General features: G+C 34.0%; 2 protein-coding genes and 4 long non-coding RNA genes across 23 annotated transcripts; all 6 read right to left on the reverse strand.

The window, feature by feature from the left end:
- Nucleotides 1–16,221: 16,221 nt before the first annotated feature.
- LOC111880071 (uncharacterized) lies at nt 16,222–20,113 on the reverse strand. Its single transcript, XR_002846328.3, has 2 exons — nt 19,424–20,113; nt 16,222–16,972 (listed from the first exon to the last, which is right to left on the reverse strand). It is a non-coding gene; the product is annotated as an uncharacterized LOC111880071 (long non-coding RNA).
- A 1,797-nt stretch (nt 20,114–21,910) lies between these two features.
- Nucleotides 21,911–25,885, reverse strand: LOC128129306 (uncharacterized). Of its 3 annotated transcripts, XR_008227146.1 has the most exons (6): nt 24,564–25,885; nt 23,408–23,586; nt 23,230–23,291; nt 22,943–22,973; nt 22,565–22,655; nt 21,911–22,316 (listed from the first exon to the last, which is right to left on the reverse strand). It is a non-coding gene; the product is annotated as an uncharacterized LOC128129306 (long non-coding RNA). The 3 variants fall into 3 exon arrangements; XR_008227147.1 differs by lacking the exon at nt 22,943–22,973; XR_008227145.1 differs by having other exon boundaries at nt 22,565–22,973.
- A 15,181-nt stretch (nt 25,886–41,066) lies between these two features.
- LOC122195985 (uncharacterized) lies at nt 41,067–50,975 on the reverse strand. 2 transcript variants are annotated; one of them, XR_008226306.1, is made up of 4 exons: nt 50,723–50,975; nt 49,380–49,616; nt 41,501–42,625; nt 41,067–41,414 (listed from the first exon to the last, which is right to left on the reverse strand). It is a non-coding gene; the product is annotated as an uncharacterized LOC122195985 (long non-coding RNA). The 2 variants fall into 2 exon arrangements; XR_008226305.1 differs by lacking the exons at nt 41,067–41,414; nt 41,501–42,625 and adding an exon at nt 49,034–49,290.
- A 1,625-nt stretch (nt 50,976–52,600) lies between these two features.
- On the reverse strand, nt 52,601–56,566 carry LOC111880074 (uncharacterized). Of its 15 annotated transcripts, XR_006186704.2 has the most exons (11): nt 56,378–56,566; nt 56,086–56,304; nt 55,870–56,000; nt 55,591–55,659; nt 55,426–55,489; nt 55,298–55,340; nt 55,033–55,126; nt 54,274–54,506; nt 53,985–54,182; nt 53,739–53,899; nt 52,601–53,196 (listed from the first exon to the last, which is right to left on the reverse strand). It is a non-coding gene; the product is annotated as an uncharacterized LOC111880074 (long non-coding RNA). The 15 variants fall into 15 exon arrangements; XR_008226304.1 differs by lacking the exon at nt 55,298–55,340 and having other exon boundaries at nt 54,274–54,389; nt 55,870–56,304; XR_006186718.2 differs by lacking the exon at nt 55,298–55,340 and having other exon boundaries at nt 55,870–56,304.
- A 14,239-nt stretch (nt 56,567–70,805) lies between these two features.
- LOC128128873 (protein FAR1-RELATED SEQUENCE 5-like) lies at nt 70,806–72,150 on the reverse strand. The gene is made up of 4 exons (XM_052767636.1): nt 71,603–72,150; nt 71,339–71,534; nt 70,880–71,140; nt 70,806–70,817 (listed from the first exon to the last, which is right to left on the reverse strand). Exons 1-4 carry the CDS (start codon nt 72,148–72,150, stop codon nt 70,806–70,808), a joined length of 1,017 nt encoding a protein of 338 aa, XP_052623596.1.
- Nucleotides 72,151–122,100: 49,950 nt separating this feature from the next.
- Nucleotides 122,101–124,419, reverse strand: LOC111880068 (transcription factor MYB119). Its single transcript, XM_023876478.1, has 3 exons — nt 123,998–124,419; nt 123,777–123,903; nt 122,101–123,075 (listed from the first exon to the last, which is right to left on the reverse strand). The coding sequence occupies exons 1-3, from the start codon at nt 124,417–124,419 to the stop codon at nt 122,101–122,103; spliced, it is 1,524 nt and encodes a 507-aa protein (XP_023732246.1).
- Nucleotides 124,420–126,240: the final 1,821 nt, after the last annotated feature.

Here is a 126,240-nt window from a genome sequence, read left to right on the forward strand (position 1 = left end):
TATGGAATCACAAGATCTCTTATGGAATACAATCTTACATTCATCATGGGTCTTCGCAAGGAATGGTGTAGTGTAAGTATGATGATAAAGAACCAACAAAGTTTTGATACTTCCACGTTGAATGATATCTACAACCAATTGAAAACTCATGAACGCGAAGTTACAGAAATGTTTGAAGAATCGTAACAGAGTCTAGGAGGTCCTTTGGCGTTAGTTTCAAAGATTTCAGAAATTGATACTGGTGAAACAGAAGAATCAGACAATGAAGGTTTCTTAATGAACTTTGATGATGAAGCAATTGAATTCTATTCAAACAACAGAGTTAAGAAATTTTTCAAAAGCCTTTCAATCCAAAAGGAAAGTCAAATGATGCGAAGAGTGGATTCATAAAAGCTGGAGGTGAGGAAAAGAAGAAATTGGAAAAGGTTGAAGAAAAGCAGAAAGATGCGAAGGAAGAGAAGAAACTAAAAGGTGATTCTGGAATTTACTGTCATTACTGCAATGGTGCAAATCACTTCGCAACTGATTGTATGCTGAAGAAGAAAGAGGAGAAGAAAAGCAAAATCAAAGATGAAGCCTATTACTCAGAAAAGCTAGAGGAGGTGCGTGCGAAGGCAAAAGGATTGTCATTGGTTGCGAAAGGAGAGTCTGATGATGAGGAAAGTGGAACTTATCAGATTTGGTCTTGTGGATCTGATGATGAAGAAATGAGGCATCCAACTCATGGTGCAATGTTCGCAAGCTATGAAGAAAATTGCGAAGAGAATGTTTTTGGTCGATGCTTTGTGTCCAAGTCCACTGATAAATCTCCAATGACCACCAAGGTACGTGCTATTCTTGAATCTTTTAATATACCTTTATCTGCTTTTGATGCTGAAATTACTTCATTTGATGATACTGTGGCTTATTTTGATTCTGTTATTGTGCCTACTAGTACTGAAGCTCAAAATCTAAATTTGCAACTAGTTGAGACGAGGAGACAATTCGAAATAAAACGTAGCAGAGTAGATAAACTTGAATTACAGATGAAAAATGTAAATTGTGATAGGGACAATCTTGAAAAAGAAGTTAGGTTGTTACTAGCACAACGAAACATTTATTGTAACTCTGCTAAACGTTTGTATGCGAAGTTAACAGCTTTACATCATTCCTCTGAAATAAGCAAAGAACAACATAGGAAACTTTTACCTTTTCTTGAATATGAACGCGAAAAAGTTGATGTTGTTTCTTATGACTGCGAAAACACAATTGCTCAATTTGATAAAATACCTGATGATAGATTCGTATATGGTATTGTCAAAATTGATGAATTCTTGAATGCTGATGAATTGGTTAGTATTGTCAATTAAAGTTTGACAATGAATGAGCAAGTGAAAATCTTAAAAAAAACTGAAACTTCAACTCTTGATTCTCAACTCAATTATGTTGATGTCGATGACAATTCAAATATTGTGAGTGAAATCAGTGAGATAAAAGAGGAAGAAGAGGTCGATTGTTCTAAACTGTCAATCATTAATATCGCATCTAAGGTCAAAGATTAAGAAATTATATTTGATTCGATAGTAAAGGATGAAAATGATAAACCATCTACTTCGCAACATTGTGATTTTGATAATGTAGAAGTTGAAAGTTGGAAGACTGATGAAACTGATGAAGACAAAGAAGATGTGAAGGATTCACATGAAACATCTCAACGAGTTGTTGTTAATCAAGTGTATGGTGATACAAAAGAATTCGAAAAAATTCTTAATGACAAAGGTGCACATTATTTGGACACTAACACTGTGGTTTATCCAAATTTTACATGTATAGATAACACAATTTTTCCAAATCAGGTTTTTGTCACAACTGGAAATGTTGAGAAAATTAAACATGAGTTCAACAAATTGGTTGAAAAAGATAATCAAAGGTCAACTACTGAAGGTTTCTTTTCAAATCAAAATACAGTAGAAAACAATTTGACTCAACATTCTTATGTTTTTCAAGGTCAAAAATCATCACAAAAATGGGTGGTTAAAGGTGAAAAAGAAAACAAAGTTTTTGAAAAAGTTGAAAAACCAAAGATTGAAGTGAAATTAAATTCTCATGAATTTAAATTGATGGTTGGAAATTATTCAACAGAAAATAATGTTTCAAAAATAAAAGCAAGAAAAGCAATCTTTTGGCAAGTTGTGTCTAATGATAAACCAAAAGTGAAAAAACCACAAATTTCAACGTCAAAATCATCAAAATTTCAGAGAATAAATCAACAAAAGAATACAAGTTTTCACAAACAAATATATTCTGTTGACCAAATTCCAATGAAAAATAACGATAAATTTGTTCGGAAATATGACAACATCAGAAAATTTGAGACTTCGCAAAAATTTGTGGATGATCATAAGTTTTACAATGTTGGCAAATTAACGAATAATTCATCAACTTTGGATATCAAAACTCAAACAAAACCAAAATTTTCACTGAAACAACCAAATTTTCCAAATCATTCGATCTCAAAACTGACCAAAATTTCGTATACAAAAGGAAAATCTGATGTATGTACGATCAACCATTGGCTTGAAGGGCAAGGAAAACAATATCAAAACGGGAATTTTCCAGAGCAACAAATAAAGACTGCATTTGACAAGTATGTGAATGAGCCTTCTACTGGTAGTTCATCATCTCATGATTCACAAGTTCCAATTCAAAAATGGAAACCAGTTATGAAAGTTGCGAATGTTGTGAAGGATGAGATGAAAATCAATGGAAATCCAAAACTATTGAACAACTATATTTCAATATCTAGATCTGATGATGTTGATATAATGGACAGTGTCTCAAACAAAGTGAAAACATGGTTTTTAAATTCAAAGCATTTGTTCAAAACTACTAATGAAGGACCCAAAAAGTCTTGGGTTCCTAAATTTTTTCAATAAATGCAGGTGATGTGTGACGAGCAATATGATGCGAAATGGTATATTGATAGTGTTTGCTCTCGTCACATGACTGGAAGAAAGGAAAACTTGAGAGATTATCGAAGCTTGGAAAATGTAGGAGTAGTCAAATTCGGAAATAATCACAAGTGTCAACTGAAAGGCTATGGAAAAGTCACAAATGGACAATTCACCGTCAACAGGGTTGCTTATGTTGAAGGTCTTCAACATAACTTGATTAGTGTTTCACAACTTGTTGTGGGTACTGGAAATCAGGTTGTGTTTAACGAAGAAGGAAGTATCATTTCAAATGCAAAGACAAATGAAGTACTTCTCAAATCCAAAAGATATGGTGACATGTTTACTCTAGACATCAAACCAATCGTGGGCAAACCTGCTGTGTGTTTACTATCAAAGGCCTCTAATGATGTTAGCTGGCTTTGGCATAGAAGATTGTTGCATTTGAACTTTCGCAATATTAACAAACTTGTCACTGAAGATTTAGTTCGAGGTTTACCTACACTAAAATTTGACAATGATACTTTGTGTGCAACTTGCGAACAAGGAAAACAACATAGACAAGGTCATCCAATTGTAATAGATTCAAAGATCGTGGAACCATTGGAACTTCTTCACATTGACTTATGTGGACCGTTGACTGTTGCTACTATCAATAAAAAGCGGTACATTTTAGTTATTGTTGATGATTTTTCTATATTCACATGGGTATTTTTCTCAGGTTAAAATCTGAAGTAGCTCAGACAATGATTGATTTTGTCAAAAAGATTGAGATTAGTCTTAAAAAGAGTGTTCACGGAATTAAAAGTGACAATGGTTTTGAGTTTAAAAATCAAACACTTGACTCCTTTCTCACAGGCAAAGGCATTTCGCATAATTTCTCATCACCATATACTCCACAACAAAATGGTGTTGTTGAAAGAAGAAATAGGTCTCTATGCGAAGCAGCCAGAACCATGTTAACATATGCGAACTTACCTCAATATCTTTGGGCTGAAGTAGTCTCGACTGCATGCTTTACTCAGAATCGGTCATTCATTCATCGAAGATTCAATGTCACTCCATATGAAATACTCAACAATTGAAAACCTAATGTCAAATTTTTCCATGTTTTTGGTTGCAGGTGTTTTATAATGAATCTAAAAGATAATTTGACCAAGTTCCAAGCTAAAGCTGATAAAGGCATCTTCTTAGGATATTTTTAAAATTCAGTTGCATACAGGGTGTTAAACAAGCGAACAAGAAAAGTTGAAGAAACTTTCAACTTAACCTTCGATGATTACTATCTTAAACAAACGGATAGTAAATTTGAAAATAAACCAATTCTTGTTAATTCAGATACTCAAATTGATAATTCAGAAATAAATGATTTTGATTATGACTTGATTTTCGGAATTCCTGACAGGGCAATTTATGCGGAAGTTAATGCTCCTGATAATCAAACATCAGAATCCTCAAAAGATACTGATGATTCAACAATAACTACAAGGTCAATATCTTGCGAAAGTGTGCCTGAAGTTCGTATGGAGGGGGAGCATACGATCACCAATGAACAAAGACAACAAACTTTCAAAGGGGAGAATGAAAATATGAATCATCAAGTTGAGGGGGAGCATTCGCACTCTCAACAGGATCATCAAGTTGAGGGGAAGCATTCGCAATTTCAACAGGAACATCATTTTGAGGGGGAGCATTAAGATGAACATCATGTTGAGGAGGAACATGATGCAACAGAGAAAATTAATCTTGACGAAATTGATGAATTTCATGAAATAAATGATAATTTTTCTGTTGCAGGATCTGAAAATGAAGATATGTACGAAGATGCACCATTGGAATTTGATCCTGATTTTCCACCACTTGAGAAATGGACAAGGAATCATCCCAAAGAACAAGTGATTGGGAATCCACAAGATGGTGTGTTGACAAGAGCTCAAATTCGTGCGAAAAATGAGGTACTGAATGCGAATCAAGAATTGTGTATGTTTAATGTTTTTATTTCGAAAATAGAGCCAAAGACAGTAAAGAATGCTATGGAACACTCAGATTGGGTTGTTGCTATGCAATGTGAACTGGTTGAATTTGAACAAAATAAGGTTTGGATATTAATTCCCAAACCTTCTGATGTTTCAATTGTCGGATTAAAATGGATTTTTAAAAATAAAACCGAAAAAGATGGCAATATTATTCGCAATAAAGCTAGACTAGTTGTTAAAGACTATTCGCAACAAGAAGGAATAGACTATGAAGAAACATTTGCTCCTGTTGCAAGACTCGAAGCAGTTCGTATATTTTTAGCTTATGCAGCTCACAAAGACTTTGACGTTTTTCAAATGGATGCTAAGTATGTATTCTTAAATGGAGAACTGGAAGAAACTGTTTATGTTGAACAACCACCAGGATTTATAAATGAGGAACATCTGATCATGTCTACATACTAGACAAATCAGTTTATGGGTTAAAACAAGCACCAAGAGCCTGGTATGCAACTCTTACAAATTTTTTGAAACAATCTAAATTTAAACAAGGATCAGTTGACCCCACATTGTTTCGCAAGAAAGTTGGGGATCATCTCATGCTTGTTCAAATTTATGTTGATGATATTATTTTTGGCTCAACTAACCCAGCATTATCAATTGAATTTGAAAATCTAATGAAGAGTCAATTTGAAATGAGTATTATGGGAAGAATTAATAATTTGCTGGGTTTAAATATAAGACAGAACAAGGATGGAATTTTCATCAATCAAGAAAAATACACAAAGAACTTGCTTGAAAAGTTTGGAATGACAAACAACACGAAGTTGAGAGTACCTATGGCAGTGGGAACAAGACTAACTCCTTCTTTAGATACTCTTGCTGTTGATTTAACTCTTTATCGAAACATGATAGGGTCTTTATTGTACTTAACTGCAAGCAGACCTGATATTATGTTTTCGGTATGTAATTGTGCAAGGTATCAAGCTAATCCCAGAGAACCTCATTTAACTGCAGTGAAAAATATTTTTCGTTATCTTAAGGGGACAATTTCGTTAGGACTTTGGTTTCCTTCAAAATCGGGATTCTACATTCAAGCTTTTTCAGATTCTGATCTAGGAGGATGTACTTTGGATAGAAAAAGCACAAGTGGTGGATGTCAACTATTGGATGGGAAATTAGTGAGTTGGCAGTCGAAGAAGCAAACTTGTGTTGCTATATCCACTGCTGAAGCTGAATATATTTCAGCTGCTGCTTGCACTTCGCAAATCATTTGGATTCAGAGTCAACTTCGTGATTATGCTATCAACATGAAAAAGATTCCCTTGTATTGTGATTCTCAAAGTGCAATTCGCATTTGTCATAATCCAGTACAACACTCAAAGACAAAACACATAGCTCTTCGATATCATTTTATCAAAGATCATGTGGAAGATGGGAATATCGAAATTCATTTTGTTAAAACCACTGAACAACTTGCTGATATTTTTACTAAACCTCTTGATGAAAAATCATTTGTAAGAATTTTAGCAGGTTTGGGGATGATCGATGTGAATTCAGTTTCAAAGTCAATAATTCAAGAATGAAAGGTCCATTCAGCAGCTCTGAGTCAGAATCATTTAGAAGTTACTGTGCGTTAAGAGGCTTCGCATTGCTTCGCATTCGCACAACTGGTAACTAAGGTTCAATTTTTTTTTTTAGAAAAACTTGAAAAATCAAAAATATTTTCTTTTGTTTTGTTTTCATTTTAGAAAATCCAAAAATCCAAAAATCCAAAAAGATTTTATTTTGTTATGTTGTTATTTTCGAAAAATTCAAAAATCACAAAAATATTTTTTAACTTTGTTCTTTAAGTTTTGTGCGTCTTTAGTTTTAATCCAGCGCTCTATGCGAAGTGGTCATGCTTACATGTTTCTATGGGAAGTTATCATTTCTTTCAACTTTGTACTAGTTAGAATGTCCCTAGAAGCATGTTGCAGCATGTTGACCCAAGCCTTATATGACTCTATGTGTGAGAAGCAAAAGCCTTAATGAAATTATCTCATGAATATTTTTTCCCATTAAGGCTTATATTCACATTAGTCAACAGAGCTACCTTACTCTTCTCATATGAGTAAAGAGTTTTCTGTATGGTCCACAAATAACAGAGGTACATTCAATCTTATAACCAATCTTTTTCATCACAAATTTTTTCACACAAATCACACACAAAGACGTATGTCCGAGAGGTCTCTGATCAAACCCATCGAGACTTAGATATACAAAAATTATGTGTTTATGATCTGACATCATGAGTCCGTGATGAAGGTGAAACCCAAACATCTTTTAAACTTAAGGAATTGACGAGGAACATTGTTCCAGATACTGATGAAACTTTTGTTTCAGTACCAAAATTCGAAACTCCAAATCATATTCAATCCGCATGCGTGGTCTTGATCAAATATTCGAAACCCACGATGTTTGTTACCCAACAAGATCCAGTACATCAAATTTTTTTTGAATATGATTTCCGTGTGAGTTTCATTCAAATGTTCTAGTCATGATAAATATTTTCAAAAGCTGACTTGTCACTGACTACACTGGTCATACAAGTAATTTATGTTACAATTTATCACCTTATGTTTAGGATGATATGTAACAAAATTTTCAACCAACCCAAAGAATCACTTTTAAAAGAAGCCCTTTGATACTTATCAAAAAGTATTCGATTGTAATTCACGGGAACATATACAAGCAATTGATCATCTCTCTTGATGATTAATGAAGCAACCTTTGCCTAGGGTTTAACTGCATTCGTGTCAATTTATATTTTTGACATCACAGAATTCCAAAAAAAAAAAAATTAACTTGCTTCTTATCTTATTTCTTTGACACACTGCACTCATGAAATCCTTAAGGTTCTGAGTAATACCAACTCAGGCTGATGATTTCAAACATCTGGCATATGACTTCGCTTTTCATCCCGAAAGTGAAAAAGCCTTGCCTCAATGCGAAGGGTTCTAATGGTTGTAATTCTATAACGGGAATATTGACAGGCTGTGTAACCGTGACGTCTGGTATTCTACCCGATTTTCTAGGTGAAGTGACTGTTGCTTTTTGACGCATGGCTACCTTTTTGCAGTAATGGTCCGATTTTCAAGGTGCCACGTCGGATCTCATTAAATGCATCCCGCTTCAAATTCAAACCAATCAGGGTTACTTATAAAAAGGGGTTCAAGAATGTGTTATACGGTTATACGATAAAATTCGAAAATTCCTAAATTCTCTGAATCTTCATCTTCTTCAAACCCTAACAATGGCTGCTACTCAATCCAACACCGATGAAGTTCTCTCACATTCTCTTATGAAGATTTAAAGCACAAACTACCAAGTTGATCCTCATGTCTCAGCCTACCCAGAAGAATTGAAGATGTTGATTGTTGCATTGAAAAGGTCACCATTATCAACTGCTATGTTCAGTTCTTTTCCTGTTCCTATGACTTGGTTGTCAATGGTGGCATCAACTGCGTCATAAAACTATGCAACTGATGTCATAACGTTCAATCTGGTGAACAACAAGCGGATTCGTCTTACCAAGAAAATGTTCATCGACTTCCTGAACATTCCTCATAACCCTCCGTTCTTTAAACCCATCAATTCACAGATTATCTTTATGTTCAATGAGATGGGCCATCAACCAACTCTTGAAAAGATAAGTGATTTCAGGAAATCAGGTTTACCTTGCATATGGAACTTTCTGTTTGGTATCTTTCTACGGTGTTTAACAGGAAGGACTGTTGGTTCCAGGTCGGGGATATGGTTCTCCTGAAGGTGTCGTCGTGGAAAGGCGTCATCCGATTCAGGAAGCGGGGCAAGTTGGGACCACGATTCATCGGACCGTTCAGGGTCGTAGCCCAGGTGGGCAAGGTAGCATATAGGCTGGATCTGCCAGCCGAGCTTAGCCAGATCCACAGCACTTTCCATGTTTCGCAGTTGCGGAAGTGCCTAGTGGACGATTCTGCAGTAGTACCTTTGGAGGATATTCAGGTTGATGACAGCCTGAACTACATTGAGCGCCCAGTCGCAATCCTCGACAGGAAGTCGAAGGATTTAAGGAACAAGAGGGTGGAGCTAGTGAAGGTGCAATGGCAGCACCGCAAGGGTTCGGAGTGGACTTGGGAGCCGGTAGACGAGATGATGGAGCACTACCCCGAGCTATTTCAGGATCGAGCGGCAGACTTCAAGGACGAAGTCTAAAATAAGTGGGGGAGATTTGTAGCACCCGGTTCCTGGTACGTAAATGTTATTTGAGTATTTCCTTTCTTTTAGCCTTGGACTCGGCGAGTCATAGGTCCGACTCGCCGAGTGGATGCGGGACCCGGGACACGTTTAAGTTGGTGACTCGGCGAGTCCATATCCTGGACTCGACGAGTCACAGCTGTTGGATGAAACCCTAAGTTTCAGGGGTTTGCACCCTATTTAAAGGACTTATCAGCCCCAAGCCGACCCCCATTGACCCTTAAAGCCCTGTATCTCTCATTCTAAGCTATTCTTTGAGAGTTTGAGGTTAGTGGGTGTGTTTTTGAAGGCTTTGAAAGAGGAAGGAAGTAGATCCAGAAGAAGGGAAGCCATCCAAGCATTATTTGTGTCCTTCCAGCAGTTCCTTTGAGGTATAACCCGTTTTCCCCTTGATTCTATGCTTAAAACTTCATTTGGGTCCTTCTTGGTCAATTCCCCAAGTTTGTATGTGCATTATATGTCGTAATAAGGCGTTTGGCCTTTGGATCTATGCAAGATTGAGCTCCAGGAGCTCAGATCTGTTAGCTTTTTGGCCCCATGTGGCTTGTTAGCCCTAGATCTACCCTTTTGAGGCATTTTGAGCCCTAAAATCCATATTGGTGAATATCCACACGTAAAGTTGGAAACTTTACGTGTGATTCGTGTCCTAGGAGTCCAGATCTATGAATGGCATGGACTGGAATCGAGCAAATCGGTATATTTTAGGAGTGCATGGCAGCGACTCGGCGAGTCGTTCATGTGACTCGGCGAGTCTGCTCGCGAGTCTTCGAGTTTGTCCCCTTTTTGTAGTGTCGAGTGAGCAGTGAGTCACAGGGTGTGACTCAGTGAGTCGGAAGCTTAACCCATCTATGGAGGTACTCGGCGAGTCAATGCCCTGACTCGGCGAGTTCAAGGCAATCTCCTTAGATCAAGAACAGACTCGACGAGTTGTTCATACAACTCGGCGAGTCTTAGCATGGGTGTTCTTCGGATGAAGATGGACTCGACGAGTTGTTCATACAACTCGGCGAGTAGGATGAAGGACTTGAGTATTGGTCTTGAAGGCGAACCCGTCGAGTCGTCGCCTAACTCGACGGGTAGGATCGGGATTCAGGGCAGTCGTTTGCGTAGGGACTCGGCGAGTCGGAAAGCCAACTCGGCGAGTCGAGGTCAACTGAAAGTTGACTCTGACTTTGACTTGGGGCAAGGTCAGGGGTAAAATGGTCATTTTACCCAAAGGTCAGTGAGCAGTGTTTGATTGAGTATATTGTGGGAATTGCAGCCGGAGGGTTTCCGGAGCAGCAGCAGCAGTAGTAGGTGATCAGTTCCCACGCAGACCAGCAGCTATTTCGAGGTGAGTTTCCTTCCCAGTAGGAACGGGTCTAGGGCACCAAGGCCGACCCGTGTAGACGAGATGCTAGTACTAGAGTGTGGGCCGAGCCCGTATCTCTGTTGTAGTTAAGTACGGTATATGTGTTAATATGATAGAATTGCTTATACTTGTTGTCTGCGTGATACTTGTATGTTATGGGTTAGTGGTTGAGTGTGGGCAGGGCCCGTATCTCGCCAAGGTCGGAGTGTGGGCTAGGCCCGTATCTCCCAGATAGCGAAGTGTGGGCAGGACCCGTATCTTCACGAGTGTGGGCGAGGCCCGTATCTCCCGGCTAGCGAAGTGTGGGCAGGGCCCGTATCTTCCCGAGTGTGGGCAAGGCCCGTAACTCCTAGCTGAATAATGGTTGTTACTTGTTGCATGGTATGTGGTATTATGGGGGAACTCACTAAGCTTTGTGCTTACAGTTTTCAGTTTGGTTTCAGGTACCTCCTCAGCTAGGGGAAAGGAGCCGGCGCGGTAGCGGCATGTCATGCACACACTCTCCGATTTCCGCATTTACGAGCTTCACTGGGATTTGTACTATGATATTTTAATTAAATGTATGACTTGATTTTTAGACACGGTTCATTGGTGTGATATTTTGATCAGACAATGTTCTAGCCCTTTTATATTCTCTAAAAGTGATGTTTTTAAAACGAAATTTTTGGTCATGAAAATTGGGTTGTTACATTAATTCTGGAAAAAGTATATGAAAAAGAAGGCATTCAAGTTCCTGCAAACGAAGCAGTTGCAAAATTTTCTTTTTATCAGTTTCCAAAAGTTGTTGAAGATGATGAAAATATCTTCACAAGTGTTGCCAGAATTCCTGATGCGATGCTTCGCAAAGTGCACTCTACTCACAAAGTTTTAGTTCGATACATGAAAACTTTTAATCCCGATGTGCAAATTGGAGCGTTACTTGAAGTTAGTGGAGAATCCTCAAAGAAGAAGAAGCAAACTCAAAAGGCAGAAAAACTTCAGTCTTCTAAAGGGTCAAAGGCTGAAGAAGTTGAGAAAGAAGGGCCTTCTACCAAAACTAAGAAGGAGATTATACCTTCAAAGTCAGGGGTATTAAATAAGCTTCGCAAATCTTCACAGATAGTGACTACTTTTCCTACTATTCGCAAAACAGAGGTGAGTAGTAAGGGGGCAATGTTTAGAGATGTTCCGACTCCTTCTTCTCCTGGCTCAAGGTGAAAAAGAGCTCAAGAGGTTATGAAGCATATAAAACAAAAGATTTACAAGAAACGGAAGATGATTGTTCGCAATGAAGCATCAGATGAAGAAGTTGTTCCGGAGACTCCACCTGTTTCCATCTCCGCAGTGGTAACTGTTTCTCTTCCTATCACTTCGCAAATTTCCACCACCACATCTATTCCACTTGAAGTAGTCACTACCAAATTAGTTTCTGAGGAGGTACCTACTTCGGATATGGTTGTCAACGTATCTGATACGGGGGCGCCTATCACAAGTGTCGAAACTACCATGCATATTATCTTATCTGCTTCATTACTCATCTCTTCTGCGAATGTATCTACTTCATTACCACCATTTCTTCTTCCAAACACTAATATCACTACTTCCTCAAATTTTTATCATCCTTTACAACATCCATTTACCACCTTATTTCCATCACAATCACCCGAAACTCCACAACCTTCGCAACCTATGTCTGATGATGAAACCGAAGGAGGCGGTTTTGGAGGGACATTTGAGGCTTTACATTTCGACTCAGAGGAGGAGGAGATACCTGATCATATGCTTATGTCAGGAAAGCAATTCAAAATCCTGAATCGAAAGTTGAATGCTATTATTCAGTCACAAGCTGATTCTGGCACAAAGTCATCTATCTCAGGATTGGAGGTTGAATCTATGATCAAAGCTGCTGAGAAGAGAATAATCGAGAAAGTTGATCATTCTGACAAGAACAATGAGCTTCGCATTCAAGCTCAAAGAAAATCGTTTGATGGGGTTGTTTCTGAATTGAAAACTGTTACAAAAGAACGTCATGTTCTTTTTGTACAGGATGTCAAGAAGGTCAGAGAAGATGTTAATCTTAAGGTTGAAGAATTAAAGAAGGAGATTGCGAAAGAGCTTAAAGATCTTAATTCTCAAAATTTGGAGGTGCAAAAGAGGGTTGATGTGGTTGCTACAGATCTTAACAAAATTATCACTGATTATCAAGCCCCTGCTCCAATTATCGAAGCCAAACAAAAGGAAAATATAGAGCAGCTTGATAAACTAATTCAGTTGGTGACTGAATTAAAAACCTTGGTTTCGCAAACTTCTTATCAATCAGTTCTCACTCCTGAATTCTTAACTCTCAAAGTCAACACTCTGGAACAAGCAATTCAGAAGGCATTGACTCCAATCACCAGCTTTACTTCTATATTACCAAAGAATGCCCCACCTGCTTTCACAGGGGTGCAAGGGGGAGAGAGAAAAGGAAGTAAAGACGACGATGTGAAAACAGTCGGAAAGCTGATCTCTACTCAAATCAAAAAGTCTTTACCAGTGCTCACAAAGCCGATTTCCTCAACAGTAATTACAACAAGACCAATTACCAAAGGAATTTCAATTGGTTCAAAAGAAGGGGGAAGCTCAAGTGCGAAACCTCAAACTGAGGATATTGGTAAAGGGAAAGGGATAGCATATGAAAAATCAAAAGAAGAAAAGAAAGCAGAAGCAGAAGTTGAAATGGAAAGATTGAGACAAGTACAGAGTATCATGAGGCAAAGAGCAAGTGATCCACCAACAATGAACAAGAGTGATCCTACGAAGCTATATTCTTATGAGACCATTGAATCTAAGGTGGTGGGAAGTGAAATGTTTGAATTTGAGAAGAAGCCGAGAAGGAGCTATGATGTTGCAAATTCGGACAAATGCCAACTGGATTTTCCGATAAACGAAATGATGTTTATTACGGTGCAGTACAAGATTAGTGAACAATTTGAAAATGCTGATGATTACACTCACATGAAAATCAGATTTCATGCTGTACTGGCGAAAAATCAAGATGAAGTTTGGTCCTTAATGAAGATTAAAAAGGTGTTAACAATCAAGAAGGATGTGATGTTCGAGAACATGCTTCAAAATTTTCGATATTTTGTTATTCGAGCTGATGACAAGCATTATGATTTCACCATAGCCGATTTTCCCTTGATGAATTGTAATGATCTCATTCAAGTGGCCCTGATTCTGAAACACATGCAAGATAACAAGCTGAAAGGATATGAGACTGATTTATTCAGACTTGGTTTCGCACATATCAAGATATTCATAGACAACTACTATGATTGCTTGGCGTTAACTGATGAAGAACTTGCATCAGGTCTAGGAAGGAAAGTGACTGTTCCTTGGGAGTCTACTTTGACCCAATCGGCATTAACGAAGTATGCTGATGGAGAAATTTGCCTTAAACCCTTCGGCATGGTGTTTGCAGGGAAAGATACAAAGGGGAAGCCAAAGAAGTTTTTGTTTAAAGTCTCAGAGATAGAAAGATATACTTCTTCGCAATATACGAATTTCATTGTTCGTATGAACAATTGCAAGAAGAACAACGAAGGAGACAAGAAGGAGCTTAAAAAGATTATTACTTGGTATGCTGAAATTCGAAAGACAATACACTTAGCTGTTTAGAGTCTCATAAACTGAATAGTTTCGACTGTTTACAAAGGGGGAGAATGTAGAGACTAGATGTTGTAAAAGTCGAAGTTTTTGTTTCTTTAGTTTCGCATGTTAGTGATTTTACTAAGTCTTCATTTGTGCGAAGCGTAGAGTTCAGGACTTAGTATATTTTTTGTACACTCAGGTTGCCTATAAATAGGGACTGAGGTTAGAAGTAGAGAAAAACTCGTGTATTCATTCTGCTTAAACTCCGTAACCAGTTCTTCATTAATATAAGATCTGATTAATATTTACTCTATGTGTTCTTACTTTTCATTCAAATAATCATGATTGCTTTCTGAATCTCGATAACAATTCTCTTCAGTGTGCGGCCACACACTCCATATGTTGGAGTGTTTGGCTCAATTGCAAGGTGTAGAACTCATATACACTCATCCCAAGACCCATATCTTGATTTCATTAGGCTTAGAACACCCGAATAGACTCTAAACAAGGCTAAAAGATAGCGAAAACGAGTCTAACTTTGATTGAAAAGAATGTCGACACACGATATAAATTCTGGGTTGTCACAAAGGTGATATATATAATAAGGAAGTGAATTTCCAATTGCTGCTCTTGCCCTTACATCCAAATTTACTAGCCTCTTGTCATCATTGTCGTAGCTAGATTCTGGTTTTTGCTTCATTGGACCGATAGGAGCATTGTTGACAATTGGTTGGAAGATGGGAATATGAGGTCCGGTCTTGATAATCTTGACCATCTCATAATCCATGGTTTCCAGAACAACCATGGTCTTGGTCTTCCACATGGCGAAGTTATGTTCGTCGAATGGATGGATCTTATTGATGCCAAAAGACTTCACATTGTTGGCATATGACATGATTGCTTGAGTGAATCGACAAACCTGCTCTGATACCAATTGAAGGTTTATATTTGGTCGATCGGATTCACTTCAAGTAGAAAACAGAAAATACAAAGTTAGAATATAAGGAATACATAAGATAGAGTAATTGTTCAAAAATCCATGAACAAAATAGATGTTACCTCATATTAAGAAAACGATTCATGAACACAGTTAGTCCATTAACAATTATACATAATATATACCGCTAACATTTAATTAGTCCATTAAATTTACTAGGCGTCAATTAGGTTTAAAAAAAAAGATGTTACCTTAGATTAAGAACAAGATTCATGATTCCATCCGGTTGCCGACAAAGTTCCAGTAGCCCATTCAAATTAGTTCTCAACGACACACATATATGAAATCAAACTAATAAAAAACCCAGGGTGAGATGCATATGAAGGGGCTGATGTATACAAGAAGGAGGTGATATTGTGGATTAAAGGAAATGCATCCGAAGGCACTGCTATATGGAAGGAGTGGTGGTGAAGGGTGGCTGTTTGTGGAGGTGACAGCAAGACGCCCCGACGACCTCTTTTGATTTGTGTGGTGGAGGTGTGCAGCGATAATGATAACCTGGTGAAGTTTTTTTTTCCTTATTATAGGGCTTTGATTTTGATTTGCCTTGTTTAAAGGGATAATTAATGAAAATTTCAAAAATGGTCACTGTGGTTTGTAAAAAATAGCAAGTTAAGGATATCTTTTATTAGGATAACACGGATGATCCCTTTTGTCGTTAAAACTAACTTTTAAGTGGTTAGTTTTTCTAAAATGACTGATTTACCCTTTGGACCAAATTTGAAATATAAAAATACTACAAGGACCAATACTACAATTGTATCTTATTTTGATTTTGTTTTATTGTTTCCGATTGTTTTAGATAAGTATTGTTATTAATATATAATTTATGTTTTTGTTTATTATTTTTAATTCAATATTTAATAGTTTGGGTTTCATCTTCAATCTAAATCATCTTCATCATCCACGTTTAGTTTTGACGATTTTCTGGAATGGGGAGGATTTATATCGATTTTCTACTTTTTTCCATACGAAAATTTAAATCTACTTTTTTTTCCATATCAAAATTTTATTGAAATTAAAAACAACATGAAGTTGGCAATACAAGATAAAGAACAAAAGTAAAACAAGAAGATAGAAGTATAATAAGAAAACAAAACAATAATATAGTGTATTTAATCCTTGAGCGCACCATTCATGGAGTGTATTTTATCCTTCACATCACTCGAACCAAAATATAGAGGATCCACCATAAAGGCAATGGATTATGGCAGGACAGTAGAGTGTTACATTGAAAATCAAACACCTAAAAATATCTTCATTATCCTCGACCAAAAGGTAGGCAATGAACTTGAAATTAGAATGAAATATACTGCTGTATATTCAATGAAAAAAGAAGCTAAAATAAAAAACCAAAGTTATTCCTTAAAACAACAAAATTCTATCTTGGATCTTCACATATGTAGCGAGAAATAACACCGAACCTCTTCTGATAAAAAAAAGTCTCCAATAATTAGCATAAAATTCAACTTCAAACCAATTCCTCTCCACAACCTCTTCAATTTGGATGCAATTAAATATGAATTCTATATCTGTCAAGAAATTAAGCTCTCAACCACTTGTGATTCCATTTATTGTTTCCAAGTATGAACTCGGAAATTCTAAAAGGCATGCCAATGCTGCAACACACTTGAAATGTTTTCACAAAAATAAAAGGCATAGGAGGCAACATAGAGATACAATGTTTAGAGTAGAAGATGCCATTAGATGCCCTGACCTGCAGCCGATATCCCTACCTTTTAAGCTATTGTAACATTCTTGTTTCTTGACAGTGATCAACATCTATTGGATCCACAAAAAATCCAAAATTTGGTGCTTGGTAGTCTATCTATCAGGGGCAGAACACAAGCATTATAAGTTTATAACTAAGGGGGCCGAAATTAAAATTTCAAAACAAAACTATATAGGCAAAAAAAATTGTTCAGAATGATCACATATCAAAATTTGAAAGAAGAAAAATAGTAACAAATATTGTTATATTGCACTTGAAAGTGGAACTTGTCAATCTTTTGCATTTTTAAAGTCTTGTTGCAGCAGGAATACTAAACGTTGGGTTCTCCGCAACAGAAATGCTAGACGTTGGGGTATTTTCATCCAAAACAATCTCTAATGGTTTTATAGATTCTTGAATAAAATGAATATGTTTTCTTTTAAATAACCGGACAATAATCGATTGGTTTTTTATGTTGATATGTATTATATAAATTAATTAACTAGCAATTAATAAATAACAAAGTATAATACTAATACTAAAATAAAATAACAACTAGAATTTAATAAATAGATGTTATTGAATTTTCTTTTATAACTATATGAAAGCCTAAACTAGATAATATGGTTGTGATTTTTATTAATTCCATTATATACCAATATATAAAATATATAAGTATATTCGTTTTAGACTTTTAGTGTTTACATATGGATTTTGCATACTATAATTCTCTCTCTCTCTCTCTCTCTCTCTCTCTCTCTCTCTCTGTATATATATATATATATATATATATATATATATATATATATATATATATATATACTAGGTTACAACCCGTGGGAACCACGGGTAAAATATATTTATAATTTTATTAAATTAATAAGATTAAAGTTTTTTAAAGCTTTTGTATTAATTGTTTAAAATTAATATTTGATATACGTTATATATGTGAAGACATTTAATATAAATATGATTTATAAAAAGAATATAAATTTAAATAGAGTATAAATATGTATTGTGAATAATATATAAAAGATAATATAAATAACAAAAATATATTATTTAGTTAAACTTTAAATCTATGACGAAAACTAAACCCTTTAGTTGTTTGGACCCTTTTTGTTGAATAAGATTAAACATAGCTAATTTAGGTAAATTTTGTTATCATGATTTTATAGTTACAAATATATATGTAGTAAATTTCTCAAAAAAGTAAATTGTGGTAAAAACAATTCATCGTAAATGAATGATGAGATGTGATCACAAGTGGTTACGTATCATTATAAAAAATATAAAGATAATCTGATAGTTAAATTATTGAATAAACGTTAGTTTCAGCTATTGTCGATTATTGAACAGACGATCCTTATTGTAGGATAACAAACTAAAAACTTATTTTCCAATCGAATATAAGTAAAACTTTTTAAAACGATTGAATGTAAGAAAATGAATCATGAAAAGGGTGCCGTTTTTAATGGTTGGTAGTGTTTAATTATAACAATAATAATAAAATAATTATTAATTTTCATATGATTATGTATGTTAATTTTGTCTTATTATTATCGACTCTTGAGACACGATTTTGATCTAAAAAATTATTATTTACCAATCCATATTGTTATCAAATTCAACAATTTGTGGGTGTTTCTATAAACATTTTTTAACCAGTTTTTAATTGTTATCTGTAAAAATAATTTCAAACCACATATATATTTAAAAGTAATTAAATTTGAGTCAAACGCAAGAAACACATTTAGCTAGTCGACCAACTTGCAGAAAAATGTCATTCATTTGGTTTTCATAAAAACACAAAGGGGTTAGAAAGGAAACAAAATTAGTTTGATCCCTTGAAAATTTGTGGTATCAGCTGCAAAGTATTATATCAAAATTTGAAATTGTTAACAAACTTATGCACACTGATTCTTCAAAATGTAACCTATCATTAGTAGCACAAAATATGGATAGTGATATTTGTACCTTACAATAAAAAAAGAGACACATCTTTTAAAAAATTAAGGTCATAAACCTAGAAGGTCTATTCAATAATAAAAGTAACACATAGTGTAGCCTTAGTAAATGATTTTAACCACTTTTAACCCCAAAATCAGTAAGTATGATCATAATTATAGATTTTAATGGTTGGGATATGCCTATACTTCTTTACAGAAAATTATCACAATCTTCTAACATTGTTAGCACACCCATGAGTCATCCCATTAGTAAATAAATAACTTCAAGGAATAAAGAATTAAATAAAAGAACTGACTGCATGGAAATTAAAGATATAATTATATGAACCTAAATGGGGAACAATGTAGACAGAGAATGGAACTTGGAAGAAAATTAAAGATATGAATATAAAACCTTATTGGATGTTTTCCTCTTACTCAATCCAACAAACACATAACAATGTTGTCATTTATTTCAATTTAAAAACAGACATGAATGTTGTGAACCAATCACTTTCTACTTAATAAGAATATTTTAAATTGATTTTTATTACGAATGCATAATAGGTATATAAGTTAACATAAACTTCACATGGTGCTTCAATCACAATAAGATTACCTTTTGTCAAGTGTGGCATCAGATTTAGTGACAAAAATCCATGACTTCCCTGCTACACATGAAATTGGATCCAACAAAATATGGGAAATAGATTTTTTTTGGTTAGGTAAAATATCTAGTCATGGTTCTTGTACATGCATATGTGATTTGATTCATACACATGTAAATAGCACGTAATCTTAAATAGATTATCTCATTTAAGCATTTTCACAAACACTTGGCATACATGTAAGTATGTAACCTAAATAGCGATAAAAAATAAAACAAAATCACTCTGAATGCTGAAACACATAAACCATGGAATAGAGATTACAATACTTAGTAACAAATTGGTTACCACAGATCTTAATCGGGGACTTAAGTTCGAGAAAAGTAGGATGGTTAAGGAAAACCTCTTTGGAAGCAAAACAAGGCTTTCGGATCTCCGATTCCGAGAACGGAAACTGCTTTGGAATGGATCCAACCTTAACATTTTAAAAGCTTCTTGATGAACTTGTTAGCACCACATCCTCCATTTCCGCTAAAATTTTAAATCCCCGGGTTTCTAATTTTTTTCTGATCTTGATAGAGATGATGAAGTAAAATAGGGCATAGAAATACAATATGGTTTAAAGAGAGAGTAAGGTTATAGTAGAAGAAATGGAGGGGTTCAAATCAGACGGGAAGAGGTGACTTGGGGGTAACTTGGTAATTTAACTTTAAGGTTAGAAACATTTTGAAGAAGCATTTATTATATATATATATATATATATATATATATATATATATATATATATATATATATGGAAAAGTGAATATACCTTTAAGGGTATATAAGCTTAGGTACCCAAACTCACCATACTATGTCGTTTTGTATCATTTATATACATTGTAATTGTCTAATGTTCTTATAATTCAACTTTTAACTTGATTTATTTCAAAGATTTTTATAGATTTCGCATTTATCTTCCTTTTATATAATTTTCATTTTCAACTACAATATATATAACTTAGTAGGTGTTCGTAAAAAATGTGATGTAAGAGGAAAATAATATTGAAAATTTGAAAATTTTGAAAATAAATCAAGTTAAGGATTGAATTTTAAGAACATTATAATGAATATATCAAACAAAACGACGTATTATAGTGAGTTTGGGTACCTAAGCTTATATACCCTTAAGGGTATATTCACTTTTCCCATATATATATATATATATATATATATATATATATATATATATATATATATATATATATATATATATATATATATAATAGTAGCTCTTTTGTCATATGTCACCATATTAGACATTTTAATTAATATGTTGCCACTTATCAATCTATTAGTTTTCCATTTTAAATTTATTAGACCTCCTCATTAATATGATTCTATTTTAAATTTTAAATTTTAAATTATTGTTTTCATTAATTCACAAATAAAAAATATCTAATATATATTAGAAATTAATTTTATATATTTATTTGAATCAATGATTATAATTTCACATAACTAATAAGAAATTTCTCTTAAATTAATAATTTATTTAAAATAACTTATTAATAATTTTTAGTTTTTACTACAAAAATTTGATTAATTTTATAACCGTAGTTCCCACGGGTTATAAACTAGTCCCTATTCTAATAAAAGAATAAGTTTAATCTTATATTGACAAGTGTCATGCAATTAAAACCCCTCATTAATGTTATATATCATTTATCATGCCACTTGTCAACCTATTAATTATTCATTTCAAATTTCAAATTTTAAATTTTCCACTCTAATTTTATTAAATTAATTAATAATTGATTCTTCATTTTAAATTTCAAAATTTAAAATTTCTTTCTTTAATTATATTAAATTAATAACATTAGATTAAAAAATATAATAAAATTAATATAAACTAGAAAGGTATCCCCGCGTTGCGGGGATCGAATGGCCAACAGTATTTGCGGGCGCCCTCTCAAAGTTCGTTGCCATTTCTAAACAACACAACAAAACCTGATTTTATTAAATGTGAATATAGAGTCAAATGGAAATCTATTTAGTATAACATCCTACTTTATTTTGAAAAATATACCCAATTATATGAATGTTATACATAGGAAGAAAAAAGTCATTACTATAATTCGTTAGAGATCTTCTAAGTAAAGGTATGCAATTTGTTCAGTTAGCAGAGGCATGTCACAAAACCTGTAAACATTAGTGGAATTTTGGTGCCATTTTTCTTCCAAAACTTAATTAATTCTTCCAAATCCGCCCCTGAAGCAATGTCGCATATACCTCTTTCCATGGATCTTGTGACCCATTTGTAAAACATATTATTGATCCTACATTTTACATATTTCAAGAAAATTCAACAAAAACAAATTAATCCGAAAATTTACATGTAAATACTATTATTGGAAGTACCATTATATCTTTTTGACCAATTGTAAAGACTGGTTTCTGTGTTAAACCTTGAGCTTCTTATTATATAAATCACAATGCGCAACAAAACAATTCATATGAAAATTTATACCCCATATCCTAGGAATTAGGATTACCAACAATTCAAAAGCACATTATAGCTTAAAAATCCATACATCATGCGAATTATAAGGAACAAAAGAGAAATCCTTTCGATTTTGACTTCAAAGGAGTTAAGAAATTGCGGTGGTTAGACTGCACTATAAGGAAGAACCCCTCCTACCAGCAAACACTTGATTAATTTTAAATTTTAATAAACACCAATTAAAAAAAGTTTATAAAGCTAGCAACAATATAAACAATTCAATGAGAAATATTACATAAATGAGCACCTGAGCGAAGTTACCCTTTAATGTCTTTTTGCTTCCGTACAGCAAGAAAAGCCTACAATTCATTTTCAAAGGCATCATTTGGGAACATCAGCAGCAAAGCAATTACATCTTGACCCTACAATCAAATTACAAATAGGTAATTTTGTCATTTTAATGATTATCCCTTTTAACTTAAATTTTTTTTTCTTAAATAAAACAATTTAGGAGGTTGTAAGATTTAAATAGACGTTGGGCAACTTTCAAGTCTCAAATTGTTTCATTTTTTGCCGACTTTTAATTTTTCATTGTTTTTATTTTTAACAAATTAACATAACCCAAAATCAACTCACTTTTTGGTAAAGAGGTCAAAATTACACATTTTACCTCATCATCTTCATGTCCGGATTCCCTAACCCATAGATTCCCATCGGGGTCCACAAATGGAAAATATTAGAAGCTCAAAATGTGAAGATACCTGAGAAAAAAAAAGAAAAAAAAAACTGATTTTATTGATAAATTTAGTACCCTTGGGATTTAAGAACTGGATAACTGTTTCATCCTTAAAAATGTTAACTTCCTCAATTGTTGGTATTGCGTTTACACCTATTCTCTTCAAAGTGCGGGTTGGACTTTAAAATCATACATATCTACATATTATATCAAATGGTATTATTTATTTATAATAACACAATGGCATTGTCGGGTGTAAAGGCTTACAGGATTATCTATATTATTTATCTGTAAAGGTGAAAAGAGGAGAACCTTGGTGCACTTCAAAAACATGATAGGGAATCTGAGTGGAAAAAAACCAATATAAGTTAATTATATGTGTATCTTCATCATACCAGAACAACACAAAAAGTATAGATTAGAAAATAAAAACTACCAAAATTTCAAAAATAATAGCAATCGGTGTGAATAGAACTGAAATTTGATTTATAAACTAAGAAACAAATCCCAAAAATGATTTGGAAAAAAGTTGTACACGTTTTAACTCTTGGGTGAAAGTACACATCATTTTAAAATGTAGTTTTGCTCGATTATGGTACCCAGGTTTGTAGAATCCTCCATCCCCTATACCTAGCTCCCTGCAAGTTTTTACTATTTTCACCTGAGGGGTAAAAAGGGAAAGTAATCAGCATCATGTGATGACCAACAATCACAGGTATGTTCTCATTCAATCAATCATCAAAAGAAATATAGCCTTTCAAGAGTACCGTTCCAGACCTCAATATATTGATTTTGGCCCTTCTGCTTCGCGTTTATATTGATTTCTTTTTTCTCTGTTTGTTGAAAGTAGTCAAGGTTTTAGCTTTACAACCCCAATTTTAACCTTCTTTGGACATATGTGTAGTGGGAGTAAAGGTAGAAAACAAACGTTGGAAGGAGGTTTATATCTTGAGCCGCTACATATAAAAAAAAAACAACGAATAATAAGCCAAGAAATCACTAACAAAAAAGTATAATATATTGGAAGTGTATAAAGCCAAACAAAAACAAAATTTGCTTTGTAATTGGATCATATTGCTATAATATAATAGATTTTGCAAAGTAATATCCACAAATGTTGAATTTCACCAAAGTTACACCAAGGGCAAAATAGTCATAAGTTGAGTTGGATAGAAGAAAGCTGTCTACTGAATAAAAATTTACTATTTATGTGAAGGAGCGACCATTTCGCTCTTTCGTTTAGAGTAAATGACTGTTTTACCCTTATGTTTAAAAGTGATGCTAAATAAGAAACGACTAATTATGTGTGAAATTTACAATTTAACTCTTCTAAGAGAACCTTTATGCCCTAATATGCAACCCAATTCTTCATTACATATGGATGAACCAAGATGATATCCACCAAAGGGAGTTCAAGCTATCACTTATCACATAAAAACAGTCAACATATTATATTTAATTTAGATTAATATGTTTAATAAAGCAAAATAATATTTATCAATATTAGCCAAATCATTGTCCTTATCATATATGAAACTGTGGCTAATAAACCTACACTTGGTTATATACTCATCGGTATTTACCATATACAATTCTATGTTCACCTAACAACGAACATATCACCCATTAGTTGTAAACGTTAAACCATTCTTAGGAAAAGAACCTAATCCCCAATGATAATTTGGTATTTTTTTAACTGAAACCATTGATTTGAGACATGAAAGCTTATGAACAAACCAGAAACACATCGTATGAATCACCCATGAAGAATGTACCATACTCTGATTTGGGAAAAAGTAGTTGAAAGTTTTCAATTCTTCATATTTCGACTTCTGTATTAGCTGTTAAGTGAAAAAATAACAACAGATGCAAAAGAGTACGCTAAAATAAATTGATGTTGGGTATTAACTACAGATACATGTAATAAGTTTACCTTTGCACAATGTAAGTACAACCTCAACGCCAATTCAGGTGCCGAAACATATTAAAGTGCCTCAATTGTCTAAAACTGAACCCAAGGGTAAATCCATAAATGTACAATACTGCTAGCTTTCCATAAACCCATAAGAGGTATATGCTGGTCCACCTAATGAAGCTAACAATAAGCAGGTATATACGTATATGATGGTCTACCTAATGAATTTACATGTTTTACTAACTCTACTATGTGTATCTTTCCTAACGTCAATATATTTTGACTCTCTATTATAGGGTTCCTGGTTAGATATATTAACTGGTGTTAAAGGGTAAAAATGGAAATATAGAAAGATAGAGCCAGTAAAGCAATAAGATAAAAGATTCAAATGAAATTATAGATAGAGTAGGTGGAACTATATGGTACATTACCAACATAACAGGACTGTCAACTGAACCTCTTGTATTCCACCCATACACACATACACTGGAAAAAAAAGACCATTCAAACAGCAAGAGTAAGGTTTCTGAGACAAAAGAACAAAAAGAAATTGAAGAAATAGGTAGATGAAGAACAAAACTGACAATTACTTCAAAAACTAAACTTTACAAACTTCAGCATGTCAATTCAAATTGAAAAGTAAAAGGAACAGAACAGGAAGTAGTACGACACCGCCGTTTTCTACCTCCGTAGCCCATCGGCACGTCTTAATATCCCTGATTCAATCGTAAACGACGGTGACCTACATGACCTCTCCTCCGATTCGATTAGAAAGAAGGCCATAGAGGTCGGAGGTACGGTCGAAGACGTATGTGTAGAAAAGAAGTTATTGATCAAAAACAGATAAGGTAATTGATTGATGTAAACTAACAAATGAAATACATATAACGGCTAGGGTTTCATATTATTATCAAAGAGAAGTACAAATACAATGAAAAGGAAAGACATAATATATAGACAAGCTAATTAGGGTTTCCTAGCGAAAAGGCCCAATCATAAAACCCAATACAAAATAAAGCCCAAAATATTATTAGGTTAACATCCCCCTTCAAACTCACAATGCAACAGCAATAAGCATTGAGAGTTTGTCAGACAGAAAATGGAATCGATGAGCAGTCAACGGCTTCGTAAGAATATCAGCAATCTGCAAAGAGGAAGGAACATAAGGAAGGGAGATAGTGCCCTTCTGGAGATGATGACGTGTGAAATGACAGTCAATCTCAATGTGCTTTGTGCGCTCATGAAACACTGAATTCTTGGCAATCATTATCGCACTCTCGTTATCACAATACAAAGGGGTAGGCTGAGAGATGTGAACGCCCATATCTGCAAGAAGCCATCTCAACCAAACAATCTCACAAGTGGCGATAGCCATGGCTCGATACTCAGATTCTGTAGAAGATCGAGAAACAACATCTTGTTTCTTGCTTTTCCATGATATCAATGAATCTCCAAGAAAAACACAATACCCAGTAGTGGACTTACGATCATAAATATCACTATCCCAATTTGCATCACTATAGGCACGCAACTCAAGAGAGGATGAAGAAGGAAACATAAGAGTGCGGAACTGAGTACCACGTAAATATCTCAAAATACGAAGAACAGCTCCCCAATGAACAGTAGTAGGAGCAGTGACAAACTGGCTAACCACATGAACTGCATGAGCAATATCCGGTCTAGTGACAGTCAGGTAAACCAAACTCCCAACAATGGTACGATAAAGACTTGGATCTGATAATGGGACACCATCAGTTGGAGAGTACTTTGCATTACTCTCTATTGGCGTATCAACTGTTCGATTATCCGTGAGTCGTGCACGTTCAAACAAATGTGAAATATACTTCGTTTGAGATAAAAGATAACCCTTTGGAGATTGAGCAACTTCAATCCCCAAGAAATAACGAAGTAATCCCAAGTATTTCATAGCAAAACGGTGAGCCAAATCACGCTTTAAAGACTCTATACCATCATAATCATCACCAGTAATAATCATGTCATCGACATACAAGGAAAGAATAATCCGCCCTGCATTCGTACATCGAATAAATAGAGCCGAATCATGGTTACTTGGTTGAAAACCAAGAGAAGTAATCACCGTAGAAAATTTCTCAAACCAAGCACGAGGGGCTTGTTTGAGGCCATATAGAGCCTTCCGAAGTCGACAAACTTCACCTGGTCGGTGAGCAATACCAGGGGGAGGAGACATGTATACTTCTTCATGAAGATCGCCATTCAAGAAAGCATTCTTGACATCCATTTGATAAATCTTCCATTGACGAATGGAAGAAACTACAATCAAGGTGCGAACAGTCGTCATTTTTGCAACAGGAGCAAACGTCTCCTCATAATCCATACCATACTTTTGCGCGTACCCTTTCGCAACAAGTCTAGCTTTATAGCGCTCAACGGATCCATCAGACTTTGTTTTGATTTTATAAACCCAACGACAACCAATCGTGTGTTTTCCAGGTGGAAGCGGAACCAGATCCAATGTATGAGTCTGATAAAGAGCTGCAAGTTCCTCAGCCATAGCGGTTTGCCAAAGGGGATCAGAAATGGCCTCTTTATAGGATGTTGGCTCAGAGAGACGATGTACATTAGCAATAAAAGAGGTAAAAGCCGGTGAGTAAGAGGAATAGACAAAGTCAGGAAGCTTTGTGGACTTCTTATTACGATAAGGTCTCGATGGAAGGGGGTCTTGATGATTTGTAGGCAGAGGATCAACGATAGGTGTTGGATCAGCCACATGTGGTGGATCAGCAGCAAGTGGTGGATCAGTGACATGTGGTGGATCATCAATGTCAATGCTAAACGGATCAATAGTACAAAGCTCCTCTCGGGTTGCATCATGTGACTGAACAGGAATGCTATAAAATGGAATATGCTCCAAAAAGGTGACATTGCGAGATACATACAGTTTCTAATTTGAAGGATCATAGCACCGATAACCTTTCTGACCAATACCATATCCCAGAAAAACACAAAGAGCTGATTTTGAAGACAACTTATCTCTCTTTACATGAGGCTTCAAGACAAAACATGTACACCTAAACACTCGTAATGAAGAATAATCTGGGAGTTGTCCAAACAACATTTCATAAGGAGACTTCCCTGAAGTGTACGCAGTAGGAATGCGATTAATAACATAAGTAGCGGTATGAACAGCTTCTCCCCAAAACATATTGGGAACTTGAGCAGAGAGTAGTAAGGATCTAGCAGTTTCTAGGAGATGTCGATGTTTTCTTTCTGCAACACCATTTTGCTGAGGAGTGTCTGTACAAGATGATTGGTGTATAGTGCCATCAGATGCCAATAATTGTTTAAAATCATTGGAGGTAAATTCTCCTCCCAGATCACATCGAAAACATTTTATGACAGCAGAGTGTTGAGTCTTGACAATAGCTCTGAATTCACTATATATAGTGAAAAAGTCAGACCTGCGCTTCATAAAATAAACCCACGTATAACGAGTGTAATCATCAATGAATGAAACATAATAGTTAGCTCCTGACTTGGAGGTTATCAGAGAGGGACCCCACACATCAGAATGCACAATATCAAAGGGATCAACAGAACGAGTGACACTTTTATTAAACGGTAAAGCAGAAAATTTTCCCAGTTTACAACCACAACAATCAGAAATATCATCAAAATTTCAAAGAGCCTAACACACCAGTGGAAACCAAAAACTGTAAACGAGACGCTGAAACATGTCCCAAACGAGAATGCCAAAGATAAAAAGGAGACGATGAAGGGTTTAAACGAAAAGACGACAAATCGACACTAGATGCAGCAACATCAGCAACATGTAGCTGCTCCAAGACATAAAGCTCCCAAAGTCTACGGCCTATCCCAATCACCCTCCGAGACCGAATGTCCTGTACACAGCAGAATGAATCAGAAAAGAAGACCTAACAACCAGATTTACAAAACTGACTGACCGATGCAAGATTCAAAGCAAGTGTAGGAATGTAATACACATCTGTTAAAGATATATAAGGAGTGACAATAGAACCAACACCCTCTACTGACATGGGTGTAGCGCTAGCAGACATAACAGAGACAGGTGTACGAGAAGATAATGAAGCAAAAGATGAAAAATGTGGTGACATGTGATGAGATGCACCAGAATCCAATATCCACAAGGATGAAGGAATACCTGACGTGTTGGATGAAGACAGACCTGAATGAGACATGGAAGCTGACATGGCAGTTGGATTGGTAGCTAAGAATTGTCTGAACCGCTCAACAATTTGTGGATCCAAGGCTGATGGTGGTGTGAAATTTGTTTCATTCTCAACTAAAGGTGTAGCAGCAGCGTACTGTGTTGGCCTAAAAGATGAAAAAGAGGGACGTGAATGTCCAGAAGACTTGTTCTGCTGTGAAGACTGAGAGTATGCTGGTGATCTTGTTTGTTGTTGCTGTTGATTTCCCTTGCTTGTCAGTAAAGGACAATTTGCCTTCCAATGGTTTTTCTTCTTACAGAAAGCACACTCATCAAATGCAACTCTGGGACGATTTTGGTTTGAAGATTGGGGTCGTTGTGAAACAGCAAAGACAGCAGGAGTGGCTGTCTTGGGAGCTTTGTCAACATGGGACTTGATACGAGTTTCTTCAGCGATTAACTCGTGAACAACCGAATCAACAGTGGGAAGAGGTGTACGATGCAAGATTGATCCACGCAGACCTTCAAAATCTGAACGTAATGCCATCAAGAACTGAACCAAACGTTGCTCTTCCCTTCTATCAATATAAGGCTTAAAAGCCTTCAACACATCAGGTTCTGTAAGAGCTAACTGATCCCACAAATCCGACATAGCTGCATAAAATTCCTGAACACTAAGATTGTTCTGTTGGAGGGCTCGAATATCAAACTCTAACTGATACTGCTTTGCAAAGTTAGACTGAGTATACAACCTAGCCAAGTGATCCCAAACCTCCTTTGCCGTGTCATACTTCGCCAACTGAGTACCAATAGACTGGATGACAGAATTATTAATCCAAGTAATGATCTTGGAGTTATCAGTCTCCCATGAATCCAGTAAGGTTTCATAATTAGCGGCCTTCTCGTCTGTTGGTTTCTTCTTGTCAACTATAACAATCCCCCACATAGTCTTGCCCTGCAAGAAATTTTTCATAACATAACTCCAATAGGCATAGTTTTTGCCATCAAGTTGAATACTAATGGACTGAAGAGAATCATCTCTTGGGGCCATATTTCAATATCAGTCAAATAGTAAATACGAGTAGTAGCAAAAAATGATCAAGATCTCGAAATCAACAAAGCTAGACGAAAACGAAACCCTCAAAACCGACAAACGAACAAATCAAACCAAACCAAATACAGAAACGAGCAAAAAAGGCATACCCCAAAATTGCAAATGGTGACAATGAACAGTACACGTGAATAGTGTTGATGAATAGTAACCGTGAACAGTAACCGCACGATGAACAGTGTCGATGAATAGTAATCGATGAACAGTAACCTCGCGATGAACAGTAACTCCGATGAACAATGTCGATGAACAGTAATCGCCCCCCAAAAAAACGAAAAACTACAGATAATCAACCGAGCTCTGATACCATGTAAACTAACAAATGAAATACATATAACAGTTAGGGTTTCATATTATTATCAAAGAGAAGTACAAATACAATGAAAAGGAAAGACATAATATATAGACAAGCTAATTAGGGTTTCCTAGCGAAAAGGCCCAATCATAAAACCCAATACAAAATAAAGCCTAAAATATTATTAGGTTAACAATCGAGACTGATGCAGACAATTGTAGGAATTTAGAAAAGAAAAATAATCAAATTGATAAAGGATTGAAAATATGCTTTACCCGGGGATGCTGTCCACCTAAAACACGATATCGGATAAGGAGTCTTACGCTGCTCTGGAAAGTCCGACGTGAACCCCGAGCCTCCGATAAATGGAATTTTTCAAGAACCCAGATGCAGGAGTCGATAGGGTTTTTAATTGGGGATTTTTGAAGCTATGTTTACCTTGATGATTCTTCTTGTATGTCGATTCCTCGACATCTCCGACCGGACGCCACTGCTGCCCTCTTTGGTGGTCAGCACCGTCTCCATCCGTTCTCTTTTTTCTTTCCACAGTTGCAAGTGACAATCGATTTAGGGATTGAATATGGTACAAATAGAGAAGACAAAGAGAAATGGTGAAATCGATCTATAGGGGTGGTGGGAAGCGGGGGAACATGCGACAGAGAAGCAAGCAATAAGGAGTATGAGTTCGATGTAGAAGAAACGGAGCGCCCTTATGTATTTCCGTGTTTCTCTTTTTCCATCTCTCTACCAGACGAAGAGTACACCACAAAGGGGCGACCGGAGGTCAACTACTCCTCTACTCAACAGATTCGCCACCATGAAACCATCCTCCCCACTTCCTTGATCTGTTGCGTTCGTGCTCCTCATCGGTGTACGAATAGAGGATCTGCTAAGAGAAACCTTGTGGGAGGATGGAGATGAAGAAGCGGTGGGAGATAAAGGAAGACGGTGGAAGGATCGGGATATCTTCTAATGCTAACCACGGTGGAAGTAAGTTACCGAAGCTACAGTATCCTGGTCAGGTACTGTTGAGAGAGAAAGCAGACCTTAGAGGAGAAGCGGAGGTGGAACAGTTCTTCTTCTATTTCGATGCTTTTAGAGAGAGACGGTGGGTTTTGGAGCTGATGGAAGCTTTTGATATGTAGCGATGGACATGTGGATGTCTATGGAGTTACTGGGTGATAATACGTGGAGTACCGGTATTGTATCGTAGAGACGGTGCATCATAGGGAGGACACGTAGCACCGACGAATAATGAAGAGGGAAGGAAAAAATGAGACATATCAACGGAACAATGCAGATGAATGTTCATGGACTAAATTGACAATTTGACAAACTCTTGTGGCAAAATCCTTGACCAATAAAAATATGTAAAGTTGTGGACCAATTCTGCAAATCCCTTAGCCACAGTAAGAAAGGAGTTAAAAAGATGGCAAACCCCAACAGCAACTACAACATAGTAGAAGGACTAAATTTGACAAAAGAGACTACACAATACTGTAGCTAAGGTCTGAGAACTTTAATATATTGTATAATTATAAAATGATATAACTCCACGTATTTATTTAAATCAACGATTATAATTTTATATAACTAAAAAAATATCTCTTAAGTAATAATTTATTTAAAATAATTGATTAATAACTTTGATTTTTTAATACGAAAGTTTAATTAATTTTATAACCATGGTTATCACGGGTTATAAACTTAAACTAGTCTCCCTATCTAATAAAAGAATAGTTTTATTCTCCTTTTGACATGTGTCATCTTATTAGCCCCCTAATTAATGCATATTTTATTCTTCTTTTGTCATGTCTCACCATATTATATTTATTAATTAATGCATGTCATTTGTGAACCTATTGATTCTCCATTTCAAATTTCAAATTTTAAATTTCTCATTCTAATTACATTAAATTAATAACATTAGAATAAAAATTAAAATAAATTTAATACAAATAATAAAGTGATATAATATCACATATTTATTTAAATCGATGATTAAAATTATATAGATAAAAAAAATCTTTTAATTAATAATTTATTTAAAATAATTTATTAATAATTTCGTTTTTATTTTAAAAGTTTAATTAATTCTATAACCGTGGTTCCCACGGGTTATAAACTAGTCTATTATAATAAATGAAAGTTTTTTTGGCCACATGTCCTCTTCTCCTTCATTTGAACACATGACATTTTCTAACATTTTTAAATTCTCTATTTTCCACTTGTCGTTTTATTGTATTTTTCATTTTATCAAATTAAAATTCCACATTTAATATGTAAGATAATATATATGTAAGGTATTTATTAAAAAGGGTTTATATATGTAATGTATCTAATACATTAAAGTTTCATTAATTTTAATAATTTAAAAGATTTTTCTTTTAAATTCAAATTGTTAAAATTTTATGTTTAATTTTTTTTTAAATAAACTCATGTAATACATGGGTCTTACACCTAGTATATAATAAAAGAATCTTTCCCATGCCACATGTCCATTTTTTACATTCAGGTTACGTCCAACTTCTTTTTATTTTCCCGCCCAAAACAATTTTAAAGATATATTTGGCAATTAATTAATAATTAATTTCCGTATTAATATATTTATAATTGAAATTGAAATTAAAAGATTTCGGATAATTTAGTTACATTTTAAAAGATTCCTTGATTATCTCTTTTAATTTGATTCATCGGTTATCCCTAATCACGACAATATCTCCCAAAATTTTGCCCATCTCTTTTGAAAACCAAATTGCTAATATAATCCGTGATTTTGAAATTCAAGATCAATATCTCCCTCGTCACCACCACTCCTACGACGTTGCTGCTCTTATTCTTCGCCACTAATATCGTTATCATTTATCTTACTCTTCAACTACATATTAGACAGGGAAGATATTCGAAGCCTCGCCTGCAATGACCACATAATTGTTCTACATAATGTAAAGTTTATTGTTTCTCATTAATTAATTAGTTATTGTTTTCTATTTCAGTTTGATATGAATTTGTCATTCTTGATATGCAAAATTGAGTTATTCCATCTTCTTCTAGGTTGTGGTTTTTTCATAAATGTTTTTAAGGTAAAATTGGTTACGAAGACCATGATTCGAGTAGGCTCCCCATAATGGTTCCTCATGCAAGGTATTTATGTTTTGTTTTGATTTTTTTATGTGTATGTAGTTCTAATTTCGTTATTTTTTGTGGAACAAAACTGGATGCCTAGGTTTTAATTTTGGAGATTTTTTTTTCTGTAATGACAATAGTCGATGATGGATTTTGGTTTTTGGATTAATCACAATAAGTTATTGGTTGTGTACTTTTCATATAAATAAAAAAAATTGGATTTTGGTTTTTGGATTAATCACAAGAAGTTATTGGTTGTGTAATTTTCATATAAATCAAAAAAAAATTGTCACCACAGGTTATTGGTTTGGAAAGGAATGGAGTATTCTTGAGAAAAACTTTAATGATATGTATCATAAATTGAGTCATTTATTAGTTTTATTATAAATAGAAATTAATAATTGATTTATTGTTAGGAACATACACAATATAGCATCACAAAGCAAGAAAAGAACGTATTCCACGACTTACATAATCGAAATTCTACATGTAAAAGCTAATTATCATGTATCTCTTATTAAGACTTAATTTCTAAAATATTATGGATTCTCAGTCACATGAGAACCCTATTGATGAATCACCCAATTTAAATATTTAATTACCTACGATTCATTATACAGAAAAGAAAAGATACCCACAATAGTTTCTTAGGAATTCTATTTGCAAGTGGTTTTATTACACATGGAGATTAAGCATTATGCCTATGTGAAAATATGAACCTCCATTCATCATACAACTTATCACATTGATTTATTTTATCTGATGCCTATTTTAGCTCATAAAGCAAGATTTACAGTTTTGGAATATGTCAATGGTGGAGAGCTATTCTAAATAATTGTAAGTTGCAACCAATATTTTTAATCACACTACAAGAAACTAGAGTATTACCGGCGACAAGTGTCGTCGCTAAAAGTGGGACTTGTCGCCGCTAATACTATTAGTGGCGACGTGTCGTCGCTAAAACGTCGACGTTGATGTCTCGTCGCTATTGATCGAGTTGTCGCCGCTAATACTTGTCTGTCGTCGCTAAAGACGTGTCGCCGCTAATACTTGTATGTCGCCGCTAAAGACCCGTCGCCGGTAATAACCGACCGTCGCCACTAAAGGCGTCGCCGGTATTGGTGTTTATATATATATATATATATATATATATATATATATATATATATATATATATATATATATATATATTTCACAATAAAATTGAAAAAAACTGGTATGATATTAATTAATCTAATCCTACATCATTCAATTCCAAAATATTAATACAGTATCCGTTTAAAATACTCGTCCGATTTAACATATAACAAAATAACAAAAATACTAGTCTAAAATACTTGCACAGATAAAACATAAAAAAATCCTACAACTATCTACTCGTCATCATCGCTCTCCTCGTTTCCTCCAGTTTCATTTCGTTGTGGCAACGAACGAAACCAATCTTCAAGCGCAGCACTACATGCCGGATCTTTTAACATTGTTTGAAGCATTTACAACTACAAATAAAACAACATAGTCTTATAAGTTAAACTTGCATTATAACATTCTATATACAAAATATACATTCCATATATCAAACTATAACCAAACTAACAATTACCAAGCTATAAAATACCAATATATCAAACTATAACAAAACTAACAATTACCAATATATAAACTACTATCAAACTAACAATTACCAAAATTTGAAACTATTACTAAACCCACAATTACCAACATTTTAAACAATTACCAAATTTAAATAGTCTTGTCACCTGTGATTGTGGTGGTGGTTGTGTTAGTGGTTGTTCCTGATCGTACATCGACACAACCGTGGAAGGTTTACGCCTGATGCCTCTGATATGGCCACGTCGAACACCCAATATTTTTTCAAAACAATTTTGTGTATCCTTCGGTGTTAGACCGTTGGCTTCAGAAGAAGCTTGAGTTTGTTGACTAATCTCAAAGAGTAAAACATTCTGTATTTTCAAAAAATAAAAAAATATAATAAAAATTAGATTACTAACTACCCCTTGACGATATAAGTACTTATATGAAAATACAAATTAACCACTTACGTATTGTTGCTCGACTGTAGGACTACTAAACACCCCATGGCGATCAGTATTGGCCTTACGAAATGCTTCGATTCGAGCAATGTCCTATTTAACATTAAAAATTAGATTAATTATAATTTAAATAAACAATTAAACATATCATAGCTTACTTCTTTGAAACATGCATTGCTATACGAGCACGATCCCCCTCTGTTTACAACTTGTTGTTGTGCACGGACTCCTTTGTTTGACGCCGAACGCTTTAGAAATTCAGGAGTTTGAAAATGCTCGACTGCTTGTGTCCAATTTTCACGTGACATACCATCGGGGGGTTGGCTAATGCCCTTGGGATATCTGTAAGCCCCCCGACATTCTCAAAATAAGTATGCGCTTTATTTTTCCGGCCTCTATAAATTCTTTGCAAAGTCGCATCAATGCTCTGCAACAACTGAGCACGCTCGGGATCCAAGTTAACCTTATCTAAATCAAACTTATTCTACAAATACAAAAAAGTTAGTTAGTTAAATACCAATTAGAACTAAATTTAAAATATTGTCCAAGTTACCTTTAAATGAACCACTGTGGCATTCCTTAAAGCGGGGGAAACATTGTCCCAACCAGATACGTTCAAAGGGATGTTCATCCATATATACTTCCCAATCTCATGGGTAAACCAATTACCATGGTTCCCGACAGGGGAATATGTCAGCTCCCTATCGAAATCCAAATCTACAGGCTTTCCCTTGTTTGCCCGTATTATCTTTGATAGTTGAATGTTTTTTGCTAGGCCTCTTCTTTTCTTAGAGAGCTCGGCTGAAAAATATAATTAAAAATATTAGTCACGATAGCTTATAATAAATGGATAAAAATATCTAACAACTATATCATAATAAGACTTACCATCCTGTTCGTGTTGACCACGTCCAAAGCCTCTGGGAGGTGGTGGATCCCCGGCTCTGTCACCTCCATGTCCTAAGCCCATAACATCCGCCATCACGTAGAAGAGTATCGTCCAACTAAACCCCATATATAGCCTGCAGAATTACAATATGAATAGAATTTACAGATATTACATATACAAAAATAATACGGTTTCTATTATAACATTGTAGTTTCCAAATTGCATACAAATACATACACAATATAACATCATACTTTTTTCCATTATTGCATCCTACTTTTTTGTTCAATTTTTTCCGTGCACAAATTCATTATACCAAAATATACTTCTAAATAGAAAATCATACAAATTCATCTAAATACATTTCCATGCACAAATTAAAATTACTACAAAAACTATAACTTATGAATTAAGAACTTTATCACTCATCATATGTATACCAAACTATTAAACCTAAATATCACATAATCATACATATATACAATAGATTCAATTCCATTTTTTCACTTTATTTTAGACATACAATACATCGTATTGTTTCAGCATTAAGACTATGTGATCAAGTTTAATGGGTATTCAATCTCTCATTGGTAAAACAATTATCAAATTTGAGTTGTCTTGGTTAACCCATTATTACAACTTACAAAGTAAGCATGTTGAGTATTTATTAGGTTAATCTTTATGGTGTGAAATGGTAACTCTATGGATCTTGTGCATGGTTAATTATAGCGTTGTACTTTAGTGTTATTTTACTTCAAAGAATTTTTGTAATTTGACAGAGCTACCCCATTATCGCAATAAAAATTACTGTATTTTGGATGGTGTTTCTACATTGGATAAATTTTTAAAATACAATGTTGTAATATGACGAAATAAAAGTGGAATGTTGTAATAAAAAAGGCAAGAAATATATAGCAACGGTCTATCATTTATTTATACGTTGCACCATCCTAATTTTGTTTTTTTGTTTTTCATATTTAAACATTGTACTTTTAGGGGCTTTCTTATTTAGGCATTATTTGTTATAATATCCTAATTGCAAGAAGTAGTATCATACTTTTGATTTGAAAAGTACAACGTATAGTAATCATTAAAAAAAAAGCAAAATGCTATAACAAAAAAAATAGCAACATACTTCCTTTTAATTGTTTACTATAACATCGTACTTAAATTTTATTTTTCTTTTTCCGGATAACACAAATAGAAATTACTTTTTTTAAATTTTTATTACAACATCTTACAAATCACCAACCGTGATTTCCACGGGTTATAACCTAGTATATATATATATATATATATATATATATATATATATATATATATATATATATATATATATATATTATCATTAAGTCTAGTCTATGTACTATACACTAATGTTATCATTTAGTCTAGTCTATGTAGTATACACCAATTTTACACTCCACCATCATCCATCATCTCTCATGTTTTCAGCATAAAGAAAGAGAAAGAGAGTAAAAGCCAAAGAGGGTTAAAGAGAGAGAAACGAGAGGGGAAAAAATACATGTTTACCATTGTGGAGAGGAGATCGAAGAGGTCAAGAGGGTATCGGAAGAAGAGCATTCACTATTTTTCCGGCACCATCACACGACGGAGAAAAGAGATCGAAGCGGAGAAGCCACGTCCGGCGACGAAGAAGCACCGGTCCGACGATCGGCGAGAGAGACCGGTGTTGGAGATGCAGTTGGGCGGTGGGCGACGGTGTTATTCCGGTGAGATTTTGACGTTTCCGGCGTCAAAATTTCTTGGTCTTTATTGTTTTCTTAAACTCAAATCTTTGAGTTAAGAATTTTATATCTCTGATTCGATTTTTTTCTTTTGTTTTATAGAGTTTAAGAGATTGTTTATTAGCTTAATTAGTTTCCTAATATCATATGGTTTCTTTTGATTTTATCAAGATTCTTTTGATTTAATCAGTGATTTTCGGAATAATTTTACGGGTTAATAACAAAATTTTGTAACTTACGTTACATAATCTCATAAGGGGCCAAATGAGCAAATAGCAAAATATAATGATTATTGGACTCATTTTATAAAAAAACTATATATATTTCAGGTATTAGGAGGCTGAAAACCGAGGAGGCCATGGCCCCTTCTAGCCCCTATAAGCGTCTGCCACTGTAGTCTATCATGAAGAGAGAGGATCAAATAGTAGCGTGACACATGTGTATTGCCTGCCCCAAACAATTTGTGGGAGTTAGGCATGGAAATTTGACCCGACCCATTGGGAAACCCGGTTGACCCGCCCCGATCGGGGATGGGTATTCCCCGCAAAACTGAGTAACGGGTATGGGGCCGGGGATCCCCATTTAGAAAAAATTGGGGATGGGGACGGGACCGGGTATCCTATTCCCCAACCCGCTCCGTCCCCGGTTATATTATACCCATATATATAGGGATGTTATTCAGGTCGGAACCGAATCGAACCGACCCGGATCCGAATAAACCGAAAACCGAATAAGGGTAATTGTATGAACCGAAAACCGAATCAAATAAGCAATACGGGTTCGGTTCGGTTCGGGTATTATTCGGTTCGGTTCAGTTCCGACCCGAATAACCCAAATAACATGTACAAGATGATTAAGATGCCGAATAACCCAAATAACATTTAGAATGTGATTATAAATATTGTATTTTGTATGACTTTTGTAGCTTATGATTTCATAACAAATATTTTAAAGAAACAAATTAAAAGATTGAGTAGTAGATTAACACATTCAAATTTCAATGAGTAACATACATAATACCACATTGAAAGATTGAGTAGTAGATTAAGATATAAATTCTTACTTGAGTTTCTTGATTTGGAACTCAATTTTCCATGACTTGAATGAAGTTTGATCACACTAGAAACTAGAAAACAAGGATGAGGAAACGATTATTTTTTCCAGACGCAAGGGCCGACTTTTTTTTATCGTGAATGGACTTTGAAGTTTGAACTTTGAACTAGTGATGATCAATCAATGAGTCCAGGTTATTGCAAGTCGCAGGGGCAGCAGCCGCAATCGTCGATCAAAGAGTAATGTCGCAAGGATGAGAAAAACCTCAATCGATCAAAGAGTAAGGCTGTCGACTCGTCGATTTGGTGCAATAACTAATACGATACTGTCGATTTAGTGTAATACGGATGATCGAATTTGATTTCGTTGATTTTTTTTGGTGTATTACGTGAGTTTTGTTGGGTAACGATCGATAGAAAAGAAGACCGAATAAGTAATCGTGTTAGGAAAAAAATGTGACTTTTCATATTCGGTTCGGTCCTTTTGGACCGAATAAGCCCTTATTCGGGTAACCCGGACCGAATAAACCGAAAACCAAATAAGCCTTATATATAGATACCCGAAAACCGAATCGAATTGCTTATTCGGGTCTAATTCGGTTCGGTTCAGGTTTTCGGGCCAAATTCTCGTCCCTACATATATACATTGATTAGTAATTTAATTACTGTTATTCGTTTAAGATTATATGTATTAGTTTATTATGGATATTAAGTATTTTAAGTAGGCCCAATTAATTGACCCAATTTCAATTTGGCAGACCACATTCCACGTATACGTACAACATAAGAAATTCATTCGGCAATATTTAGTCGCTGAGCACATGTGACGGCATTGTCTTCTTGGCGATTTATACCCACAACTCCTTTCTCAGTATCGCTTCAGGTATGTCGTTCGATTATATTAGTTTCTTACAAGTTAGTGAATAAATTCGTAGACCTACCGATAAATGCATGATTTTTTTGTTTTGTTTTTTTTTTTTTGTATATAGACCCTACAAAATACTTAGATGTATGGGATTGTTTTTTTGTTTATACAAGACATGTTTATCTATGTTTTTTTATACTTCTCATTGTATATGTGTTTATAGAATATTTATTCAGATTGTTTTTTTTTTTGTTTGGGTCTCTAATAGATCTTAGTGACAACTTACAAAGTGTTACGATTTCTTGTTGTAGTTTTTTATGGCTAATTTAGGAAATGATAAACAACCCGCCATGACGATGAAAATGAAGACGATAAAGAACCAAAGCTTGTAGAAAATGATACGGCCACCGAGCATACCAAAAGAAAGTTGAAATCCATTGCGTGGAACCATTTTGATCCGATTTATGTTGATGGTGTTCGTAGATGGGCGAAGTGCAAAGGCTGCAATAAACAACTAACCGGTAGATCAAATGATCGAACAACATATTTAAAAGATCATTACAGAATATGCCCTAGGAAAAATACAAGGGACATTAGGCAACATATATTAGTTCAAGGGCAAAAAACTGCAGATGGTTTATCTTATATGAGTAAATATTCCTTTGATGCTAAAGTATCTAGAGAAGAACTAGCAAAGATGATTATAATTCATGATTATCCACTCTCCATTGTTGAACATTACGGTTTTCAAAAGTATACAGAAAGTCTTCAACCTTTATTTAAGGTGCCTTGTCGTCCTACAATCAAAGATGATATAACGAAGATATACGAGAATAAAAAATGTTATATCTTGAAATGTTTTGAAGAAAAACAATAGTAGGATTGCTCTCATGTCTGATATGTGGACTGCAAGTAACCAAAAGAAAGGTTATATGACAATCACGACACATTATATAGATGGCAATTGGAAGTTACAAAATCAAATTATGAGGTATTCACTCTAATTAATGTTATTATTTATATTTTATAGAATTTTGGTTTATAGGAATATGATTTCTAAGCAAGATCTCATATAGTGAATTTGATGTTAATGCCAGATTTCAAATACTTATTAGGGATGGAAATGGGGCGGATAAGAGGCGGGTTTTACCATCCTTGTCCCCATCCCCGAGTTCGTAACCTCATCCCCATCCCCATACCCAACGAATGCGGGGAATTGAATCTCATACCCTTTAGATTTTGGGCTTATCCCCGGTCCATCCCCGACCCATCCCCAACCCATCCTCAATCTACTAACATACTAGAATCAATTAACGCAAAAAACAATTTCAAGATTAATAAAATATCAAAACCAAAGGTCATAATTAGATTGTGTTTACATCATTCATAAAGTTTAACAAGCATTAAAATGGCAATGATAAGGTTTAATAAGCATCAAAAAGAAAACAAACTTATACAAAAGAAACTTCAAGTCTTTGGTTCTCTTTGTTTCTTGTGTTTAATTTGAAAAATTATTCAACATCATCATCATATGCAACCGTCTTTGATTCGTCTTGATTTTTACCTGAAACGCATAAAACTTATAGTTAGAAAAAGTAATATTTATAAGCATGTATAATATACTAATTTATATATTTATTAAAATTTTACCTTGAATTTCCTTCTGTAACCAACTTTAGCTACACATTAACGTCCCGACTGTTTTCGATTTGAGACGATTACGTTGTTTTGTCACCTTATTCCCGCTCATGCTAAATGTTGATTTTGAAGCAACGGTAGAAATTGGAATGGCTAACACATCTCTAGCAATCTTCTGTAATATAGGAAACTTGGAGCCATTACACTTCCACCACATCAATATGTCAAAACCCTCCTCATTTGGTAACAACTTCTCAGCTAAATAATCATCCAACTCAGTTTTTTTAAATCCATCATCCTCAGAAAGCATAGTCTCGAAATCTAACTCCCATGTTGATTTGCTAGAAGTAGAACCCCCTCCCTCCGAGACGTTAGTTGCACTTTGTCGTTTCCAAGAAGCTCCTCATTTGGCATCATGTTTCTTTTTATACTCTTCAAACAACTCAGTAATTATGTCACGTATTTGCATAATCTCACTTCTTGTTCCTTCCCCATATAACTTGAGAAAGAAATAATTGATCAAATTTAACTTATACCTGGGATCCAAGACAATTGCTACACTCATAACATTATGTATTACATTCCGATACTTCTCAAATTTGGTTAACATAGTTGATGCCATTGACTTAATAACTTCATTATCAGATACTTTCCAACTCAACAAAGATAGTTTCATCTCACAAATTAGAGGGAAGAAAATGTTTAATGTGGGATATTTTGTACTAGAAAATTTTTCTGTCACATGATAGAACAATTTCAACTTTTCACAAACCTCTGATGCCATATTCCATTCATCTTCACTAGGCAAGCAAACATAATGTTTCTCCTTTTTGCTCAAACGATTAAAAACTTCTCTATACTCCAAAGCAACACTTAACATCATATAAATGGAATTCCACCTTGTTTTGCAATCAAGAAGTAACTCATTTTGGCAATTAACACCTGCTTGTCTAGAAAAATGTAACGACCGAAAAATTTCAACCAATTTAAACTTTTCAAAAACAACCCGATTTCATTAAATCATTACAAAAAGGTTTTCAATACAATTAAATTAAAGTATTCCCAGAATCACATCACAACATAAACATGAGGAGCGGTACGATCACGCTTTCGCCTTGCCACGGTCTCCTGAAGAACCTGAAAAACATAAAACCACGACTGTAAGCCCGAAAACTTAGTGAGATATCCCCAAAATACCAACCACATATACCATACACACATAACATGCCATATCATATCCGATCACAGAACAGCCATGCACTTCGGGTCTACTGTGTGACTGGTCCGCCGCACCGGCCAACAGTCCACCTGGTCCACCCTCCGAGTCTAACCATATACATCGAGTCTGCAGTGTGATTGGTCCGCCCGCACCGGGCCTTCAATCCACCTAGTCCACTCTCCGAGTCTAGCCATATACATCGAGTCTGCAGTGTGATTGGTCCGCCCGCACCGGGCCTTCAATCCACCTGGTCCACTCTCTGAGTCTACAGTGTGACTGGTTCGCCCGCACCGGGCCTTCAGTCGACCTGGTCCACTCTCCGAGCCTCGGCACGTCTGGTCCGCCCTCTCGGGGCCTACAGCCTATCCGGACCGCTCGCTGGGCCTTCGGGACAACCGGTCCGCCCTGGGTATCTTGGCCTATAGCTAGGGCTGTTCATTATTTGGTTAAAACCGAATTGTCCAATCGGACAATTTGGATTGGACTATTTGGTTCGGATATTTGGATTTTTGGATTGGTTTTAAGCTAGACCGAATTATTATTTTTGGATTTCGGATTGGTTTTGGTTTATAAAATAAGAACCGAATAGTCCAAAAAAACCGAATAACAACTTATTATTTATTTTTTAATATATATCTTTAATCATTTATAAATTTACTAAATTATTTTTTTAATTATTAGAATCTTTCAACCAAGATAGTACTTTAATATATACTTATGAAAAGTTTTTTGTCAATGAAAGATTAAACTATAGCTAATTTTTCTTAATAGTTGTTTATAAATTATAATTCATAGCTAAAAAGTTTTATTTAGTTACTTTTAAAGAGTTAGCTAATATTTAAATTATAAATTATTTAAAATGTCTTGGTTCTTAAAAACCGAATTGAAAAAACCGATCCAACCGAACTGTAATTTGGTTGGATCGGATCGGATTTGAACGTAGTTTGGACTATTCGGATCCATGTTTTGAAAACCGAAATCCATTTGGATTTACTTGATTGGATCGGATCAAACTGATCCATCCAAACGAACACCCATACCTATAGCACAAAGCAAGACCCGCCTCAACCCAACTCCAGTCCAAACATCCATGTGCACATAAACATACAATCATATAACAATTCACAGTCAACAAACTGATCAAACAGATCACACAACATATCATCATCCTAACCAGGATACCGACCTAACCGGTCATTAGCATATACCATCCTAGCTACCAGGATGCAACATATCAAAGCAATATCATAACAACAAATACCCGGATCTCAATCCGATAAAGGGTCGGCCTTAGTGCCTTAGACCCTGTTGATATAGTGAGGATAACTCACCTCGAAATTGCCGACTGAACAGATAAACCCAAGCTACTCCAACCATTGATACGATCTCCAACACTGGCCAACACCAAGACACTGAACTCAAAACAATATTCAACAATTACCAAAATGCCCCTGGAAAATAACTGGTCAACCCTTGGCCAAAGTCAACCCCTGACTGACTCTACTCGCCGAGTCATCCCAATGACTCGCCGAGTCTACACACATAGAATCTCCCCCATCCGCGACTTAACTCGCCGAGTCACCCCAAGACTCGTCGAGTCCAGCAACTCTGAGTCCTTTCTTACTCGACTCACCGAGTCACAGCTCAACTAGAAGAAACTTGGACCTCACGACCAAACTTGCCGAGTCCAAGAACAGACTCGTCGAGTCTAAGGCTATCTTCAACCTACTTGCCGAGTTCCAGACCATCTTCAAGCAACTCGCCGAGTACACCTTTGTGACTCGCCGAGTGCCTCTAGATCTCATCCCAAACAGAACCTTCTAGGCCATGCAATTGATCCAAAACGTAGATCTAGCCTCCTACAACCCATCCCTCACGTAAAGTGGCAAACTTTACGTGAATCCAAAGAGATATAGGCATTTTACACTTTAGGGATAGGGTTTGGGACATGATGGCTTCACTAATCACTCAAGAACAGGGACTTTAATGCACTTTAGACCTCCTCCACTCCAGATCTGAGGTAGCAACCTCAGATCTACTCTTCAAACTCAAGATACCACAAGCTAAACCTCTCATACATTCCAAGAATAATGAATCTAGAAGAATAACAGCCCAAGAATGAGATAATACCTCAAAAGGAAGCCCCAACAGCAATGAAATCCGAATCTAAGCAAAGCCCCTTGCTCCAAGCCTCCTAACTCTCCAAAATCTTCCTCCAATTCTCTTCTCCAAGGCTCAATTGCACTCAAAACCTTCACAATCGCATTTCTAGGGTTTTCTGGACTTCAAGGGAAGGTAAGGACGCTGGGGAGAGGATATAATGTCCTTTATATAGGGCTCATCCTCCGAAATTAGGGTTTTCTCCACTCAGCGCCAACTCACCGAGTCCAGTCGCCGACTCGCCGAGTCGGCCACTTAACACGCGACCAAAATCGCGACCCTACTCGCCGAGTCCACTCGTGGACTCGCCGAGTTGCCCTTTCCAATTTACTCTTTTAGCCCTTCACTTTACTCTTGATATTCCGGGATGTTACAAAAAAAAGTCTAAAATCTTGTATTCTTTTAGGAGAACTTGTCCAAAATGAGATACTATTCCTAACATTCTCAATTGCACTCCCAATCACAGAAAATCCATCTTGCACAATAAGATTAATTATGTGTGTACAACATCACATATGAAATAATCTCCCCTTCAAAATTAGTGATGAAGTAGTAAGCGTACCTAAAAGCTTTTCAACGATGACATCATTTGTTGAACAATTGTCAGGTGTTAATGCTGACAACTTGTTGTCAATCTTCCTCTCCAAAAAGCATCTCATCATACCTTCTAACAATGCATCAACAGTATGTGGAGATGACACATGTTGAAAGTTGGATTAAACAAAATATAACACTTCAAAACTTCATCTAACATTTTATATAATATAAATAAAAAATAAAATTAGAAGGGTTTGTGCTTTGATTAAAAGTGGAAAACACATATAAAGCTAGTTGAGCAAGATCCTTTTGTCTTTTTTGTTTTAATAAATTATTAAAAGCTATGTTAAGGGATTAACTTCTACAACATGATGTCACTTGTTTTTTCTTACATAAATCGTTATATTATAAAAATTATTGAAAATTTAATTGGTATTTTGGACTTTTTTACATAATAATCTAACAAAAAAAACATCACAAAAATTCATTAAAATAACATTCACAATCATTACTACCATAAGTAGTTTCGGCCGATGTGAGATAATAACAACGGAGAATGCAACATCAGTGGGAAGTGAATCGTTGAGAATGCAGGAGTGGTGAGTGGTAGTTGGAATGCAAGTGGCTGTCGTAATGTCCGACCATGGTGGTTGTGATAACGGCGACGACAACATGGAGCTTTTTAGAGGGAAAGATGAACGGATGTGGAGGAGGAGGGTGTAGGGATTAGTAAGTTCCAAGAAGCATTCAGAAGGTCCTTGTGGTTTGGAAACAAGCGAAAAGGACGAAAATGCCCCCTCTCAAACGAAGATAACTTAACGACATTAAACCGAGGGACCATCTGTGTCGGATTTGGAAACGTTAGCGACCAATGGTGTTACCCTAATGAAAGATATCATTAAGTCGCTACTTTTTGTAAAGCACAGGGTCCATTTTTGAACTTTTGTCGATAATTAATATTTTAATTTTCTACCATAATTAAATATAACAAAGATTACTATTACACCCTTAAATAAATAAATAATTAATTGATTATTTTTAAATTTTAATTAGTTCACAATCAACCCTACATCTAGGCAGTTAGAATACATAAACTTATCTCTCTCTCTCTCTCTCTCTCTCTCTCTCTATATATATATATATATATATATATATATATATATATATATATATATATATATACTAGGTTATAACACGTGTATCACACGGGTGACAAGTTAAAATAACATAAAAACTTTAAAAATCGTAATTAATAATCATAAATGTATAAAAAGTTATTGGCTCACACTGAGCATTAAGAAGTCTAACAATTGAGTGAACCGAACATAAACTCATCATATATCTTGTTCTGTATAAATGAAAGAATAACTTTTTGAATGTTTAGAAAATAAAAAAGAAATTCAACAGACAATTAAACATTTTTACCTAAGAATATGAGTTGAGTAAAATACTAAAATTTAACACATTGAATTTTAAAAAAAGAAAAAACATTGACATTTTCATGACAAAGGAATAATAATATTTACCTTTCAGACTTCGAAGAATTGTAAAATGATTGAAAATATAATTTTGTAACAAAACAACTTTGAATAAACTATAAAGCACGATCAGCAAGTTAAATGCATAAAAGAGCAACCTACATTTTTTTGCTTTACCTTTTCCACTTTATAGCAACATACTTTAAAGCACAAAAAAAATTAAGTGCATAAAATAGCAACCTACTTTTAACAAACAACCCCTAATATGGTTTGATTAAATAGAAACCTAATTTTAAAAGAAACAACCCATCAACCAATATGATATTAATTTTTAAAAAATAAATAACCCCTCATTTTATTGCAACCTAATTTTAAAAATAACCGACTGTCAACCAATTTTATTGTTTGTAAATCGACATTTTATGATGGAACCAAGTAATAACCATAAAATTTTGGTAGACATGACAACAACCACAACCGTACACAAAATACCCTAATGTTGTACTAACAATCCAAAACATAAGGTAATCAAAATACATTATTTTTCATTTTAAGTGGGTAGAATTAAGAAAAAGAAAAAAATAGTAAGAATGACCAAAAAGATTATTTTGACTAAAAAATTTTACTTTTCTGCTTTAAGTGTTTCGTAACCGTGTACGGTATATTTTTTTCATTTTTAAGTGGTCCAAATAACCAAAAAGAACAAAATAAACAAATTGACCAAAAAGGTTAAAATTGTCATTTCTAAAAAAAGTATACTTATTGCTTTAAGAGTTTCATATCATTATAACGTTCTTTATTCAGTTTTAATTCATCGAGAAATGATTAAAATAAATAAAAATGGTGAAAAAACCAAATTGACCAAAAACATAAAAATGATCATTTTCACCGAAAAACTTCTACTTTTTGTTATCAATTTTTCATATAATTACAAAGTACTTTTGTGTTTCGTAATAAGTGCTACAAATGACCAAAACATTAGAACCTTTAATTAGAAATGTACTTTGTATAATAATAAGTATGATGCTAAATTGGACATAAATATGAAAGTAAATTGATATTTAGTGGATTTAGCTGAATCATGGGCTAAATGTACTAAATAGCAACATACTTTCATTTTTATGTCTAATATAACATTATACTTTTTATTATATAAATACATTGCTAAATAAAAGTTAATTGTCCCTGTGTAAAAATTATAGGAATAGTCCTTCTGCTAAACAAAATAGTTGTACGAATGGTCCCTAATTTAATAAATGTACAAAAATGGTCCTTATATAAAAAAATAATGCATAACTGGTCCGTGTTTAACAAAATTATCATAAATGGTTTGTGCTTAAAAAAACGCATAATTTGTCTAAATGGCCTAATTGACCAAATTAAACCAAATATGCGGTTGAAATGACGAAAAATGTAAAAAAAATGGTCAAATGACCAAATTAGAAATGAATCTTTTAAAGGAAAAAAGACGGGGAGCTTCTGGTATAATTTTTGATGCACGAGGCCTCTTCAAATTGTGTATGTTTTTGTAAATACATGTATAATGTTAATATTTTTAGTAAGGCTGATAGCAACCATTTACTGATATTAGGAAAATAACAAACAACAAAGGGTAAAATAGTCTTTTTTGTCAATCAAATGGGAGAAAGTGCAGCAGTTTGTTGAATGAGTAATATAACACCTAGCTAGCTAATCTTTTTTTAATTATGTAAAACTTGGAGAATGAATTGATAGAAATCTCTTATATCAACAAAAGAATAAGTCTGTTATTAATATTCAATTAATAAATTATAATGGTGGAAGATAATGTTAGATTGTTGGCTAAGTAAGTGATTATAAGTTACTTTCATAATAATTTTCTTAATAATTATTAATGTACTGGACAAATATTAGAAAACATTTTTTGGTTTCATGTCTACCAAACTATTATGGGAGTATATATTAAAAATACATATATTGTAAAAACATGCCTTAAACAAAGAGACAATCATGTTATTATTTAGCTTTATAAAGTAATAATAGATCAAATGTATAGTCCATGTTTGAATAAATGAACAGAATTGTCCCTGTATAAAAACATATGCTTAGTTAATTAAAGTGCATTTTGGTCTTTTTTTTAAGGATTGGAATGTGATAATAAGGGATTGAGAGTTCGGTTAATCTATACTATTTTAAAGATTGGCATGAAGGTATAAAAGAGGGGCATACTTGGTATAATAAATTTGAAAAGTTGGGAATTTTGGTTAAGCTTTTCGAGGAATGGAATGTGATAATAAGGGACTCGATCAGAAACTGTTTGACTGTATTAAGCAATAACATATATGCTCTGATTTATCAATAAATGATATAAAAATCTTGGATTTTGGACGCTTCAAATTACATGCTGCACCAATCAACTGTTGATACACCTGTAATATTCAAGATCCAACCAAGAAAAGTCCAAAATCGTTTATTGGCTATAAATTTAATGCATAAAAAAATCAAATAATTATTATACCTGGATATTTTCCTTGAATATTAGACATAAAATAAATAGTTGCTTCATGATCTAGAATGTATAATATTTTGCCCCTGTTAGTGTATCCCATAACGGTAGAAAGCTTCATCTTATATGAAGTAGAAGGAATAAAACCTTTAATTGCATCTTCAATTGGTAACTCTTTCTATATCGTTATGGGGTTATCAGATACATAAGCTACAACTGAAGCTTCTAAAAACTTCTGTTGACCAGAACCTATAATGTGTATAAAGTAAAATTGTAATAAGTAAAGAACAATAGGTGACAACTCGATGAGATGACCATTTGAAGCACTTCATAGGCGGCATAAAAATTAATTAGAAGTTACAACCAAAACCAAATACTAAAAACAAAAAATTTTAGTTCAAATAGATCCAATTAGAACATTTTGGTCATCTACAAAAAAACAGCAGTTTCGCCCAAAATCTACCAAGAAACCCTATACTTAAAACAAATTCACTTCCCTTTTGCTGCATTCTCCTAGTTTTGATTGACCATATATTAGTTGAATTCATACAAAAATGAAGATCATTAGAATCAAATGGTAAATGATAACTTAATTGCACGACCCTTGACTAATATTTTTTGCTTCTAGTACAGCCAAAAATCAAACGTACAACAATCAATCATACAACAACAGTAAGTAAAAGAATGTTCATGAAATGTTCAACAACTCTACCAAGGATTTTCAGTAATTCACTAAACGTCATGAAAAGGGAATTGAACACCATACATATACACAAACCTGGTTACTAAAATAGAGATATTTCAAGAGAAAGAACCCTGTTAGAAATTTTTTATAAAGAGAGATAGAGACCCGATGGTGAAACCATGGTCTAGAACCGGATCCAAGAAAAAATCCATGTAAGAAGAAAAAAACGATGACAAAAGGGGTTCATGATGAGAAGGTATCGGCAGTTTGTGTTGGTGAGCGTTACCTCTAAGCTAAATAAAAAAAAATCAACATATTAGTCACACTTGGTAAAGAAGATCTGAAACCTCGAACCCTAAACGATATGATTTTACCTCTCTTTACAGAAGATCTGTTAATTTATAGAGGAAATAGAACATATTTTTTTTCTTTCAAAAATCGTCCTCTGTTGATATTACGAATGAAAAGTTAACAGGTATCAATGGATATAAGAAAGAATCAAAATCTGTATAGGATTAGAGAGAGAGAGAGAGAGAGAGAGAGAGAGAGAGAGAAGAGATGAAAGTGTTATCAAAATTTGAATTTCAATGTCAGATACATTTCAAAGAAACAATGAGGATGAAGCAAGGTTTGTAGATGGTAACTTAGGGCCATTGACCATGAAGCATACCTGAATCGAGGTTACGGTGAATGTGAAGGGGAGGGAAGGGCTAGCCACAGGCAACTGGTTTGCCTCGAATGTTGAGATGGAGATGGAGAAAAAGTAGGTTCTATAGGATTTTGAAGTTAAATTGTAGAGCGATTCAATTGATCGAAATTTGGGCAAGATTTGATTGAAGATTCTGAAGATGTATTCCTGATTTTTTGGATCGAAGAAACACCCGATTGAGGAGGAAAATCCATAAGCGGGAAAAAAAAAAATTAGAAAGTCTCATAAAATGCCACGTGTCGCAGGAATGGTTTATAAAAATGACACGTGGCCTTAAAGAGGTTTTTATTATATACTAGTTGTGAAACCCGTATATTATACGGGTTGATTAAAACAAAATGTTAAGTTCGAACGATTAAATAGAAATTTTATTTGAATTTGAAATTGAAATAAGTGAAAATTATGAGAAAAAAACATGCAAAAAATAAACTAATTAAAATTATGTATTAAGTGTACTAAACGAGTTAATTATAACAAAATGTTAAACATAAAGGTTTAAATTGTAAATTTATTTGAAATTGAATTTAAAATTTAAAATTTAAAATTTAAAATTAATAGTCATTATGGTAGGTTTAATTTATAGAAACTAAATTAATAATAAATTGAAACAATGACAAGTGGAAAATAAATATATATCTCAAAATTATGACAAAATTACATGTGGCTAATTTTATGAGAGAATGACATGTGTCAAAGTCATTTTCATTTATTATGGTATATATATATATATATATATATATATATATATTAAAAGACATGTCACTTAGTAACTTTAAGATGATTCATAATTTAGCCACTTTCAAGAGTTTGTCATTTTTATTCCCTTAACATTTATATATAAATGTGACTAGCCTTTGTTCAAAAGTTTGCTATTTTTGGTCCCTTGAATTTACCAAATATGACCCCTCAAGTTTTTGTCATATTACTTTGTGGAGTTGGCACTTTTGGTAGCCCGTCTTCAATATTCTCATTAAAAAAAAAAAAAAAAAAAAAAAAACACATAAACATAAAAAATATATATATTCTAAACGCCACAAAGTACGGATAACCTTCTAGTTTTACTAAAAGACATCTTTAAGGGACTCACATCTTATTTTAATAAAAATACATCTTTAAGACCGATGAGAGTCGTCGTGGTATATGCAACATTGTATGTCATGGTGGCTATGACAAACACCGGTCCACAGTGGCGGACCTTAGTGGGGCATTTGGGGTCCCGGGCCACTGCTCAATTTCCGGCACGCAGTGTAATTTTTTATTTTTTATAATATTTTTTCTATTAGGTGCACCCGCTTGAAGTACGAGGAACACCCCTACTAAAACAGTCTACGTTCGCCACTGCCGGTCCTTATGTACGGGTAGTGTTGCTCTCTCTCTCTCTCTCTCTCTCTCTCTCTCTCTCCACGGTAATTATAAGTTGGATACCATTTTGAATGAGGCGGACTCTAATACCATCCTAATCAAAACTAATTATTCTTGATAAAAAGTAATCATAAAAATATTAATTAAATAATACCTAATATAAATTTTTAAATTTAACATTTATTTAAAAAAAATTACTTTAATTTTAAGTTAAAAGTATTAATTAATACATGTTTCCCTTTATATTATTTAATAATTATAAATAGATATACTTTGTCTTTAACCTATAGATTTTTTTGGATATTTGGTTGCATAATAATATTTTTATTTTTATTTATGTCTCTTGTGTTGGTAAACATAATTATTAACTAGATAGGAAACTCCGTTTCGCGGGGGTTGGATTCGCCACTAAAGTCAAAAAAACCGACAGGATGCTTAGTATATTGTTGGTGATTTGATGACCATTGCTGATATTGGTATCGAAATGTAAGTATGTTGCTATTATGGGTGACAAAGATAGTTAAAAAAAATTGAATTTTAATCAATTGTATAAGAATTAAAAGTCTAATCCTAAGTTACAAAAGCAATAATACAATCGGTGATCCTGAAACGACCAATTTACCTCTATTTCCTCCCTGCCATCATCACCTCCCATCCTAGTTACAAAAAACCCTTCCTATCCTCAAATGACTAATTTACCCCTATATCCTTTCCTGCCATCATCACTTCCCCTCCTAGTTATTGAAATGACCAAGTTCTCTCCCTACAACTCCATGTTAAAGTAAGACAACCATCTGCCCATAGTACCTGTCAAAAATCTTATACACCTTATCAAAGAAAAAAAAAACTAAAGTACGTTGCCAATATCAATAAACCAAAATACGTTAATTTCATCCGCCTTTGTACAATGGTTTTCGCTTCTCAGAAAATGCATTCAACCCTTCTAACCTATCACCTGTGACCAATATCTCTTCATAGCATTCGTCTTCCAATTCCAAATCAGACCTGGTCTCCATTTCTGAACCATGGCTAATCACTCTTTTAGCCATCCGTATAGCCACAGGACCCTAAAACTGTAGTTGGATTTTATGAAGAATTGAAGTTTATTAATGTAATAAAAATGTGCATGGCCAATATGGTCCTAAAAACTACTTTCTCAACTGAAATTAAAAAATTTTAAGCTATCATTTAACCAATTTTAAATAACCAAATTTAAAACTACAAAGTTTTAGAGTAAAATTACTTAAATACAATTATTAATTCCTTATATAAGAACTCTACAAATAAAAATCAATCTTATTTCTTTTATCTGAATATATTTGCTGAAAAATATTTCAATATCTCTCAAATGTACAACTGATGAGAGATTGACTCATAGTCTCATTGCAAATTGTTGTAATGATGGAGCGTTAAATTCATAGACATAAGGGTAAAATGGTCATCCCCTCAACTTTGGAAAATTTGAAAAAGAAAGACTTTATTCATGTATGTGAAAACATTTATGTTATTGATAAAAAGTAAAATATATTGCTCATTTGGTAGCAATAGTAAAGCATGTTGGTATTCTCCAACAAAAAATTAAAATTAAATATAGTATAAAGTCACATTAACTTACCAGAGGCTCCCTCTTTGGCGCGTGAATGAAACATTCCATGCCCTGGGATAAATAGATGCAGTTAACCTCGAGGGACGCAATATTGCCACATGTGATCCTGGCTGACACCCCACGGAATCATCATCACGGAAACAAAAATGGCGTTTTCGCTCCTCCTCTTCCTTAAGCAAACAGTTTTGCATGATTTTTTTTGGAATGATTAAGATGCTAAAAACCAAAATTATTAATGGAAATTAGTGCACTTACGGGATCCTGGAATATACAACGATTGTAAACCCTTCATAACTAACTATGTTTGTTCTTTTTGAAGTTCAAATATCTTTCTTCCTTCTTCATAGCTACTACCAAATGTTGTACATCCACTGCACATGATCTTTCTTTTGTTAATACTTCCCATTTGTTGATCATATTACTGCAACTAATGTAAAAGGCCGGTACCATATGCTACAAAAAGGAGCATTAATGGAATCAGTGGTTTATTAATTTTAGTTACATATTGACACTTTTGCTCTGGTAATCCATAAAGAAGATGAACCTTAAGCTTTTCCACATGGAATGCATGATTCATAATCTTTCTATGTTTTGCCCATTGATCAGCTTCAACATCTGCTAGCCCACTTAGTAGCAACTCTGTCAACGAATTTCCTACATCTAGTTTTTGAAATTGAGAATAATTTGCCAAAATCAGTCGTATTAGTGCAGGTTCTGTTACGTGCACAAAAGGTCATGGGCCCATCCATGTATATAAATTCTTTCCTTTACCTTTACCTGAATACAAATATCCAAAGGACTTAATATACATTGTTTGAAAGATCAGATTACGCATTCTTGAACAAAACTAATATAGATCGTAGCCTTTATATTCGGGATCTTACTGTTTGAGTTTCAGGTCAAACGAACAGCCTTTTTAACTATGCCTATATGATGCTTTTCACTTTGCATATAATATGTGTATTCTAAACTCATATGGAAAATTTAAATGCAAAGGTACCACATAAAATCTATAGTTATGCTGATTGTACTTTGGTCTTTGAGATAACATCATGTATGTGACACATAGATATGATCAGCATATAAAATTTGGAAAGACATGCTAATGGATTTCATTGGTCAAGATTTACTATTCTGCAAACTAATTATAAAATCTGAACATTTTTAAAACTTCTATAAACATGAATGGAATTTTTGACAAAAAAAAAATAATTTTTTGTTAAAAACGTTTGTAAAAAATTTTCTTTGAAAAACTCAACAAAATAAGATCTACTATCACTGCTCGTGTGTATACATTACATACCATACGTCTTAGCAGAGTTATAAAGATATGGCATGACACGTGGGACGATGTCGTTGGTGAGATTTATGGGATTCAATTTGGCATCATCAGTCATCTGCACAACCAAAGGCCATTCAGTTCAACCCAAAACCTAACTTAGTTCAAAATTGAGAAGAAAATCTAAAATGGATAAATTTGCTTAATGTATAAGAAACAATAGCACAACAATGTATATAGAGGCAAAACTCAGGAAGTAGATATAAAATTTATTAGATATTTGAATCACCTTCATGGAACATATGCAACTTCACGTATTATTGATTTAGCGCCTGTTAGAGAGCTCGCCTATGAACAAACAAACTTGGGGAAATAATCTAATCTAATATACCTAATTAAAATTGGTAAGAAACTCACGTAATCAGTAGGAGTCGTTGTTTACTTTCCTTTCATCCTCATCGGGTCTGTATCCAGCATCGTACTACACAGTAAAGAGGGCAGGTCAATAACCAATTAAGTGATTAACCCAAAAATTGAAATCGACAAAGCATGGAATCATAAAATTTGAGTGCTCAACTCTACCTGAATCCCGAAACGTTCAATTTGTGAAGTTTGGATTGATAAGGGAGACGTCTGGAACCTAAAATCGATCTATGAACGCAAAAGAAACATAAACTGATTTCAGACCCATCGATTAGAAATTTAGGACCAAATTAATTCAGAAAGTGAAAGAGTAATCACATGGAGAAATTTATTAGCCCTAATAGTAAAATGGAACGAAACATGGATTATTAGACTGTAAGATTTGAAGCAGAAGTTCGGAAGTAGGGATTTTGGACTTTAATCAATCCAAAATTAAACCTGATGTGATGATGGTCGTGGGTTGCGAAGCGACACTGGTGGATTTTGAAGCAATACATATATGTGTGTCTGAGTGTTTCAGTTGTCGTCTAAGTCAAGGAGCCACCCAACTCTCCGCCTTGCTCACCTACCTGTCGCACAAGAAACACACGTAAGCGATGGCGGAGTGATACATCGCATCGTCAAACGACTCCGTTTGTCGGTCTTCCTCTGCACCTAAGTCGATGTCGGTACAGAAAAGCGAAGCAATTGGAGGTAGGGATGGGTTCGTCTGATGTTGAAGATCGATGAATCGGTTGGGGTAAAATCGAAGAGGCAAAAATCAGACCTCACACCGGCGATTAAGAAGGGATAAAATGAAGAAGCAGAAGGTAGAGGATGCTGGAGCTAATGGCGGTGACACCACCGAACCCGACAACCACGCCAATCATGAACCTGCACCATCAATTTAGAGTAGAAACATCAACATGCATCTAGGGCTCATGAAAAGATAGTGGAAAATTCTCACCTGCAATTAGAAGAGGAAACGGAGAAGGAAGAAAAGGAACGTAACGATAGATCGAAACAGAGCAAGAAAAGCAAATTCGTCGAAATAAAGATTAAAAAAAATGCCAGCAATCGAAAAGTGATTGGGTGGAAAAGCGGTGAAGAGAACAGGCGAAAAACACAGTAGCATCAAAAATCGTTCAAATGGCATAAACTGAACAAATGGCAAAAGAAACCATGCCCCCATAAAAGAAGGACTATTTCTGCCAAAAAGACAGTTATTTTACTGTAGTTAACACGAGAGAATTTTAATATATATATATATATATATATATATATATATATATATATATATATATATATATATATATATATATATATATATATATATAGGGTTAGGTTCATGTGAGACCACTTGATTTTGTGAGACGGGAAGACCAAATCTTGACCACTCATTCTAAATAATCAAAGGCTAATATTAATTCAGATTAAACCATAAAATAGGCGGTGGCAATTTTGTAAATTAATGGAACTTTGGGATTAGATCAAGACACGGAGGGGCATTAATGGAATTTTGCATTCTTTTTCTTTCAACACACAAAAACAAACACCCGGTACGAACCCTAAAACCCATTTGATCCAAATCGCGATCATCGTTCTGCTTCCAAAATCTCGATCAACGTTCTGCTTCCAAATCTCGATCATTGTTTCAGACTCTAATTCTGATTATACCTGAAATTCATCTTCCGATTATTACACGAAATCCACTCGATAATCAACTAGAACATTAAAAACATTTCGATTTTGAATTTGATATCGAATCAAATGGCTCATTTTACAGATTCTGATTCTGATTTTGTATCAACAGCTGTTCCAAGTAAGTATAATACTACAAACCTCTTGTTCTTACACAATAAACCTATCTGTTCTTATTATATAAAGTTTTTTCACTTTAAATCGTGTTGTGTATTCAATAAATGTGTAATAATCGAGATAGTTCACTAACTATTTATATTTCGAAGTCAGTATGTAAATGAATATAGCATTATAAAGCATACAATCTAAACCTAAATCTCGGTTTGTGATTTATATAGAGTCTATGTATCTAAATGTTAACTCTACAGAGTGTTCTAATTATTCCCCCATTTCATTTGATCTAAATATTCTTAATCAAAATCATTAAAGATGTTATGTTATTCTAACTAATTGTTCATCATTTAATTAGATTTAGATCCATAAATTGTCTAATACTATAGATTTTGGTAACACAAATCTCTTATTATGATTGTAGTATATTGTTTAGCCAAAAAAAATCTTTTTATTCTAGTGAATTTTATGTTGATTGATAAATAGAAATTTGTTGTTATGTATTTATAGAACTGTGACAGATTATATATCATAAAATAATATGAATTCTAATGGAATTTGATGTTATTGATGCAGCTAAAAAAGTGCAAACAAATGCAACTGTAAGAAAAACAGGGAAAGAAATCTATATTGATATAGGTATAAATTGTGATTACTTTTAGATTATATATTATAATTGCTTTTATTAACCTCTAAATGCTTTTAATAAATATTCTAATTGTTTTTATTTGATAATTTTCTTCATACAGATTCAACAAGTCAAGATAGGATTAAAAAAGGTATGAACACCCTTTCTTTCAAATAATTCATAAAAAAAACAAATGTTTGGATTTATTTTTCTAATTGATTTTAATTGTAAATCAAAAGAAAAAGAAGACAAACCTTATGTTGATTGATAAATATAAATTTGTTGTTATGTATTTATAAAACTGTGACCATATTATATATCATAAACTAATATATTCTAATTGATTTATTTTTCTAAGTTAGTTATTCTGAATATTCTAATTTTGTTTTATCATGTATTCTAATTGATTTTAATTGTTAAATTTCATGACAAAAGATTTGTAAATTCTAATGGAATTTGATGTTATTGATGCAGCTAAAAAAGTGCAAACAAATGCAACTGTAAGAAAAACAGGGAAAGAAATCTATATTGATATAGGTATAAATTGTGATTACTTTTAGATTAAATATTATAATTGCTTTTATTAACCTCTAAATGCTTTTAATAAATATTCTAATTGTTTTTATTTGATAATTTTCTTCATACAGATTCAGCGAGTCAAGATAGGGTTAAAAAAGGTATGAACACACTTTCTTTCAAATAATTCATAAAAAAAAAAAAAAAAAAAACAAATGTTTGGATTTATTTTTCTAACTTTGTTTTATCATATATTCTAATTGATTTTAATTCTTAAATTTCATGATAAAAGATTTGCAAATTGTAAATCAAAAGAAAAAGAAGGCAGATGAAGGAAAATCAAAGAAAAAAAACAAAAAAAAAAAAAAAAAAACGTTGTTACTTCTGAAAGCGACTCCGATTCTTCTTCTGATTCATCCTCACATCATAGAAAAAGAATTAAAAAAGGTATCAACAATCATTCTTTAAAACACTTATTCTAATTTTCAATCACAAAATAAATTTTTTGGATTTATTTTTTTTGGTTGATTATTATGAACATTCAAGTTGATTAAAATAAATATTCTAATTTATTTCAATTTTTAAATTTCTTCATACAGCTAAAAATACAAAAAAGAAAAAAAAATACTTGAAAAGAAAAAAAGACACTATGTTTCAGATTCTTCATCTTTACAGTCAGAGACATCAGAGTCAGAGACATCCACAACAGATAGTGATGAATATGGTAAAATATGTTGTCTTTTATAATATATATGTTGACATACAATAAAAGTATATTATATTTTTCTAATAGAATAATTATTGATGCAGATAAAGTAAATAAAAAGAAAAAAAGAAAAGTCAAAAAACATTTCAAGCGCCACAAGAAATTAATCCATAATGATGTGAAGCACAAAAAGAAAAAACATGTTTCTGATTCTTCAACAGAATCAGAGACAGAATCATACACACATTCAACGGGTAAAATAATCTAAACTTTTTTTTTTCATGAAATATGATTTTATACTTTACAATTCCAATATTATGTAACAATATAAATATTAGAGTGTTTCGAAGAATATTTTTCATAAACTATGTTTGACATGAATTACTTATGACATGAATTACTTATGGATCATAATTGAATTACTTATGGATCATAATATATATGTTGACATACAATAAAAGTATATTATATTTTGATGTGAAAGTATTTTTCTATTGTTTATTGATGTGAAAGTATGTTTCTATGATATTACACATTCTATATATTATTATATCATAAATCATGTTATACTTGATTTTTTTGTTGTTTTACTTAGCTGATATACGATTTTGCAAACATTTGAGTTTAATTTTTTATAAATAATATAATTTGAATAAATATCTACATTTTACTTGGATGATATAGTATTTTTGGATTAAATTCCGTAGAATATTCTGATATAATAAGTCTATATGTATAATATTCTGTTTGGAATATTACTTTGTAATTAAATGAAATATGATTTTTGGATTTTTGTGGGGTTACTAACATCTATGACTGATGTAATGAATTAGATGATGAATCTGATGAAGAAATCTATGTAAAAAAGAGAACCGGTGATAGAAAATATGTTGAAGGAGTGACAAAGATTAAAGAAGCAAAAAGGAAGAAGAATAATAGGGACAATCGTGCAGCAGTAAAGAAACAAAAAACCGTGAAAGAGCAAAAGACTGTGAAAGATATATTGAAGGAGTTGCCTTCAATAAACACTAGATCAACACCTGGATTGATGACAGATGTTGTAAGTTCTTTGACATCAGAACAAAAAGATTGGGTGAAACGGATGGGATTTAAAGCCTTTTTGAAGATCAACATTAAGAGTATTCCCTTGAAACTTTGCCATTTTGTGCTTAAGCATTATGATGAAGGCACAAACAGTATTCTGATTAAAGGAAAAAGAATAAAGATCACAAAGGAAAAAATTCATAAAGTGTTTGGTTTACCCAAAAGTGGAAAAAGCTTATTTGATTTGCACAAGGTTAGTGAAGATCATCAAGTGTTTAATGGATGGATGAAGGAACTTGAAGGTGGAAAGGCAAATGCAACAAACTACAAGAAGATTATTCAAAAATCCGAACAAGTGGATATGAATTTCAAGCTGGGTTTCATAGCTTTATTCATTAATACGTTTGCAGAATCCATTCCTATGGGGACAAACAACTTAGTTCCAGTTAGAGCACTTGTTGAAGTAGATGACATTTCTAAAATCGATTGGTGTGCATATTTGTTGTACTGTGTGAAAAATTCAAAAGGAAGATGGCATCCAGACAACCCCAAGTGTTATTATATAGGCCCGATGTTGATGCTATTGGTATGTTTTTTCATATACTTATTTTTTTTTCTTAAAAATGGATATCTAATATGATGTTGAAATAATGCAGCTAATTTACCGTGATGAAATTGAATGCAAGCTCCAAAAAATAGAACGTAAAACACCATTAGTTACGATGTGGACAGCAGATAAGTTGAAGGAAAGACAATCTTTTGAGATTGAAGCTGGTGGATTTGGGGTTGGGAATCTAATTGAAGAAAGTTCAGATTTAGAACTTGAGAAGAATGAAAATCAGGTGAATGAGAATCAGGACATGCGTATTGAGGTATATTTTAAATAGAATATATTATTAAATTATGTTTTAGAATATATTTTAATTATATCCTAACTTAATATAAGAAAACTATTCTAATGTCTTTTTTTCCCAGGAATATGAAGAAAAGTATGAAAAAAATTTCAACAATGTCTCAACTGAAAAGAATGATATGGAAGATATTATTTTTCATTGTCTATCGAAGTTCCCTGAAGACAATAAAACGAAGGAGATGATAAGAAAGTTTAGAGACATATTTTCAACTGCACTTTTTTCTAGTCGAGAGAAATCAGAAACTATTAAGGAGAGAACTGAAGTCAAATCAGATAGAGATGAAGAGCTTAATAAAACAAACATTTCTGATTCTGATGATGATAAAGATGAAGGAATGAATACAAAGTTGGTTGCATTTTTAGCTGTTAAACCATTACAACAGAAGTTTCCAGAGAATGAAGAAACACAAGAAGAAGATCAATATATGAATGTTGATGACCGAACAAATTTGGGTTTTGAGAATAATATTGGCAAGAAAACGATTAGACATCCGCATAATCCAGAAAGACAAATAGAATTTGAAGGCATAAATGTTGATGACAAAATAAATTTGGCTTCAGAGGTGAATAATATAGATGAGACTATTGAAAAAAAGAATTTAGAAGACAATGTTGAGAGCAAAAATCTTGTTAAAGGTGGTGAAATTATTGGTGGGGAGAATATTGGGGAGGGGAATATTGTAGAGAAGGTGGTTGGAGACAACATAGGTGAGAGCTCAATTGTTACACCAAAACACAATCCAAAAGGTATATCTATTGATTTTTCCCCTTGGTCTGATTCATTCATAGAAAAAATGGATGAGGATTTGCTTAGAATATTCTCAAACAGAAATCCAGATTCAAATACAATTCAAAATCCAGTTGTCAGATCTACTGTTCCAAAAAAGCTAACATTTGAAAATTCAGAATTTCCCTCCTTTGATCTTCAAATAACCCAACTAATAAACAATGCAGAAACTGGTGATAATTCTGAGGGTAGTGATGAAGATGGAGAATTAGAAGGGAATGAAGAGCATATTTTAGATGAGAAAGGGAAAAAGGATCAGAATGTGAATGCAAGAGGGAAAAGGAAGGTGACTAATCCAGATATTTTTAGATCACCTTTTGTGAATAGGGTAATTGACTTAAGTGAAAAAGTCAGTACTGAGCAAGAGATAATGGCGCAAATCATGTTTAGATGCGTTGCAGACAAAGATCCAATGTAAGTAAATTCATAATTGTGTAATATTCCTATTAGAATATTTTAACTACAATTCAATATTTTTGTTTTGAAGGGAAATGCTGTTTGAAACTGAGTCTGGAGACATAATGGATAGGGTGCATTTTGAGGGTATGCGTCCAAATCATAAGATACATCCTTTCGTTATTGATTGTTGGGCTGCTGTTCTTAATTTTGAAGAAGAAAACCTGAGAAACAAAAAATCACCACCACGTGTCTTCTTCAACACTCAAATTATGGTACTTAATTTTTAAAATTTATTTTCTATATTCTAATTATAATTTAAAACAATGTATTATAATATTTCTATTGTTCTATATGTACAGACAGAAAAATTATTGGATTCTTCAATACCTTTTGTTGAAAGATCCCGACTTTTTGATGAGGCTGTAAACAATTACTTATATGACATCAAAAGAAAAGTGGATTTCAATTCTATTAATCTGGTATGTATTTTTGATTACAATATAACATATTCATATTAAAATTTATAAAAATTCATTTGTATTTATGTTTGAACTACAGGTGTTTTTTCCAATACACAACCGTGGTCATTTTTATTGTATTCTTTTCAACCTTACAAATTCAGAACATATAATCATTGACAACATAAGATACACCAAAAAAGTAGAAGATGTCTATGGAGAGATTCCTAAACTTGTGGTAAATGTTTCTTCCATAAATCTAAAAACTTTATTTTAATCATAATTGTTTACTTTAAAAAACCACTCTGTATTAGTAAATAAATTCTGATTAGAATATAAAATATAATATTTATATTCTTATAAGATTTATTTACTTAATATAGTTATCATTTTAGAAAAATAATGGTATTTTATTAATATGCATTGCAGCAAATGTACTTTTCAAAGTTTTTGGACAACAATCGGCGGGATAAGGTTTCTTTGTTTAAATCTATGAAGCCAAAGAAAATGAAAATGGCATGGCAAACAAAAACTAAGACAAATGATGATGGTATATTTTTGATGAGGCATATGGAAAAATACATGGGTGAGAAAGAAGAAAAATGGGATGTGGAACTGGGAGAAGAAAGTGTTAGGACATCTAAAAAAATTGCAAAGTTGCGTACATTTTATGTTTCTAAGCTAGCAAACCATCAAATCAACAAGCAGAGAAAATTGAATGTTACAGAAGCATTGGAATTTTCAAAACTTGATAAGAAAACTAGGTGTATGTTGGTGAAAGAAGGCAGTGAAGCAAGAGACAATTTGGAAATGAAGAAAGTTTGAAGAATTTTTATATTGGCTTATTACATACATACATTTTATTTTCTATTTTGTTTTTTTTTTAAAAGGCTTATGTTTGAGGATATACTTAAACCATTGATATTTTGCTAAATGATATGCTTAAACCAGTTAGTTGGTATCTTGATAAAATATTTACTGCTTAATAGTAAATGATATATTGCGTTTAAACTTTTTGTTTGATGATGCATATTTATTTGATTAAAAAATTGTTTGGTAAAATGATAAATGATTAAAACACATAATGTTAGTATTGTATTAAGCTTATTTTAATTTGTTTTATGTGAATTATCCTGATTATTCTGGTTTCATTAAAATACTTAATAATAAATCGTTTTAATATAATATGTAATTTTGTTTTACAATATTTTAATAAAAATAATAAATGAAATTAGATTTAGTATCATGTTACAATAATAAAAAATTACGATAATAAAAATTTTAGTATAATTTATAAAAAAAATACATTGTCTCTATTAGTATAAGTAAAATTTTAGAATAAATGAAAATGTTTATTTTAGAATATTTGTAATTAAGTAATTTTATTTTACAATTAAAATAATATTTGAATCAAACTGTAAGTTTTTAAATTAAAAGGGACTAAAAATACTAGGACGTATTTGAACCAAACTGAAAGTTTTTAAATTAAAAGGGACTAAAAATACTAGGACTTATTTTCCAGGGACGAAAAAGGGACAAACGTGATAACTTTGAGATTTGATACTTATGCACGATGGAAGAACATTAAAATGAAAAAACTCAATTTCTTCATCTGTGTTCTCAAAAACCGTCTTCCAAAACTTCTTATCATTTTCGATTTTAAACACTCCATCAAAACCCTAACTTCTTGTGCTCTTGAACTCGTCATCTTCGATTTCTCCCTGTATCAATTTCAATTTTCGATGTTGTGACTCCGATTTTCACTTGATAACATCGATAAAACCCTAAAACTTAATTTCATTCTTATCGAGTATTTCTTATCAACGAAAATGGCTACATCAACGCGTGCTTCAGAATTAACCAAAACTTCTCAAGAAATTCCAGGTATATCTTTATATCCTTGAGTTCGTTTGAAAACGGCGATATATCTTTGAGAATTAGGGCATCGGGCTCTTGTTTCTTAGTGAATATGGGCGTTTTTGTGTTGTTTGAGTATGTATTTATAACAAAAATATGCCCCTACTTATATTACATTTAATACATTCTGATGTGGGATTCTTTGGATTAATGATAAATAAAGCTTTAGCCTTTCATCTATTTGCAGGGGCATTCAATTTTGATTTCAACCAAACACATTTATTTATTACTTTTGAGATTTTGTGTGTATGTCCTGTAATAATTCAGAACTTGATCTTAATTAGTATAGAACTCATCAAATAAACAAAAACAAAATTGTGTAATTAACAATCACGTTATTATATGTGTTTTCTGCATTTTCTGATAAAATAGAGAGTTATCATTCCACTTTTGACATCTTACTATGTGATTCAACTTCTAACTGTTCTTTTACACAAAACTTTAATCATTATATAAACTTTATGCATGGTTAAGTCAAGCATCACTAGGGTAAGTGGATGGAAAAAATACTATGTACAGGGACATATTCATCAATTTGCTTCTGTTTTTAATGTGTATGTATGTAACTGTGTTTATAGAAAAATCGAGTAATTTTAATCTCATAAAGAAATAGTGTAGGGGCATATTGGTCAATTTGCTTTAAATTTATTATGTGTATCTTTATATGTTGTTTTCTTTGTGTGTATGTATTATGATGAGTTAGAATATAATTTTGAAATAAATGTAAGTGTTTTTCTATTACATATTACATTTAAATTGTATTTAACATTAATTATTTTCATGCAGATAATATTATAACAAGAATGACAAAATCAAAAATAAAAATGATGACACTGGGTAGATGTAGTGAGGTTGAAACTTCAACAGGCAAACAGTTGGTTCAAAAAAGAAAATCATCGAAGTCGATCAATCAATTAACAACTACATCATCAAAAGCCAAAGAAAAAAAAGGTATATCATCAATTATTCTATTCTAATAAAAATATTTACCTCATTTATTTCTGTTATTCTATGTATTATAATAAAATATTCTATATTCTATTATTGTTTTTCTATATTCTATTAATTTTTTCTAATATAATATTTTTAATTGTTAATCTAATTTGTTTCTGTTATTCTATATACTTTAATAAACTATTCTATGTATTATAATAAAATATAAAAGAATAAATGATATATTGTGTATTCAATATTTTCTAATAAAATATTTATCTCATTTGTTTATGTTATTCTATGTATTACAAATAAAATATTCTATATTCTATTAATGTTTTTCTATGTTCTATTAATCTTATTCTAGTAGAATATTTTTAAATGTTACTCTAGATATTTGGATATGATAAATCAATTATTATTTCCTAATTTGATTATGAAAATGACAATAAACAGCAAGAAGGTTGTATATGGATAAAACTCATGAAAAAACTTCAATAGCCGAACGACTAATTGAAAGAAGAAAATCATTGAAGCTTATTGATGAATCAGCCACTACAACACCAAAAGCCAAAGAAAAAAAAGGTATATCATCAATTATTGTATTTGTACTATAATATCTTGTGTATTAATGTTATTCTAATAGCAAGAATGTCATATATAGATAAAATTCATATTTGTTATTATTGATTATGCATTTACAATTAGAGTTAGCATAAGCATTTTACATCATTATGATTTTATACTTTACAATTCAAGTTTAAATTTTTATAAATAATATATTTTGAATAAATATCTACATTTTACTTAGATGATATAGTATTTTTGGATTAAATTTCATAGAATATTCTGATATAATAAGTATATATGTATAATATTCTGTTTGGAATATTACTTTGTAGTGACAAAGATTAAAGAAGGAAAACGGAAGACGAATAGTGGGGACAATCGTGCAGCAATAAAGAAACAAAAAACCGTGAAAGATCAAAAGACTGTGAAAGATATATTGAAGGAGTTGCCTTCAATAAACACTAGATCAACACCTGGATTGATGACAGATGCTGTAAGTTCTTTGACATCAGAACAAAAAGATTGGGTGAAACGGATGGGATTTAAAGCCTTTTTGAAGATCAACATTAAGAGTATTCCCTTAAAACTTTGCCATTTTGTGCTTAAGCATTACGATGAAGGCACAAACAGTATTCTGATTAAAGGAAAAAGAATAAAGATCACAAAGGAAAAAATTCATAAAGTGTTTGGTTTACCCAAAACTGGAAAAAGCTTATTTGATTTGGACAAGGTTAGTGAAGATCATCAAGTGTTTGATGGATGGATGAAGGAACTTGAGGATGGAAAGGCAAATGCAACAAATTACAAGAAGATTATTCAAAAATCCAAACAAGTGGATATGAATTTCAAGCTGGGTTTCATAGCTTTATTCATTAATACGTTTGCAGAATCCATTCCTATGGGGACAAACAACTTAGTTCCAGTTAGAGCACTTGTTGAAGTAGATGACATTTCTAAAATCGATTGGTGTGCATATTTGTTGTACTGTGTGAAAAATTCAAAAGGGAGATGGCATCCAGACGACCCCAAGTGTTATTATAAAGGCCCGATGTTGTTGCTATTGGTATGTTTTTTCATATACTTATTTTTTTTTTCTTAAAAATGGGTATCTAATATGATGTTGAAATAATGCAGCTAATTTACTGTGATGAAATTGAATGCAACCTCCAAAAAATAGAACGTAAAACACCATTAGTTACGATGTGGACAACAGATAAGTTGAAGGAAAGACAATCTTTTGAGATTGAAGCTGGTGGATTTGGGGTTGGGAATCTAATTGAACAAAGTTCAAACTTAGAACTTGAGAAGAATGAAAATCAGGACACACGTATTGAGGTATATTCTAAGTATAATATATTATTAAATTATGTTTTAGAATATATTTTAATTATATCGTAACTTATTATAAGAAAAATATTCTAATGTCTTTTTATATTAGGTTAAAGTATGATTTTATAAAAATCTGGATATTCTTATATTACATGCTTATGGTTCATAGTAAATATTCTAGATATTCTGAGATGATAAAATATTACATGCTCATAATTATATTATTTTATTATTTTTCAGGAATATAAAGATAACTTTGATAAGATGTTCAATAAAGTTTCATCAATAAAGGAGGACATGTATGGAATTGTTTTTGATTGTATATCAAAGTTCCGAGATGTCGATATAACAAATGAATTGAAAGAGAAGTTCATTAAGTTATTTTCAGATCCTATTTTTTTCAAGTGCAGATAATCAAAACAATGAAAACAAAAAAAAAGGGATCACATGAAAGGGTTGAATCTCAAAATGGTGATGAAAGGCTTGAATCTCAAAATGGTGACACAGAGGAGAATTATATAAGTTCTTACAAATCACCATATATGGATAAAGCTGTGAATTTATTTGATAGAATCGATTTGCAGAATGTTCTTTTGATTCAGGTTTTAATAAGATGTGCACAGGAGAAAAATAAAATGTAAGTCACTAACTCTTGGTATAATACATGTGTATATTTATTCTAATGTTGATGACATATTTTTTGTTCATGTTTAAAATTAAGGGAGGTACTTTTTGAAACAAATACGGGAGAGATTATGCATAGACAGGATTTTGAGAGCATGAGTCCTGAACATGTTATACATCATCGTGTGATTGATTCTTGGGCTGCTATTCTAAATTACGAGGAACAAAAATCAAAAAGTAAACCATACCGCCTGTTCTTCAATACCAAAATTATGGTAAATTCTTTTACAATTGGAACTTCTATATTTTAGTTGTAAATTGTAACAAGATATTCTAATTTTTCTGTTTTTCTATGTTTACAGAGTTCTGAGTTGTTAGATGAAACTAAATCTTTTGACGAGCGTTTTTTAACTTTTGAGACTCGTGTTGATAAGTTTCTATCTAATGTCAAGGCAAATGTAGATTTCAATGATCTTAAACTCGTAAGAATATTTTATTAATTAAAATATTACATTATTAAAAGATAGGAATTATGTTAACTTTTTGATGAATTTGTTGGAATTGCTGGTGGTTTTCCCAATACATAACGGTGATCAGATGTATGCTGTTGTTTTCAACCTAACATATCCACAAGTTCATATTATAGACAGCATACAAACAAAATCGTTAGAAAAAACTTATGGAATGACACCAACATCATTAGTAAGTTTTCATTTACTTTTATTAATTGTATTAAATTTACAATATAATATATTTAATAATGTAATTTTGTTAATATACATTGCAGAAATTGTACTTTATACGATATTTGGAGAAAACTACATTTATCATCAATAATATCGAAGGTTTGCGATCAACAACAGTGAAGATGATGAAAATTGACTGGAACACAAAGGAGTTGACAACAGAGAATGGAGCACTTTTAATGAGACATATGGAAAAATATTGTGGAGAAAAGCAAGGAAAGTGGAATGTGGAAATGGAAAAAGGCAGTGATGTGCAAGCTGTTCAATTTGTAAAATTACGTGCCTTATATGCTGTTAAGATTGCTACACATGAAATCAACAACCACAAGGAAAGAGTTATCAAAGAGGCAATCGAATTTGGAAAATTTGATCATGCGACTAGAAAAAAGATTTTAGAGGAAGGTATCCAAAGGATGGATGAATTGGAAATGGGTAATAGAATTTGATAGAAGTTTGGAATTTTATAAATGTAGTTATGGTGACTTAACAACAATTCCTTTTCTAATATCTGTATTATTTTGAACAAATTAGACAAAAAAAATGATGCCTAGTATTATGTAAGAAACTTGATATGGTTTATTAGGTGATTAATGCTTAATGTATAGTAGGTATTATGATCACTTCTTAATGACCATGGTAGAATATTCTAATAGAATAATGTATAATGGCATCAGTATTCTATTAGAATAATATTAGATGTTGCATATACCTATATAACATTCTTACATGCATAATCTTGTATTATAATATTTTGATAACAAAGCATTATACTGCAATCATTCGTATATACTTCAAAAAATTAAAGATTGAAAATATTAGAAGAATCAATATGTTCTCAAATGTATAACACATCATCACAACCCAAATGTCTCATACATCATCACAAACCAACACAACAGAAAAATATCCAAACTAAAAAAGTCAAACTTTTATCTATATGGTATTATTGAACTTTATTGAAATACGAAAAAAATCGAAATATATTTCTAGACACAACTATGCACTTTGTACCTTGGATTTATTCAACAATGTCAAACATTTCCTTGAATTATGCCCTTTAACCCCACATGTTTTGCATGATCTTGATTGCTTGTTACCTTGAATAGTAGCCTTCTCCAAAGCACTTTTTAAACGTTTTCCTGTACCAGAACCTTTATTCTTCACCATAGGTGGATTTTCAACATCAACAACTTCAGGATTCGTAGTAGCTCCGTAAAGTTTATCAATATGATCTTCTTTTGTAACCGGTACTTTGTCTGAACCTTGTTCACCAATATCAGTCATAAAAACTTCAAGCTTCTGCATGAACTCTTCTAACTTCTTGTCATCATTACTTAATGAAGACAGGCATTGATCAAGCATGGAAAAAGCTTTGTATGCAACCTTCTCAACATTTCCAGACGAATCACTATATCTAAACGTCCTTTTCAAAACTGTGGTGAGGATAATATCTCTTCTCCATCTCTTAAGAATATATCTTGACGGAATCTCTTGTATGTCATAAATCTTTAGAATACAGAAGATGTGTCTACAAAAAATTCCAAACCGCTCAAAAAGCATGCATGAACATTTCACCGTTAGATCTTCTCTGTTGAATTCAACCTGTTTCAAAAAAGTATTAACATAATAAGCATATTCAAAAAAGAAAAATTAGAATATTTTTTCAGAATTATTAGAATATTAAGTATATTCTAAAATGTCAACATTACCTCAAAATCACCTTCACTTGTGTTAAAATTCCATTCAGAATCGATGTCAACTTTTTCTTTTTTCTCAACTACTACCTTCTTCTTTGATATATTTGTCCTTTTATGTTTGACAATGCATATGTCAGAAACAACGCCTGATCTAACACTCTTCTGTGAACAAGAAACAAGTGAATGAAGAATCTCCCTCTGCACCATGAGAAAAATAGTCCTGGTGTATACCATAGATGCATGTTTCTCCATATCTTCAAGAGGTGTTTTGATGATTGGAATTATAGTAGATGTATCAAAATCAAATTTGATCTGATTATTCCTTTGCCTTTCCATAACAGACTCAAAAGCATTCATAAAATTGTTTAACGTATAACCATGATGCGATACCCTATTGAATGCTGAATTCTCACTTTCTGACCGAGAAGTTGTTCTCATTAGACCTGACATCGGTACATCTTTAAAATAGGCTGGAATCCAACTGCTTCTCAAATCAAACATATCTTTCATCCATTTATTGTCTTGCAACTTATATTTTACCATTAATGCATCCCATCTCATTTCAAAATCATTGACAGCAATTTTGGAGTCCCATACTATACTATTGAAGTCCGCCTTAAAATCTGATTCATTCATTGTTTCCCAGCTTACCTTCAAAAACAATTCATATATTATTCTGTTAGAATATAATATAGTATAAAAAGGCATTTCATTTAATCTATTATCCTAATTACAAAAAATATTTCATTTAATATTCTGATAAGAATATAACAATAATGTTAGTACCTTCAATGGAAGTTTACTTGTGATATGCCACATACAAAATCTATGTTTTGTGTATGGAAATACTATCTCAATAGCTTTTTTCATTGCTGGATCTTGATCGGTCACGACCATGATTGGTGCTTTTCCAAAACACTTCAAGAATGACCGAAGTAACCAAATATAGGAATTTGTATCTTCTCTACACAACAAACCAGCTCCAAAAGTGACGCACCTTTTGTGATTATCAATGCTAGTAAAAGGTACAAATACCATACAATACCTAAAAAAACACAAAAAAATATCATTAGAATATATAACTAAAAATGTTTATATTTCTATAATAAATACATGTTTGTACGATATGTTGCATCAAACGAAACAACGTCCCCAAATAACTCATAGTTTTGTTTTGAAGTGTCATCAGCCCAAAAGAGAGCATTTAACTGCTTCTTGTCACATCTGTATTCGTATGTAAAATTTGTAACATTCTCTTTACGATTCTGAAGCTTTGTAATCAACAAATTTGCATCAGTTCCCCCGATGTGACAATTTATATCCCTTGTAAAATTTTTCCAATCTATCTCTAGTCCATCAACAAATTCACATCCTCCTTTTATAACACACATTATTCTATATGCTGTAGTTGCCCCCACCTTTGCACTCGAAAGCTTATGTATAAAAGCTTGATCAACAACACTCAACTGACGTTTAGCTCTTGAAAGATGCATACAATCTTGATTGATCAATTTGTGGTTGTGTTGTTGTTCAAAGCGCCACAGGTAAACTTCTGAAGAATGTGGTATAGCTTTGAATGCAACAAAAGCTTTGCAATTTGTGCGTTTACAATTACTATTTATCAATTGCTTATTATGATCATCACTAATTGTGTCTAACATAGAAGTGTTTGGCAATCCCCCTCTATTGCATATAAAATATTTCGAAGTTGTGATTCCACTCTTTTTCCTCTCTGTTGATTTTCTAATATCAAAACCAGATCTTAATGCATATCCTTTATACCACTTAATAGCATCTTTTATATCTTTAAAAATTGAACCCAAAGTAGGTATCCAACCAGGTTCAACCACTGGAATCCAAAATAAAGAACCATCAGCTCCAATGAATTCTTTGCAAGATCCATATTCTGCTGCAACATTGTCACTTTGAACTATAAAAAAGAATATACTACCATGTTAACATATAATCATAATAATTTGCATTCATATAAATGTAATCATAAAAAACTACAATCTTATATGTGCATTATTCTATAAAGCATAATATGCATTAACATGAACTTATCACCAACATCATTCTATAAAGAATAACCGATATCAGTAACAGAATTACCTTGGATTTCCAATTGATTTCCATCATTATCCAGAATCTCTGAATCACCAGATCTGAATTGATGATTTTCTTCATCGTAATGATCATTTCCGATGTCATTCATATCTAAATCATACATAATTGTTACTACATTAAAAATTGAATGTGTTATATGCAAATAACAATGAAAACAATGATTACCTTTGGTTTCTGATTGATTTTCCTCGTTATGAAGAAACTCTGAATCAGTATAACCGAACTGATGATTTTCTTCATCAAGATGATTGTTTTCGATGTCATGCATATCCAAATCATCCATAACTGTTATCATTATTGATGTATCAATGTATGTAAAATATTCTATAAGAATAACATGCAGTCTCATGAACTTATCACTAAGATGATGTTAATGAAAAGCAAATAGATGTTAATCAAAAGAAAACAGATGACATATTGCTGAAAAACATAATGATTAAATGAAAAGTTAAAAAACAAACAATGAAATAGGTGATACATTGTCAAACAACATATTATAGATTAAATTGTTTTCTAGCTCAAACAAATTCAACAACAAATTATCTTTGATTGCTGAATTGGATGTCTCAACAAAAGATGATGTTTGATTTCTGAAATCACAAATCATACAAATATAAAATTGGAGAAATCGATAATAGTTGATGATTCAATTCATGAACTAGGTTAAAAATTGAATACGTTATATGCAACTAACAGTGAAATCGATGAAAACTCAAACCTTGATCAATTGACGATTTCATGACGTTGAGTACAATTCACGGCTTGAAAGATCGTAAACAATTGTTGAAGATGAGGATTAGAAGAAATCGTTGAAAACTTGAACCTCTACCGAAATCGATGATCACAAAGTTAAAATTGATCAAAATCACTCAGCTTATCGTGAATTGCAGATGAATAAGAATCAAGAACATGAACTCGAATAACACAAAAATCGTGAATTTAAAAGCTCTGATTTCGCATCGTTCGATCAATTTCAAAAATCAAAATCGATTATCGAATGACAGAATATAAGATTGGAGATAGAATAACGATCAATTTGAATTGAACAACATGAACAGGTGATGAACAGGTGAGATGATTTCTGGATGACGTGAAAATTAAGCTAACAATTTAACATATTGACTAATCTAACCCTAATTAACTAATCAGCTAAATTAATTAATGTTAATCCTTTTTTTTTATGGCCACAAGATCAAATCTAATCAAAGGCTAATATGTGGTCCCCATGTCTCACAAAATAGTATTGGTCTCAAATGAACCTCTACCTATATATATATATATATATATATATATATATATATATATATATATATATATATATATATATGAAAAACTGTTCAAACGAGAATAATTACGAAATCAAGTGTTAAAAAATTGATTATTTATTGCAAGATTAACATCGAGAAGTTTTCTTAACCTGGGTTGGTTTTGTAAGTTGCTGGAACGTATCTTGTAAGTATATTATTATGCAGAGTATTCGTGTTAGTTGTTGAATAGTACAGGGGCCGCAACTCGTTTGGTAAACTCTTACAATGAAATGCGGATCTTATTTCAGGTGTGGATGTCGGGTTTGGTTCGGATAAACCGAACTTGATCCGGAGTTTGTACCTGAGATTTATATTGTTGGTAGTTTTGTTTTGGAGCATCATATCATATGTCTCATCTCAAAGATTACTCTCTAGTTTTCTCTCGTCTTCCTGCCACAGATTAGGGTTTTGTCTGAGTTTTGTTCATCTTGTTCATAGAGTCTATAATGAAGTTTCAAACTACTTTCTTTTTTTGTTTCTGTTTGAGTGTGAGTGAATTTTGTAGGAGAGGTTTCAGTTGTAAGTTCTGAAATCCAACTGGATCTTATTTGCATAAATAAAAGAATTGTTGATGTTGTGATATCCTTTGTAAGTACCTGAGATTTATTTAAGCTTATTTTAAAAATAGAGTATTCTTTATATAGCGGAATTTGTCCGGTAAAAATTATTTCCGAAGAAAAGTATATCATTGATTATTTAAAACTTGGAATGTCATAACTGATATAAGAAACATAAGCATAAATGTAATCATTATTGGCCTTAAAATATCTAATGTCCTACATCCCCTTTAGTCTATCTTCAGATACAAACATCAAATATCTTCTTATTGATACATGTGATACAAAGAAACTAAATGGGTCGGGTTGGGAAACCTGGTAAGTACATATGGTATTCAACCTACAATATCATAATCTTTAATTATATATTTTTCAGCAAACCAATATCCAGTTACCCTTTCCCGTTATCCTCACTTCCAAATATTTAAATAATGATCTCGAGAGATCTTTTCTAAAGGATATTTATCAGCAGCAGTTGTCATCTATTATTCTTTAAATATTTAGGCACAACAATACAATAGGATTTTTGGCACAACAATACAGTATAATAGTACATTGGTCATAGCACGACATGTCACAACTCATTAATTCGCACAACATTTTACTATCTAATGTTTTTCTAGGTGACTAGGCACAACAGTACAATAATACTTTGGTTACAACACATCGGGTCACAACTCATTATTTCGTACATCCCTTATCTCAGCCTCTCATTTACTATTTTACTCAATCCTTTACTAACCTAATTATATTTTAAGTATAATAATTTATATAAAGTTCAATCAAGTAATAGTTATATCATATTACACAAATATATTAAACACAACTAAACACTACACATAGCATTTAAACATTTAGAATACTTGTATTCAGGTGTAAGCAGAAAGTAACTATTCACTCACTTGTTAAAGTGGATGACTGAAAAGTCAGGAAACACTTCGCTTCAATACTTAGCTTTTCCTTTGATGTGACCTAGGTTGATATCACCAAGTCTTAGTTATATATTCCTGGTGACTAATGATAGTATAGATTCTGTGACATCCTCTAATTTTCAAAACAAATTAAAACTTTTCTTTACGCTTTTGAAATCATTTATTTATATTTGCCGAAAATCTCAATACAAAATATCATTTTGATTACAAATGTTTGCTTCCAACATATTAAAACCCTAAGTATGTCATAATCAATAAAGATACGTAATTTAGAGCGTAACGACCTGATAGCCCTTAATACTATTGCAGGTTGTCTCTTAATCACTCAACATCCTAATCAAGCTTCATTGGCTTAACTCTTGATACATGTGATGCATATAAAATGAGTGGGTTAGGTTGGGGAAACCTGCTGAGATACATAGTGATTTCAATCCCATAATATTGATATGATAATATTCCTTAATTATCAGAACCACAAAACCAACCGTTACCATACTAAATCCATATAGGCTTACATTCGTACATATCTATTCCTACCGATCCTCATAGATCTTAGTCCAAGATTATCAAAGAGAATTATCTATCTGATGACCCATTTAAGGTAAGGGTTTGACTACACAGCTAGGGGATCCCTTGGCTGGTGTAAGTTATAAGGCACCCAAGCCTTTAGAGTAATTTGATGAATAGGGTATTACCTTCATTTATGTTTGTAGGTTATGAGCCTACACTAAATACATAATTCACAATACCTCCTAGAATGGTCATATGTTGTCATCCTACTCTGAGAGATGACAAAACATATCACTAACAGTTTCCAGATCGGGGCCCACCATTTCTGGTCATCTCGTATGAAGCTACCATACATCAACACCTGACAGTGTCATGGAAAAGAACTTTACTCTCCGTTCCTAGTTTACGCATATTCTCCTAATGAGACTATCTAATATCAATTTAACTGAATTAGGTATCTTCCATAAGTATAATTTTATCCCTAGACTAGATTACAGTGCCTGAAACAAACTTTTTAATACCAACTCTATTCTTGGGCGATACTATCCTATCTTTGGTGTATTTATATTACCTACCGAGTATTAGGTATAAGTAATCATTTACCTTCTCAATGATGCTACTTTTAATATATTTACATGATATTAACTATATAATCCTAACATAAAATAGAACCATATCTGGTTAGCGCAAAACATATATATATATATATATATATATATATATATATATATATATATATATATATATATACTGACTTATAATCCATGCAAAAACCATATAATTCACATACAAATTCCAACAAATATTTATATTTTAATTAATACTTATATTAAATCATGTTCATGAAAGGGATTATGCACTCACCTGATAAAGTGTCTGGTGATTGGTGAATTGGGCAGAGCTTCGCCTTACACCTTTTTCCAAAAGACCTAGATGTACATAACGCTAAGTCTTAGTCTAATTTCATACTTCATGGAACTATTATCCTATGGGTTTAGATTCTTCAACAATCCCAAAGTCTACTTCGAGATCTAAATAAGAAATAACCAGGTAGGATCATATCAGAGGTAGGGTCCTATTTCATATACAGAGTATACTGTTTGGAAATCTCATTTTAAACACCTCACTAAATCCAGCCTAGACATCACTCCCATAAGTAGATCAATCAATATATTGACTTGAAATTAATGATAAACCTTAATTACATATTCATAATAACGACTATGGCTATAATTAAAAGTTACACTTAACATGAACTAAGTATAGCGTAAATTACAGAGGTTATTGATGAAAACCAGAATCTAAGCGGGTAGAGTACTAACTCTAGATCTCCTACTCGAAGGCTATTACTCATATGAGTACTTAGGGGTGTCGTAGGGCTTCACCGTAGGTCAGAAACGAGAGCAAAATGGCTTGAAATGTATGATTGCTCGAGAAAGAAAGTGTGTAGGGGTGTGGAGGTGAAAGCATATACAAAATAGACTATTTATAGGCAAGAAAAATCTTGCACGCCACGCAATCTAGGTATGCGCGATGCGCACTAGGGCCTGGGTGGCTCCATTGAGCTTCTGCCATGTGTCGCGACACCGTACGCCCACCTCCGCCCATTCTAGAAGGTGACAAATATCACACTCTTATGGAGCCACGTGTCATGTTATTATGAGGCCACGTCAAAGAGTCTCTCAGAGGAAGAAGGTCTAACCTATGTCACGTGATATTATGTCATCAGTGCGCGCGGCGCACTTTGTGCAAGCATGAATTTTCTTATTTTCAAAATTCCATAACTACTTTATATGAGCTCCATTTTCGACGTTATTTATATCCCTAGAAAGCTGTCGGCGATATATAAAACTTTCATTTAGACTCTGTTGGCTAATTTTGACTTTATTTTTAAAGTTATATTTTTAACATGCTTAGATTGTTAAAGTCCGTAAAAAATTCATAACTTTATCCTGTGATATCCATTGTCAACTATGCTAAGAATAACACTTGAATGATCAATTAGATTCAAACAGGTAAAAGAATCAAAAACACAGAAAGAAGATCAAGTTGTATCGAATGATTAATAAGCACAACCTTAGAAGAGCTCGATGAAGAATTGCTACTGTAAATGTTGTGTAGGGTTTACAAAATTGACGATTACAAGATATGGTGCATGCATGCACTTTAAATTGTAAAACCCAAATAATAAATAAACGGGTGGACAGGCCCAACCCGCTATACAAAATGGACTAAACATTTAATACACAATGATGAAACCCATAAGACCCAACAATCTCCCTTTATGCGCTAATTGACGCAGGAGACCTTCAAGGTTAAGTACACCTCTGAACTTCAAAAAGCTTCGGTATAATGCTCAGCAAGGCCTTGCGAACTTGGATATACCAAAGGATCACATCGGAGAAAAACTTCTTATCCCCTTTACGATTTGCTTTGCATTTATCCATAAACTCAAAAATGTATTGCAGACAAGAAGTGGAGTAAAGGTGCTTATCAGCAAGATAGAAGCAAACTTTATGGAAATCAACATCTGTACGCTCTTTGAGTTTAAGCCACGCACCAGCCTTCCTTTCGTATTTTCCCCAGGTTCATTTTGTCAAAATCTTTTGGAACTTCGTTGGGGAACACAATCGGCCTCTTTCGTAGAACTGTCGCAATCTCAACGTCCATTTTTCCAATCTCTTGAATGTACGAAACTAACATTCGCTTGAGATGAGCAACAATGGGTTCATACTTTTGTTCATCCTTGAGCAACATATTGAGCAGCAAAATCCAATCGTATGGGTTTAGGCAAGGTAGATCAGCAAGTGTAAACTCGCATACCTGACTCGTAGAACCTATACCAACCTTAAAACGAGCATTTGGGAAGCTATCGTTTTCAATTGGAACTGAAACCATAGAAGGCATGGGGCGCGCTTCTAGAAGCTGCCACGCCAAACCACCCGAATCAGGACGTTTGTCAGCAAGCGAAGAAAGTAGTGTGTTCGAAGGGTGCGACACACACCTTCAGATTGTGTAACGCGTCTATGCTAAATTTTGCCTATAAATAGCGTTTCAAAGCTCATTCATTCCCCACATCATCTCAAACTTCTCTCTCGAGTTCTCTCAATTTTAGCCCAACTTCCTTTAGTTTTAGGGTATTTTGGCGTAGCCCCGAGGTCCCTAAGATCCAGTAATTAGGAGTTACTGATCCAGAGTTCTTCTAGTGCAATTTTCGGACTTTCATCTAGGAAATATGTAAGTTAAATTACACTCAACATTATTTCATTGTAATTTATATTTATATTCGTAGTCATTGCTATGAATTTATAAATAAGATTTATCAGTGATTCCAAGATATTATACTTATTGATCTACTTACGGGGGCTATGTTTAGGCAAGATTTAATGAGCTATTCAAAGTGGGATTTCCAAACAGTATACCATGTATACCAAATAGACCCTACCTTCGATATGACCCTACCTGATTGCTCCTTACTTGATAGATCTTGATGTAGACATTTTCATTGTTGAGAAATCTAGACTATCATTAGTCATAAGAAATAATAAACTTAGACTTAGTGATAATTGAAACTAGGTCACATCAAAGGAAAAGCTAAGTGCAAAAGTGAAGCGCTTCCCAACTATCTAGTCATCCACTTTAACAAATGAGTGCATAGTTACTTTGAGCTTACACATAGGTATAAAGTATCTAGTGATTAAATGTTATATGTGCTATTATCTGTATTCCTTAATATATGTGTTAGGTGAATTATATGATTTTTGCTTGATTTAATCGTATATGTATTTTCATATATAGAATATATATTGGGTAGTGATGGGTGATGACAAATATGAGATGATGATGATAGGACTTAACTATTGATGAATCGGTCGTCTAGCAAAGTATAGATGACGACCACAAACTATTATGGACAATTAATGTTGGTAGGCTTGCAACCTGTAAGTGTTAATGAATTATCTGTTCATTTGATGTAATCTATCCCCCTAAACCCCCCCCCCCCCCCCCTCTACATGGTTGCCTTATTGACATATATTGCTAAAGGAATCCCCCAAGCAGTAATGTCTTCCCGTTGATGATGGTGATCCTTAAGATTGGTCCCTGGAGATCAATATTTTAGGATCAGTATATGAGAATAATGGGAATGGGTAATCGGATGAATTATGTGACATCCCACAATTTAAGTCAAAGACTGAGCGGTCAATTCCCAATAAATCTCTTTGTAATTTGATTCATTGAGTTTTAATGCATATTTTGTAAAATAATTGAGTTCATTTCAACTATTATAATATACCAGATGGTATCATACTTCCAAATGTGTAAGCTGGCAAATGATTCAAACAGCTCAAACTACAACCCTAGTTAATGCGTCTAAAAAACTAAAAATACGCATTAAGGAGTTGTGAGCAAAGCGAACATCTTAATGCCATAGTACATGTTGCCCTGTTTCCAAAAATATAAAGAATTTCCAAAACGGAGTTTGTATGCAAAAGACATGACAGATATAAGAAAACAAACCAGTAAAACACTGATTTTCTTTAAACTACTAAAGTCGAATCGATCCGTTGAGGCACTTGCACACCTCAAATATAAACTTTGAGAGCATTTTGGACTCATTTTATGGTCTAATATTTAATTTCATAATCAAAAAATATTTTTAGTGAAAATATTTGCAAAAGTCAAAAATTCGAGCTTTCGGGTCTTTTAGACGTGAAACTTTAAATACGATTTCGTGGTGTTCTATAACTCAAAAAATCTATCCGTTTGGGTTTCTAGAATACTTGAACTTCCCTCTATCATAAGAAACTTTCAAAAGAAATATCCAACATCGGGATCTCGTATTTCAATTCTAAGTGTGTTTTTGGCATTTTTGGAAGGTATGACATAACTACCCCTCCCCCCACCCACCCACCCACCTTGGCATGCAAGATAGAAATCAGCCCTTGCTATTGTCTTACCCTTGTGAGAATGCCCATACTTCTTTGTATGTGCTTCTCCCTTATTGTACGAAGTATGGGACATTAAGTGTGTTGACCTAGTTTTGAAAGCATGGTCTCCCAAGTGTGTGTCTTATATCACTATAAAAAGAATCATCTTCTTCCTCTTCCTCTCACAAATTCATTAGTCATATCATCTTTAATTACTTCACTCTCTCTTTCAATCTATATATATATATATATATATATATATATATATATATATCCCTCTCAGCTCATATACACCACCATTATACTATCAAGAAATCACCATCTCTTTCCACTTTGTAGGATCAAAAAACACACCCAAACACCACCTCCATCATAGCCTCACTCCCTTCCTTCCCCTCTCGTCGACCCGTTTCCAGAAGAAGGAAGAACAAGGCAACACCCATGTTGCTGCCCCCTGCTGCCACCCTCATTTTCGTCGTGTAAGCACTCCAGTCACCACCAACCTCTCACCTTATTGTTGTTGCCTTCCTCCACCATAAGCCTCCACCTCTTTACTCTTTTGATTTTTTTGTTGTATGTGTGGTTCGAAGTTTGCCAAGAAATCAAATACCGAATGGTTTGATTTTATTTTCCATACACATGCATGTTTCTTTCTCTTCACTGTAACTACAAAACCCAAATCCTTGTTTCATTTTCTTGTTTCCTATGTTGTACAATAATAGGCAAAGACAAGAACTATTAGTTGTTTTATTTATGTAATAAAACTCAATGCAAAGAAAAACCCATGTGAAGAGAAATAAACAATCACAGTAAGGCAATTTGATTTTTTATCCCATACACCCATTTGAATAAACAATCAAATTAAATTCACTTAGCCTTCCTTTGGGATTTCCTTACAAATATAGTCCGAACCCCAAAAAAACTATATATAAATTATTTATTTCAAACCCTTTCTTGGAATATCATTACAATATAAGTCCCAATTATTGATTATTTTACCAAACCAACCCTATATTTGATAATTAATAACAAATACACTATTCGATTAATTAGATAACAAATATAGTCTAGTGGTTTGTTGTAAACTCAAAAAGCATCAATATCCGCTTTTTGACGTCACACGTTACATCAACGAAACTTAGTTCTCGAATTCACGCATTTAAGGTGAATGTTACAACCTCTCTTTTATATTTTTACATGCTTTGGGGGAGAATACATGTGCTTAATTGTGCTAATTTATCCAAAATTACACAAAAAATATCATTATTTTATGTAAAAGCTATAACTGGTTACAAAATATTGGTTTGAAATTCATATGTTACAAACACATAAACTAGTTTTAAACCTCAATGTTTGCATATGTTATGTTGTTAAAATGATACAACTAATAAAAATAACATATGCCTTTTTACTACAAAACTCTATGATTTTATGTGACAATATATATCATAGAAAGCACGTCATAAAATTTTTTAGTATTTCTAAGGATTCAAGGTATGCATGTACATTTATAAAGTTTATACATGAACAATTCTTGAGACATACTTCGTTATAAAAGTGAGTACCTTATACTATTCATCCATACCAATTATACTCAGTTTTTATAAACTCAATACAATTCATGATGCTTAGTAACTTGTCCACTTATAAGTTAGGGTTGAGAGCTATTCAGATACCCTATTTAAGGGCTTTTTAGTGAGACTATATTCATTAGCCAAGTCTAAACACTTAGCATACCCACACTAATATAATTGTTAATCTTTAGAGCAAGATATATATGTATAGATCTATATGAGGTTGACGTCCCCACCTACAGATGCTAGCTATAACCTCAACCAATCAATCAAGATGCATTGATAAGTATCTACTATCGTTACTATGACTGACATGACCAATCCTGCCACACTTGTAGCAGCGCAAACCCCTGGAACGACAAACCCCATCGTGCAGTTTCCCGCATGTGTTGCACTAACTCCGACCCTGCTAGCCTCTCAAACGCTGATCATAATTCTTGGGTCTCTTCTCGAGACCCTCCACTACATGCAGCTGATATGCCCCCCTCTTCCCTAGGTGCTCTAAATCGATCTCCCGCTTTCGGGCTCTAGAAATCATATCATTCAGGGTCTTGCACCCTGAAATACTCACAAACTCCCTAATATCATCCTGCAACATATCATGATACCTTACTTTCTTCATTTCCTCATCCGTTGCATACTACGGAACCAATAAACCCCTCTCCCGGAACTTAGGAGTGATCTCTGCCACAATCTCAATAGTCTGGCGGAGATCTTGAAACTCTCGCACCAACTGTTGCACCTCAATCACTGGTGCAAAATCAGCTCGGAATTTGGTCGAAAAATCATCCCATGACATAGCATCAACAACACCATCGCCCACCTCACGACCAATCTCCTTCCACCAATCCCTTGCCTTGTCCTTCAATAGGCAAGAAGCAAATCTGACCTTCGCCTCCTCGGGGCAGAAACTTGTCCTGGACGCATTAGCCATATCCACCAACCACCTCCTACTAGCAATGGGATCCCTTTCCCCATAGAACGTAGGAGCTCCGCATGCACGGAACTCACGAAAACAAAGAGTGCGAGCTCAGACGATAGCCATAACCTCTGTAACGCTTGTGCTTCTATGCTAGTCACTATTGTCGATGTAATAGTCTAGTTTAACCTTGGTAACCCGTCTTGAAATAATAAAGATGTATTATTTGAGTATTATGTGTTTTGTACTTAATTGTGTGACTATAATTAATTAAGGATAAAAATAAGCGTCAAAATGAAATGTTAGATAAATCCGATATCTATGAAGGATGTGGTAGTGGTCGTGACGAGGTTTCCGAAAATATAAGAATGCCAAAATCTAAGTTATGACGAAGAAGTTATGACCTGTCAAAGTTTCGCGACAGAACCGGCACGATGCTGTATGACGTAAAATATGAATTTAAGATAGATTGATATCTAGCCTTAGTGGTCTAAACAAAATTCGTAGAATATGTTAAACCGGGAGCATGCATAAAAAGAACGTTTAAATCTGACTTCGTATGAGGGAGTTATGATTTTTCGAAGTTTCGACTTAGCGGTATGCAGCCCGAAGTTCAAATATGAGATCGAGTGATTTCTAGCCAAAACAATCTAAACGAGAATTGAAGATCTCGTCGATAGTAGCCCAGCGGTGAAAAGACAAACGAAAACGGATGTCAGATGAAGAAGATTTGATTTTCTAACGGAGTTTTCCTGTCCCGACCTACTAAAAATAATATAATAAAAATAAACTCAATATTAGCCGACGGAATCTAAATGAGAGTTGTAGAGCATAATCTCACCTACGCGTGCATATAAAGAACGTCGAAAACGGAGCTCATATGAAAAAGATGTGAATTTCTGAAGTTTGGCACACAAACTTCGAGGCTTTGTCAGAGCTCACGACGTGAGCACAGACTGGACACCCTCCAGAGCAAGTGGACGAAAGACGAACGCAGTGACCTACTAAGATCACGATGTGAGCACTAGAATCTCACGGCGTGAGTACAGAAAATGGCCCTATAAATAGAAGTTGAAGGTCATCCGAGTTTTGTTGCTCAATTCCTTTCCTCTCTCCTGCATTACATTGTTTTATATGCAATTTATACCCCCGAATCCCCAGTATCATCCCGAGACCCGAAGCGAGTCCCGAAGCTCCGAAGATCCCGAGAAGAAAAGAGTTTCCGAGCCGAATCTCTGCCTGCAAGAAGCCCGGTGTGTGAAGAGATCACAGTTTCACCGAAGAATATTACTCTTAGTGCCGTAGTGTTGTCCGATCATCTTCTGATCAAGTGAGTGTGTATTTACTTTCTTCTAACACTTAAATACGAAGTATTCTCTATAAAACACGTGCTATGTGTTTATATGTTATGTGTTATTTGAAATGAGTATTGATTGAATGTTTTATACATGTTTTATGTTGTGTGTGTGTGTATGTATATATATATATATATATATATATATATATATATATATATATATATATATATATATATATATATATATATACTAGTTGTGTACCCGCGCAATCCGGCGGGACGGACCATGGTTGGGGGAGAATAGTTAATTTCACCTAATAGTTTCTTTGATTAATTATTTGTCTGTTGGAACCATGTCCAGGTATAACTAAGTTTTCTCGATCAGCATAATGCTAGCTCTTAAATGTAACTGTTACTCAAGAATTTTGTTACAACGGAGATCTGTAGTTTCGTTTCCGTAGGCGTCATATAGACTATTTTCATTGATTAATTAGTTTCGCATCATTGGGCTTTTTACGGTTATAAATGAAGGTGTGTTGTAGGTTTTAATTATAAATAAAATTACGTTGTATCTTTTTGTTAAAAGGTATGGTGTTTTCTGTTAAAAGAAAATTTGTTGTTATTTATCTTTTAAAAATAGACGAAAGTTTCTATCTTGTTTTCGGAACAAAATGCATTATTATTTTGAGATAAAAATATACATACCTTAATATTTTGAATTAAAAAAATATTTTTTTTGTTAAAAGTAAAGTTCTTGGTTATTTTGGACTTTTAATAGGTACGTTAATTAGGTCTAAACATTACAATACATTAGTGTTGTTGTTGTTGTTGAGTTCGAAATATAAATTTATTTCTGGCTAAAACTTTGAGTGTTTTGTTTTAATCGAGACACAATAACTATAGGTATTACTGTTAGTTTTCGCTTTAATTTTGTTTATATATATATATATATATATATATATATATATATATATATATATATATATATATATTAAATAACTATAAAAAAAACTATGAAAGAGTAAATAATGAGCGACATCATTATCATTAAATCATATGTTGTTTTAACCGAGACCTATATTAGATCTCAAATATGACACTCAAAAATTGTCATCCAGCACTTTATAAGTAAGTTTTTGTTTTCATGTAAAATACGAATATGTAAAAAGAAAAATTATGTAGTGATCCTATTGCAAAATAGGTTCTCATTTGTGCAAAAAATGTATAATTGTTAAATAATTTTTTTTTCGAACTTCCAACTATCTTACTTAATTTTAAAGGTGAGCAATGAGCATAATAACCGAACACCCAAACCTAAGCAAAACCGAAAAATTTACGGTTCAATGTATTTGACTGATTTGTCAATTAAATTATTTGGTTTTAGTTATCTATTAAAACCAACTCATAATAATCAAACTGATTACTAAGCAGAATGAACATACATAGTTTTTGGGCACAAAATGATATAGAAAAACTAATATAGTGACTAACCTAAGTGATAAATTTGTTATGATATGAACATCTGTAGCAATTAATAAACATGAACATTTTACATTTATTCTTAATTACTTTAAGTTGGATTTACAAGCCAAAACATCCGCAATAGCAATGCACTTTCACCAAGCAACCAGTTATGTCAACAAACTTTAAAATTGACAATATTTACCAAATCGTATAATGTTAGTAGCTGAGGGGGAAGCTGAACCATATAGTGAATAAATAGAAACGATCAAAATTAAATGAAATTTAACGAGCTAAAACTGCAAGAGATTTTCATATAAGCCCCAACCTTGATTTATTATAAGATCACAACTAAGCAACTTATGTAATTACGCAATTTCCACGATTATTTTCCTTATCCCTCTCTTATTTAACTATGCAATGACACCATACACAAAAAAAAATGAAAAAAAAAACAAATGAATCATTTAAAACTATGTATAACATTTTTTGAAGGGGCGGTAGGGGCAACAGGGGTAGTGTTCCTCAATTTTCACATCATACTTCAAATACTTTCAAATGTAACCTGTTTAACCTTGTCGTGAAGCTGTGGTTCCAATATATGTCACATGAATCCCCTCCCTCCATTTCTTGTTTATCCACTTGCAACTTGCTAGTTTTGGTCTGTAGTGGTCAAGTATCCAAATTTTATTAAATTATATGAAGCTGTCAAGAATGAGAAATGTTACTTGGTGTTTCATTTTAAAGTTCATTTTCTTTTTCTCTTTCAATTGTATACAGATTCATATTTTGCACCAAATTTTAAAACATGTGACTAATTGACTAAAAAAATTATACTGATTAGCAAAATTAACAAAAACAAAAACAAAATTTGTATTTCAAGGCAAATTCACAACCTCCTTAACAAAAACACTACCTGATAAGTACAAGTTCGAAGAGAAAGAAAAATGTACATCCTGTATAAGTACATTCTTAAGTTCCTCCTCAGCTAGGAGTGACCACAATAACACCATTAAGTATATTGAATTTCATCCCTTATTGAAAACATCCCAATCCCATGAAGGGGAAAGTGATAATTAACTGAAAAGAGCACATGTAAACCATTAGTTGCTATTGAAATAACAAAAAGAGCACATGTAAACCATTAGTTGCCATTGAAATAGCGAAACGTTAGGATCTCCAATATATAAATGTTAAAAAGCAGCGTCATTTATATTTTTAGTAGAGAATAATAAAAGTTGAGAGAACATACCTGAGGCTCACCTCCATGACACCTCACTTCTGCTAAGATAAAACATAAATGAGGGTGAGTATATTGTACAACAGTGGCATATTGTGCATAGCAAGTAGAAGTCTTTGTGGGATTGTTCGCCTTCTATGACTTCTAAAATCCAAATGCGTGGACTTCTTGTCTAATTAATCATATATAAAGTTTTAGAATACATCACTATACCATAAAATAATGGGACAATGCTGCTATTAGAAACATAAACCCCTCTATCTTTAATCAAAGAGAAAATCATCGTAGATCCCACATCTTGAAATATGAAAGCTCACCTTGTATAAGATAAAGAAACATTTGTAATGACTGAAAAGCAGACACGGTGGACGCCACTGTTCTCTATGCAAAATCAAAGATTTCAAAGCTTAGTTTTTGTCGATAATTTGCAATTCTGGAAGAGAACTGAAGTCGGTGACGGAATTACGGTATTCCAAAATTGAAATTAATCATTGATTCCACCTGTTAGTTATGGTATCCTTCCAAAAATTGCGGCATAAAAGGTCGTGCATGGAAGGTTTCCATTTCATAGTCAAATATTGGCCGGAATTACAGGAAATCAATTTTTGAAATTCACCATCGCCTCTCTATTTTAGGGACTAAGACAGATGGCTTAAAATGTTTGTATTTGATGTTTTATAGGTTATACCTCTTAAAATTCAAGAAAAGCTAAATATGCTTTATAATAGAGTAATAGCTATTTATCTACAAAGATGTTAGGTAGAACATGGGTAGATAGTGAATGTGTGATGAAATAAAATGGTGAGAGGCCTCGATGTTGTTGTTGATCTATTCATCTAGCGGAGTATGGATGACGACCACAGACTCTTTCTAGACAGTCCAGTGGAACACTGGCAGGTTCATAACTTGTAGGTGTTGTGAATGATGTGTTCACCGGTGTACTCTATCCCCTCATGGTTGCCTTTAGGACATCTATTGTCAAGGAAACCCATTTGCAGTAATGTCCGTCCCGATGAAAATCCTAGATTAAGTCCCTTGTAATAGTTGTTGTCATAGGGATGTAAAGTGAGGATAATGGGAATGGGTAATCGGGTTATTGTTGGTTTGTGAAATTAAATATAATTATTTATTGTGGGTTGAAAACCCTATATGCTCACTAGGCTCCCAAACCTGACCCTCTCGGTTTTATTTGTATTACAGGTAGTGGCGCGAGAGCATAAGTTGGAGAACTTGTGAAGATGTTTTTGTTTATAGACCAGTAGTTGTATATAACTGTGTAAGGTCTATGTTTTATTGTTTATGCTTTTGTGTCTGTATCGGAACATGACATCCCGAGTTTTGATATATAATGAAAATACATTTCTTTAAGGAATGCTTTGATAAATTTTATTTATCATATTTTGTTTTGGGAACAAATTCCGCAACTCTTTTAAATCAAATGATTACTCTGAAAATTATTTTAAAAACATAAATTAAATCGGTCTTTTCTGGCCGTGATTTTGGGGATGTTACAGTTGGTATCAGAGCATCAGTTTAAGCAAACTAGGAATTTGTAGGATTTCTAGACTTAAACTTAGTATGCTAAGTGAAGATTGTGAGATGAGTGTTTGTCATATTTTAGACACGAGCACTAGTTTATTTTAGGAAAGTTGCTAAAATGCTTTTATGTGCTAACTATTATGTGCTTGCCATATATGATATTATTTGTTCGGATCTATGGTTTCTTGCCAACCGGATCTGGAAACCTCATGTGTTTAGGATTCTAAGCGTAGGATTACGGTATTAGAACTAGCATGTAAACGTTTCGGAGTGATAAGGATGATTTAATTATCAATAATGATTGAGGATCTAATTTCACCTTATTCGGTATATAGATCAAAATGGTAAGAACCAGAAGTGGTGTTGGAAACACAGATGAAAACAGGAATCAACCACCTACGATTGAGCGAGTACCAGTTGTAGCAGAAGCACCTGAGCCAATGACAGTGGTTGGGGTGCAAGCGATGATCCAAATGATGTTGGATCATCAAATGGAAGAAACGAGACGTCTGCTTCGGCAGAATCGTGAAGAACTTTCAATGCCGATTGAACACTCCGAATTGAATGAAGGGAATTCGGAAGGACAAAACTTCAGTGGGACTGTTGTTCAAGCCAACCCACCGATTGTTAGGCGAGTCAGCCAGGATGGAGGAAATGATGGGCGTGGGTGCAAGTACAAGGATTTCATGGCATCCAAGCCACCATGTCTATCCGAAAGCCCGACGCCGGTACAAGTTATAAACTGGATCTCCGAAATGGAGAAAATGTTCGAGAGTTGTGAATGCAGCAACAGACAGAAGACCGCTCTTGTGATCCCTCTGTTAAAATTTGGTGTGTTGAGTTGGAGGAAGCTGTTAGCTGACTCGATGCCCAATGGAGAAGCGAGAAAAATGTCTTGGGAAGACTTTGTGGTGCAACTCAAGTTGCAATACTGCTCCGAGCAGGACCTTCTGGAAATCAATAATGAGTTTCAGAATTTGAAGAAGGGGAAGTTGAGCGTTACTGAATACGCTACTAGTTTCACAGAAAAGATGAAGCTTATCCCATATTTAGTTCCAACTGAACTCGCTAAGGTCAAAAAGTTTTCCCTCGGACTACCAGCGGATTATAGCCCAATGGTTAAGCAAGCAACCACAATGAAAGCCGCCATCTGGGCTGCTAGAAATGTTGAGATCCAGATCAGGGAGAAAGGTCTGGAGAGGTCAGAGGTTGGAGAGAAGAAGAAGTTCGACGGACCCTTGGGGTCCAGCAAAAAGGGTAAATTCTTGAAGTCTAGTTCGAGAGGAGGTGGAGCAGGCGAAGTGAAATGGTGCGACAAATGCAAGAAGAAGTATCTTAGGAAATGTGGCGGGGAAGCCACATGCTTCAAATGTGGAAAGCCAGGGCAATATGCCAACTAATGCATCCTTACCAAGAAAGTCTGTTATGGGTGTGTTGAGGAGGGGCGCATCTCGAGGGATTGTTCGAAAAAGAAGGAGGCAAAAAAACCCAATATTCGGCCAAAGCCGAAGGCGAGAGCCATCCAGATGACACTGGAAGCCGCGAAAGATGAAACTAATGTCGCTTCATGTACCTTTCTCGTAAACGAATTGTCTGCCCAAATTTTATTTGATTCTCAAGCCAACTACTCCTTTATTTTGCATGAATTTGGTAGAAAACTAGCTTTACCTATCAATAGACTAGATAATGCTTTATTAGTTGAAGTTGTTAGTGGCAAGTTTGCACCTGTTATCCATCGTATGAAAAACATCTTAATTTACTTGAATGAGAATAAGTTCCACGGAGAATTATTGCCTATCGAACTAAACAGCTTAAACATCATCCTGGGGATGGATTGGCTTAGCGCCAATGATGCCAAAATATTGTGCAAGAAGAAGATTGTAAAAATAAACCCGCCAGGGAAAGAGTCATTTATGGTGTATGGGGACAAACTCAGAGTAAATGCTGGAATCATTTCTCTAATGAAAGCCAGAAAGTCTTTGGCCAAAGGATGTACATCATATTTGACATTCGGGATCGATGCTAAGAAGGAGAAAAAGGAGATGCAGAGCATTACTGTCGTGTGTGATTATCCGGAAGTATTTCCCGAAGATCTTCCTAGATTACCACATGAACGACAAGTAGAATTCTGTATCGACTTGTTACCAGGGATGACACCAATAGCAAATGCACCTTACCGATTAGCACCAACAGAGATAAAGGAGCTGATGATGCAACTTCAGGAGTTATTGGACAAAGGTTTCATTAGACCTAGTTCATCACCCTGGGGAGCTCCGGTGTTATTCGTAAAGAAAAAGGACGAGAGTATGAGAATGTGCATCGATTACAGAGAGCTGAACAAGGCAACAATAAAGAATAGATATCCGTTGCCGAGGATTGATGACCTGTTCGATCAACTACAAGGTTCAAGTTATTTTTCAAAGATCGAACTAAGGTCAAGATATCATCAAATGAAGGTGAGAGAGCAAGATATTGAGAAGACTGCATTCAGAACACGATATGGGCACTACGAGTTTTTGGTTATGTCGTTTGGACTAACCAATGCTCCAGCAGCATTCATGGATTTGATGAATAGGTTTTGTAATCCATTTCTTGATAAATCTGAGATAGTGTTCATAGAAGGCATTTTGGTTTACTCGAAAAGCCAAGAGGAGCATGGCAGACACTTGCGAGAAGTGTTAGAAGTTTTGAAGAAGGAGAAGTTGTATGCAAAGTTCTCCAAATGTGATTTTTGGGTTCGAGAAGTCCAATTCTTGGGTCACGAGGTCAACCAGGAAGGGATAATGGTTGATCCAGCAAAGATTGAAGTTGTGATGAAGTGGGAACAACCGAAAAGTCCCATGGAGATCCAAAGCTTTTTAGGATTAGCCGGATATTACCGAAGGTTTATCCTACGCTTTTCTTCGATCGCTACTACATTAACAACTTTGACTCACAAATGAGTTACTTATACTTGGAGTGATAAGCACAAAGAAGCATTCGAGTTGCTAAAGAAGAAGCTATGTGAGGCACCGATTCTTTCTCTACCCAATGGAGTTGAAGACTTCGTTGTATATAGCGATGCGTCTGGTGTTGGGTTGGGTTATGTTTTGACCCAAAGAGAAAAGGTGATAGCATATGCGTCTCAACAGGTGAAAGAGCATGAAAAGAACTAACTCACTCATGATCTGGAGTTGGCAGCAATAGTTTTCGCTCTTAAGATATGGAGGCATTACCTCTATGGCTCGAAGTGAAAACTTTTCACTGATCATAAGAGTCTCTAATATCTCTTTAATCAGAAAGAATTGAATATGAGGCAGCGACGCTGGCTAGAGTTACTTAAGGACTACGACTATGACACACTTTACCACCCCGGTAAAGCAAGTGTTGTCGCTGATGCTCTCAGTCAGAAAGTCAATCTTGAGAGAAAAAGGCCAAGAGCGTTTGAGAATAGAAGTTGTCTCGACCATTGTGTAGAGTATAAAGAAAGCTCAAGAAGAAGCTTCTGAGAAGAATGACCAAAAGGGAGAACGTTTCGGCAAAACGTTAGTGTTCGGTACAAACAATCACGGACTGAAGGTATTCTAAGATCGAATTTGGATTACCCAAGTCAGGAGGGATAAGATATCTTCTTATGGAAGAAGCTCACAAAACCATGTACTCAATTCATCCTGGCAACACTAAAATGTATAGGGACCTAAAACCCTACTACTAGTGGCCGACGATGAAGCTTGATATTGAAAAGTATGTGGTCGAGTGTGTGACATGTGCGCGGGTCAAGGCACAACATCAGAAACCATACGGGAGTTTAGAACCTTTACATGTGCCTATGGGTAAATGGGAAGACATTGTTATGGATTTTGTCACTAAACTGCCCAGAACAGAGAATGGTTACGACATGATTTGGGTGGTTGTTGGCTTCACTAAGAGTGCGCATTTCATAGAAGCCAATGAGAAATTGTCTATGGATAAGCTTGTGAATTCTTACGTGAAGGAAATTGTGAGGCTTCACGGTGTTCTATTAACGATTGTGTCAGATCATGATAGCCATTTCACCTCGCGATTTTGGAGAAGTCTATAAGAGGAATTGGGTACAAAGTTGTGTTTGAGTACAGCTTACCATCCACAGACTAATAGTCAGAGCGAACGAACGATACAAACTCTTGAAGATATGCTGAGAGCATGTACCCTATAATTCCAAGGCAACTGGGATGAACATTTACCTTTGGTAGAATTCTCCTACAAAAATAGTTTCCACTCGAGCATAAAGATAGAACCTTATCAAGCTATGTACGGACAAAAATGTTGTACACCGTCTTGTTGGCTTGAGGCTGGGGAAAAGCAGTTTATGGGACCGGAGATAGTCCATCAAACTGCTGAAAAGTTGAAGATAATTAGGGAGGGAATGTTAGCAACTCGGGATCATCAAAAGAGTTATGTTGATAAAAAGCGAAGATCGATGACTTTTGAAGTTGGAGATTCGGTTTTGCTTGAAGTCTCACCGTGGAAGGGAATTATAAGATTTGGTAAAAGGGGAAAGTTAAGTTAGAGGTTTATTGGACCGTTTAAAGTTCTTCAAAGGATTGGGAACCAAGCTTACAAGCTCAAACTACCAGAAGAACTGAATGGAATTCATAACACTTTCCATGTGTGTTATTTGAGGAAGTTCATGGGAGAAGTTCCCGATATAATTCCAATTTCTAAATTATGAATTGATGAGAACAAAAGGTTGATTGAAGAACCAGAGGCAATCATTGAACGAAAGACTAAGAAGTTGCGACGCAAGATGGTCGAATTAGTGTTTGTCCGATGGAAACATGCGAATGTGTCAAATCTCACTTAGGAGACGGAGAGTGACATGATGAGTTGCTATCCGCATTTGTTTGTTGATGTGTGATTTCGGGGACGGAATCATCCTAAGGTGGAGAGAATTGTAACGCCTGTGTTTTCTGGGCCAGTCATTATTGTCGATGTAATAGTCTAGGTTAACCTTTGTAACCCGTCTTCAAATAATAAAGATGTATTATTTGAGTATTATGTGTTTTGTGCTTAATTGTGTGACTTAAATAAATTAATGATAAAAATAAGTGTCAAAATGAAATGTTAGATAAATCCGATATCTATGAAGGATGTGGTAGTGGTCGTGACGAGGTTTCCGAAAATATAAGAATGCCAAAATCCGAGTTATGACGAAGAAGTTATGACCTGTCGAAGTTTCGCGACAGAACCGGCACGATGCTGTATGACGTAAAATATGAATTTAAGATAGATTGATATCTAGCCTTAGTGTTCTAAACAAAAGTCGTAGAATATGTTAAACCGAGAGCATGCATAAAAAGAACGTCTAAATCTGACTTCGTATGAGGGAGTTATGATTTTTCGAAGTTTCGACTTAGCGGTATGCAGCCCAAAGTTCAAATATGAGATCGAGTGATTTCTAGCCAAAACAATCTAAACAAGAATTGAAGATCTCGTCGATAGTAGCCCAACGGTGAAAAGACAAACGAAAACGGATGTCAGATGAAGAAGATTCGATTTTCTAACGGAGTTTTCCTGTCCCGACCTACTAAAAATAATATAATAAAAATAAACTCAATATTAGCCGACGGAATCTAAATGAGAGTTGTAGAGCATAATCTCACCTACGCGTGCATATAAAGAACGTCAAAAACGGAGCTCATATGAAAAAGATGTGAATTTCTGAAGTTCGGAACACAAATTTCGAGGCTGTGTCAGAGCTCACGACGTGAGCACAGACTGGACACCCTCCAGAGCAAGTGGACGAAAGACGAACGCAGTGATCTACTGAGCTCACGATGTGAGCACTAGAATCTCACGGCGTGAGTACAGAAAATGGCCCTATAAATAGAAGTTGAAGGTCAGCCGAGTTTTGTTGCTCAATTCCTTTCCTCTCTCCCGCATTACATCGTTTTATGTGCAATTTATACCCCCGAATCCCCAGTATCATCCCGAGACCCAAAGCGAGTCCCGAAGCTCCGAAGATCCCGAGAAGAAAAGAGTTTTCGAGCCGAATCTCTGCCTGCAAGAAGCCCGGTGTGTGAAGAGATCACAGTTTCACCGAAGAATACTACTCTTAGAGCCGTAGTGTTGGCCGATCATCTTCTGATCAAGTGAGTGTGTATTTACTTTCTTCTAACACTTAAATACGAAGTATTCTCTATAAAACACATGCTATATGTTTATATGTTATGTGTTATTTGAAATGAGTATTGATTGAATGTTTTATACATGTTTTATGTTGTGTGTGTGTGTATATATATATATATATATATATATATATATATATATATATATATATCTACAAAGATGTTAGGTAGAACATGTATAGATAGTGAATGTGTGATGAAATAAAATGATGAGAGGCCTCGATGTTGTTGTTGATCTATTCATCTAGCGGAGTATGGATGACGACCACAAACTCTTTCTAGACAGTCCAGTGGAACACTGGCAGGTTCATAACTTGTAGGTGTTGTGAACGATGTGTTCACCGGTGTACTCTATCCCCCTCATGGTTGCCTTTAGGACATCTATTGTCAAGGAAACTCATTTGCATTAATGTCCGTCCCGATGAAAATCCTAGATTAAGTCCCTTGTAATAGTTGTTGTCATAGGGATGTAAAGTGAGGATAATGGGAATGGGTAATCGGGTTATTGTTGGTTGGTGAAATTAAATATAATTATTTATTGTGGCTTGAAAACCCTATATGCTCACTAGGCTCCCAAACCTGACCCACTCGGTTTAATTTGTATTACAGGTAGTGGCGCGAGAGCATAAGTTGGAGAACTTGTGAAGATGTTTTTGTTTATAGACCAGTAGTTGTATATAACTGTGTAAGGTCTATGTTTTATTGTTTATGCTTTTGTGTCTGTATCGGAACATGACATCCCGAGTTTTGATATATAATGAAAATACATTTCTTTAAGGAATGTTTTGATAAATTTTATTTATCATATTTTGTTTTGGGAACAAATTCCGCAACTCTTTTAAATCAAAGGATTACTTTGGAAATTATTTTAAAAGCATAAATTAAATCTGCTCACTAATCAGCTCAATACCTGCACCTGAGCCAGAACCAGAACCGGAACCTCCTCCATGAGTGCTCATCACCAAACTAAAATACTGTTGGGTTTTAGGCATAAGAACAATCCTATGTGCTCATACAAACCCTAATGCTTGGATCTAGGTTTCTCTATTGTACATGCTTTGAATCCAAGACTAACAAACTTAGATCTAACATATTTTAAACTGAATTAGGGTTTATAGAATTACCTTTTGATTGTTATATAGCAATAACAATCAATTCCTTGCTTGGATTGGCCTTAGAAAGCTTAGTGCCTCAAGTGTTGCACCTCTAATGGAGTCACAAACACCATATACAACTTGGATGAAGAGGAGAAGAAAGGAGGCTGCCCAAAAACGACTAGAAACCCTATAGAATCAGTTCCACACGTTTTTGGGGCCTAAGGGGTACTTTATATACTTGTGTAGGCTGCTAGGGTTTCAATCAAAACCCTAATGGACAGCTTAAACTCTAAGCAGCCCATGGAACCTTCTGGATAAGGACCATGGACGAAAATATGATGGGCTTCCATAATAATTTCGTTCACCCCTTATTCCTTTAGCATTCCTTAGCCCAATAACTCAATTATCCAATAATTGCAGTCCAGTCCCCTAAATTTAATTAATCTCTTTTAGCCACAAAATTAATTATCAATTAATTCTTGACTAATACTAATTAAACAATATGATTTCTCCTTTAATATATTATTCTCATAATATATTAATAAATCATATTTAAACCTTTCTCTCCTTAATTCATCCTACATATTGCTATGGTGAAGGCAACCCAAAAGGACCATGCTCATAATCGGGTCAAGTACATACCAAAATAGTTATGGACTTAGACACTAATCCAACAGTCTCCCACTTGGATAAGTCTAATAACTATTTTCCGTATGACTTCAGAACCTGATCAGCAATCGTAGCTTTCAAAAGCCGTTGTCAACTCTGATCTTATCAGATAACGTGTCCTCTAGATAAGGGATTATATATTCCTCCATTCTCAAGATATCGTATAGACATAAGACATGAATTTTAATCATTCTCTCTATACTGTTTCCCGACTTCCGATTTATGACGACTGATAACAGACTACAATTGAACACATCAACTTAGTCCCGGCTTGGCCAAGCGCTTAGGTGTCATCACTAAATCATCGAGAGGCCCACATATATCGCTTTTATCCCACTTTGGGTAAAAGGAATGGATAAACTTCGACTCATATGCTCGCTTGCATTTACTGATCGAATCACACACAACAATAAGTTTTATAACACCAAGTTACTGGTGCGATTACTTATTATCAATGTGCAACCGACCAACAAATAACAACTCACATGTCTCGGTTTCAAGAATATACAATATTATCGTCTCACTAATCACTCGTGATAAATCCATGAAGTGATCCAAGTGAGCGTGGGTTTAATCCAATACTCTAATATTATCAAAGCACTCATGAACTTTGCAGCAAACTTGTGCTATGTCTAAACACTTCAGACAATCTACAGACAGATTCATGACAGTTTTTATTCATACCTACTCCCAACGTATGACTGACTGTGGATGTTTGAATAACCTAGTTATTCTGGAAGTCAAAACATGCAAATTGAAACATAACAATAATACTTAATCCTATATGGCCTCAAACTTGTGAGAGTAAATAAAACACTTCTATTTAACCACCATATTGATTACTCATTATTATCGTTTACTGTTTCAGAAAATCAACTTATTACTTAAATTACAACAATAGCTGTCCCATGCACAAAGCATGCACACTATGTTTCCTATGGTCCTTACTTTGTGAAATAGATCAATTGAAAAACCTTTTCAATGATGCTCATTTCACAATTCCCAATCCTTATCATTAGTGTAAGAACACAAGGTTCTTTGCTACTATTAGAATATGCTAGATTCTAACATCTTATGCAACGATCCTTTCATAAAGTCATAGCACAAAAGTCACCAAGACTTGGCTAATGAAATTTTGAAGTACTCTATCGGACATTGTTACAAGACAATTCCATAGACGTGAAGTCTCACATTCAAAGTACATTCATTTGAACATCCTTCCTGCATAAAAGTTTCTAATCTAGGCATATAATCTCAATATCCAACTCCCAATATGGAAATATTTCCACATTTGCCATATGACAACTCATTCTTAATAGAATCTTATCTATTCATAATAATGTCGATATGGTCCATCCAATACCATACTTCCAACTACTCACAAGCGACCAATCCTCAGTGAACTTTGGATCGTCCTTTGATAGTTGTTTAATTATTTTAATCAAAACCAATTCTAGTCCTTTTTCCCTCTTAATGCGCTAGACATTTGGAAAATTTTAGAATGGTAAAATATTATAGCATTTGCAATCGATCCTATACCTGAAGCGTATGGGACACGATGCATAATGTCTTACATAAAGATATGATACTTTACCAATCTTTTGCCATAATATTTTATGTGTCATGTTCTCACAATTCGAACTATGAAGAGGGATGCCGTAATCATAATCGAATTTTAAGAACACACAATGTATCCTTTGACTGAAAATATTAAAATTTCTCAATCTAAGGTTTAGATTTTGAAACGAAGTATAATATTCTCTCCCTTAATTATATTAAAACAACTTTTCAACCCATGCAACTTTGCAAATTGAATCTTTGTTTTTCTATAATTAATATTGCTAACTTGCAATACTCGCCATAATAATCATACAAGCATAACACTTATACTCCCACTATCATGATGATTATTATCATATAAGCATAACACTTATGCTCCCACTAGCTTTGACATGTATTCAGAAAACAAATGAACTTTCAGAAAACAATGCCTATTGAATTTCTGAAATTCATATTTCTAATACCAGATGCTTCGATAAGCCTTTATCTAGGCTTCTTAACCTTATACACCTTTGTCTTAGATAGCTCATATGTGTGTTTAAACAATTCAGAACTTATGTTACTAAGTTCCAAATGTTGAAACTAATTGCGAAATCTCATAATTCGAACTATGGAAAGGGATGTCGTAACCATAATCGAATTTTGAGAATACAATTTTCACAATCGCTATCTTCTTAAAATCTCTTTTAGTGAAAGCATTTCCTCATAGTCATTTTCATGAAGGAGGGAATCTTATGACACTTATATTTTATGGTGTATGAGTTCCTATCCATGTGAATTTGCCAAAACCAAGGTTTGCGACAAATCCAAACTCATATGGACTGAACTTTCTTAATCTTGATTTGTTGCCTTATGGTATCACGAGTGCCCACCATGTCTTCCAAGTAGTTTAGTAACTTATACTTACATATCAATGTACTTTCCATCGACTAAGGCTCTAGTATGCATTCAAATGAGAACTCATAGAACTCACATACGCAATTAACTCAATTGGAATGGCACAAAAACAAAATAATGTCAGCACGATAGGTTGTAAACCTCAAGTCGTGTGCTAGTGATGATTGATAAGGTATATTCTTGATTTGTTCTTGAAACCTTTCAAGACCATTAAGACTCCCACTGACTCCTTGACATATAAGATTCTCTTGTCTAGACAAAGCAAACATTCAACAGTTAGTGTAGTTCTTATCAAGACAAAACACTTCACAAATTGGTCCTAGTTGGTCTTTGTCTTATCCAAGACATCACAACTTACCAATCTCTAATGTGCAAGAATAAGAAAATTTTTCCAAATTCCACATTTGATGAGTGTTATAAACCTACTTAAGACTTGTCACTCAATGTCACAATCTTGGAGTATGACTCTAAGACTTGATATTGGAATGAAGTATGATTGACTCTTTGATTTAACCATTTCTACAATTCTCGATTCCTCTTCTTAGACATGCAAATGCACTAAGACTCACTTAGAGGATCAATTGAGATATGGTTCTTAATCATTAAGACTTCATCATAAAACACAATAAAAGGTACTCTCCCTTCTTCGTAGAATGGAGAAACTTTTATCTTTCTGCCTACTTGATTCTTCTTTATTCGTTTTACTATTCATTGAAACTCTTTCAATCAACTTAGAATTACACTTAATCTTGTAAGTATAATCACATTTACTAAACTTTAGTAAATCATGACGAATATATTTGTCACTCTTGTGGTGGACTTGATCAACGCACAACCTAGTGTACTTGATCTCCTAGTCCTTCAATTGACACTTTGCCAAAGAATTAGTCTAAGTTTCCCAAATGTGAAAGTTTTTCATTCATCATACAATACACATTGCATGATTCTAAGTTTCTGTCCAATTGAAACTTGGGCGATGAGAAACTCTCCCTATTTGGTAAACTTTTGATATGTCCACAAATAACATAATTAAGAATCAAATCCATTGTTGCTAATAATAGAAACATTCAAACATCAATTTTTTCATACATGCCATCGCAAGGATAAATAAATAAGATAAAATCAAAATTCATTTTATTGCAGAAAAAATTTGTCCTAACAATGCAATTCAATTGAAAAACTATGTTATTACATATTTCTTAACAATCTATTCTAACTCCAAGTAGTAGCTCAAGAGTCCATTCTTCAAGTAATGCGATCGAAATCCATTTCTTCATGATTAGATTCAGCTCACTTCTTCCTTCAAGCTTCCTCTCTTTTCTTCGATCCTACAAAACATCAAAATGTAATCTTATCACATCATGTATTAAGAATCTAGAATAGGAACTCAAAAGAGTTAGATAATGGATTTTACCTGAAGCAAAGTCATACATCTTGACTCTCCCATCTCTTAGATCTCTCAGGTAGTTAGGGCAGCTTCGTCTCCAATGCCCCTTCTCTTGGCAATAAAAGCAAATGGACTCCTTTGGCACAGCACATCGGACAATCACAGACTTAGTTCTTTCTGCACTTCCAATGTTGTCAGTGTCCATTGAAGTTTGGGAGTTTGATTCACCAGACAAGTTTGCTTGACCAGCATGCCAAATCATTGTTGATTCAGCAGCTATAAGCAAATAGGTGAGATTAATGAGGGTCACGTCGTGATCCATCATATAGTACTCTCTAACGAACTCACTATATGATTCAGGAAGTGACTGAAGAACCCAGTCAGCAGCCAACTCGCTTGAAATCTCGACACCCAACATGCTTAACCTATCAATGTGTGACTTCATCTCTAAGACGTGTGCACACACAGGTTTCCCATCTTCGTGTTTACTTGCCAAAAGGGCTTGAGTGAGCTTGAACTTTTCAAGCCTTTCAACTTGTGGGTCAGGGAGAACGATTGGAGGAGGTGGAGGAAGTGAAGCATGACTCTCATTTCCTTGATCGTATCTCGGAACGTCATCTTCATTTGGAAAGCTTGTTCCAAAGGATTTAGGAAGACCATTGTAAGATTCAGACATCTACAAAACGGGAGAAAATTCAAGTTATGTTGATTAGAATTCTTGATGTAACACCCAAATGAAACATCAAGCTAGGATCCAACACAATATTCTACAACCTAGAAAAGGGATGCCATAATCTAGTTGCAAAATATTTGAAGGTAGGTAAATGACGATTTACCAATTTCCACCATGAAAACAAAAAGGAATATTAAGCTTTAAATGAATTGAAACTCCTAGATCTTTTGAGATTCATTGAACTTTTCAATGGCATGTTTAATCTCGATTATGCCCTATTATTTGTGACTGGGATGCCGAGGATCACAAACAAGGTGTGAATAACCATACGAATCACGTGGTGCACTCAATGCTACTATCACCTAATCAATGTGCCGGTTAGCCACACACGCTCCATTGATCTATGATAAGCATCGAGCCACCCTTCGCCACCAATGTCATCCCCAAATTAGTGTGTCGGTTAACCACACACGCTCCACTAACGTTTGACAAGGGTACGAAGTGTAATTCCATAGGTTAGCATACAATTTCACATTTTGCCTAAAGTAACTATGATTTGGGAATTTGTATAAGCATTTAGTTACTTTGTACTTCATTATACTTATAATGGAAGGTTTCTGTCCTATCCTACCCGTTCGGCTAACGACCCTCCACTAGTCAAGAGTGCGGTGGGTAAGAGTGGATACCCATTCAATCACCATTTTATAGGCAATTTCCTTAAACACCCCTTATAGACCAGCTTCGTGAGTGAGGCCTACTAACGGTAAGACTGACTGTTTACTCATACATATATATAATATTAGACTTTTAATGTTATATATAGTATAGGGTGTATTTTACACTTTTAAAATACTAGGTGGTTTAATTTAGTGAATTATACCTTTAATTTAATTAAATGTAAACCAAAACTTTATGGATTTATTAAATCACTTTTAATTATACATGTTAATTAATTAATAAAACCATAAGGGTGAGATTTGAACTTTTTCAAATTACTAGGGTTTTAGAATTTAACATTTCAAAATTAAACTTTTAATCAACTTTTAAATTCCAAAACTTGAGGGCAAGTTTTGAAACATTTCAAAACATTAGGGATCAAACAACAAATAATTCAAATTAAACAATTAATTTCATAATTATCTATATTTGACCTAATCTTATTTTAGTCATTAGATAATTACCAAATAACTTTAAATAATCCATATTTATCACACAAACAACCAATATTTAGAAGATTTGAAATTATCTATTGTTTTGGCAAGGATAAACATATAATTAAGATAAAATTCGGATTTTAACTTCATAAAACAATTTAAGCATCAAATCCAAGTCAAAACAGCAGCTAAATCCCGAAATACCCTCTGCCTGACGCACTGACTCGCCGAGTTGAGTCGGGCAAAGGCAAAAAACTCGTTTTTCAGTAAATAATTCAACATAGCATCACATACAATTGAAACCAATCAAGGCTCTGATACCACTGTTGCGTTTTAGGCATAAGAACAATCCTATATGCTCATACAAACCCTAATGCTTGGATCTAGGTTTCTCTATTGTACATGCTTTGAATCCAAGACTAACAAACTTAGATCTAACATATTATAAACTGAATTAGGGTTTATAGAATTACCTTTTGATTGTTATATAGCAATAACAATCAATTCCTTGCTTGGATTGGCCTTAGAAAGCTTAGTGCCTCAAGTGTTGCACCTCTAATGGAGTCACAAACACCATATACAACTTGGATGAAGAGGAAAAGAAAGGAGGCTGCCCAAAAACGACTAGAAACCCTAGAGAATCAGTTCCACACGTTTTTGCGGCCTAAGGGGTACTTTATATACTTGTGTAGGCTGTTAGGGTTTCAATCAAAACCCTAATGGACAGCTTAAACTCTAAGCAGCCCATGGAACCTTCTGGATAAGGACCATGGACGAAAATATGATGGGCTTCCATAATAATTTCGTTCACCCCTTATTCCTTTAGCATTCCTTAGCCCAATAACTCAATTATCCAATAATTGCAGTCCAGTCCCCTAAATTTAATTAATCACTTTTAGCCACAAAATTAATTATCAATTAATTCTTGACTAATACTAATTAAACAATATGATTTCTCCTTTAATATATTATTCTCATAATATATTAATAAATCATATTTAAACCTTTCTCTCCTTAATTCATCCTACATATTGCTATGGTGAAGGCAACCCAAAAGGACCATGCTCATAATCGGGTCAAGTACATACCAAAATAGTTATGGACTTAGACACTAATCCAACAAATACAACATGCCAAAGATCATAAAATACGCAAAAATCCTTCTCCCATAAGCTTCTTAGATACTCCTAGACTCTCCCCGATTCGAGTATGGTCTTGTGCTTCAGTACTATGGACTCAATACTACCTTCCACACAAATCCATACTTTCCTCAAGAATCATCCTGAATCCTCTAGGTCACCTTCTCAAATTGATGCACTAACTACCCACTAAACAGCGCAACTAAACCCACTGAAGCACTTCCTAAGCTCTCCTAGGTTCCCGACCTCACCCAGCCCTCAGCTGCTGAAAGACTCCCACCAATGTCAACTAGATACCTCATTAATATAGTCACATGCAACAGAAATCAGATAATCCTTCGAGTAAAAGAATCAACCCTAACATGATTGGACTTAAACAAGAGTTGCACAATAGGGTCAGATTCATCACTCTGAGATTATTTAACATGTGCCACAAGTGACTTGGCATATACACTTAGCATCCACTTCACATCACTAAGAGTCCTACTAAGCACAAAGAAAGCAGCATTCAGACAACGGAAAATTTAACCAGTATACACTAATCAAGCCACTCTATCCACTTATCTCGAAACCATACTAGCATGCAATTCTAAAAGCTCATACAATCAGGCATAAAAAGTCATCTCTCTTGTCATGAAATTCTGAGCAGATCCTTAGCCATAATCTAGCATTCAATTCATATAATCATATCATATATCATAAGAAACATGTATTGGTATTCTGGGAACCACTTACTTGAGCTCGGCCGCTTGCACGCATCACACCCCTTTCTTTGATTAGAATCCCATTTTAATAAAACATTTACTTTATGAGAAGTTTCACCAAACCCTCAGTTTGAGTCCAGGAATACCCAAGAGTATGCCCGAATCCCTCAAACCAAGGCTCTGATACCAACTTGTAACATACCAAAATACGAAGGTAAAAAATTCATTTTTAAAAAATAATCAAAACACTCATTTATCCTTTATTCAAACATTTAGAAGTATTTCAAAATAAAAACAATTATCATAGTTCATTCCTAAAATCATGAATTGCGTATACACGGGTGTATGCTCTGCGATCAAGCAAGGCCCTTCCCTTTCGAACCAGAAATACTTGAAACCATAAACCAAAAACTGTAAACATCAAACTTAGTGAGTTCCCCAAATACCACATACCATACATGTGACATCCCCAAAATCCCGGCCAGAAAAGACTGGTTTAATTTATGCTTTTAAAATGATTTCAAAGTAATCCTTTTATTAAAAGAGTTGCGGAATTTGTTCCCAAAACAAAATATGATAAAAATAAGATTTACCAAAGCATTTCTTAAAGAAATGTATTTTTCATTATATTACAATACTCGAGATGTCATGTTCCGATAAACAGACCAAAAGCATAAACACTTCAATACAGACCTTACAACGGTTATATAAAACAACAGGTCTATAATCCAAAAATAATTTGACAAGTCATCCAACTTATGCTCTGGCGCCACTACCTGTAATACAAAGAAAAGTGAGTGGGTCAAGTTTGGGAGCCTGGTGAGCATATAGGGTTTTCAACCCACGATAAGTAATTAAATTTATTTTCATCAACCAACAATAACCCAATTACCCATTCCCGTTATTCTCACTTTACGTCCCTAAAACAACTAACACAAGGGACCTAGTCTTAGAACATTTCATCGGGGCGACAACACATGCATTCAGAGGTTTCCCAGCAAAATATGTCAAATAAGGCAACCATGAGGGGCATGAAGTACAGCGGATGAACACCCAAGTTCATTAACACCTACAGGTGGCGAGCTTGCTAGCGTTCCACAAGACTGTCTAGAAAAGTCTGTGGTCGTCATCTAAACTGTGCTAGATGACTGAATCAAGAACAACATCGAGGTATCTCATCTTTTTATCACACATCAACTATCTACCCATGTTCTATCCAACATATTAGTAGATAAATATATATATATATATATATATATATTTATACATAGTTTAAAACCTGTATAGCATTCTTATTCAATACATAATCCAAACAACAGATGAGATACATACACATAACACATATTTCATAGAGAATAAATCATATCAATGAGATAGAAGAAAGTGAATATACATTCAAACATATAACAACATATACACATAACATGTATTTCGTATAAAATACTTCATAATTATGCGTTAGAAGAAAGTGACTACACACTCACTTGATTAGAAGACGATCGGACAACACTACGACTTGTAGAAGTAGTATTCTTCGGTAGATCTGGAAGATCTTCACAAAACCGGGCTCCTCGCGGGCAGAGCTTCGGCTCGGGAATTTTACTTCTCGGGATCTTCGGGGCTTCGGGACTTGATTCGGGACTCGGGAATGATATTGAAGCTTCGGGATATTTCTTGCACGAAAATCGAGGTAAAACGGGAGAGAGGGAAGAGATTTTGGCAAAAGAAACCGGCTGCCCTCGCATTCTATTTATAGGGTGCTAAAAATTGGATTACGTTGGGCGTAAATCTAGGTACGTTGGGCGTACTAAGCCTTACGTTGGGCATACGCGACGTCATTGCATGTGTATGTACTCGAGTTGCATCATTGCATGCGTAGCTGAGGCGGTTCCCGGTACGCTGGGCGTACTCGATTAAGCAGACTTCAAACTTGCGTAACTTTCGCATACGAGCTCTGTTTTTGACATTCTTTATATCCACACGTAGGTGAGACTAATCTCTACAACTTTCGTTCAGACTCCGTCGGTGTAACAACCTGAAGTTTGCTCCATCGCTGTAACCCGTTTCCGTCCATTAAATTTATCTTTTTCGAATTGTTTTCGTTTACATTTTAAGTTAAGTCATTTAATTTAAGACTTGTATTATGATCTCGTAAGTATTCAAACCCGTTACAAACACATGAAAACGCCCCAAATTATTATTTAGAAAAAATTTAGTTTTATTTCGTCGGGTTTCAACAACTTAATCGGGTGCGACCAAAAGCCTCGCTTAACATCAGTATCGGGTAGAATTTCACCGTGTCCCAAACTTTAACCATATATAAAGTTGAGAGAGAGCCTCATTTGAAGCCGTTTCCACTCTCTCTCTCTACTCTCTCTCTCTCTCCTCAATCCAAGTTCTAGGTTCCAAAATCATCAAATTCAAGCTCCAAATCTTCAAGGTAACTATCCTAACTTATAGTATAACATCTTTAGCCTTCAATTTCGTGTTCAAATCATGGAATAGGACCATAAACATGTGTTTACGGCCCTGGAACAGCCTTAGGCCGTGAACACATGCAAATGGAGTTTTTGATCCTTAAAACCCTTCCAAACCACATTTGGAGCTTAGATATGACTTAGGGGCTTACCAAACTGGACTTAGAACACCTTGAACTCATCATTTAGGGTGTAAACATGAGTTTACAGCCCAAGCACATGCTTGGACCGTAAACACCCTTTCTTGGGCAGTAAACTCCTTTTAAGGTGTTAAGAAGCCCCTTAAACACCTCCTAAGCCTTGGATTAAAGTATAGAAACAACCATAAACGAGTTAGAGGCCTTAAACTTGATGAAAACCACCCCTATAGGAGCTTACGGCCGTAAAACCCCCAAGGATAGGTTCCTGGGCGGTAAACTCCTATAACCTAGTCAAATGATGTTCTAAATTCATCCCAAGGCTTGTAAAATGAGTTTGAATCACATGTGATTGACCTAGGACCACCCAAACATCAAATGAAGGGGTGTGAGGGAGCTTACGGACATAAACTCCTATTTTACTGTCGTAAACTTCTCAAATGGTCCATGTGTTGATTTAATTCCATTCCAATGCATTAGAACCAAACCTAGCATCATCCCTCAAATGTTATAAGGCCATTTAGCACCCTAGAACACCACACCATGAGTTTACGGCCATAAACTCATGGGGAGTGGGTCATTAGGGCCGGAAACTCTCTTATGAGTTTACTCTTGAAGAGTAAACTCCATATCCAAGCCATATACGTCTCTAGATGTCACCCGGGTCACTCCTAACACTTGAAATAGAGTGTTTTCGCGTCTCGGAGTGTATATTCTCAATTAAGTAGTAGTTCAAAGCCTAATTAGATACAAATGTGTATCTTTTCATATTACATAGGAACCTCGCACGCGTTCAAGCCCCGATCTGACACTTAGCATCCTAGCCGACACATTTCGCGACTGGTGAGTTCATACCCCTACGTTTTTCCATGTTTTCAATGTTTTCAAGGGGGGAATACAAGCAAAAGTACAAGGAAATATTGTACTCAAACTTATGATTTCATTTGATCTATTTCATATTTCGTATGCTTTTAACACGAAAAACTATATTAACCAATCGTTCAACTTGCAGAGTAAAGCGTCATGTTATTTGTGAAACTCGTTTTAAAATGTTATATTTTATATTTCACAAATGTATTTCCACATCATTACTGTTAAAAGTATGAACCTTAGAACTTAAGACGTCCTTGATAAAACTCCCCGTAGATTAATAACATTAATCTTAGAACTTTTGATATGTCCTTGGTACACTCCCCTTAGTTACGAGAGTGAAGGACTAATAGATTAGAATGTTCTATTTTATTATTTTAATTTCATTAATCTTAAGATTGGAGTTACGTCCTTGATAATACTCCCCCTAGATTCGAGAGTGAAGGACTATCCCTGTAACCAGAATCTCTTGGAGGGAGAGTGTGACTTGAGTGTATAGATCTATACGGGACTGACTATCCCGCAACTGGCTGCTAGCTACAGCCGAACCGAAAGGTTCAAGGGTGACAAAAGTCATAAAAGGATATTGGCCCCGTTCCGAGCCTTATCTAGTATGTAGTATGGTTATGGAACTCGCAATCAAGATTATGAATACTTTTATACATTCTTATTAGTTTTATATATGTGTTAAAACTAATGTACTTTTCAAGGATAAACAGGTTTTCAGGAAACATCACACGAACACATAAAGTATGGTAGACACTTGTACATTACTTTCAGAAACCTCTAACCAACTATAAACTTTTAAGGAAAATAAGGGTTTTTCCTGGGATAACAAGCTGTACATAACCGGATCGTATAACAAACGGATAACTAAACTTTACTTATAAGAAAATATGGGATTTTCTTGGATAACAAACTTTTTTGGAAAACCAAAGGAAACTTTTACATTTTCAGAAAATAAACCGCTTATGAACTCACCAGCATTATGCTGATTTTCAAACTGTTTGTATTCTCAGGTTTACGTTAGACAGGTACCCCGCGATCTTTTGGAGAAGACGGAGTGTAGAAGTCACGTCTTTACTTTGTTCATATAATATATATGTATAACACTTGTAACTCTTTGTTTTCAGACAATGTAAATGAATTTATGTAATGTAAAGTTTTGTGTTTACTATGCTTACTATGTACATCGGTTGCGATACTTCATGACGTCCTCCGCCCCAGAACGTTTCCGCCTTCGGTTTCGGGGTGTGACAGTAGGCTGATTTTGATTTATTTTTATTATTTAGTTTTAGTAGGCCGGGACAAGAAAACTCCGTTATAAATTCATAACATCTTCATCCGGCATACGTTTTCGTTTGTCTTTTTACCGTTGCACTACCATTTATGAGATCTTCGATTCTCGTTTAGATTGTTCCGGCTAAAACCGCTCGATTTTAAATCGAATATTCGGGCTGCATACTGCTATGTCGAAACTTCAGAAAATCATAACTTCCTCATGTGGAGTCAGATTTGAACGATCTTTTTTATGCACGCTCTCGGTTTAACGAACTCTACAACCTTCGTTTAGATCACTAAGGCTAAATATCGCTTTATTTCAAATTCACATTTTACGTCATTCAGCGTCGTGTCGGTTCTGTCGCGAAACTTCAACAGGTCATAACTTCTTCGTTATAACTCGGATTTCAGCGTTCTTTATATCTCCGAAATCTTTGTTTCGACCATTACACCTTTATGTAAAGATATCGGGCTTATCTCACACTTAAATTTTGACGCTCATTTTATTCTTAATTCATTAAATTATAATAATTACGAAATAAACACATAATTCACATAATTCACATAATACTCAAATATTTCATCATTAATACTTCAAAAAGAGTTACAAGGGTTAACCTAGACTATTACATCAACAATAATGTCTAGTCTAGAAACGCGGGTGTTACAGTACATAACATACAAGTCATACATATCATGCATACAATAGGAGGTGCCATGTGCCAATCATATTCTTTTCATTATGCCACGGGCTGTATCATGGGCTTTCTTGCCAGGCCGGGATCCAAAACCATGGGTCTTACAGACAAGTGCTAGGAGCCACCTCCTGGTCTTCTATGCAACCATTACAAAGACAACTAGCATACAATCTACAACTACTTATCTAATTAACTGCCAGAGTTCAGACTCTGGTCTTGCATACAGATTGCCAGGAGCCACCTCCTTGTCTTTCATACAAATGCCAAGGGCCACCCCCTGGTCTTCCTAATATACATAAACCAATTAGGCCGGAATTGGTGCCTTCGGCCCATAGTACAGTGAGAAGACTCAACTCGAAAGTTGAACCCACGAATAAATCTCTAACTACTGATCCACTAGAATCCCCACACTATCAAACAAATAACACCCAATACAATTGGGTTCCAAACTGAATCCAATAAGCCATATAAGGGGTAAAAAGACCATTTTACCCCTCACCTAGTTTAGTCCAAGACTAATGCCCAAACTCCCCATCATAAAGGCCCACAAACCAATAATCATCCAAAACCCACTTATGGCCCAACTTTCCAAATTAGGCCCAAACCCTTACATGGGCCTTACCCTAAAGCCCATTACATTTTCCTAATCTAAAACACATATTATCAGCTGGTCCAACAAAGCCCAAAGCAATCCAAGCCCAAACCGAAGCCCAAACACACAAATACCATTCAGACCAAGTACGTAGGGCGTACAGGCACGTACGTGCAACATACTCGCTTGAAGGCTTGTACGCTAAGCGTACCTGCTTGTACGCCCAACGTACTCACCCTTATTCAGCCCAAACTCAATTTTCACTTAACCCATTAAGACAAAGCTTCCAAAACACCGATCTGACCTCCTTGAGCTGGATTATCACGTAAAGTTGCCAACTTTACGCCTATACATGACTAAATGAAGCTCTTAATCTTAAAAGGGACTTAATAGATGACTTAAAGCATGCATAACACCATTATTCACATAAAGCTTGAACCTTTATGCTCAAAGATACCAAAACAAACTCAGATATGAAAGAACAAGCCCTTAAAAAACCTACTTATCCATAGACCCAAAAAGGAGACCAAAATCATAATAAACTAGCCACAAAGAGATCTAATCATACACAAGACAAGATGCAAACTTGATACCTCAAAAACTTTCTCCACAAGATGATGGTGTTGGATCCAAAGTCTCTCCACCAAGCCAAACAACTTCAAGCTTCTCTTATTTCCTTCCTAAGGGAAAAATGTGCATCAAAGCCTTCCAATAGATAAAGAACACCTCCAAGAGGCTACAAGGTCGATTTATGGTTTTTAGAGTGTGAAGGCTAGCTTAGAAATGAAGCAAAGGGACTAACATAAAGCTTTTATAGGGTGTACCCCTAAAAATTAGGGTTTCTTAATCACCATCGTACGCCCAGCATACGAGGTGCTGCACCCCTATCCCATCATCGCAGTACTCTTAGCATACACTCCATTACGCACGGTGTAGAACCCTTCTCATCAGTACGCCCCGCGTACTAGGGTCGTGCTACTATCAATTCAAGTATATATCAATTATAGTTATGGGCTAGACACCTAATCCAACAGCTTGGTCCATGTCTAAGATAAAATAGACTAAATTACCCTTAATAAATATTTTCTAATATTCTTTTATTTCTTTTCATATTATTAATAAATTAAAAACAAAACAACTATTCAAGAATGCCCTAAAAGCCTAAGCACCTCGTCGTCAACTCTCCCCCCTTCTACTTCACTTCATCTCTTATTCCACTTGTATCACCTCCAAACTGTCAAAATCACCTCCACATCGACTGTTGATTTACTCCATAATCCCCTTATCCTTCTCATTCTTGCTATTTACCAGCAACATCGGAGAACTGATGGGTTTTGGTTATAAGAACGTCCTATGTGCTCATACAAACCCTAATGCTTGGATCTAGGTTTCTCTATTGTACATGCAAGTTATCCAAGACTATAAACCCTAATTCTAGCATACAAGTAATCATATTAACATAAGAATGGGTTTAAGATATTACCTTGATTGTTATGTAGCAATAACAATCATAATTCCTCCTTGTATTGACTTTAGAAAGCTTAGAGTCACAAATATCACTCCTCTAATGGTTCACAAACACCAAGAGCAAGAGGATGAAGAGGAGAGAGGATGGAGGTTGCCCAAAAACGTGTGGAAACCCTAGAAGGATGCTTAGCCACATTTTTGGGTCATAAGGGATCTATATATAGTGAGGTTATTAGGGTTATCTAACAAGGAAACCCTAATATGGATGCTTAAGCCCTAAGCAACCCATGGACCCCTTTCCTTAAGGCCTTAGACGATTTCTTATGGGTTTCCCCATAGAATTCGTCCACTCCTTAATATAAGACAATCCATAGCCCAAATTGCAATTATCTTATAATTACAATTCCAGTCCCTTAAGTTTAATTAATCTCTTTTAGTCACAAAACTAATTACCAATTAATTCTTGACTAATATTAATTAAACAATATGATTTCTCCTTTAATATATTATTCTCATAATATATTAATAAATCATATTTAATCCTTTCTCTCCATTATTCATCCTATCAAGTTGCTTTGGTGAAGGCAACCTAAAAGGACCATGCACCATCGGGTCAAGTACATACCAAAATAGTTATGGACTTAGACACCAATCCAACAGTCTACCACTTGGATAAGTCTAATAACTATTATGCGTATGACTTCAGATCCTGATCTACAATCATAGCTTTCCAAAGCCGCTGTCAACTCTGATCCTATCAGATACGCGTGTCCTTTAGATAAGGGATCATATATTCCTCCATTCTAGATATCGTATGAGACATGATTTCAAATCATTCTCTTTGTACTATTTCTCGACTTCCGATTTATGACGACTAACTAATTGAACAAATCAAATTAGCCCTAGCCCGGCCGAGCATTTACGTTTGTCATCACTAAATCATCGAGGGGCCCAAGATATCGCTTTTATCCTACTTCAGATAAAAGGAACGGATAAACTTTGATACAATGCTTGCTTGCACTCACTCACCGAATTACACACAACAATATGTTTTATGACACCAAGTTACTAGTGCGTTTACATATTATCAATGTGCAACCGATTTACAAGATACAACTCACACATCTCGGTTTCAAGAATATAAGATGTTATCGTCTCACCAATCACTCGTGATACAATTCATGGAGTTATCCAAGTGAGCGTGGGTTTAATCCAATGCTCAAATCATATTCATAAGCACTCATGAACGTTGCAGCAAACATTTTCTTATGTCTAATACTCTTTTAGACATTCCACACACCAATTCATGACAGTCTTCATTCATACCTACTTCCAACATATGAACGACTGTGACCCGTTCGAATAATTTGACTGTTCTTAACCAATTAAATTATTCAGGAAGTCAAAACATGCAAAGTGAAACACAAGAATAATACTAATCCCATATGGCCTCAACCCTTTGAGCATAAATAAAACACCTTTTATTTATCACCATATCGATTACTCATTATTTTTCATTTCGGTTAAACAACTTCTTACTTGAATTACAACACTTGTCCCATGCTCCTAGCATGCACACAATGTTTACCTATGGTTCTTACTTTGTGAAATAGATCACATTGAACACATTTCCAATCATACTCATTTCACAACTCCAAATCCTTTTTCATAAGTGAAAGAATATCAAATTCTTGCCACTTATAGAATATGCTAGATTCTAACATTTTATGCAATGATCCTTTCGTAATATCACTGCACCAAAGTCACAAAGACTATTGCCAATTATATTACAAAGTCCTCTATCGGATATTGTTATAATACAATTCCTTAGATATGATGTCTCTCACTCAAAGTACTTTCCTTTGAACATCCTTTTGCATAAAAGTTTCTAATCTAGACATTGATTCTCAATATCCAACTCCCAATATGGAAACCTTTCCATACTTACCATATGATAACTCATTCTCATTAGAATCTTATCTATTCATAATAATGTCGATATGGTTCATCCAATACTATACTTCCAACTACTCACAAGCGATCAATCCTAGGCGAACTTTGGATTGTCCTTTGATAGTTGTTTAATTATCTTAGTCAAAACCGATTCTTGTCCTTTTTCCTTCTAAATGCACTAGACATTTGGAAAATTTTAGAATGGTCAAATATTATAGCATTTGCAATCAATCCTATACCTGAAGCGTATGGGACACGATGCATAATGTCTTACATGAAGATTCAATACTTTATCAATCTTCTGCCATAATATTTTATGTGCTACGTTCTCAAAATTCGAACTATAAAGAGGAATGTCGTAATCATAATCGGATTTTTAAGAACACACTATGTTTCGTTGATTAAATTTATTAACATTTCACAACCTAAACCTTTAAATTTGAAATGAAGCATAATATTCTCTCCCTTAATTATAGCAAAACAACCTTTCAACTCTTACAACTTTGCAAAGTATGACTCTTGTTTTCTATAATTAATATTGCTAACTTGCAATACTATCCTTAATAATCATACAATCATAACATTTATGCTCCCACTATCATGATGATTATTATAAACATAACACTTATGCTCCCACTAGCTTTGACATGTATTCAGAAACCAGCTTAACTTCCAGAAAAACAATACTCATTGAATTTCTTAAGTTCTTGTTTCTAATACTTAGTGCTTTGATAATCTTTTATCAAGGCTTCTTAAACTTATATACCTTTTCCATAGATAGCTCATATGTGTGTCTAAACAATTCAGACTAATTGTCAAATCTCACAATTCGAATCATGGAAAGGGATACCGTAACCATAATCAAATTCGAGAATACAATTTCACAATCACTATCTTCTTAAAATCTCTATTAGTGAAAGCATTTCCTCGCAGTCATTTTCATGAAGGAGGGAATCTTATGACACTTAGATTTTAATGATGTATGTGTTCCTATCCATGTGAATTTTTCAAAACCAAAGTTTACGACAAATTCAAACTCATATGGACCGAACTTTCTTAATCTTGATTTCTTGCCTTATGGTAGCATAGCTGCCCACCACGTCTTCCAAGTAGCTAAGAAGCTCACCCTTTCCTATCAATGTACTATTCATTGATCAAGGTCCTTGCCTTTTATGCATTCGAACGAGAACTCATAGAACTCATATGCATAATTAACTCAATTGGAACGGCATAGAAACAAAATAACGTCAACACGATAGGTTGTAAACCTCAACTCGTGTGCTAGTGATGATCGATAAGGTTTATTTGATTTGTTCTTGAAACCTTTCAAGACCATTAAGACTCCCACTGACTCCTTGACATATAAGATTCTCTTGTCAATAAACATTTCTTGACAAACAAATATTCAAGAGTTAGTGTAGTTTTTATCAGAACACTTCATAAATTGGTCCTAGTTGGTCTTTGTCTTATCCAAGACATCACAACTTTCCGCATTTGATGAATGTTATAAACCTTCCTAATACTTATCACTCAATGTCACAATCTTAACTCTAAGACTTGTTTTGGAACGAAGTATGATTGACTTCTTGATTTGACCATTTCTTCAATCCTTGATTCCTCTTCTTAGACATACAATTATACTAAGACTCACTTAGAGGATCAATTGAGATATAGTTCTTAATCATTAAGACCTATCATAAAGCATAAAAGCTACTCTCCCTTCTTCTTAGAATGGAGAAACTTTTATCTTTCTGCCTACTTGACTCTTCTTATTCGTTTTGCTATTGATTTAAACCTTTTTAATCAATTCACAATTACACTTAATCTTATAAGTATAATCATATTTACTAAACTTTTAGTAAACCATGACGAATATATTGTTACTCTTATGGTGGACTTTGACCAACACACAACTTTGTGTACTCGATCTCCTAGTCCTTCACTTGACACTTTGTCAATGAATTAGTCTAATTTTCAAATATGAAATTTCTCATTCTTCGTGCAACCAAGTTACATGATTCCAAATTTCTGTCCAATTAAAACTTGGGCGATGAGAAACTCTCCCTATTTGGTAAATTCTCGACTTTTCCATAAACACCATAAATAAGAATCATATCCATTTGTTATAGAAATATGCAAACACCAATTTTCATAACGATTTCATTGCAAGGAAATAAACAAATAAATAAATAAGTCGAACCAAAATTTATTTTATTTATAAAAGCAGCGGAAAACATTTGTCCTTACAATGCAACATCCATTGAAAACTATGCTAATACTTCTTTCTTAGCAATCTAATTCTAACTCTAAGTAATAGCTCAAGAATCTAATCTTCGAGAAATGCGATCGAAATACATTCCTTCATGGTTAGATTCTGCTCACTTCTTCCCTTAAGCTTCCTTTCTTTTCTTCGATCCTACAAAACATCAATTGTAATCTTATCACATTATGTATTAAGAATCTAGAATAGAAGCTTAAAAGAGTTAGTTAATGGATTTTACCTATATTAGAGCCATACGTTTCAACTCTCCCATCTCTAAGATCTCTTAGGTAAAGGGGGCAGCTTCGTCTCCAATGCCCTTTCTCTTGGCAATAAAAGCAAATTGACTCTTTTGGAACATGACATGGAACTACTTCAGACATTTCCTTTCTCTTATGATCAAACTTTTTGATCATAGCATGTCTTTCGTTGCCATTGTCTATATCCATAGAGGTCTTGAAGGCAGATTCACCAATCAACTTTGCTTTTCTATTGCGCCAAACCATTGCTGATTCAGCAGCAATAAGCATATAGGTGAGATCTATAAGGGTCACGTCGTGGTTCATCATATAGTACTCTCTTACGAACTCACTATACGAGTTAGGAAGTGACTGAAGAACCCAATCAACAGCCATCTCCCCAGAGACAACGGATCCCAACATTCTTAACCTATCAATGTGTGACTTCATCCCTAGGACGTGTGCACACACCGACTTTCCTTCTTTATGTTTACTTGCCAAAAGGGCTTGAGTGATCTTGAACTTTTCAAGCCTTTGAACTTGTGGGTTAGGGAGAATAATTGGAGGAGGTGGAGGAAGTGAAGCATGATTTCTTGTTCCACGATCGAATCGTGGAATATCATCTTCATGTGGAAAGCTTGTTCCACGGGATTTGGGAAGACCATAGTTGTCGAACTTTGACATCTACAAAACGGGAGAAAAACGAATTCAAGTTAGTTGATTGATTGAGTCCTTAGTAAATCACCCAAATGAGATACTAAGGCTAGGACCCAACACAATACGCTACAACCTAGAAAAGGGATGTCGTAATCTAGTTGCAGAATATTTAAAGGTAAGTGAATGACGATTCACTAATTTCCACCATGAAAAACGAAAAAGAAATTTAAGTTTTAAATTTATGAAAACTCCTAGATCCTATGAGATTCATTGAACATTTCAATGGCATGTTTAAATCTCGATATGCCCCTCTTGTTTGTGACTGGGATGCCGAGGATCACAAAGCGGGTGTGAATAACCATTCAAACTTACATGGTGCCCTCACATGTTACAGTCACCTATTCGATGTGTCGGTAAACCACACACGCTCCACCGAACTATGACAAACATTGAGTCACCCTTTGCTTCCTTTGCTTAGAACCATTTAGTGTGTCGGTAAACCACACACGCTCCACTAACGTCTTCGCAAGGGTACAAAGTGTAATTTCATGGAATTGCATCAATTCACTTTGCCTAAGTAACTAAGATTGGGAATTTATAAAACATTTAGTTACTTTTGTAATTCATTATACTTATAATGGAAGGTTTCGTCCTATCCTACCCGTTCGGCTAACGACCCTCCACTAGTCAAGAGTGTGGTGGGTAAGAGTGGATACCCATTCAATCGCCATTTTATAGGCAATTCCTTAAACACCCCTTATAGACCAGCTTCATGAATGAGGCCTACTAACGGTAAAACTGACTTTTACTCATACATATATATAATGTTAGACTTTTATAGTATAGGGTGTATTTTACACTTTTAAAATATTAGGTGGTCAAATCTAACAATTATACTTTTAATTCAATTAAATTGTAAACCAAACTTTATGGATTTATTAATCCTCTTTTAATTATACACCTTAATTAATTAATAAAACCATAAGGGTGTGATTTGAATCTTTTTCAAAACAATACTAGGGTTTTAGAATTTAACATTCCTAAATTAAACCTTTAATCAACTTTTAAATTCCAAAACTTGAGGGCAGGTTTTGAAACATTTCAAAACATTAGGGTTTAGAATTTAAATATACATCAAAATTAAACTATTAATCAAAATTTAAATTCCAAAACTTGAGGGCAAGTTTTGAAACCTTTTTCAAAACATTAGGGTTTCAACTATTTAAATTTCAAAACAACAAAACGTTTGAGGTCAAATTTAAACTATAAAACCTAAAGGGGAAAATATGAAACATTTCATAACATAAGGATCAAATAACAAATAATCTAAATTAACATTTAATCATATAATTATCCATATTTGATTTATTTAATGATTTCTTGCAAAACAATTTACCAATTTAATCAAAATAATTAATCAATTATCACATAAGGAAACAAATATTTTATTAATTGATAAATATCTTCAATTAGATCAAGAATATAGTCGTATATATCAAAAAATCGGATTTATATTGATCTAATATGATAATGCAAGTATCCTCAAGCAAAAACAGCAAGAAATCCCGGTTTTCCCTCATGTTATGATAATGCAAGTATCATACAAGCATAACGTTTGAGGTCAAATTTAAACTATAAAACCAATCTAGGCTCTAATACCACTGATGGGTTTTGGTCATAAGAACATCCTATGTGCTCATACAAACCCTAATGCTTGGATCTAGGTTTCTCTATTGTACATGCAAGTTATCCAAGACTATAAACCCTAATTCTAGCATACAAGTAATCATATTAACATAAGAATGGGTTTAAGATATTACCTTAATTGTTATGTAGCAATAACAATCACAATTCCTCTTTGTATTGACTTTAGAAAGCTTAGAGTCACAAATGTCACTCCTCTAATGGTTCACAAACACCAAGAGCAAGAGGATGAAGAGGAGAGAGGATGGAGGCTGCCCAAAAACGTGTGGAAACCCTAGAAGGATATTTAGCCACGTTTTTGGGTCATAAGGAATCTATATATAGTGAGGCTATTAGGGTTATCTAACAAGGAAACCATAATATGGATGCTTAAGCCCTAAGCAACCCATGGACCCCTTTCCTGAAGGCCTTGGACGATTTCTTATAGGTTTTCCCATAGAATTCGTCCACTCCTTAATATAAGACAATCCATAGCCCAAATTGCAATTATCTTATAATTACAATTCCAGTCCCTTAAGTTTAATTAATCTCTTTTAGTCACAAAACTAATTACCAATTAATTCTTGACTAACATTAATTAAACAATATGATTTCTCCTTTAATATGTTATTCTCATAATATATTAATAAATCATATTTAATCATTTCTCTCCATTATTCATCCTATCAAGTTGCTTTGGTGAAGGCAACCCAAAAGGACCATGCACCATCGGGTCAAGTACATACTAAAATAGTTATGGACTTAGACACCAATCCAACAAGAACAACCTGTAACCCTCCTTCTTTTCTGCCTTTTACCCATCTTCGGTCTCGTATGCAGCCACCACCATCCACCCTTCATCCCTCTCCCCTTTCACAAATGCATGTATCTCCTCCTTGGTCGATTACATCCTGAATTATGTATTCTGTGAGCCTCGATTACAACTCAAGAAAAAATACAAGTCATAGACACCCTGTTTGAGGGAGAGCCACAAAAAGAGTGATTAGTGATTTTTGAAATCGATGTTATCAAGAAATTGATTGTCATTTCAGAAACTCCATATGACTTTTGGTTTTTGTTTCATAGATCGATGGTCATTTCCTTAGGATTGATTTTGATTTGATTATGGAATCGGGATTTCCAAATCGTTTGTAAACTAATATCATAGAAATTAGTTGCCTTCCACCATCGTTACGAAAAAAAATCATCGATAACTCTCCAAATAATCAAGCAAATGAGAAAGTTGACAAATTAAAAGCACAAATTAAATTGGTTATATGTTAGCAATCATCATGAGTGAATAACAAATGTCATGGCTTACAAGAACCAAAGGTCAGAAGTTATGATACATGAATATGCCAATCACGTGAGACACAATAGTAATATGCCAATATATCTCCAGTGTATTGGAAACTGGAAATATACAAGAGGAGACTTATGAGTTCTGATTATTGAGTTATTGACTAGAATTTTCAAGAAAACTAGAAGTCCAACACAAACTACATTACCAAATCGTTAATCTCAAGCACAAGAAAGTATATCTAGGAAATATAAATGATTACATTTATGCCCTTCAAAGTAAAACCAATTGATATTAACGTGTTTGTAAGAAGAGTTATTTGGCTTAAAGCCATCGACATCATATGTGCCTAATCCGAGAGTTGATATTACTTTTTTTAGAAGAAAAAAAAAACAAAATTTAAGTATTCAATAGGCACCAATTCAACGAATATTCAACAAAATATTTGATTGCTACAACAAAATAGGGTTAGAATCGAAATAAAATCTTGGATTGACATGAACAACAACAAACTTACTAGAGATTGTAGCAACTTTCTGCGAAATAAGAGGATTCAATGTTGTTCGTGACAGAGACGTGAAGGCAAAAGCGTGAAAAGGATACCAGATTGATGATGAATAAGACATTAATGATTCCCAAGCCCAACTAGGTAAGTCGATGAACCCCCAAAAATCTAGAATGGATCCCAACCCGATCCGAGCAAAAATTATGAAAGGAGACTACAGTGGTAGGGTGGAGGTGTTGGTGTTGGTGTTGGTGCTGCTGACGATGGTGTTGCTCAAAATTGTAATCTCGTATGGGTGTGCATCGTTGGGTTGGGGACGAAAGATATAGAAGAAAAGAGACAAATGTGAGGAGATTAGGTCTGATCTTTTTTAGAAAGAGAAGAAAATAAAAATATTTAATTTTTGGATATGGGAAAAAATGTTAAATTTTGGTAAAGAGGGAAGTTGGAATTTTTTAGAAGTCTGAAAAAAGTGAACTCCATCCAAATCGAAAAAATTGAAGTCCCTCCAAATCATGTTTTAAAACACTTATAATGATATTTTTTATTTTTCTTTTATTGTTACAGATTTATACTTTTAGATATACATAAAAAATAAAACATGACTATAAAATATTTTTAGTTACATGTTTTATTTTTTAAATGTTATAATAAAATATTTACAGTTACATGTTATTTTTTATATTCAAAATCATTAATTTTAAACATGCATATGAAATTAAACTATCATCATAAAACACTTATAATCATATGTTTTTTTTAAAGTCATAATAAAATACTTATATATAGTCATATGGTTTTTTAAATGTCATAATAAAATACTTATAATCATAATGATTATTGTGACTATTGGCTAGTATTTGTAACACTTTTTTATGTAAATAGTAACAAAATGTGTAAAAATAATTTGCAATGGTGATGGTTTTTAACTATTATGTGATTAAAACATTACTGACAAAATGTGTTAAAATAATTTGCAATTGTGATGGTTTTTAACTATTATGTGATTAAAACATTACTAAAATTTGATTAATAAACTTTAGTGACGTAATTAACCACAGCTATGACAACCTTGTTTCCAAAAAGCATGATCATAAGTCATTTTTGTAAATATTAGTCGTTACTACAAGTAACTATTCTTGTGCATGCCACAGGGCACACGTTAGGCAAACACGAAGCATATACTAAATGCACCCATCGTTATTTATTTTATTTATGGAAAGCCTTTTTTTACACGGCTTGTATATGGAAAGCTATTTCTATGCCCCATTTTAGTTTTTGCCCTAAAATACATTACAACTAGAAAGGTTGGTGCTTGCATTTCTTCACTTTCAATGTTTTTCCTTTTATATATGCCTACATGGTGATCAACACAGACAAGAGCTGAGTTTCATTTGAAACGTGTCAACAAAAGTGAAAACAGTGTCGCTAAAACAATATTGCTGCCAAAAGTTGCAAACATTGGACAAGATATAAAGCACTTCTTATGAACAATAAAAAATCCTGCACTTTATTTTTGAACAGAACATCCCAAAATCCAGGTTACATAGTTTCTTATTCAATTAATTTTGCAGGGATTTAAGGGAAAAAAGAGTACACAGAAATCTTGATGACAGTGTAACTTAGAGCTCACTACAAAACTAATTCAAATGAAAATAAAGAATCAATATTGAGGTTATATCAGAAAGTTACTACCTTGAGAGAACTGAGAAGATAACATCATCTCCACCAGATCCATCTCCTTTTTCCCGTTTGACGAAGAACCAGAAACAGCACTTTGTTCAGCATCAAAAACCATGTCCCTCTTTGTATCTTTATGGTAGCCATAGTCGCTACAGTTAGTCAATGTAGTGGCTCCTTCCAGGAGATAAGAGATGTAAACATCGGAAGCGAGTTGGTTTTTTGATGAATCTACTTTGTCCAAATATGAACCTGAGTTCTCATCATGAGGAATTGATGAAGATGAAGCAAACCCGTATTGTGATATGTCAGTAAACCCAAGGGAAGTCAGGTCTAAAGTGGATTCTGGATTGAAGTGGACTGAGGACTCATTGGAGATTGATGAAGATGAACCAAACCCGTATTGAGAATTATCACTAAACCCTAAGGGATTAGTGTGTAAATAGGATTTTGGATCTTTAACGTAGATCGAGGACTGATTGGAGTTTGTGTTTGTGTCCTGTCTAATTGGGTTGCTATCTCCGAAAAAGCTTTGCATGAAAGTTAACTCATCGTCGTACGATTGTGTGATGTCTAAAGATGGAGAGTCATCAGAGTTTGAATTCGGCAGCTCAGTAAAAAGAGCGTTGAATTTAATGGAAGGATCATCGGAGGAGATGGTGGTAGAACTTCCCGGGGTTGCAGCGACCATGGTGGTGGTAATAGAAGCTAGATTATGATCACTAGTATTAGTGGTCCCCTTGCTTTTAATGTACTCTTGTAAAACAGAAGGTCGAGACTTGGTATTTTTGGTGTCGTTTTTCTTGCTCTTACGACGAGAATTTTGTCTCCTTTTTGTTGCATTCCAATGGTTCTTTATCGCGTTCTCTGTCCTTCCAGGAATTAATTTCGCAATTTCAGCCCATTTGTTGCCTACTTTTCGATGAGCTTCAACCATCTTTCTCTCTTCGTCTTCACTCCATGTATCTTTCTGCAAGAAAATGAAGTATGGTAATTAACATGCATATATGTTGTCAGGAACAAATCATAAGCAAAAAAGCATCCAATTCAACATCCTTTTGAATTAAAACTCTGATTTCAGATCTCAAACTTGTGTTATTGCCAAAGTTTGTCAATGAATAAAAAGCAAAAAAATACACCCCAGCTTCAATTCCTAAGGTTGGGTTTTTGGTGTCTTCAAGAAAGGGTTTTTTCCACTCTTGGTCGAGGATATAACTTGTTCTTATGGTAGCAAAACAAAATTAACGGATACAATGATAGAATGCTAGAAGTCATTCACAGAAATATAATCATTCTTAACATATAGATCTTCATCGCTAATTAAGTGTGCGAATATTCATTTTATAAAAATAAAAATAAAAATAAAAACCTAGAGATGAATAAACTCATATCCATAAAGAATGTCTCTTCGAGATCCATGACAAAGAAAAAAAAAAGTTATTATTTTGGTAGAAAATTAGGGTTTGACAAGAAGAAACAAATTAAGTGTACGTAATAAAATTAGGGTTTTATCTGATGAGAAACTGAAAAGATCAAAATCTGATAAAATATACACCAAATCCACAGTTCTTAGATCGTATTTGAGTCATCCATCACAGGTATTAGGATGTCGTAGTACTATTTTTGGGAACTTGTGATCATATGCCAGATTAATTAGATGAAATGAAAAACCTTGATATCAGGGCGCAAATGATTATGCCATCGCTCACGACACTGTTTCCCAGCTCTACCCGTCATTTGCTCAGCGATGTGAGCCCATTTCCGAACTCCATGTTGTTTCACCAGCCTAAGAAGTTTCCTACACACAAAAAGGGAGAAAAATGTTTGAAGTTCATGCATGAAAAATCAGAGTATATATAATTGGAGCAAAGAACTTGAATCTTTTTTTAAACCTGTCTTCTTCATCTGTCCATTGTCCCTTGATCAAACACTTACGACCACACCCTTTCGATTTCATCATCTTCTTACCAGATTTGATTACTTCGTTGGTAAGTTCTATGTTTCGATAGCTTTTTGAAAAAGCACCACGATCAGGAGCCAATATCTTTTCCATGGAAAAACATGGTACTAATGGAACTTCACATTCATCATACAAGCCACCGATCCCTCCATCAGAATACGAAGAAAATCCACAAACCCCATTTGAAGGGATGAATGTTTCTTTGTTCATCTCAAAGTTCTGATGAGAAAAAGGGTTTTCAAGACTTTGACCCTGCAAGAACCTACCAATGGCTGTCAACGGAGGAGGAACATGCTGATGTTTATGTAAATTCACATAATTAGGAAAGCCACCACCATGCCCACCACCTTCCATACGCTTCAAGAATTTTTTCTTTATACAAAGGAAATAGCTTAGATCAAGGAAAGTGGTAGTTTTGGTGTTGTTTCCTTCTTTTTCTTCTTCTTCTTTCTAACAAAACTCCATAAATATGGTTATAGAAGGTATAAGTATCCTTTCCCTGTAACGAGATCCATTGGATCAGAGTCAATCCAACGGACTGAAAATTCTCTGTAAATATAACCCCCTAAGCTTCCTCTCTAGAACAAATTACATAAGTCGCTCTAATCAATTTACTTTTCATTAAATGATAGTAATTATTGAGGAGAGGGTATTGGGGAGAACATTAAGCCTTGATTCAATTTCTTGAATTATTTTTCGTTTTTTCTTATTCAATTACCAATTGCATGCTAATCATGTATAATCAATCTAGGATGTACGTATATAAGCTCCAAACTATGTGAATCCTTACATTTCTAGTTTTCTACATTTGCATTGTAGAAAATGTTACTGTGTTAGTGTGGAAGCTTTGAGTTAATGAGGTTTTCAATCAAATGCTATTATACGATTAAATGGGTGGCCGTGATATATATATATATATATATATATATATATATATATATATATATATATATATATATATATATATATATATATATATATATATATATATATATATATATATATATATATATATATATATATATATATATATATAGGGAAGAGTTATATGGAAAATGAATGATTAGGGCAATACATATTTGAACCAATGAAAACATGACAACACATCACTTTCACAATAACTTCCACAATATATTATTTGTCAAGAAAGAAATGGACACGTGTCATTTGATTATTGGTTCCGGTAAATGTTGCCCTAGTTATTTGTTTTCCATAGAACTCATTCCTATATATATATATATATATATATATATATATATATATATATATATATATATATATATATATATATATATATATATATATATATATATATATATATATATATATATATATATATATATATATATATATATATATATATATATATATATATATATAAGAGACTGCAGGTACGTAAAACATAAAAACAAGAGGTTCTGTGTTTGACACCTCTAAGTAATAAAAGGAGTTTTGCATGATTCAAATGGGTTTGGTGATGGATGCAATCATTGTTAATTTAGTAATTAAGCTAAAAACTTTCTAGAAGATAAAATAAATATAATTAAAGAACCGACTTGACGATTTGATCCTTATATTTTCTAAGCGATTAACAATTTAACATAATAAATGGGTAAGTAAGAACAAAAATGACCCTCCATTGGCCCTTACTATTTTTATAGACTAGACGAAAGGAATGTTAATGCCTTGTATGGAAATAATATTTTGTAGTTAAATTATCGACAAAATTGCAAAAACATGGTTTTTTGGTTGTCAAAAATATATGGTTTTAGTTCAAAAAAGTTTAATTATGCATTAGTGGTCCAATTTTAAATATTTTATATGTTTTAGTCTCTATGGTTAATATTTTATTGTGGTTTTAGTCCATACACAATCTAAAATAATAGAATATGCATTTCAATAAAAAAAATTTAATTTCTTTTAATTGTTTTTATTTTTTAATTAAAAAACCAAAAAAAGAATTTTCACCTACCCCACCCTACCTGCCCACTAGAGATGAAAGTGGGTCCAAACCCAAACCAGATGGACCCGGACCCGGAAAACCCGAAACCAGTTCACGGGATTTTGTAGAACCGGAAACTGGACCGATGTACAGGAACCGGTTCCGGGTACGATACCGGGTAAAGTGGGTCTACAACTGGAAAACCCGGAAACATCAAAGTGGGTAGGTTGGAA

Source organism: Lactuca sativa, chromosome 9, assembly GCF_002870075.4.
Source record: "Lactuca sativa cultivar Salinas chromosome 9, Lsat_Salinas_v11, whole genome shotgun sequence".
In the NCBI taxonomy this organism is placed as follows: Eukaryota; Viridiplantae; Streptophyta; class Magnoliopsida; order Asterales; family Asteraceae; genus Lactuca; species Lactuca sativa.

Excerpts from the sequence above, each read along its gene's own strand:
- LOC128128873 (XM_052767636.1), bottom strand. The coding sequence starts at position 72,150 with ATGTTAGACACAATTAGTGATGATCATAATAAGCAATTGATAAATAGT. Across the intron at positions 71,535-71,602 it reads GCAACATATCGTACAAACAT|GTATTGTATGGTATTTGTAC; the intron begins GTATTTATTATA and ends GTGTTTTTTTAG. Across the intron at positions 71,141-71,338 it reads TGAAAAAAGCTATTGAGATA|GTAAGCTGGGAAACAATGAA; the intron begins GTATTTCCATAC and ends TTGTTTTTGAAG.
- LOC111880068 (XM_023876478.1), bottom strand. The coding sequence starts at position 124,419 with ATGGAAGGTGGTGGGCATGGTGGTGGCTTTCCTAATTATGTGAATTTA. Across the intron at positions 123,904-123,997 it reads TGGACAGATGAAGAAGACAG|GAAACTTCTTAGGCTGGTGA; the intron begins GTTTAAAAAAAG and ends TTTTGTGTGTAG. Across the intron at positions 123,076-123,776 it reads ATTTGCGCCCTGATATCAAG|AAAGATACATGGAGTGAAGA; the intron begins GTTTTTCATTTC and ends ATTTTCTTGCAG.